Source organism: Bufo bufo, chromosome 1 (assembly GCF_905171765.1).
Source record: "Bufo bufo chromosome 1, aBufBuf1.1, whole genome shotgun sequence".
Taxonomy (NCBI): domain Eukaryota; kingdom Metazoa; phylum Chordata; class Amphibia; order Anura; family Bufonidae; genus Bufo; species Bufo bufo.
The window spans coordinates 592,852,551-592,967,450 of NC_053389.1; the positions used below are offsets into that span (position 1 = coordinate 592,852,551).

The 114,900-nt window shown below is 43.9% G+C and overlaps 1 protein-coding gene across 2 annotated transcripts; it reads right to left on the reverse strand.

Moving 5' to 3' along the window:
• Positions 1 to 13,123: 13,123 nt before the first annotated feature.
• LOC120985206 lies at positions 13,124 to 107,983 on the reverse strand. 2 transcript variants are annotated; one of them, XM_040413490.1, is made up of 8 exons: positions 107,894 to 107,983; positions 88,098 to 88,406; positions 87,247 to 87,543; positions 34,562 to 34,654; positions 31,528 to 31,552; positions 28,124 to 28,164; positions 23,722 to 23,759; positions 13,124 to 13,282 (listed from the first exon to the last, which is right to left on the reverse strand). In XM_040413490.1, exons 1-7 carry the CDS (start codon positions 107,949 to 107,951, stop codon positions 23,731 to 23,733), a joined length of 852 nt encoding a protein of 283 aa, XP_040269424.1. In that variant the 5' UTR covers positions 107,952 to 107,983; the 3' UTR covers positions 13,124 to 13,282; positions 23,722 to 23,730. The 2 variants fall into 2 exon arrangements, with proteins under 2 accessions (XP_040269424.1, XP_040269426.1); XM_040413492.1 differs by lacking the exon at positions 107,894 to 107,983 and adding an exon at positions 90,348 to 90,458.
• Between the last annotated feature and the right edge of the window lie 6,917 nt (positions 107,984 to 114,900).

Below are 114,900 nucleotides of genomic sequence, written 5' to 3' on the forward strand. Positions count from 1 at the left end.
GAGCTGCGGAGGAGCGTAAAACCGCCACTCGGTTGGACCTTACCTGAACCGTGGAATGACCGGACACGGAGGAGCCCTGCGACACAATTGAGGATGGATCGAAATTCCGGTGGCCTGAGGCCCTGCTTACATGAGAATAAGCTTGCGTTGGTACGAGACCTGGAGAGAGGTGCGATCTGGTGGCACTGGGATGAAGCGACGGAGAACCAGGATGCAGCCTGGGCGCCATGGCCAACTGCTGGGTGACCTGAACTGCCAGAATCAGGGCCCGAAGTCGTGCTGCATGCAACGAGACCTGCGGGAAACGGAATCCAGACATGCAGGACACGAACCGGGTAACCGGGAACCAGCCGGACCCTGCTGAAAACCCCTGAGCGTTCCAGGCAGATGCATGGAACCTGAGCGATTCAGGCAAATACATTGGATCCTGAGCGGTTCAGGCAACATGGAGTCCTGAGCGAATCAGGCGACTACATACGCCTTTGGTGAAGATGATGGACCCTGGGTGCGTCGGGCATTACCTTGGACCTGGGTGGACCTGGCCACTACCTACCCACTGAGAGACCAGGGAAAAATACAGAAGCCTGAGCGATTCAGGCCAATACTTAGACCCGAGTGATTCAGGGGAATACATAATAAGATTGTTCCAGGAAAAATATGCAATAACTATATGTGACCAGAACGTAGTACGACCGGTGCCTACGAGAAGGCTTGTGTCGGTCTGGGTACGTACCTGGGCTTAGAGGCTATTACCTGTACCGATGTCTTGGGTCACCTGACCTTGGTCCAAAATCTCGTACCAGTGAACGGTCAGGACACGTTCCTGAGAGGGTAAATCCATAAAGTTCGGAAAGAAAAGAGAACATAACTGGGGAGGATGACAGGCCTGGGCCAACCAGGAGACAGAAGTAGGTGTGAGCCTGGGCGAACCAGGAGACAGAGGTAGTTGCGTGCCTGGGCGATCCAGGAGGGAGAGGTAGGTGTGAGCCTGGGCGAACCAGGAGACAGAGGTAGTTGCGTGCCTGGGCGATCCAGGAGGCAGAGGTAGGTATGAGCCTGGGCGAACCAGGAGACAGAGGTAGGTATGAGCCTGGGGCGAACCAGGAGACAGAGGTAGGTATGAGTCTGGGCGAACCAGGAGACAGAGGTAGTTGCGTGCCTGGGCGATCCAGGAGGCAGAGGTAGTTGCGTGCCTGGGCGATCCAGGAGGCAGAGGTAGGCGCGTGCCTGGGCGATCCAGGAGGCAGAGGTAGGCGCGTGCCTGGGCGATCCAGGAGGCAGAGGTAGGTGTGAGCCTGGGTGATCCAGGAGGCAGAAGTAGGTATGAGCCTGGCGAACCAGTAGATGAGACAGCAGCATATAACGTGAAGTACATACATATAACACATGGCACTGTCGCCACCATAGAATAGATGACTGCAGTGAGCGTTTAGTGACCGCTGAATGGGTATGGCGTGCAATGATGACCTGGCCTACGTGGTGAGACCCCGGTTTCTTTGAACACCGTGCTGAAACTAGTGACCCTTCCAGCCCAGCAGGGCCCCCGGGGCCCTCTCCCTAAGGCTATCATTCACATGTCCGTAATTTGGGTCCGCATTCGTTCCGCAATTTGCGGACCCATTCACTTTCAATGGGGCTGGAACGGATGCAAATCCACATTTCCTGGATCCGCATCCATTTTTTCGGGATCCGCATCCGTTTTTTTGGGATCCATTTTTTCGGGATCCGCAATTTCGTTCCTGGAAAAATAGAACACGTCCTATTCTTGTCCGCGATTGCAGACCAGAAAAGGCATTTTCTATTATAGTGTTTGTGATGTGCGGATCCGCAAATTGCGGATCGCACATTGCAGGTGTCCGTGTTTTGCGGATCCGCAAAACACTTACGGACGTGTGAATGGACCCTTAAGAGGAAATGAGGATAACTTTGTCTTCCTCTCGCCTAACGCTGCGTGGCACGGCGGGAGTGCGTATGAGATGGCTTGTGGTTGGGACCTACCAAGGTTTTTTTTGTTTTTGTTTTTTTTGCGGCTGTTTGTGGACGTGGGCCGTTGTTGCCCAGGGGCTAGATACCCCTACTACGTATAGCCTGTTTTGACAGGGGTGCCAGGCTTGCCTGGTTCGAAATGGAATGGAAGGGGGGGTGACCATGCGGACCAGCAGACTGGGGGACGGGGACCACTCGTCCTAAGTAGGACGTAGGGCGGGAGACCTGGTTGTGGGGCCAGAATCAAGGTGTGTTTCGAGAGGGGGAGGGCCCCGTGGGGACAGGATTAACCCAGGCTGGGGCCACTGCACTGGAGCCGCCACGTCGCATGGATCTGCCGGGCCTAAATGAAGATTCCCACGTGCGCTCCACTCTGGAACGCACGCCGAACACGTGACCAGGCCCGGCGGATGGACTCCGACGCACGCTCCAAGCTGGAACGCACGCCGAACATGTGACCAGGCCCAGGCCCGGTGGAGGGATTCCGGCGTGCGCTCCAAGCTGGAACGCACGCCGACCACGCGACCTGGAGCTCATGCCTGGTGGCGGATTTCCGGCGTGCGCTCCACGCTGGAATGCACGCCGGGCTGCAGCGGAGCCCTAAGTAAAGACGGGACGGGGCAGGCCGTGTGGAGGGGGGGGACCCGCGGGCCGGACCCTGCCCCCCCCTGCTGCCTCGGGAGGGAGTTGGATGGGGAAAAGAAAGGAGACAAGACAAGAAACAACTTGGGGCAGGAATGTGTATAGGCATGCGTTCCACGCTGGAACGCACGCCGACTCAGGGAGCCGGAAGTGGGGCACAGAATTTACCTCTCCTGAAGACGTGAACGGCAATGTATGAAAATGAAACGAAGTAGATGAAAGCAACTCACAACGTGCACGGATGCAGTACCAGAGCAAGCGACTCCCTAACCAGCTGTGAACAGAAGCGCCCTGAGGAGCTGGGGGCTGGAGCTTAAGAAGGTAACATGCCCCTCCCACAAATTCAGGCTGACTTTTCAGCCTTCCACTAGTGTGGAGCTCTTGCACTGTTTTTAAAGATACTCGTATTTCACATCAGTATAACAGGAGTTAGTAAGGTATCTTGTATTTAACTTGCCCAAAGTAGCGTTCTTGATTGATTTACAATGAACTTGTTGTGGCTATTTTGTATATCATATTGTTATATTTGTATAGTCTTATAATTGCCACTTGATAAGTTCCATAAAAAAACATTCTGTTATGATTGTATGCTCTCACCGCCATCAGTTTAATAGATAGCACAATTGTCATGCGTTCTAAATTGAGCAGATTACGATATTAACTGCTCACCCAAATCCCAATGTGTTGGTTGCTGTATTTGGTGGTGGTTAATATATACGTGCTTTTGATCGTATATGTCAATTTGCCTCCCAGACCGCTTACTTCCACGCTTCTGTATGTGTGCTGGTGCCGGCACCTATTTCCCAGCACATGCAGATTGGAGGCTCTGAGACGCCGACTGTGCTGCGTGGCTGTATGGATCGCTTCTTGGTATAAGTTCTTGCACTCTGTATATATTGCTGCGTTATTTCTCCAAACACGTTTCGAAACCGCCTGGGTTTCTTCTTCAGTGGACAAAAGTATAATCTTAACATTATACTTTTATCCACTGAAGAAGAAACCCAGGTGGTTTGGAAACGCGTTTGGAGAAATAACGCAGCAATATATACAGAGCGCAAGAACCTATATAAAAAAGTGATCCATACAGCCACGCAGCACAGTCGCCGTCTCAAAGCCTCCAATCCACATGCGCTGGGAAATAGGTGCCGGCACCAGCACACATACAGAAGCGTGGAAGTAAGCGGTCTGGGAGGCAAATTGGCATATATACGATCAAAAGCACGTATGTATTAACCACCACCAAATACAGCAACCAACACATTGGGATTTGGGTGAGCAGTTAATATCGTAATCTGTTCAGTTTAGAATGCATGACAATTGTGCTATCTATTAAACTGATGGCGGTGAGAGCATACAATCATAACAGCGTGTCTTTTATGGAACTTATCAAGTGGCAATTATAAGACTATATAAATATAACAATATGATGTACAAAATAGCCACAACAAGTTCATTGTAAATCGATCAAGAACGCTACTTTGGACAAATTAAATACAACAAGATACAGTGATACCTCGGTTCACGAACTTAATTTGTGAACTGACTCTGGTCGCGAACCGAGGCACATTTTCCCATAGGGTTCAATGTAAATCCGGTTAATCCGCGCTGACCTTTTTTTGGGGGTTTTTGAAGCACAAAAATATGAAACACGAATACCACGGTCATGCTTTTCTATAATTTCCTTCTTCAGCTCAATGGTTATTTTCTTCACAACCTTGCTGTCACCTTTACTACTGCTCTGCACTTTCTTTTTGCCACCATGCTTGCGCTGCACATTCTTGTCACCTGCATTTCCACTTTGCACATTGTCACTTGCATTTCCACTTTGCACATTGTCACTTGCATTTCCACTTTGCAAATTGTCACCTGCATTGCTGTTCTTGTCACCTTCATTGCTGCTCTGCACTTTCTTCTTTCCACTATGCTTCTTGGGAGCCATATTGGGTGTCCAGTGAACTGTACAGTACTGTATGTGCTAAAAAGCACACCAAAAATCAAAAAATCACTTAAAATGTTTGCAGAGTACTCACAGTACTTCTTTCTGTGTCTCTTCTTCTCTCCACGGTCTTCCTACAGGAAGTCACGACCATGTGACAGCCTGGAAATAGCATTAAAATGGCCGTGGCTCCTGTTCGTGAACCGAGGCGGAGTTCGTGAACCGGAGCATATTTTTATGAACTTTTCTGTTCGTGAACCGAGTTGTTCGTGAACAGAAGCGTTCGTGAACCGAGGTATCACTGTACTTTGCTAACTCCTGTTATACTGCTGATGAATACGATTATCTTTATAAACAGTGCAAGAGCTCCGCACTAATAATAATTATAGGGACCGCGACTACATATTCTTTTATGCTATAGTTTATATACACAATTTTTTTTTTTTACTGTTTCATGATATGCATCTAGCATATAGAGATTTATATATAGTATAGTTTTTATAGTAATAAGTGCAATGCAACAGCTCCCTGCAAACCAAATAAAGTACAAAAAAGTATTCTAATGCTAATTCTATGCTTATTATGTAAAGTAGAGATGCTTGGCAAATACATTTTGTACAAAATTATTTGGGCCCGTCTGCCGCACGTGAAGGCGATCTCTGTAAGACGGGAATTAACATAACACTAAATTCTACCTGTTATGTGCCATGACGGCTACCATACCCTCCCTGAATTGTATGGTAGCCGTCATGGTAGAAAATATATTTGCCAAGCATCTCTACTTTACATAATAAGCATAGCATTAGCATTAGGCCTCATGCACACGGCCGTTGTTTTGGTCCGCATCCGAGCCGCCGTTTTGGCTTCATTTCAATGGGGCCGCAAAAGATGCAGACAACACTCCGTGTGCTGTCCGCATCCGTTGCTCCGTTCCGTAGCCCCGCAAAAAAAATATAACATGTTCTATTCTTGTCCGCGCTTTGCGGACAAGAATAGGCAGTTATAGAAGGCTGTCCGTGCCGTTCTGCAAATTGCGGAACGCGCACAGATGCCATCCGTGTTTTGCGGATATGCGATTTGCGGACCGCAAAACACACCACGGTCGTGTGCATGAGGCCTAGGAATACTTTTTTGTACTTTGGTTTGCAGAGAGCTGTTGCATTGCATTTTTTACTTTGTGTTTTCAGCCACAGCAACGTGCACCTTGCGCATTGGGATGTGCTGACTGACCCCCCTTTTTTCTTTGCAGTATAGTTTTTATGTATGTATATATTTTGTAATAATAAATTGAGGTACATTGTTATTAAGAAGCCAGCCATTTTTTTTTTTTTTTTTTATTATTGCCTTGAGTTTCTCTAGTAGCAGGATCTGAATTTTCTCTCTGCTCAGCTCAGCTGATGGCTCCTTATCTCTGGTCTCCTAAACACTCATTATAGCTCAGCTCTTATCTTACTGATAAGAATGTGGCTTTGATAAGTGTTTATGACCATTTAGTAATTTACAGATAAGGTTCACAAAGTGAAAGTAAAAGTACCATTTGCACAGCTAGACAAAGAGTTAACCCTTTGTGACAGAACTTCTGTTCTGTCACAGAGTAAAATGCAATCATAACAGAATTTCCCCCGAAGGTGTGCAAAGCCTTTAAAGAGCATTTCAAACATCATGGTATCTATAGGTTTTTAATATGGCTTCAGTTATGGTTAAATTTGTCCATTTGTCTAAGGCCTCATGCACACGACCGTTGTTTGGGTCCGCATCCGAGCCGCCATTTTGGCGGCTCGGATGCGGACCCATTCACTTCAATGGGGCCGCAATAGATGCGGACAGCACTCCGTGTGTTGCCCGCATCCGTGGCTTCGTTCCGCGGCCCCGCTAAAAAAATATAACATGTCCTATTCTTGTCTGCGCTTTGCGGACAAGAATAGGCATTTATATTGCCGACGCCCGTTCCGTAAATTGCGGAAGGCAACACAGGCGGCTTCCGTTTTTTTCGGATCCGCGGTTTGCGGACTGCAAAAAACGTCACGATCGTGTGCATGAGGCCTAAGTATGATTTTTTTTTTTTTAAAAGAGAGCCTGTGTAATTATTTGCTTTGCTGAAAGACAGTGCAAGCTTTGAAACGGCGTCAGGCATCATGATGCACCATCATATTTGAAGACCACTTTATGTAAAATAAATTTACACAAAAAAAAGAGATTTGGTTTCCTGCTGTTCTCTTTAAAGCTTCCTGCTGTTCCGTTATAAAAGTCACTTTGTGGACATTTCAACAGCAAAAAAATGTGTTGTGAAGCTAGCTTTATATAATGACAAAAACTGGGACTGTTTACATAAAAAAAGTCCTTGGTTTTAGGCAACAGCTCTTGAAAACCACTAGTGGAGGGAACCTTTTAACAGAACTTCATTTAAAATCAAGTCACAACCTTGTCTGAGTTTCCCATTCTAAAAAGAAGAAAGTGGTTCACTGCTCTGCCCTGCAGGAAACAAACATCTGATAGGATAGACTCCGGCTTCTGTGAGACAAAGAATCAACATTTACACTGGGTTTTCCAAACCTGCCGGCTATAAAAAGAGAAAGAAACACAAAAGCATCAAAAGATCACATATCATGGGGAATTAGTGGCTTAGTAGTAAAATGAAGATGGTATTGTGACCTTGATGTTATATTGCGGCCCTTACAGTGACTTGCAAAAGTAATCACCCCCCCTTGACTTTTTTCGTATTTTGGTGCCTCACAACCTGGAATTAACATGGATTGTTTGAGGATTTGCATCATTTAATTTACAGAACATGCCCACAACTTTGAAGATGTTTTTTTTTTTTTTTATTGTGAAGCAAACAACAAATAGGACAAAATAACAGAAAAAGTCAATGTGCATAACTATTCACCCCCCTAAACTCAATACTTTGTAGAGCCACCTTTTGCGGCAATCACAGCTCCAAGTTGCTTTGGATAAATCTCTATGAGCTGCCACATCTTACCACTGGGATTTTTGCCCATTCCCCCTTGCAAAACTGCTCCAGCTCCTTCAAGTTGGATGGTTTGCGCTTGTGAACAGCAATCTTTAAGTCTGACCACAGATTTTCTATTGGATTCAGATCTGGGCTTTGACTAGGCCATTCCAACACATTTACATGTTTTCCCTTAAACCACTCAAGTGTTGCTTTAGCAGTGTGTTTGGGGTCATTGTCCTGCTGGAAGGTGAACCTCTGTCCTAGCCTCAAATCACGCACAGAGTGGTACAGGTTTTGCTCAAGAATATCCCTGTATTTAGCACCATCCATCTTTCCCTCAACTCTGACCATTTCCCAGTCCTGGCTGCTGATAAACATCCCCACAGCATGATGCTCCCACCACCATGTTTCACTGTGGGGATGGTGTTCTTTGGGTGATGTGATGTGTTGGGTTTGCGCCAGACATAGCGTTTTCTTTGATGGCCGAAAAGTTTAATTTTAGTCTCATCAGACCAGAGCACCTTCCTCCATACATTTTGGGAGTCTCCCACATGCCTTTTCGCAAACTCACAACGTGCCTTTTTGTTTTTAGCTGAAAGTAATGGCTTTCTTCTGGCCACTCTGCCATAAAGCCCAACTCTATGGAGCATACGGCTTATTGTCATCCTATGTACAGATACTCCAGTCTCTGCTGTGGAACTCTGCAGCTCCTCCAGGGTTACCTTAGGTCTCTGTGCTGCCACTCTGATTAATGCCCTCTTTGCCCGGTCCGTGAGTTTTGGTGGGTGGCCGTCTCTTGGCAGGTTTGCTGTTGTGCCATATTCTTTTTCCATTTGGTTATGACGGATTTGATGGTGCTCCTGGGGATCATCAAAGATTTGGATTTTTTTTTATAACCTAACCCTGACTTGTACTTCTCAACAACATTGTCCCTTATTTGTTTGGAGAGTTCCTTGGTCTTCATGGCAGTTTTTGGTTAATGATGCCTCTTGCTTAGGTGTTGCAGCCTCTGGGGCCTTTCAAAAAGGTGTGTATATGTAATGACAAATCATGTGACACTTAGATTGCACACAGGGTGGACATCCTTTCATTAATTATGTGACTTCTGAATGTAATAGGTTGCACCAGAGCATTTTATGGGCTTCCTAACAAAGGGGGTGAATACATACGCACATGCCAATTTACTGTTTTCTATTTCTAAACAATAGTTTTATTTATATATTTTTCTCATTTCACTTCACCAACTTAGACTATTGTGTTCTGATCCATCACATGAAATTCTGATTAACAAAACATTGAACTTATGGCTGTAATGTAACAAAACACAAAAAAAAGTCAAGGCTCTGTATATTACACACGGTCTGTAAGATGTGTAAATCATAGATCTAGCAATACAATAAGGGTACTTTCACACTTGCGACAGAGTGATCTGGCAAGCAGTTCCATCACCTAAACTACCTGCCGGATCCGTCAAAACGTATGCCAACTGATGGCATTTGTAAGACTGATCAGGATCCTGATCCGTCTTACAAATGCATTGAAATGCCGTATCCGTATTTCTGGTGTCATCCGGAAAAACGGATCCGACATTAATTTTTTTCACATTTTTTTCGGTCTGCTCAGAACCGGCATTCAGGCAAGTCTTCAGTTTTTTGGGCCGGAGATAAAACCGTAGCATGCTGCGGTTTTATCTCTGTCCTGATCAGTCAAAAAGACTGAACTGAAGACATCCTGATGCATCCTGAACGGATTACGCTACATTCAGAATGCATGGGGATACAACTGATCAGTCCTTTTCCGGTGTAGAGCCTCTAGGACGGAACTCTATGCCAGAAAAGAAAACCGCTAGTGTGAAAGTACCCTAAGATGTATTCTTATTTATTTAATTTATGTAAACATGTGTGTGTTGGTACTTAAATATACTGTCACCTAGACATTATAAATCATTGTGAATAATAATTATTTTACTATTCTTGTTCTCCATAGACTTAAAAAGAACCTGTCACCGTGAAATGCAGTGCTCTCTGCAGGCAGCATGTTATAGAGCAGGAGGAGCTGAGCAGATTGATATATAGTTTTGTGGAAAAAGATTCACTAAAACTTGCAATTCAATAAAACTCTGCCCAGCCCTTTCTTCTGTACAGCATGCTGCCTGCAGAGTGCACTGCATTTCATGGTGACAGGTTCCCTTTAAGGCTGGGGCTACACGGCGACACTGGTCACACGACCAGGGTTGCTGCATAGCCCTAGGATAAAGGGAGTCTGTTAGAGCCTTTCTCACCATTAATTTAATTTATTACAATGCTGGGTAAGTGGCTGAAACACATTTACAAACATAGCTTTGTGACGTGTAGTGAGATCAAATTAGACTGTAAGTGCCCAGAGGGAAGTCCTGATTGCAGCAGATGTCCAGGCTCTTCTTCCTAATCAGGGGTGCACTTAGACTTTCTGCTGCCGGTGGCACTAACGGGAATGGTGCCCCCCATCCTCTCCACACTCATTCCGCACACACTAGACTTCCTATTTTTTTGGGGTGGAAGGGGAGTACTATCTCACCTTGTATGGCTTATAAGCCTCCTCGCGCCGATTTAGGTACTCTCCTCAAGGAGAGATAGTACCGCCCAAAGTCTGACCTAGTCCTCTCACGCAGTAAAGCCAGTACTCTCTGCCATGCACTGATGAGGGTCAGTTACCCCGAAACAGCTGTATGCAGATGAGATGCTGGTTTAATTATTATCCAAGTCATGTCTCAAAGTCTAGTTAAAGGGCTATTCCCATTTCAGATATTGGGGGCATATCGCTAGGATATGCACCCAATGTTTGATACAGTAGGTGGGGGTCCTACCTCTGGATACCCACACCTATACTTTTAAGCAGTTTCTGTCCGACTGATTCTTGGCATATTTCCTGGGTTGCAGCCGAATCTCCACCGGACCCCATTATAGTTAATGGGGTCGACTGGCATTCAGGTAGCATCCAGCAACGCTTGATCTGGAGAACTCCGGCAGGTTTTGTGCTGCAAATGTGAAAGCCTTGGATTAAGGTGATGGCATGGGCACTGCTACTGTGCTCCCCAATGTCTGGTCGGAAGATGACTGTAGTACACCGGCACATATCCTCTGCAAAACCAGGATCAGTGAAAACTTTGATCCTGGCAGTTAACCTATTCAGTGGTTTGATGATCCCAGCTCATTACTGGGGGAAGGTTTCCCCTGTATAGCCATGAACACTGAAGCTGGCATCAGATAATGGTCCCCAGGGCTGTCTCTTGTTCAAGCCAAGTAAAGGCATAGCAAGTGTGGGCACAATAGACTGTCATGCATACTGTAAGTATACAAGAATATTGCTTAAAAACTCAGTGCCAATGCAAAGTATGTTAATGAGACAAACAATAAAATAAATTATTGTAAAATCAAAATGTGAAAAACTCCACAAAACTATTTTTTTTTCTAAAACACATTTATTGCAATAAAATCTGCACATATTTTTTACTCCCATAACAGTAACAACATGCACTATAAACTCTTATCTTGGCTGAACAATATGCTGCATAAAAAAAAATTGTAGACATTTTTAATTTTTTTTAACTTATTTATTTTTGTACCAAAAACATTGTGGCCAATTTTCCTATATGGCTTCTCTATAGGACATGAAATACAGCCGAAAATAAGCATGTACAAAATAACACTAAATGAAAAATGCCACCAAAACCGTCACTAAAAATGGTATAAGGAAAGCTTGTTACAGGTACAGTATAAAGCTATGTGAATAATATCTTAGTGGTTTTCCAGGAGTACAAAATTGATGACCTATCCTCAGGACATCAATGTCTGATCAGTCGGTGTCTGACTCCTGGCAGCTGTTTGAAGAGGGTGCAGCACTCCAATGAGCACTGCGGCCTCTTCCTACTCGAGTGACGTCACATGCATTGGTTACATGGTCTAGGTGCAGCTCAAGTGAATGAGCCTGTGTTGCAATACCAAGCACAGCTGCTGTCCAATCTACTGTGCTGTGCTGGTGAGAAGTGAGGTGACCGTGAGGCTCACAGGAGCGCAGTGGCTTCTTAAAACAGCTGATTTGTGGGGGTCCTGGGTGTCTGACCCCCCATTGACAGATATTGATGATCTATCAGGAGGATAGGTCATCAGTACTGCACTCCTGGAAAACCCCTTTGTTTCATGTAGCTTACTTCTACTTACAGTTCAAAAGCGAGCTAATAGAGACTGTCATTCTGTAGCTAATTATTAGGGATAAAATATAAAAAAACGTTTTGGAATTAAGGCTGGATTTTTTATTGTTTTAATTTTTCTAGGAATATTTTTCAAATAAACTACTTGGCTCACCTAAAGGTAATATAGGACTATTTAGGTCCATAGGACCATTGTGTCAGCAAGCATCAGGTAAGTAAAGTTACATAGTAATATTTCCAGTTTTACACTGTCTCCTTATGAGACACAGGGGGACATTTATTAAGCTATTTATGCATAAAAAAGTCACAAATTATGTCTCACACCATATTTGCCCCATAATTTGTGACTTTTTGAGCTTCTCGCCACTTTTCCAAAGTTGACAAGAAAAGGGGAGGCACTTAACAGCAGACGGCAAGGCTTTGTGTAGCCCGCCGGATTTACTATAACTGATGCCAGAAACTATAACTGATGCCAGAAAAAATGTGCGATCAGAATGGCCATAACATTCCTATTGATAAACTTGTAGAAAGGCATGCCAAGGCAGACAAAGGAAAATAAGAACATCCACCTGCCCTAGAGACATCATGAAGAAACGTGAGCAGATATGAAGCTTTATGTCGCTTCTAATGTCGTCATATATTATAACTGTTTATTGAATATGGTCTTATAGCCATGTGAAATAAATATAACAGTGCCCTAACTGCAGCCTCCATTAAAGGGAGAGATCTATGGCTCCTATAAACAACTGCCCAAAAGGTTTTGTGCCACCATCACGAGAAATTAAAGTATTTACTCTGCAACTGCATAATTTGGGTCTTCAAGGGGCCCCTCTTACTAGCAGAAAGACAGGACAGATATGCTATACTGGCCCATCATTGAGCATTGCAGATATGTGGAGGAGAGAAGAGGGAATCGGGAGTATGCATTATAAATTAGATCAGTAGAGATTGGCAGGGAAGGTATAGTTAAACTAATGATTGTCTATCCATCAGGTCCAAGACCAAGGGTGGTGAGGTGCATTATAAAAAAAAAACTCCGCCTTGTGCACCAAGAGACCTTGTCTTACCTCTGGATGTGCTGTTTTAGAGAGGTTCCAGACTTTTTTTTAAAGTGGTGGCCTTTCCTTACGATAGGTCATCACTAGCTGATTAGCGGGGGTCCAGCACCCTGCTGATGAAGCCGTTTAGTGTAGCTCTGTCACTGGATAGGCCATCACTTATAAAAGGCTGGTTAACTCCAATTTTGGTTCAATATTAAATATAGAGTGAGCATGTTTTATAACCTTTGAACTTAGATAAGCCTGTTGTGGGTATACATTTTTATTATCATGTAAAATTGTGTTGTTCAGTCAGTTATATTTGTTCTTACTGGCTAGTGACACTTTTTTATTAGATAAAATTTATGGATTTATAAACATTCTAACATCTTGAAAAGTATTCAGTTGTATGCTCCTGGGGGTGTTGTGACTGTATGTCTCAAAGCAGCATATTCAGTCTCCCTTTCATTTATTTTTGTTTCCCTTACATTTGTCCTCTTGAAGGTTGGCATTAAATAGACAATATCCATATTCTCATCCTGCAACAAAGAACAGAAAAAACTATTTAATCATGTACTACATACAATGGGGTAGAATACGCTGTGCATACCATACACATTTATTAAGGAGTATAGACACTTTTCCACTGCACCCAACAAGGGAGTAGATTAAAGTCAGTGTGGCTTGGTGGGAAAGGGTACATGGCACTAACATGCTCCAAAATTGTACCAGAATTCTGGTGCAATATTTTGGAGCAAATCTAGCCATCCCAGTGCCGCATGGCCATCCCAGTGCCGCAGGCTACGTGCTGCACGTTATGCACCAGAGCGTGTCAGCACATTTGTTTGTGTGTGTATGTGTCCATAGCGCTCCTGATGACTTGGTGGCATTGTAAATAGACACCAAAGAAACGCGTTGAGCGGGCTTGGCTGCTCACCCTCAACTATAGAGGGAAGAGTCTCAATTTGAGAGGAGACATTTAGGTAGCCGATTTCTTTAGCCTAAAAAGGGTGTGCAAACTATATGTGCAATATTGGTGTGGTTGGGTGACTGATTATTAGCTGGGGTAGATGGTCGAGCATATACTACAATAAGTCCATTCCCCCTATGTTCAGTCACCGTTCTGCCCCCCTAGCTTTATACAAAGTCCTAGGTTTGGCCGTCACTATGCTCACACCTGGAGTTTGTGCCACCTAGGACAATTTATATGTTTTGTCTGTGCACATAGTTGAGAATTTCCACATTCTTTTAAATTATTTAATAAAAGTAAAATTTTATCGACAACATTTGTAATAGTGAAACGTAATAGGCATTTTTTCAATGAATGTGGAGGATGCACATGGACCACGTCGGTATTTTGCGGATCTGCAATTTACGGACCACAAAGTAGATACAGTCGTGCTCTCTAACTATGAAAGTATTACTAAATCTGCCCCAATATCTATATAGCAACATTCTAAAATGTATGGGTTATTGTAGGTGTATGGTGTGCCCCCAGAATAAATTTCACTGGTGAGCCCCAGGTTTACATTTTAAATCTGGATTTTGCAGATAAAATTTTCTGCAGGTAATAAATAAGACATTCAGATATTCTGGAGGAGCTACAGAGATCTACAGCTCAGGTGGGAGAATCTGTCCACAGGACAACTATTAGTCATGTACTCCACAAATTTGGCCTTTATGGAAGAGTGGCAAGACGAAAGCTATTTTTGAAAGCAAGCCATAAGAAGTCCTGTTTGCCACAAGCCATGTAAGGGACACAGGAAACATGTGGAAGAAGGTGCTCTAGTCTGAATGAAAACCTGGTAGAGGCTGCAAAAGACTTGAGACTGGGGCGGAGGTTCACCTTCCAGCATGACAACGACCCTAAACATACAGCCAGAGCTACAATGGAATGATTTAGATCAAAGCATATTCATGTATTAGAATGGCCCAGTCAAAGTCCAGACCTAAATCCTATTGAGAATCTGTGGCAAGACTTGAAAATTGCTGTTCACAGACGCTCTCCATCCAATCTGACAGAGGTTATGCTATTTTGAAGAATGGGCAAAAACTTCAGCGTCTAGATGTCCAAAGCTGGTAGATACAGTCAGGACCATAAATATTGGGACATCAACACAATTCTAACATTTTTGGCTCTATACACCACCACAATGGATTTAAAATGAAGCAAACAAGATGTGCTTTCACTGCAGACTGTCAGCTTTAATTTGAGGGTAGTTACATCACAATCAGGTGAACGGTGTAGGAATTACCACAGTTTGCATATGTGCCTCCCACTTCTTCAGGGACCAAAAGTAATGGGACAATTGGCTTCTCAGCTGTTCCATGGCCAGGTGTGTGTTATTCCCTCATTATCCAATTACAATGAGAAGATAAAAGGTCCAGAGTTTATTTTAAGTGTGCTATTTGCATTTGGAATCTGTTGCTATCAACTCTTAAGATGAGATCCAAAGAGCTTTCACTATCAGTGAAGCAAGCCATCATTAGGCTGAAAAAAACACAACAAACCCATCAGAGAGATAGTAAAAACATTAGGCATGGCCAAAACAACTTTTTGGAACATTCTTAAAAAGAAGGAACGCACCAGTCAGCTCAGCAACACCTAAAGACCCGGTAGACCACGGAAAACAACTGTGGTGGATGACCGAAGAATTCTTTCCCTGGTGAATAAAACACCCTTCACAACACTTGGCCAGATCAAGAACACTCTCCAGGACGTAGGTGTATGTGTGTCAAAGTCAGCAATCAAGAGAAGACTTCACCAGAGTGAATACAGAGGGTTCACCACAACATGAAAACCATTGGTGAGCATCAAAAACAGGAAGGTCTGATTAGAGTTTGCCAAACGACATCTAAAAAAGCCTTCACAGTTCTGGAACAACATCCTATGGACAGATGAGACCAAGATCAACTTGTACCAGAGTGATGGGAAGAGAAGAGTATGGAGAAGGAAAGGAATTGCTCATGATCATAAGCATACCACCTCATCAGTAAAGCATGGTGGTGGTAGTGTCATGGCGTGGGCATGTATGGCTGCCAATGGAACTGGTTCTCTTGTATTTATTGATGATGTGACTGCTGACAAAAGCAGCAGGATGAATTCTGAAGTGTTTCGGGCAATATTATCTGCTCATATTCAGCCAAATGCTTCAGAACTCATTGGACGGCGCTTCACAGTGCAGATGGACAATGACCCAAAGCATACTGCAAAAGCAACCAAAGAGTTTTTTAAAGGAAAGAAGTGGAATGTTATGCAATGGCCAAGTCAATGACCTGACCTGAATCCGATTGAGCATTCATTTCACTTGCTGAAGACAAAACTGAAGGGAAAATGCCCCAAGAACAAGCGGGAACTGAGGACAGTTGCAGTAGAGGCCTGGCAGAGCATCACCAGGGATGAAACCCAGCATCTGGTGATGTCTATGCGTTCCAGAATTCAGGCTCTAATCCAATTACAATGAGAAGATAAAAGGTCCAGAGTTTATTTTAAGTGTGCTATTTGCATTTGGAATCTGTTGCCAGCATCTGGTGATGTCTATGCGTTCCAGAATTCAGGCTCTAATTGACTGCAAAGGATTTGCAACCAAGTATTAAAAAGTGAAAGTTTGATTTATGATTATTATTCTGTCCCATTACTTTTGGTTCCTTAACCGCCTCCGGACCGCCTAACGCAGGATCGCGTTCCGGAAGCGGCAGCCCTGCGCACAGTCACGCATATATGCGTCATCTCGCGAGACGCGAGATTTCTTGTGAACGCGCGCACACAGGCACGCGCGTTCACAGGATCGGAAGGTAAGCGAGTGGATCTCCAGCCTGCCAGTGGCGATCGTTCGCTGGCAGGCTGGAGATGCGATTTTTTTAATCCCTAACAGGTATATTAGACGCTGTTTTGATAACAGCGTCTAATATACCTGCTACCTGGTCCTCTGGTGGTCCCTTTTGCTTGGATCGACCACCAGAGGACACAGGCAGCTCAGTAATAAGTAGCACCAAACACCACTACGCTACACCCCCCCCTGTCACTTATTAACCCCTTATTAACCCTGATCACCCCATATAGACTCCCTGATCACCCCCCTGTCATTGATCACCCCCTTGTAAGGCTCCATTCGGACATCCGTATGTTTTTTACGGATCCACGGATACATGGATCGGATCCGCAAAACACGTACGGACATCTGAATGGAGCCTTACAGGGGGGTGATCAATGACAGGGGGGTGATCACCCCATATAGACTCCCTGATCACCCCCTGTCATTGATCACCCCCCTGTAAGGCTCCATTCGGACTTCCGTATGTTTTTTACGGATCCACGGATACATGGATCGGATCCGCAAAACACGTACGGACATCTGAATGGAGCCTTACAGGGGGGTGATCAATGACAGGGGGGTGATCACCCCTTATAGACTCCCTGATCACCCCCCTGTCATTGATCACCCCCCTGTCATTGATTACCCCCCTGTAAGGCTCCATTCGGACGTCCGTATGTTTCTTACGGATCCACGGATACATGGATCGGATCCGCAAAACACGTACGGACATCTGAATGGAGCCTTACAGGGGGTGATCAATGACAGGGGGGTGATCACCCCATATAGACTCCCTGTTCACCCCCCTGTCATTGATCACCCCCCTGTCATTGATCACCCCCCTGTAAGGCTCCATTCAGATGTCCGTACGTGTTTTGCGGATCCGATCCATGTATCCGTGGATCCGTAAAAAACATACGGACGTCTGAATGGAGCCTTACAGGGGGGTGATCAATGACAGGGGGGTGATCACCCCATATAGACTCCCTGATCACCCCCCCCCCCCCCCTGTCATTGATCACCCCCCTGTAAGGCTCCATTCAGACATTTTTTTGGCCCAAGTTAGCGGAATTTTTTTTAATTTTTTTTTTCTTACAAAGTCTAATATTCCACTACCTTGTGTCAAAAAATAAAATCTCACATGAACTCACCATACCCCTAACGGAATCCAAATGCGTAAAAATTTTTAGACATTTATATTCCAGACTTCTTCTCACGCTTTAGGGCCCGTAAAATTCCAGGGCAGTATAAATACCCCACATGTGACCCCATTTCGTAAAGTAGACACCCCAAGGTATTCGCTGAGGGGCATATTGAGTCCATGAAAGATTGAAATTTTTGTCCCAAGTTAGCGGAAAGGGAGACTTTGTGAAAAAAAACAAAAAAAAACAATTTCCGCTAACTTGTGGCAAAAATATAAAATTTCTATGAACTTGCCATGCCCCTCATTGAATACCTTGGGGTGTCTTCTTTCCAAAATGGGGTCACATGTGGGGTATTTATACTGCCCTGGCATTTTAGGGGCCCTAAAGCGTGAGAAGAAGTCTGGGATCCAAATGTCTAAAAATGCCCTCCTAAAAGGAATGTGGGCCCCTTTGCGCATCTAGGCTGCAAAAAAGTGTCACACATGTGGTATCGCCGTACTCAGGAGAAGTTGGGGAATGTGTTTTGGGGTGTCATTTTACATATACCCATGCTGGGTGAGAGAAATATCTCGGTCAAATGCCAACTTTGTATAAAAAAATGGGCATTCTAGGGGCCCTAATGTGTGGTAAGTAAGTTGGAAATCAAAATTTGTAAAAAATGACCTGTGAAATCCTAAAGGTGCTCTTTGGAATGTGGGCCCCTTTGCCCACCTAGGCTGCAAAAAAGTGTCACACATGTGGATTTCACCCGCCATTTTTTACAGATTTTGATTTCAAACTACTTCGCACGCATTTGGGCCCCTAAAATGCCAGGGCAGTATAACTACCCCACAAGTGACCCCATTTTGGAAAGAAGACACCCCAAGGTATTTCGTGATGGGCATAGTGAGTTCATGGAAGTTTCTATTTTTTGTCACAAGGTAGTGGAATATGAGACTTTGTAAGAAAAAATCAAAAATCAAATAAATCATCATTTTCCGCTAACTTGTGCCAAAAAATAAAAAGTTCTATGAACTCACTATGCCCATCAGCGAATACCTTAGGGTGTCTACTTTCTGAAATGGGGTCATTTGTGGGGTGTTTGTACTGTCTGGTCATTGTAGAACCTCAGGAAACATGACAGGTGCTCAGAAAGTCAGAGCTGCTTCAAAAAGCGGAAATTCACATTTTTGTACCATAGTTGGTAAACGCTATAACTTTTACCCAAACATTTTTTTTTATCAAAGACATGTAGAACAATAAATTTAGAGAAAAATTTATATATGGATGTCGTTTTTTTTTGCAAAATTTTACAACTGAAAGTGAAAAATGTCATTTTTTGCAAAAAAATCGTTAAATTTCGATTCATAACAAAAAAAGTAAAAATGTCAGCAGCAATGAAATACCACCAAATGAAAGCTCTATTAGTGAGAAGAAAAGGAGGTAAAATTAATTTGGGTGGTAAGTTGCATGACCGAGCAATAAACGGTGAAATTAGTCTAGGTCAGAAGTGTAAAAAGTGGCCTGGTCATTAAGGGTGTTTAACCCCTTAAGGACCGGGCTCATTTTCACCTTAAGGACCAGGCCATTTTTTGGAAATCTGACCAGTGTCACTTTAAGTGCTAATAACTTTAAAACGCTTTGACTTATCCAGGCCATTCTGAGATTGTTTTTTCGTCACATATTGTACTTCATGACACTGGTAAAATGAAGTCAAAAAAATTATTTTTTTTGCACAAAAAAAATACCTAATTTACCAAAAATTTGGAAAAATTTGCAAATTTCAAAGTTTCAGTTTCTCTACTTCTGTAATACATAGTAATACCCTAAAAAATTGTGATGACTTTACATTCCCCATATGTCTACTTCATGTGTGAATTGTTTTGGGAATGATATTTTATTTTTTGGGGATGTTATAAGGCTTAGAAGTTTAGAAGCAAATCTTGAAATTTTTCAGAAATTTACAAAAACTAAATTTTTAGGGACCAGTTCAGGTCTGAAGTCGATTTGCGAGGCTTATATAATAGAAACCACCCAAAAATTACCCCATCTAAGAAACTACACCCCTCAAGGTATTCAAAACTGATTTTGCATACATTATTAACCCTTTAGGTGTTGCACAAGAGTTATTGGCAAATGGGGAGGAGATTTGAGAATTTAATTTTTTTGTCTAATTTTTCATTTTAACCCATTTTTTCCACTAACAAAGCAAGGGTTAACAGCCAAACAAGATTGTATCTTTATTGCCCTGACTCTGCCGTTTACAGAAACACCCAATATGTGGCCGTAAACTACTGTACGGCCACACAGCGGGGCGTAGAGGGAAAGGTGCGCCGTATGGTTTTTGGAAGGCTGATTTTTATGGACTGGTTTTTTGACACCATGTCCCATTTGAAGCCCCCTGATGCACCCCTAGAGGAGAAACTCCCTAAAAGTGACCCCATCTAAGAAACTACACCCCTCAAGGTATTCAAAACTGATTTTACATATGTCGTTAACCCTTTAGGTGTTGCACAAGAGTTATTGGCAAATGGGGATGAAATTTGAGAATTTCATTTTTTTGCCTAATTTTCAATTTTAACCCATTTTTTCCACTAACAAAGCAAGGGTTAACAGCCAAACAAGACTGTATCTTTATTGCCCTGACTCTGCTGTTTACAGAAACCTCCCATATGTGGCCGTAAACTACTGTACGGGCACACAGTAGGGCGTAGAGTGAAAGGTGCGCCGTTTGGTTTTTGGAAGGCTGATTTTGCTGGACTGTTTTTTTGACACCATGTCCCATTTGAAGCCCCCCTGATGCACCCCTAGAGTAGAAACTCCATAAAAGTGACCCCATCTAAGAAACTACACCCTTCAAGGTATTCAAAACTGATTTTACAAACGTTGTTAACCCTTTAGGTGTTGCACAAGATTTAATGGAAAATAGAGACACAATTTCAAAATTTCAAATTTTTGGCAGATTTTCCATTTTAATATTTTTTTTCCAGTTACAAAGCAAGGGTTAACAGCCAAACAAAACTCATTATTTATGGCCCTGATTCTGTAGTTTACAGAAACACCCCATATGTGGTCGTAAACAGCTGTACAGGCACACGGCAGGGCGCAGAAGGAAAGGAATGCCATACGGTTTTTGGAAGGCAGATTTTGCTGGACTGGTTTTTTTGACACCATGTCCCATTTGAAGCCCCCCTGATGCACCCCTAGAGTGGAAACTCCAAAAAAGTGACTCCATTTTAGAAACTACAGGATAGGGTGGCAGTTTTGTTGGTACTAGTTTAGGGTACATATGATTTTTGGTTGCTCTATATTACACTTTTTGTGCAGCAAGGTAACAAGAAATAGCTTTTTTGGCACGTTTTTTTTTTTTTTGTTATTTACAACATTCATCTGACAGGTTAGATCATGGGGTAATTTTATAGAGCAGGTTGTCACGGACGCGGCGATACCTAATATGTATACATTTTTTTTTATTTATGTAAGTTTTATACAATAACTTCATTTTTAAAACCCAAAAAATGTTTTAGTGTCTCCATAGTCTAAGAGCCATAGTTTTTTTCAGTTTTTGGGCGATTATCTTGAGTAGGGTCTCATTTTTTGCGGGATGAGATGACGGTTTTATTGGCACTATTTTGGGGTGCATATGACTTTTTGATCGCTTGCTATTACACTTTTTGTGACGTAAAATGGCAAAAAATGGCTTTTTTTACACTGTTTTTATTTTTTTACGGTGGTCATCTGAGGGGTTAGGTCATGTGATATTTTTATAGAGCCGGTCGATACGGACGCGGCGATACCTAATATGTATACTTTTTTTTTATTTATGTAAGTTTTACACAATGATTTCATTTTTGAAACAAAAAAAAATCATGTTTTAGTGTTTCCATAGTCTAAGAGCCATAGTTTTTTCAGCTTTTGGGCGATTATCTTGAGTAGGGTCTCATTTTTTGCGGGATGAGATGACGGTTTGATTGGTACTATTTTGGCGTACATGCGACTTTTTTGATCACTTTTATTACCTTTTTTGGGAAGTAAGGTGGGCAAAATTTCAATTTTCTCATAGTTTTTATTTTTTTATTTTTATGGAGTTCACCGTGCGTGGAAAGTAACATGACCATTTTATAGATCAGGTCGTTACGGACGCGGCGATACCTAATATGTGTAGTTTATTTTATTTTTTTAATTTTTATTCAGTGATAAATGTTTTTTTTTTTATCTTAACTTTTTTCACTTTTTTTTTACATTTTTTTGACCCAGACCCGCTTGGTTCTTGAAGATCCAGTGGGTCTGATGTCTGTATAATACAGTACAGTACAATATATATTGTACTGGACTGTATTTTACTTACACTGAACAGATCTATGCTTTCAGCATAGATCTGTTCAGCACCATGGACAGCAGGACGCCTGAGCAGGCGTCCTGTTGCCATGGGAACCCTCCCCGTCTGCTCAGAACTTCGCAGACGGGGAAGGGTAAGCACAGGGCTGAGGGGGGCTCTCTGGGGGCTCTCTCCCTCTCCATCGGGGGGCTGCAAAGGCACAGCAGCCCCCCGATGGAGAGGGAGTGAGCTCCCTGACCGATGACAGTTAACTTTTTCCATACAGCGGTCCGTACGGACCGCGGTATGGAAAGGGTTAAACGGCTGACATCTGCACAGATGTCAGCCGTTTATACCAGGGTGCCAGCAATGTGCTGGCACCCTGGTATAACCACTAGAAGCCAACGATCATTCATGGGGAGGCGGGCGGGGGATCGCGATCCCGCCTGCCGCACCGCCCGCCTCCCGCAACGCCCCCACTGCCTGCGACACCCCCCCCGCACCACCCGCCGGCATCAAATCATGCAGGGGTGCAGGGGGGGGTAAAACATATAGATTTTAGCCACTCTAAAGTTTCTGATCCCCGCGGTCAGGGACCGCGGGCATCAGAAACTGCAAAAAGCGCAGCAAACCGCAGGTCTGAATTGACCTGCGGTTTGCTGCGATCGCCGACACGGGGGGGTCACATCACCCCCCCTGGCGTTGTCACAGGATGCCGGCTGAAGGATTTCAGCCGAAATCCCGTTCCGTTTAACCCCTCGGGCGCCGGAATCCCGATTTAAAAGTTAGGACGTACCGGTACGTCCTTGGTCCTTAAGGACTCGGGAAATAGGGCGTACCGGTACGTCCTATGTCCTTAAGGGGTTAAGCCATGGGGGCTGAGGTGGTTAACAAGTGGGAGGCACATATGCAAACTGTTGTAATTCCTACACCGTTCACCTGATTTGGATGTAAATACCCTCAAATTAAAGCTGACAGTCTGCAGTTAAAGCACATCTAGTTTGTCTCATTTCAAATCCATTGTGGTGGTGTATAGAGCCAAAATTTTTAGAATTGTGTTGATGTCCCAATATTTATGGACCTGACTGTATCTACCGTTCACCTGATTTGGATGTAAATATCCTCAAATTAAAGCTGACAGTCTGCAGTTAAAGCACATCTAGTTTGTCTCATTTCAAATCCATTGTGGTTGTGTATAGAGCCAAAAATGTTAGAATTGTGTCGATGTCCCAATATTTATGGACCTGACTGTACATACCCCCAAAGACTTGTAGCTGTAACTGCAGTGAAAGGTGGTCCTACAAAGTTTTGACTCAGGGGGGCTAAATACAAATGCACAGTACACCTTCCAAATTTTTATTAAACATTTTGGAAACAATGTATCATTCTCTTTTTACTTCACACTTTCTACTTTGTGGGGGTCTATCACATAAAATCCCAATAAAATACATTAAAGTTTGTGGGTGTAATGTGAAAAAATGTGGAAAAGTTCAAGGGGTATGAATCCTTTTTCAAGGCACTGTATATAGCACAGAAAAGATCTGCCTGCTTGTAAACGGGAATTCTGTTGGATGTTTTAAAGCTCCATGCAGAGTTAGGTGCAGAAGAGCTGCACATTTAACTGATTTTAACTGGTTTAATTTTTTTTATCACCTGGAAGAAAACATTTTATCTGATAAAAAGAAGAAACAATTCATGTTTCGGTTGTGTATTTTTCCTACCTTACAATCTTATTCATTCAGTGACTGTGCTGCTACATCTGTACAGAAACATGAACATTAGTTATACACTATTTCCATATTTGCTAATATACGTATTAATGATATAATATATAATGTATGTAATCATAATTATACCATGTCTTACATGAAAGATAGTAAATATTTTACATAATAAATCAGAGTAATTTGCTGGTGACCAGTAAGGACATGAGCATATGTGGTATTTCAGCAGTGCAGATTTTTTGGCAGTGTAATTTCTGTTTTTGAATAAATATGATAGAGGAATATTTACTTTACAAAAAAAAATTAACAAATACACTGAGCACATAATGTGGGAGCACAACCAAATGTCGAGATGGGAATACCCATATAGGGTTTTTCTGAGATTACTTTTCTTAAAGGGGTTCTCTATGAATAATTAGGAATGTCTGCCAGCAATCTGTCCTATAATGTGAGCAGGATTGGTTGCCACCACTTGCAGAGATGCCTAGGGGTGGGGAGGGGGGCACTGACCAGGGGCGTACATAGAAATCACTGGGCCCCATAGCAAGAATCTAAATTGGGCCCCCATTAGCCCCTCCCACTACCCATTCTAGACCTCTCTCTTTGTTCTATAAACTATGCTTGCTGCTGCGTTTTATAATTTATGCCATCAGGGCCAGATTGGGATTACAAAACAGCCCTGGCACATAAAAGAGGTATAATAGACGTAGTGTGTACAGATGTATAGTGTATACCGCAGGTACAAGGTATAATATATGCAGTGTGTTCAGGTATATAGTATATACAGCAGTGTACTGATATGTGAGGTACGAGGTATAATATATGCAGTGTGTACAGGTATATAGTACATATATACAGTAGTGTAATATGTGAGGTACGAGGTATAATAGATGCAGTGTGTACAGATATATTGTATATACAGCAGTGTACTGACATATGAGGTCAGGTACGAGGTATAATAGATGCAGTGTGTACAGGTATATAGTAAATACAGCAGTGCATTGACGTGAGGTGTTAGGTGTAAATTACAGCTCGTACCTCACATATCAGTCCACTGCTGTATATACAATATATCTGTACACACTTCATCTATTATACCTCATTCCTAATATATCAGTACACTGCTGTATATACTATATATTTGTACACACTGCATCTATTATACCTCGTACCTCACATATCAGTACACTGCTGTATATACCATATATTTGTACACACTGCATTTATTATACCTCGTACCTCACATATCAGTACACTGCTGCATATACTATATCTCTGTACATATTGCATCTATAATACTGTGTAATATATGCATTGTGTGTATGTATGTGTGTGTATATAAATATATATATATATATATATATATACAGAGCAGTGTATTGACAATATACAAGGTATAATAATTGAGATGCAATGTGTACAGAAATATGTGGTCAGTTATACATTATGGTCACTGTGTGTGAGGTACATGAGGTAGTGGTCACTGTAACACTGTCTGAAGTATTATACACGAGTGAGCAATGAGTAAGAACAGGGCATGGGGGGGTAAATGATGAGAAGTGGAGGTCCTCTTACCACTCCATTCCAGTCTGTATGGATCAATGTAGAGCTGATTGTAAACTTCTAATACTTGCTGTTAGTGGTTGAAGGACCTGTTATGATGTCATCACAGGTCCTGGCAGATGTACCTTTCAAACCTAGGAACTACACCATTTTTGGTGCAGTTCCTTTGCTAGATCCTGCAGGACCTGTGATGTTGAAGATGATGTAATCACAGGTCCTGGCAGATGCACTGTTCTAACCTGGGAACTACACTTTACACTATGCAGTTCCTTTACAGGACCTGTGATGACATCATCAAAGGTCCTTTAGCTTTAGAAAGATAGACAGGAGCAATTAGGGGGCAGGGCCTCTCCTACACTGTGGGCCCCTCTTCCTCACGGGCCCCATAGCAGCTGCGTGGTCTGCCTATATGGTAGGTACACCACTGGCACTGACATATACTACACATTGGTGAGTGTCCCTGCCAGGCTGCTTAGCCATGATGGCATAGGCAGGATCACATCATTACCATTTACAGTACATGGCAAAGTCAGGATCATATCATTACCATCTATTGTGCATGACATAGGCAGGATCACATCATTACCATCTCTTGAGGGCAGTATATTGTAGAGCGCAGCCCCGCACCCTCAGTCCCTTAGGCAGCACTGCAAGTGGTGGAAACCAGTCATACTCACATTCTAGGATAGTTTGCAATTTTATATAATTCCTGGAAAACCCCTTTAACTAAAAACAGAAATTATTTTCTGTATGTCCCCTCTTGTGATTATTCTTCTGCTTGCCATTGTTTAACGGCTAAATTCATTGTAAACAATGGCTGCTGCATAACCAAGATTCCTTGAACCACATAAAACGGTGACAGGATATAGCATGTTGTATTCAGTTATTTTATTTTTTTCATTTATTCGGCTTTTAGTATGTTAAAAAAAAAATTCTTTAAGGCCTCCTTCATACACTCTTTTTTCAGCATTTTAAAACTCCTTCAGTGTCCACCTCTTTAGGCTGCTTTCACACATAATTTTTTTTTGTGGGGTTTTTCTGCACTTTTGCATTTTTACAGGCTTTTTTGCACCTGCATTTTTGGGTGCATTTTTCTGGTAAAAAGAAGTTAGCTCCTAAAGTTAGTTCTAGGTCTATGGGAAATATGAAACGCATGTGTTTTTTTGCTCCTGTCATTTTTCTTAATTAGGTTGGTGTCTTTTGTCTTTCTGACTTCTTTTAAAGAACACAGCATGCTTCAGCTCTGAATTGTTTTATTTTTTACATCTTTCACTACAGGAAGAAAAATGACAGAAAAAAAGACAGTTCACGTGGCCATTTAGAAAAAAATAATGCCACTAAAAATGCCACAAAAATATGGCAGAAAGCACTGATGGCCAAAAAGCAGTTATGGTAGAAGAAGCAAAAAAACAAAAAACAAAACTTGTGTGTGTGTTAACCATTGCAGGGTTTTTAATAGTAAAGCAGTTTGTAAGGCTGAAAAGATCTCATACATCCAGTTAACCTACTATCCTGGATAGTTGATCTAGAAGAAGGGACACACCCTCAGTAACTATAACTTACTCACAAAATACTTCCAGACCCCTTGAACTCTTTTAGTGAACTCACCATCACCACCTCCTCAGGCAGAGAGTTCCATAGTCTCACTGCTCTTACCGTAAAGAATCCTCTTCTATGTTTGTGTACAAACCTTCTTTCCTCCAGACGCAGAGGATGTCCCCTCGTCACAGTCCAGGGGATAAATAGATGATGGGAGAGACCCCTGATATATTTATATATAGTTATTAGGTCACCTTCTGACATCCTTTTTCTAAACTAATTTTGATCCTCTTTCTGGATACTGTAGTCCACTCCTTCCAGTTATTCCATTACTTTACTTGCCCACCTTTGAACCCTTCCGAGCTGTACAATGTCTTATATCCTGCTGCCCGGCAAATAGTATTCCCAGTGATTTGTAAAGTAGCAGAACTATGTTCTCATCTCATATGGACATTTTATTTAGTAACATTAATTACATTTAAAATATGCTTTTTTCTGAAGTTCTATAGAGAGACACAAGGTAAAAATGCAAGACAATACATAATATACAGAGCATGCAGCAAAACACTAAAAAAAACATTAAAATGGTATCAAAAAGGTCACAAAATGTTGGATTGTTCAGAAAAATGTGCGCAAAACCAGCCTTACTATCATAATTTCAAATATGATTGCATTATTTTCCTGTGTCTTCTACACAGGAGCTAGAAATATTCTGAATAACCTGCAGAGGGCTTTTGTCATATGTCTGTGATCAGACACATAAAAAGTTATATTGTACTTTATGCGTCAATGTTTCACAGTATGTGTAATATTCAGTTAAGTGGAAATGGTAAAAACTAAAGTTTTCCATTATCATTTATCATATTTTTATAGTAGCTCTGTTTGTTATGTGTGGTCTGCTGCTTAGTACTTTACCACACACATCAGTAGGAGGTAAAGATGATGTGGTTACAACCTCCAGCGCCTGTCTTGTCTCAAGCCACTGTGGTAAAACTCACAGAGAAATTACCATCTGTATGTCTTATCTAGATCTGCAGCACTCCTGTCTAGCCTGGCATCAGACAACTAATGTCTGCACACAGAGCATGCTAACTTTTGATGTTTTGCAGACATCTTTTGGCTAGTGTTTTTCTCTAGTTATCTGGTACTTTTCATTTGATATATATGCACCATTGGGTCCAAGCTATTCATTTTGGCTGGAAAATTAAAGCAGCATATAGTCCACTACATTAAGGTGCCATCATTTTTTGAATGCAGTAGTAGATGACAGGTAATAGTTGTGGTGTTATATGCTTACCATTGGTGCTGGTGATGTTTTGTCTTGATGAGTAACAGGCTCTGAAGAAAAATAACCGGTTACAACACTTCATTGATTACATGACTCAATATAGCGAAATAAAAATAAAAAACTTAATACATTAAATGTTCCTATTCTCTCCAAGGCCATTAGTTATCTTGGTAGACTTCAGTGTAGGCCAGTGAATGACACAAGGTAACCATTGATGACCTATCATGGTGGTGGGTCATGAATGGTGTCTCCGGTTGGAGGTCGTATCACTTATTTAGAGAGTGCTGGAGTGTGAAATTCCCTTAGATCCCATGCCTTGCCTATTGAGCTTTTTGCTGCAGCCCATTTAAAAAGTAACCAGTTGACTGCTTCTGAATATTCTGACAGCAGGCTGATGTCCTATTGCCAGACAGGGGAAGCAGGGGTCTCCACCATCCCTTTTGGTTCTTCACTCTAGAGTTAAAGGAGGTAGGAACTTAGAATACCTCACTGCGCTATTAGATGATAAAATGGCTGTGTCTGATGCTTTGCGGATCTTGTGGGACATGTACTGGATCACACACTAGTTATGATCAGATTTGCAGAATGTGTACTAGTTTGACCATCTCAAGATTCCTTTCTTCTTCTTCTTTCCCTTGTGTTACTTTGTCGTTCGATGTGATGTTAAATTGTCATACCTATAATTCTAATTTCTCTTGCGGTAGTATATTTTTATCAGTGCATTTTATGAGGTTTTGTTCCTCTAATAAGATTGTCATTAATAGATTGTGACATTGTTCATATGTACCTGTTACTGTAAATTGTACAAATACATTATTAAAAATATACAGTAGTTAAAAAAGAATGGGTGTTATTGTCAGGTGTATATGGACAATATGTCATCGTACACCAGGGCAAACGGGGAGATCTGGTGTAATCATAACATTTGGTTTATTAAAAAAATTGTTATTTTCAATGCAATAAAAACCTTATGAATTCTAAAGAAAGGAGTGTGCATTTTGCAATTAACGAGATGTCTAACTATTTTATGCAAAAAATTTTATTGGCTTTGTATGCACATAGATGTGATAGAGAAGGCATTCTGGAACTACACGGCAAAGTGTAGACCCTATGTGTCTTGTTAAGGCTTTTGAAATTAAAGAGGTTGTCCACCGTCCACAACCATTGTACTTATGACCCAGAAAGTGCTCAGTATAAAGAAAAAAGCCACTTATTCACGTCACCACTGAGACCATGAATGGTTGCAGCAGGGCACGTGATCGTGAATGGCACACTTCTGGTCCACAGGAGAATGGAAGTAGCAGGGATAGATCCCTTGACACTGTGAATAGGTAAGTGGCTTTCTTCTTTAGGATAAGCATTTTTGGGCCACACGTACAATTGCTCTGAGGGTGGAACAATCCCTTTTGCTGAGGCAGGTTTTGGACACTAATTACTTTTGACAGACTACCTAATGTTTCTGGGGTTCTCCCACCTCGTTGCCAGTGCAGTAGAAGATTTGAGTCTCATAAGAATTGAAGTACAGGTATTTCTCTAATATATGTTACCTAAATCACTTCCAACAGTGTTGGACTGGGGTGCCTACGGCCCACCAGTAATTTATTTTGGGGGCCCAACATACAGATACATTCAAATATTACCTGCTCACACAGCAGCAAGATACTACTAGATGATTGAATATGGGGGTCACTGCAGTAACTTTGAGAAGGTAGGTCCTGGGGAGAAGAGGACACTGGTAGCTTTCCTCTATACCTAGAAGTCATCTCAGCTCTGATCGTGTCTATAATAATAATCTGGGGAGTTTTTTATATGAACATAGGCTGGTTTAGGTGCTGTACATTGAATATATGTATTTTGTGCAGTAAGTCTACTGTGTTATGTGCCACTTGTACAGGGAGTGGGAGACTAGGGGCCCATTTTGCTCAGGGGCCCACTGAAGGATTCACCTGTTCCCCTGTGGGACAGTCCGAGCCTGGCTTCCAATGAGCAGGGGCAATTCTAGTAAGGCTATGTTCATATGTCTCTTTCATTAGCTCTGACCCCTAATGCAGATGTGAACATAGTCTTAGGGTATGTTCACACACAGATTTGTTGCAGATATTTCTGTGATTCAACATCCATTTCATACATCAGCATGAGTGTTAATAAACCTCATTTAAATAATTGGAACAGATGCAGAAATTTCTGAAACAGATCTGTAGCATGTGATCAGACATCTTAATAGAACATAGTAGACACCTGTATTCTGCTGAAAGTTGCTGAATTTGAACCCACAATGGCTGCTCAGTATAATTACTCAAAGCACCCCTCTTTGAGCATGATTCAGATAGAAGATATATTAGATAATTACTCATAATACAGTTTTCTAATATATAATTAAAGGGATTGATCCATCTGGGACATTGATGGCATATCGAGGAAATAACATCAATGTAAGATAGGTATGGGTCCCACTTCTGGGACCTGCTCGTATCTCCCGAATGTGGCACTGGAAGTGAAGGAGAGCACACTGTGCTTGGGGGAGATGGGAAAACCATTATAAGAAATGTGTCACCAAAACGTTTGTCAAGTAAAACCAGATAGCAACACATATCCTTTTTTTCTAATGTGTTTTTTTTATTTTCTGGGTGTGGACCCATTCATTTCAATAGGGCCACAGAAGATGCGGACAACACACTGTGTGCTGTCCACATCCGTAGTTCCGATCCATGGCCCCACAAAAAAGATAGAGCATGTCCTATTCTTGTCTGCAATTAGGGACAAGAATAGGCATTTCTGTCATAGAGCCAGCTACATTCACACGGCCTGTTTCCGTGTTTTGCGGATCCCCAATTTGCGGACCGCGAAAACATATACGGTCCTGTGAATGTAGCCTTAGACTGACAGATAAGCAGGTAATTGCAGTAAAATGATCTGTATAGACCAAGAAGTGGCGCCTATTATTAGGCTTAGTGGGCAGCATGAAAACTGAAGGATTTTATTGTTTTGGTTTAAATATAAAAATTTGGAAAATTAAAAATATCAATAATTATTTTAAAATGTTACATAAAACCGTGATTTAAACAATGGGTCATTTTCTGGTGCCATATTTCCTTTAATATGGCTACAAAGTAGGCTTCATTTTAATCATTAATTGGCTGACATTCATCTAACTTGTATGGCCACCTTAAGACAATATACTAAATATGGAAAGAAAAAGTTGAAGGTCTATTGCATGACCTGTGTTTAGTTACTTGTGGTTTGCGTGTGTAGGTCTGTCAGTAAGCTTGCGCTCTTTTGATATTGGTGGTTTGGTCCCTCTTCCTTTACATTTCTCTATAACATGCAATATGAATGTTTTCACATCGCTCCACATTGAAAGTATATTGTGATTATTGTGTGTAGGAAATGATATGCTTGACTTCAATACATACCTGCACGCAGAACAGTGATCTTTTCCTGCAATGAAGGGTACATATTTTTAAGATGTAAGCGTACTATACAGAAATGTCTGGAAATGAATTGCCTTCATATTACTACTACTACTACTACTACTACTACTACTACTACTACTACTACTACTACTAATAATAATAATAATGATCAATCATAAGTTTGTCAGAAAGTTTTGAAGCTTTTCACTCCCCTAGATGTATGAATTGCAGATCTGCTTGGTTTTTCTTGTATTACTGTAAGAATATTTAGATTGCCAGCCAGTAGAGTTAAACTCAATGAGAGATGCCAGCTACACATAAACAAAGCCACATCTGGGCCGCAGAATAATCCACAGAAGAAGGTCCAAGTGGATCGAAACATCCAATTTAATATATGTAGAGGCGTTTCCAGAATGTATTATACCATTTACGTTTGACTCTTCGCAATAAAGTTATAAACTAATTGCATTTAATCTATTGGACTACTGTAAATATTTGAATAATATTAGTAGAAAAGTGACAGGCACTCTATTTTGTCCATGCTTAATAGGCATACGGTCATGGCAGGCTGAAGGCCTTTGTTTGGGACCTTGGCTGTCATGGCACCTCACGATTGGGTTAGAGGGGCTAATAGTTTGACAGAGGGAGCATTTTAGCCCTTAGGCTGGGTTCACATCACATTCTTGCCTTATGTTTAACATATCCAAAAACGTATAGTTAAATGGAAGCCTCAGATGGATGCCATCGTATATAAAAAACAAAACAAAACATATACATAAATTTATAGGATAAATGTGTGGGGCAGTATGTTGGCTGTATATCACAGCCATGACATGCTGATGGAGCAGCCACGGCTCTTGTACATAACTATATGTCCATTTGTGGGGATGCACTGCAAAAATGGGCATATAATTATGTCCATATGTGGAAAGGGGTTAACAGTTAACAGTAACCCTAAACATATGACCATATAGGAGGCATATCCTGGACTCAACATCCCCATGGCTACTGCTTTATGTCCCCACTTGTGTGATGCCCTGTCATATCTTCCATGTCTGTCTTGTATTTCTCCTTTCAATTTGTGGAGCTGAGTGACATGGAGGTGACAGCACTTGGCCAACTTCTTAAATGCCAGGGTGCTAGACATGTGCCATGTCCCATAACAGTACCAGGTCTAAATGGAGTGAGGAAGGAAAATGTTCCTCTGAGTGTAAGGGGAGGCAACCACCAGCTGCGGATTGGCCATAGACCTAACAGGGAAACTTCCCGGTGGGCCGATGCCTAAAGGGCTACCTGAGCCCTCCTCACGGCTGGTCAGTGGAAGCTTTTGGGGATGTATTTTGTTCTGCTGGCAGTATTTTGTGCTGGACTGTGGTATTTGGCTCTGTTGAGGTGGTATAATGTGCCACAATATGTTATTGCTGGCACTGTCTTACATCAATTTGGACCCAACTACAAAATGGGGCCACTTTTCGTATTTTTTCAAGGGCCACTTTAAGTTCCCAGTCCACCCCTGGCAACCAGACTGTTAGGGCTGTTTCACACGAGCGGATGCCGTGCGTGGCATCCGCTCCGTGAAAGAGTGCCAAGACCCGATGCAGACTGCAGAGGCACGGAGCATTAACATGATTGATAATGCTCCGTGCCTCTCTGTGATCTCTTTAGTATGAAATCACAGTGACAACTTTATCTCACTGTGATTTCGTAGTAAAGAGATCACAGAGAGGCACGGAGCATTATCAGTCATGTTAATGCTCCATGCCTCTGCAGTCTGCATCGGGTCTTGGCTGTCATTCACAGAGCGGATGTCACGCACGGCATCCGCTCGTGTGAAACAGCCCTTAGGGACATCCATGCACTAATCAGTCTCACTCCACAACTTCCTCTAGACTGCAGGTGGGTCGAAGTGCTCCAGTCAGGAGTTGTCCTGCACTGTTTGTCTGCATATTTCTGCTTACTTGTACTAGAGGTTGAATTTTCTAGGACCGCGGTTCCGCACGCAGGCATGGAATAGGGGGGGGGGGGGGGGGGCCATGAAGGAGAACACTGGCCTATAAGTGCTTTCCTCCACAGACTAATGGAGCTCTCATATGTCAGTGTTACTGATTCGCTGACACCAGTGAACGCTTCCATCAGTCTAATGGGGAAGTGATAATTGGTCAGCGTTCCTCTTTTTCTTCAAGGCCCGCACCCTTTTCCATGCCAGCATCCGGAGCCACGGTCCTTGTAAATTGAGCTTCTCATACAACAATGGAGATATGTGCAGACAGTGCAGGAGTGGACCTATATGGCCCCTTGGCGATGAGAAGGCCCATGTGGACTGAGAATAACAATGCCGGGTTGGTGCTCAATTATTTGATGCTGAAATGAGGTGGCGCCCTAGGCGGTTGCCTATCTCTGCCTACCTGTCACCTTGGCCCTGTTCATAGCAAAGCCTAGAATGGCCTCACCCAGTTTTCCAGTACAGGTACGTCAATCACTCCCAGGCAATGCAGAATGCAAAGCACAATGCCCCAGATATCTGATTTTGGTTTTTATTTTAGTAAACAGACACATTTTAAATAAAAAATTTGTAATTAAACAGACCTTGGCCCCACCCACTTCACCTGACTTCTATGTCAGAAAAAGTGCTTCATTGATATAGCACTCATTTTGATGACCATATTTCTCAATGTATTCCCGCCAGACAGCTGGCATAAATGCATTGATAATCTCATGCTTCCTACTGTGACATTGGACTGTTTAGAATGCTACATGTATTCTGCATGTACTCTGCCTGTCCTGACCTCGGCTTATTCCTGAGTACAATTTTGCCCTACTCCAGTTGTCAATCATACAGAGACTACTACAGGAGGAAGCAGCCTGGTGGTTTCCCTGCAGCAAAGTCCAGATCCATATACAAAGGGTGAAAACAAGGTGACTGGCAGAATAATGTCCTTAGGAGTAATCCAAAGTCAAATCTACCGGTATTTGTTTACACAGTGGTTCCACACCCACTACCATAACAAGGTAAAAGCAAATAATGAATACATACCCATTTGGTGGATAAGGTAAGTTAGAGGAAGCAGTAATATCAGAATTCCGCCAATTCTGTACCATGTGAAATAATTTTTCTGCAGCCCGTCATCTATAAGCCAGACAGAAAAAGCATTTGCTAGTAACTGTTAGTGAAAACTGCAAATATAGATAACATTAAAGTAAATCTCCACCTTTTAATAACACACTTTATTGTATTTTTTTTCAAATTTAATGGATTCTCCAGGTTAGGGATTGACAACCCCCATGGTCAGAACCAGTGTCCAGTTAAAAAAAAAAAAAAAAAAACTCTGTCTACAGTCCTGCCATTCCTATTCTGCTGCCCCATTCCCAGGTGCTTTCAGTTCCCACCTGATAGCAGTGACATGCTGTTCTAGCACATGTAATCGCTGAGGCCAGTGACCTGATACTTTTAAGGTCTTCAACTGTGTCTGCCTGCAGCACCATTATGGTAAGCTTACTGTATGCTGAGCTTACTGTATACTGTCTTATTTTTTGAGTTCACTGGGGGGGAGATTTAGTCAAAATGCTCAAATTGAGCCACTATTCTGGGGCAGATGTCATGCATCAGATTAATTAAAGGCTATGGACACCTTTTGGGGATTTTTTTATTTTCTTTTTTTTATTTTTTTTATTATTTTATCCTACTCATTTCATCAAATTTTTATTTATTTTTTTCAGTTGGTCTTTAACCACCTCAGCCCCCCTAGCTTAAACACCCTTAATGACCAGACCACTTTTTACAATTCAGCACTACACTACTTTCACCGTTTATTGCTCGGTCATGCAACTTACCACCCAAATGAATTTGACCTCCTTTTCTTCTCACTAATAGAGCTTTCATATGGTGGTATTTCATTGCTGCTGACATTTTTACTTTTTTTGTTATTAATCGAAATTTAATGAAATGTTTGCAAAAAAATGACATTTTTCACTTTCAGTTGTAAAAGTTTTCAAAAAAACGACATCTATATATAAATTTTTATCTAAATTTATTGTTCTACATGTCTTTGATAAAAAAAAAAAATGTTTGGGTAAAAAAAAAAATGGTTTGGGCAAAAGTTATAGCGTTTACAATCTATGGTACAAAAATGTGAATTTCCGCTTTTTGAAGCAGCTCTGACTTTCTGAGCACCTGTCATGTTTCCTGAGGTTCTACAATGCCCAGACAGTAAAAACCCCCCACAAATAACCCCATTTCGGAAAGTAGACACCCTAAGGTATTCGCTGATGGGCATAGTGAGTTCATAGAACTTTTTATTTTTTGTCACAAGTTAGCGGAAAATTATGATTTTTATTTATTTTTTCTTACAAAGTCTCATATTCCACTAACTTGTGACAAAAAATAAAAACTTCCATGAACTCACTATGCCCATCACGAAATACCTTGGGGTGTCTTCTTTCCAAAATGGGGTCACTTGTGGGGTAGATATACTGCCCTGGAAATTTAGGGGCCCTAATGTGTGGGAAGTAGTTTGAAATCAAATTGTGTAAAAAATGCCCTGTGAAATCCTAAAGGTGCTCTTTGGAATGTGGGCCCCTTTGCCCACCTAGGCTGTGAAAAAGGGTCACACATCTGGTATCACCGTACTCAGGAGAAGTAGGGCAATGTCTTTTGGGGTGTATTTTTACATATACCTATGCTTGGTGAGAGAAATATCTCTCTAAAAGTCAACTTTTCCCATTTTTTTTATACAAAGTTGTCATTATAGAGAGATATTTCTCTCACCCAGCATGGGTATATGTAAAAAGACACCCCAAAACACATTGCCCAACTTCTCCTGAGTACAGCGATACCACATGTGTGACACTTTTTTGCAGCCTAGGTGCGCAAAGGGGCCCAAATTCCAATGAGTATCTTTTAGGAGGGCATTTGGATTCCAGACTTCTTCTCATGCTTTAGGGCCCCTAAAATGCCAGGGCAGTATGAATACCCCACATGTGACCCCATTTTGGAAAGAAGACACCCCAAGGTATTCCGTGAGGGGCATGGTGAGTTCATAGAAGTTTTTTTTTTGTCACAAGTTAGCGGAAATTTTTTATTTCTTTTTTACTCACAAAGTCTCCCTTTCCGCTAACTTGTGACAAAAAATAAAATTTTACATGAACTCGCCATGCCCTTCACAAAATACCTTGGGGTGTCTTCTTTCCAAAATGGGGTCACTTGTGGGGTAGTTATACAGACCTGGCATTTTAGGGGCCCTAATGTGTGGGAAGTAGTTTGAAATCAAAATGTGTAAAAAATGCCCTGCGAAATCCTAAAGGTGCTCTTTGGAATGTGGGCCCCTTTGCCCACCTAGGCTGAAAAAAAGTGTCACACATGTGGTATCGCCGTACTCAGGAGAAGTTGGGCAATGTGTTTTGGGGTGTCATTTTACATATACCCATGCTGGGTGAGATAAATATCTCGGTCAAATGCCAACTTTGTATAAAAAAATGGGAAAAGTTGTCTTTTGCCGAGATATTTCTCTCACCCAGCATGGGTATATGTAAAAAGACACCCCAAAACACATTGCCCTACTCCTTCTGAGTACGGCAATACCAGATGTGTGACACTTTTTTGCAGCCTAGGTGCGCAAAGGGGCCCAAATTCCAAAGAGCACCTTTCGGATTTCACAGGGCATTTTTTACACATTTGGATTTCAAACTACTTCTCACACATTAGGGCCCCTAAAATGCCAGGGCAGTATAACTACCCCACAAGTGACCCCATTTTGGAAAGAAGATACCCCAAGGTATTTCGTGATGGGCATAGTGAGTTCATGGAAGTTTTTATTTTTTGTCACAAGTTAGTGGAATATGAGACTTTGTAAGAAAAAAAAAAATCGTCATTTTCCGCTAACTTGTGACAAAAAATAAAAAATTCTAGAAACTCGCCATGCCCCTCACGGAATACCTTGGGGTGTTTTCTTTCCAAAATGGGGTCACTTGTGGGGTAGTTATACTGCCCTGGCATTTTAGGGGCCCTAATGTGTGAGAAGTAGTTTGAAATCAAAATGTGTAAAAAATGCCCTGTGAATTCCTAAAAGTACTCATTGGAATTTGGGCCCCTTTGCCCACCTAGGCTGCAAAAATGTGTCACACATGTGGTATCACCGTACTCAGGAGAAGTAGGGCAATGTCTTTTGGGGTGTATTTTTACATATACCCATGCTTGGTGAGAGAAATATCTCTCTAAATGTCAACTTTTCCCATTTTTTTTATACAAAGTTGTCATGATAGAGAGATATTTCTCTCACCCAGCATGGGTATATGTAAAAAGACACCCCAAAACACATTGCCCAACTTCTCCTGAGTACAGCGATACCACATGTGTGACACTTTTTTGCAGCCTAGGTGCGCAAAGGGGCCCAAATTCCAATGAGTATCTTTTAGGAGGGCATTTGTATTCCAGACTTCTTCTCACGCTTTAGGGCCCCTAAAATGCCAGGGCAGTATAAATACCCCACATGTGACCCCATTTTGGAAAGAAGACACCCCAAGGTATTCCGTGAGGGGCATGGCGAGTTCATAGAAGTTTTTTTTTTTTGGCACAAGTTAGCGGAAATTTTTTATTTATTTTTTTCTCACAAAGTCTCCCTTTCCGCTAACTTGTGACAAAAAATAAAATTTTACATGAACTCGCCATTCCCTTCACAAAATACCTTGAGGTGTCTTCTTTCCAAAATGGGGTCACATGTGGGGTATTTATACTGCCCTGGCATTTTAGGGGCCCTAAAGCGTGAGAAGAAGTCTGGAATCTAAATGTCTAAAAATTTTTACGCATTTGGATTCTGTGAGGGGTATGGTGAGTTCATGTGAGATTTTATTTTTTGTCACAAGTTAGTGGAATATGAGTGTGGCGAAACCAACCTCGCCACTGGGTTATGGAGGGGCCTGGCTGCTGGCCTCTTGCCCCAGGATTATGGGCCCTCTCATCAGCCAGGCCTCATTTGTTCACAAAGGACTTGAACTAACTTGAACTCCTGGCATCACCCTCCTTTTAACATGTCAAGTCTGCCATTTTAACCCAATCAGCCTGACATAATGATCTCCAGCCTTGTGCTCATCAACATTCTCACCTGAGTTAACAAGACGATTACTGAAATGATCTCAGCAGGTCCTTTAATGACAGCAATGAAATGCAGTGGAAAGTTTTTTTTGGGATTAAGTTAATTTTCATGGAGAAGAAGGACTATGCAATTCATCTGATCACTGTTCATAACATTCTGGAGTATATGCAAATTGCTATTATAAAAACTTAAGCAGCAACTTTTCCAATTTCCAATATTTATGTAATTCTCAAAACTTTTGGCCACGACTGTACATATACTTTATTAAACAATACACAAAAAAATTCATATTTTATTGTGTGATACATCACATCAGATAAAAAGGTGGACTACACCTGAGGGGACATAACATGACTACATACAAAAAGGGGGCAATGAGGTCAACACTCAGCTATACCGCAGCTAAGATTCACAAATAGCCAGAAAAAGTGCAAGTGCGTATCTCGAAGCTTGTACACATTATATATATATATATATATATATATACATAGGACCTGTTTTACGTGCAAAAAGGTTCTCTACATATATCACAAATATCCACAAAAGTCCACAATTTATACTGATATATACACATGTATCTCCACTGCCAGTGCATTAAATTAGAACATACATGTGTATAGCACACGGACCCATCCCCTCATGGGAAGAGGGACTAGTGCCTTAAACTCAGCAAAAAAGTGCATATGTGCATATTATCATCCATTGTAAAAAGTAGAAACAGAGTCCCATACGGATGCATGAACATGCATGCGCATGTCACCTCAGGGGCAGATGAAAATAACCACTAGTGCCCCAAAGGTAGAACAGTGCAAGGACACGCACATACAAACACATGCACCCTAGGAGTCGATCAACTGAGTGACCATGTCTAGATAGATACAGTCAAGACATCAAAACATCACAAAGATCGATTCCTGCACTAAAAAAGAAACAACTGAATCATGCTACAGAACCATTAGCTAGCAAAGCAAAGAGTAGCCTCACACTATGACATTACGTACTCATATAATAGAGACAGTCCGAACTCAGGAGAGCCACGTACCCCAGAGAGAGGTACGTGGTTCTCCTGAGTTCGGACTGTCTCTATTATATGAATACGTAATGTCATAGTGTGAGGCTACTCTTTGCTTTGCTAGCTAATGGTTCTGTAGCATGATTCAGTTGTTTCTTTTTTTAGTGCAGGAATCGATCTTTGTGATGTTTTGATGTCTTGACTGTACAGGTCCTTCTCAAAAAATTAGCATATTGTGATAAAGTTCATTATTTTCTGTAATGTACTGATAAACATTATACTTTCATATATTTTAGATTCATTACACACAACTGAAGTAGTTCAAGCCTTTTCTTGTTTTAATATTGATGATTTTGGCATACAGCTCATGAAAACCCCAAATTCCTATCTCAAAAAATTAGCATATCATGAAAAGGTTCTCTAAACGAGCTATTAACCTAATCATCTGAATCAACTAATTAACTCTAAACACCTGCAAAAGATTCCTGAGGCTTTTAAAAACTCCCAGCCTGGTTCATTACTCAAAACCACAATCATGGGTAAGACTGCCGACCTGAAGGCCATCATTGACACCCTCAAGCAAGAGGGTAAGACACAGAAAGAAATTTCTGAACGAATAAGCTGTTCCCAGAGTGCTGTATCAAGGCACCTCAGTGGGAAGTCTATGGGAAGGAAAAAGTGTGGCAGAAAACGCTGCACAACGAGAAGAGGTGACCGGACCCTGAGGAAGATTGTGGAGAAGGACCGATTCCAGACCTTGGGGGACCTGCGGAAGCAGTGGACTGAGTCTGGAGGAAGACTGGGAGAGGGAAATGCCAAAATGCCTGAAGTCCAGTGTCAAGTACCCACAGTCAGTGATGGTCAGCTGCTGGTGTTGGTCCACTGTGTTTTATCAAGGGCAGGGTCAATGCAGCTAGCTATCAGGAGATTTTGGAGCACTTCATGCTTCCATCTGCTGAAAAGCTTTATGGAGATGAAGATTTCATTTTTCAGCACGACCTGGCACCTGCTCACAGTGCCAAACCACTGGTAAATGGTTTACTGACCATGGTATTACTGTGCTCAATTGGCCTGCCAACTCTCCTGACCTGAACCCCATAGAGAATCTGTGGGATATTGGGAAGAGAAAGTTGAGAGACGCAAGACCCAACACTCTGGATGAGCTTAAGGCCGCTATCGAAGCATCCTCGGCCTCCATAACACCTCAGCAGTGCCACAGGCTGATTGCCTCCATGCCACGCCGCATTGAAGCAGTCATTTCTGCAAAAGGATTCCCGACCAAGTATTGAGTGCATAACTGAAGTTAATTATTTGAAGCTTGACTTTTTTTGTATTAAAAACACTTTTCTTTTATTGGTCGGATGAAATATGCTAATTTTTTGAGATAGGAATTTTTGGTTTTCATGAGCTGTATGCCAAAATCATCAATATTAAAACAAGAAAAGGCTTGAACTACTTCAGTTGTGTGTAATGAATCTAAATTATATGAAAGTCTAATGTTTATCAGTACATTACAGAAAATAATGAACTATCACAATATGCTAATTTTTTGAGAAGGACCTGTATCTATCTAGACATGGTCACTCAGTTGATCGACTCCTAGGGTGCATGTGTTTGTATGTGCGTGTCCTTGCACTGTTCTACTTTTGGGGCACTAGTGGTTATTTTCATCTGCCCCTGAGGTGACATGCGCATGCACGTTCATGCATCCGTATGGGACTCTGTTTCTACTTTTTACAATGGATGATAATATGCACATATGCACTTTTTTGCTGAGTTTAAGGCACTAGTCCCTCTTCCCATGAGGGGATGGGTCTGTGTGCTATACACATGTATGTCCTAATTTGATGCACTGGCAGTGGAGATACATGTGTATATATTAGTATAAATTGTGGACTTTTGTGGATATTTGTGATATATGTAGAGAACCTTTTTGCACGTGAAACAGGTCCTATGTATATATATATATATATATATATATATATATATATAATGTGTACAAGCTTCGAGATACGCACTTGCACTTTTTATGGCTATTTGTGAATCTTATCTGCGGTATAGCTGAGTGTTGACCTCATTGCCCCCTTTTTGTATGTAGTCATGTTATGTCCCCTCAGGTGTTGTCCACCTTTTTATCTGATGTGATGTATCACACAATAAAATATGAATTTTTTGTGTATTGTTTATTAAAGTATATGTACATTTTTGCTACTATACCCGTCTAGTCTCAGTTTATCCTTTGTTCGTGTATTGGTTTAATGAAACTTAAGAGCCATTTTATATCCACTCGCATCTACTCTTTTGTTGAAGAGTAATATCTAAGTCTCAATTTACACAACATATTTTGTGCCCATAGACTTTGATGGTCAAACGTACGCCCAAAATGTCATCTTTTGGCTTATGTTTGGCCAGTATGCAATATGTATTGAAAAAGTGTATTGAAAAAGTGTATTAAAAAAGTGTATAGAAAATGCAGTCAACTGCACTTTTCAATACATCCTGCCAAAATGTAATATGTGACTTTAAGTTTAAATAATTATACCTTAATACTTTGCTGTAGACTAGGTTTACAGACAGATATGTGATCACATTTGGACAACTACCAATATGAATTAATGTCAGTTAATTTGATTATATCCATGATAAGGATAGGAAACAAAGGTATGATTTACCTGTCTGAACGAGAGCCTAATCAATACTGCCCCACAAATTTCAATAGTATGTGATTTGTACCCTTTTATCATCTTACTACTCTTTCCCCAACTAAAAGCTGTATTACACTGCTACATTTAGCAGAAGATTGTAGTGAAGGAGGCGTTCCTTCCTGACAATCGGCTGCTCGTCAGTGGAGGTAACTGCTGCAATTACACGCAGTAATCTCCCCCACAGTATGGGAAGGAACAATCGCAAATGCCATCGCTCATCCCCATACAGAATCATTATTTGCCTGCAGCATCTGCTGCTGGCAAAAAAAATTTTTTCTGACCACATAAAAGGAGTATTTGCTTATTCATAGGGTAATTGGTGGCACTTTTTAAACTTTAGAAACAAGGTGACTCATACTTTGTTTTTACCTTCCCCCCCTGCCATTAATTATGCTTTATTCAATGATATTGGAATGAACTACTTTGGTGCATTTATTACGTAACTTACTACTGTGTAATATGTTCTATACGCAACAAACAAAAAACATATACTGTATATATAATTTTTTTTAATATTAATAGCATATTGCTTGACATTTATATGTACATTATTATTTTTATACTGGAACTGTATCTTCTTCTGTTTGGTTACAGCTTATTGGGGAAGATACTGTATATTAAGATGGGTGTTACAAACGTCAGTTTTAGTATAAAGTCTGTCATCTCAAAATTCTCTAAAATTTTTAAGACGCACAGGCCTGTTACAAATTTGGCACATCAGACGGCAGTTTGTGTGCCAGAAATTGAAATCTACACCAGGTATGAGTTGGCGTAGATGTGAACTATAGTCTGTGCTATTTTCTGATGTAAATTATAAGGAATTGGATGGTTCGTGGGAGCCTACACCCATTCAGCTATGCTCCACTCACTTTCTCCCCACTTTCAAATGTGGAAAGAATAGCATAATTATGCCATGTACCATAACTTACAATAGCTGTAATCAAATGCTTCCTAATACATTAATTCAACCCCTTTCAATAGTAATGGGATTCTGACCCGTTATGACCAAAATTATAGTTTGAAGTTCTTAAGCCTCAGCACAAAATCTACACATGAGAAGCAGCTAACTCTAAAATGAAACCAAACCAAATTGAATATTTAGGAGAGCATTTATTTACTCCAAAAATGTCAATGTTTCAACTTGTTAAAACTTTTGAAATCTTAATTGTTGTTGTAAGAAACTTACCAGTCTGGGCTCCAGTGGCGTGATTCTCAGCTTGGGCATGGCCATGCCAGGAGAGATGCACTGCTGAGCCAGGTCCTCAGTTATTGATCACAATGCTCTGCTTTTCTCCCAGGGCACTTGTGCTGGGGGAGATAGACAGGCTAAATGACAGCCCATCTGTCCTATTATTTTTAGGTTTTGTGGTTAACCTATGGAGAGTCAGGTCACTGGACCAATCAGGTTCTGGTCCGGGGACCTGGCTCTCTATTTAAATCGCCTATTGTAATGGAACCATTGCAAGTGATAGTCTTTTGGCTCACTAGCATTGTTCCTGGTTCCCTGGTTCTGTTTGCTGATTGATCGTCTGTGCTTCTGATCTTGGCTTGTCTCCTTGACCCTACCTTGTCTCTCAGTTTTAGTACTGTGTAGATCATTTGGTATTGACCCATTTCTATCGACTCAGTCTTTGTGTTTATCTGTCTGTGTGTTTGTTGTTTGTATCTGCACCTATATATAGTAGGGACCAAAGGCATAGCTAAAGGTGGATAAGTTCAGTTTGCCGCCCCCCCCCCCCCCCCTCAGTGCTTTGTGGAAAGGGGTAGGGGAGCTCCTAGCCTTTCTACTGCCTGAGGTAAAAATTGAATCGCCCTCGCCCATGCCAAATTTTCAACCTAACCCCTTCCCTCCAGTCCTACTATTTAAGAGGTTGTCCTCCTTTTACTATTAATGACCTATTCTCAAGTGCCAGGAGTCGCCCCCCCCCGCCAATCTGATATTCACCCGCCATTCACATGTCCGCAAAATGGGTCCGCATCCGTTCCGCAATTTTGCGGAACAGGTGCGGACCCATTTATTTTCAATGGGGCCGGAATCTGCTGTCCACATCCGCATTTGGGGATCCGCACTTCCGGATCCGCACTTTCGTTCCGCCAAAAAATAGAACATGTCCTATTCTTGTCCGCAATTGCGGACAAGAAAAGGCATTTTCTATGAAAGCGTCGGCGATGTGCGGTCTGCAAAATGCGGAACGCACATTGTCGGTGTCCGTGTTTGCGGATCCGCAAAACACATACGGACTTGTGAATGGACCCTAAGATGACTCCTCTGCCAGTTCTCTGAGACCAAAACTGCCTTCCCTCACTCCCCATACACACTTGCTGTAGCCAGCAGCTCCCTGCCAGCCAATCAGATTGGATTACTAAGAGATACGCCTCCTCACTCTGAAGCCTAATACAGGCATGCAGTGTGAAGGACCGCCTCTCTGTCTTTCTGTCTTCTTAGCCCGAGACAGACAAGCCATAGCAACTGTCTTTTAAGGGAGCAGTGGAAAGGGACAGAGGACATTAATGAAAGCTAGAGTTGAGCGGACACCTGGATGTTCGGGTTCGACGGGTTCGGCCGAACTTCGGAAAAAAGTTCGAGTTCGGGACCCGAACTTGATCCCGAACCCCAACCCCATTGAAGTCAATGGGGACCCGAACTTTTGAGCACTAAAATGGCTGTAAAAATGTCATGGAAAGGGCTAGAGGGCTGCAAATGGCGTCAAAATGTGGTTAAGAGCATGGCAAGTGCTCTGCAAACAAATGTGGATAGGGAAATGACTTAAAATAACATAAAATATGTAAAAATAAAAAATAATAATCTTGATCTAGGAGGACCAGGTCCATATGGAGTAGGAGGTTGAGGAGGCTGTGGATGTGGTGGTGTAGGTGGAAGCGGCGGTGGAGGAGGAGGTAGCCTACACAGTTTTTTGGTTTTAAATTTTATTTTTAAAATTAGGGTACACCCCAAAACATTGGGAAATATAACCTGTGATAACCCCCTCCAGTCATGCTAAACACACGTTCAGACAATACACTGGCTGCAGGGCAGGCCAGCACCTCCAAGGGGTAAAGGGCAAGCTCAGGCCATGTGCCCAATTTGGAGACCCAGAAGTTGCAGGGGCTGACCCCTGTCAGTCAGTTCGTGTAGGTGTGTGCACACATACTGCTCCACCATGTTGCACGTCCCCGTGATGTTCACGATCCAATTTGATATCTGCTCTATCAACTTTCGATGTTCTTTTATGCGCCTACCATGGTGATCACGGGTGGAGGGGAATCAGGGTTCCAGGCTAGAGAGGGAGCGTGAGAAAGAGAGACCACATCTAAGGGAGGATTCATTTTTTCAAATTTAAAATTAGAGTTGAAATATGGGAGAAATTATTAAAGCATAAAAGTGTGACAACTTTTCAAAGTTTAAGCATTGAATGAAAGGATGTGGTGCGCATTAATTACTGAATAATTTATTTTATTCCCTGTCACCTATGCATAGCAGGTGTTTATTCACATCTAAAATTGTATAATGTCAACCCAAGAATGTAACAGAAAAATTATTGAAATATATTAAGCTGTCAACTAGGTAGAGGAGGGGTATATTACACCCAAAAATTGGTGAATTTCACCAAAAAATGTAACTGACAATTATTTTATTTTTTTCGGTCTACTAGGTATAGGACTGGTACATCACACCCAAAAATTGGTGAATTTCACCAGAATATATACAGTGGGATGCAAAAGTTTGGGCAACCTTGTTAATCGTCATCATTTTCCTGTATAAATCGTTGGTTGTTGCGATAAAAAATGTCAGTTAAATATATCATGTAGGAGACACACACAGTGATATTTGAGAAGTGAAATTAAGTTTATTGGATTTACAGAAAGTGTGCTATAATTGTTTAAACAAAATTTGGCAGGTGCATAAATGTGGGCACTGTTGTCATTTTATTGATTCCAAAACCTTTAGAACTAATTATTGGAACTCAAATTGGCTTGGTAAGCTCAGTGACCCCTGACCTACATACACAGGTGAATCGAATTATGAGAAAGAGTATTTAAGGGGGTCAATTGTAAGTTTCCCTCCTCTTTTAATTTTCTCTGAAGAGTAGCAACATGGGGGTCTCAAAACAACTCTCAAATGACCTGAAGACAAAGATTGTTCACCATCATGGTTTAGGGGAAGGATACAGAAAGCTGTCTCAGATATTTCAACTGTCTGTTTCCACAGTTAGGAACATATTGAGGAAATGGAAGACCACAGGCTCAGTTCAAGTTAAGGCTCGAAGTGGCAGACCAAGAAAAAGCTCGGATAGACAGAAGCGACGAATGGTGAGAACAGTCAGAGTCAACCCACAGACCAGCACCAAAGACCTACAACATCATCTTGCTGCAGGTGGAATCACTGTGCATCGTTCAACCATTCGGCCCACTTTACACAAGGAGATGCTGTATGCGAGAGTGATGCAGAGGAAGCCTTTTCTACGCCCACAGCACAAAAAGTGCCACTTGAGGTGGGCTAAAGCACATTTGGACAAGCCAGCTTCATTTTGGAATAAGGTGCTGTGGACTGATGAAACTAAAATTTAGTTATTTGGCCATAACAAGGGGCGTTATGCATGGAGGAAAAAGAACACAGCATTCCAAGAAAAACACCTGCTACCTACAGTAAAATATGGTGGTGGTTCCATCATGCTGTGGGGCTGTGTGGCCAGTGCAGGGACTGGGAATCTTGTCAAAGTTGAGGGATGCATGGATTCCACTCAGTATCAGCAGATTCTGGAGACCAATGTCCAGGAATCAGTGACAAAGCTGAAGCTGCGCCGGGGCTGGATCTTTCAACAAGACAACGACCCTAAACACTGCTCAAAATCCACTAAGGCATTTATGCAGAGGAACAAGTACAATGTTCTGGAATGGCCATCTCAGTCCCCAGACCTGAATATAATTGAAAATCTGTGGTGTGACTTAAAGAGAGCTGTCCATGCTCGGAAGCCATCAAACCTGAAGTAACTAAAGATGTTTTGTAAAGAGGAATGGTCCAAAATACCTTCAACCAGAATCCAGACTCTCATTGGAACCTACAGGAAGCGTTTAGAGGCTGTAATTTCTGCAAAAGGAGGATTATACTAAATATTGATTTCATTTCTTTTTTGTGGTGCCCAAATTTATGCACCTGCCTAATTTTGTTTAAACAATTATAGCACACTTTCTGTAAATGCAATAAACTTAATTTCACTTCTCAAATATCACTGTGTGTGTCTCCTATATGATATATTTAACTGACTTTTTTTTATCGTAATAACCAACGATTTTTATACAGGAAAATCATGACGATTAACAAGGTTGCCCAAACTTTCGCATCCCACTGTAACTGACAATTTTTTTTTTAACCTGTCTACTAGGTATAGCAGTGGTACTATACACTCAAAAATTTGTTTATTTTGCCAGAAAATGTAACTGACAATTTTTTTTATTATTTTTTTTACCGTTCCACTAGGTATAGCAGTGGTACTATACACACCAAAATCGGTAAATTTCACCCTAAAATGAAAATGACAATTATTTTTTTTTAACCAGCCTATTAGGTATAGCAGTGGTACTATACACCCAAAAATTGGTTAATTTCACCTGAAAAAGTAAATGACAACTTTTTTTTTGTTTAACCTGTCTACTAGGTATAGCAGTGGTACTATACACCCAAAAATGTTTTAATTTCACCATAAAATGTAACTGACAATTTTTTTATTTTTTTTTACCGGTCCACTAGGTATAGCAGTGGTACTATACACACCAAAATTGGTGAATTTCACACTAAAATGTAAATGACCAATTTTTTTTTTTTTTACCGTCTACTAGGTATAGCAGTGGTACTATACACCCAAAAATGTGTTCATTTCACCATAAAATGTAACTGACATTTATTTTATTTTTTTACCAGTCCACTAGGTATAGCAGTGGTACTATAGACACCAAAATTGGTGAATTTCACCCTAAAATGTAAATGAAATTTTTTTTATTTTTTTTAACCTGTCTACTAGGTATAGCAGTGGTACTATACACCCAAAAATTGGTTAATTTAACCATAAAATGTAACTGACAATTTTTTTTTTACCGTCTACTAGGTATAGCAGTGGTACTATACACCCAAAAATTGGTGAATTTCACCCGAAAATGTAAATGACAAAGTAGTGAAATGATATAAAATAAAACACGTACAAAATAAAAATATGGATTTATGAGGTGGAGTTCCATATGGAGTAGGAGTTTGAGGAGGCGGTAGACGTAGCGGAGTAGGTGGAAGGAGGAGGACGAGATAGCCAACACAGGTTTTTGGTTTTAATTTAATTTTGTAAAATTAAGGTACACTCCAAAAGAGTGTGAAATATCCAAAATACAAACATGAGCAATTGCACTGCAGTATAACAATGGCTGCTTAGTGCCGGTATACATGTCTATTCTGCACAAGGTACGGACAAGTCCTGAGGGATCCATGCCTGGTTCATTTTAATGAATGTGAGCTTGTCCACATTGGCTGTGGACAGGCGGCTGCGCTTGTCTGTAATGACGCCCCCTGCCGTGCTAAACACACGTTCAGATAATACACTGGCTGCAGGGCAGGCCAGCACCTCCAAGGCGTAAAGGGCAAGCTCAGGCCATGTGCCCAATTTGGAGACCCAGAAGTTGAAGGGGGCAGACCCGCCATTCAGTACTTGTAGGCGTGTGCACACATATTGCTCCACCATGTTGGTGAAATGCTGCCTCCTGCTAAGACGTTCCATATCAGCTGGTGGTGCTGGTGGTTGTGGCGTGCTGACAAAGCTTTTCCACATTTCGGCCATGCTAACCCTGCCTTCTGAGGTGCTGGCGGTGCCCCAGCTGCGTTGGCGACCTCTTCTTCATCCTCTGCCTTCGCCTTGTGCTTCAACTGTGCCCCTACTGTCAGGTGGGAATGCCACCAGCAGCGCGTCTATCAGCGTGCGCTTGTACTTGCACATCTTACGATCACGCTCCAGTGATGGAATTAAGGACGGTACGTTGTCCTTGTAATGGGGATCCAGCAGCGTGGCCACCCAGTAATCAGCACAAGTTAGAATGTGGGCAACTCGGCGGTCGTTGCGGAGACACTGCAGCATGTAATCGCTCATGTGTGCCAGGCTGCCCAGAGGCAACGAAAAGCTGTCCTCTGTGGGAGGTGTATCGTCTGTGTCCTCTGTATCCCCCCCATCCACGCACCAGTGATGGCCATGAGCTGGTCTGGGTGCCACCCTGCTGTGAACATGGTTCCTCCTCCTCCATCTCCTCCTCCTCATCCTCCTCATCCTCCAGAACTGTGCCCTGGCTGGACAATTGTGTACCTTGGGTTTGTGGGTGCAGGAACCCACCCTCGGAGCCACTTGGGAATGGCTGGCCGGAAACCCTACAAAATGATCCCTCTTCTTCCTCCTTCATCCTCCTGTGCCACATCCTCTTCCATCATCGCCAGGAGCGTTTTTTCAAGGAGGCATAGAAGTGGGATAGTAACGCTGAGAACGGCGTTATCGGCACTGGCCATGTTGGTGGAGTATTCTAAACAGCGCAACAAGGAACACAGGTCTCGCATGAAGGCCCAGTCATTGGTGAAGTGGTGTTGTTCCGCCGAGTGACTCACCCGTCCAGCTGAAACTCCATTATCGCCTGCTGCTGCTCGCACAGTCTGGCCAGCATGTGCAAGGTGGAGTTCCACCTTGTGGGCACGTCGCATATGAGGCGGTGAGCGGGAATGCCGAAGTTACGCTGCAGCGCTGACAGGCGAGTAGCAGCAGGGTGAGAACGCCGAAAGCGCGCACAGACGGCCCGCACTTTATGCAGCAGCTCTGACATGTCGGGGTAATTTTTAAGGAATCTCTGCACCACCAAATTCAGCACATGCGCCAGGCAAGGGATGTGCGTCAAACCAGCTAGTCCCAGAGCTGCTACGAGATTTCGCCCATTATTGCACACCACCAGGCCGGGCTTTAGGCTGACTGGCACAAACCACTCATCGGTCTGTTGTTCAAGGCCCGTCCACAGCTCCTGCGCGGTGTGGGGTTTGTCCCCCAAACAGATACGTTTTAAAACTGCCTGCTGTCGTTTACCCCTGGCTGTGCTGAAGTTGGTTGTGAAGGTGTTACGCTGACCGGATGAGGAGCTGGTAGAGGATGAGGAAGCAGAGTAGGAGGAGGAAGCAACAGGAGGCAAACTGAAGCGCCCTGCAATCCTCGTGGTGGAATGACATGCGCCAAACTGCTATCCGCCTCAGGCCCAGCCGCCACTGCATTTACCCAGTGTGCTGTTATGGAGATATAACGGCCCTGACCGTGCTTACTGGTCCACGTATCCATAGTCAGGTGCACCTTGCCACAGATGGCGTTGCGCAGTGCACACCTGATTTTGTCCCCTACTTGGTTGTGAAGGGAAGGGATGGCTCGCCTTGAAAAGTAGTGACAGCTCGGCACAACGTACTGTGGGACAGCCACCGCCATAAGGCCTTTAAAACTATCCGTCTCCACCAGACGGAATGACAGTATTTCAAAGGCAAGTAATTTAGAAATGCTGGCATTCAGGGCTAGGGATCGCGGGTGGGTAGGGGGTACTTCCTCTTCCTCTCCAGCGTTTGGGATATGGAGAGCTAAACGCTTCCGTGGGACATTGTGGAGATGCTTGGTGACCCAGGTGTTGGTGTTGCTGGCAGATCCTCTGTTTGCGGGGTGCCAGGTGGCACTGTCACTCCAGAGGTGGATGAAGAGGCCACGACTGCAGCAGAAGAGGAAGCAGGAGGAGCCAGAGACCTTTCTTGGTTTTTGAGGTGTCTACTCCACTGCAGCTCGTGCTTTGCACTTAAATGCCTGGTCATGCAGGTTGGGCTCAGGTTGAGAACATTTAAGCCTCGCTTCAGGCTCTGATTGCACAGCGTGCAAACCACTCGTGTCTTGTGGTCAGCACATTGTCTGAAGAACTGCCACGCCAGGGAACTCCTTGGAGCTGGCTTTGTTGTGCTCGTTCCCTTGCTGCGGTGGGCAGTAGGAGGCGTACTGTCTAGAGGACGGCCGATCCGCTTTTGCACCCTGCTCCCTCTTCTGCTGTGCTGATGGCTCTGTACGACCACCGCCTCTTCCTCCGAACTACATAGGTCACTCGCATGACCTTGATTCCATGTGGGGTCGAGGACCTCATCGTCCCCCACATCATCTTCCACCCAGTCTTCACCCCTGCCTTCCTTGTCGGTCTGCACACTTTCGAAAGCCCCAGCAGTTGGCACCTGTGTTTCGTCATCATCCGAGACGTGCTGCGATGGTCCTCCCATGTACTCATCTTGAAAGATAAGTGGTTGGGCATCGATGCACTCAATCTCTTCCACTTCTGGGGCAGGGCTAGGTGAATGGCCCTGGGAAACCCTGCTAACAAAGTCATCAAAAAGCAGAAGACACTGCTGCATGACTTGGGGCTCAGACTTGTCATGGTCTTACCTTCTTGCTGTTCTCCTTCGTTTGACATGTGCTGGCGGCCATCTTGGTTTCTGGGTTTCTTGTAGCCTCCCACCCTGCGGCTCCTCCTTCCCACTGGGAGGAGCTGGATGCCCAGCTCATATATATAGGAGGTCTGTGGCTTCAGTTCCTTGCTTGGTCCTCCTGTGTTCACATGCTTCTAGACTGCTGCTGCTTCTGGTTCCTGATCCTGGTTTCGTCCGACTACCCTGCTGGTTCCTGATCCTGGTTTCGTCCGACTACCCTGCTGGTTCCTGATCCTGGCTTCGTCTGACTACCCTGCTGGTTCCTGATCCTGGCTTCGTCTGACTACCCTTCTGGTTCCTGACCTCTGGCTTCGCAAAGACTCTGCTTCGGTTTCGCCATCCATTTGGACTTTTGCTTTACAGCTTTATTTTCAATAAAGCCTTCTTATTTTCACTTATCCCTTGTTGTACGTCTGGTTCATGGTTCCGTGACATTAGGACCAAGCCATGAATTCTGACGGTACAGGGCCATCCTCGCTACCCACGCTGGTTGCCAGACTTGATCAGCAGGATCACCTGTTGGGTCGGTTCGCTGTGGCGTTGCAAACCCTGCTTGAACGCACGGCTCATTTCGCTCCCGTTGCCGATGGGTCGGTTGTCGCTCCTGGGCCCGCTCCTACTGCCGCTCCGGTTGTTGCGCCAGAGTCTACCCCGACACCTGTTGTTGCACCTGCGGTGTTTCGGGGTATGACCGGTTCTGCCCCTCTTCCACAGCGCTTTGGGGGAGAGCCAACTCAGTGCCGAGGTTTCCTTAACCAGGTGGGCATTTATTTCGAGTTGCTGCCACATGCCTTTCCCACTGAGAGATCAAAGGTGGGCTTCTTGATCTCGCTGCTCTCGGACAAGGCCTTGGCCTAGGCCAGCCCTTTATGGGAGAACAACAATCCGGTGGTTGCCGAGTTTTCCGGTTTTGTTGCTTCTCTTCGGAAGGTATTCGATGTGCCGGCTCGTGCTGCCTCTGCTGCGAAGCTCCTTATGTCCATCAGACAGGGTTCATGATCCGTAGCTGAATACGCCATTGAGTTTCGTACCCTGGCAGCAGAGGTGGGCTGGAATAATGAGGCTCTGGTCGCTGCTTTCTCTCATGGTCTCTCGGATGCCTTGAAGGATGAGGTTGCAGCTAAGGACCTACCAGTGGAGCTCGAGTCTCTTATTTCTTTCCTGATTTTGATTGACACCAGACTCAGGGAGAGACCTTCCTTTAAGGAGAGCCTGCGGAGGTTTTCTAACAGATTGGCGCCTACGTTTGCTGTCCCACCCGTGCCTCCCTCTCCTCCCACGCCTCCTGGGGATGACTTGTCTGGGGGTGAACCCATGCAGCTGGGGTTTGCTCGCCTGTCCGAGGGGGAGAGGGTACTCCGGAGACGCGAGGGCCGATGCATGTACTGTGGTCTCGGTGGGCATTTTCGGTTGGCATGTCCGAACCGTCCGGGAAACGCTCGCACCTGAGATCCTGTCGGGGGCAGATCTTGGGTGGAGTCTCCTCGTCCCCGGTTTCCCGTGTTGACAAACCACTGATCACTGTTGTCCTCTCCTGGGTCGGGGGCTCGGTGACGACCCAGGCGTTGGTGGACTCTGGTGCTGGTGGTTTGTTCATTGATAATGTGTTCGCTGCCGCCAATTCCATTCCTCTGCAGGCTCGAGGTTCCCCACTGGCTCTTGAGGCGATAGACGGCAGACCCCTTCTGCCGCCACACGTGACTCATGAGACCCTTCCAGTGGGGATAGCCATTGGTGCCGTTCACAGAGAGTCGGTCTGCCTCCAGGTTATTTCGTCTCCACACTACTCGTGGTCTTGGGGTACCCCTGGCTCCGGAAGCATAATCCGACTTTCGATTGGAGATCGGCCGAGATCCTCTCGTGGTCACCGCAGTGTGGGGCTAGTTGCATCCATGGGTCTGTCAAGTTGCTGTGTACTTCCTCGGACTCTCTGTTGCCTCCTGAATACGAGGAGTACCGGGATGTATTCGATAAGGTGCGCGCGGTTGCCCTACCTCCGCACCGCCCATACGATTGTGCCATAGAGTTACAATCTGGTGCCGTTCCTCCTCGTGGCAAAGTCTATCCACTGTCGGTAGCAGAGAATGAGGCCATGGAGGAGTACGTGAGGGAGGCGCTTTCACGCGGACACATTCGCAAATCCTCGTCCCCGGCAGGGGCTGGATTTTTCTTTGTGAAAAAGAAGGGCGGTGAGTTGAGGCCTTGCATCGATTACAGGGGTCTCAATCGCATCACGATCAAGAACGCTTACCCGATACCCTTGATTTCCGAGCTGTTCGATCGCCTTAAAGGGGCCACGGTCTTTACCAAACTCGACCTGAGGGCGGCATATAACCTGGTAAGGATCAAGGCGGGCGATGAGTGGAAGACCGCGTTTAACACCAGGACCGGTCATTATGAATCCTTGGTTATGCCCTTTGGGTTGTGCAATGCGCCCGCAGTCTTTCAGGAATTCATCAACGATGTTTTCCGTGACCTGTTGCAGCAGTGTGTGGTGGTCTATTTGGATGACATCTTGGTATATTCTGAATCCATGGAGGCCCACATTCTGGACGTCAGACGAGTGTTGCAACGGTTACGAGAGAACAAGCTGTTCGGTAAGCTTGAGAAATGCGAATTTCACCGATCCCAGGTAACCTTCTTAGGTTACATCATTTCCGCTGAGGGGTTCTCCATGGATCCTGAGAAGGTTTCGGCTGTCTTACAGTGGCCCCAGCCCAGTGGTCTTCGTTCCCTGCAGCGCTTTTTGGGCTTCGCCAATTATTATCGGAAGTTCATCAGGGACTTTTCCATGCTAGCCAAGCCTCTCACGGATCTGACCAGGAAGGGCAGTAATTCCCAGGTCTGGCCGCTCGAGGCCATCCGAGCTTTTGAGGCTATAAAGTCCGCCTTTGTGTCGGCTCCGATTCTGTCGCATCCCAACCCTGGGTTGCCCTTTGTCCTCGAGGTGGACGCGTCTGAGACGGGAGTAGGCGCCCTTCTGTCTCAGCGTAGAACACCAGAGGGTTCTCTGCTTCCTTGTGGGTTTTACTCCCGGAAACTGTCTTCCGCGGAGTGCAACTATCAGATTGGTGACAGGGAGTTATTGGCCATCGTGCAGGCCCTTAAAGAATGGAGGCACTTGCTCGAGGGTTCGGTGGTTCCGGTCCTCATCCTGACGGACCACAAGAATCTGACCTACCTTTCTGAGGCCAAGAGATTGACACCACGTCAGGCCAGATGGGCTCTGTTCTTGTCACGTTTTAATTACATGGTCTCCTACCTACCCGGTTCCAAGAACATCAGGGCGGATGCCTTATCACGGCAGTACTCCGAGCTGTCCAGGGAGGAGTCGATTCCGACTTCGGTCATACCTCCGAATCAGATCTTGGCCGCCATTCGCATCAGCCTGACCTCTCCCCTGGGTGAGCAGATTTTGGCGGCTCAATCTGGTGCTCCCTCTGGGAGACCCAACGGCAGATGTTTTGTGCCTGAGGAGTTGCGCACTCGGTTGTTGCGAACCTACCATAACTCCAAGACCGCGGGGCATCCTGGAAAGAATCAGCTGTCCTGGGCTGTTTCACGTCTGTTCTGGTGGCCTTCCCTACGTTCCGACATCGCCGCATATGTAGCGGCATGCTCCGTTTGTGCCCAGAGTAAGTCCCCTCGGCACCTTCCGTTGGGCCTTCTGCAACCCATAGCCACCGGGGAGCGCCCATGGTCACACCTGGGGATGGATTTCATTGTGGACCTCCCTGCATCCCGAGGCCATATGGTCATTCTCATGATTGTGGATCGGTTTTCCAAAATGTGCCACTGTGTTCCTCTCAAGAAGTTACCCTCTGCACAACAGTTGGCCACGATTTTTGCCAGGGAGGTCTTCCGGTTGCACGGTTTGCCCAAGGAGATTGTGTCGGATCGGGGGAGTCAGTTTGTGTCCAGGTTCTGGCGCGCCTTTTGCTCCCAGTTGGGGATTCATCTCTCCTTCTCCTCGGCCTACCACCCTCAGTCCAATGGGGCCGCAGAACGATCCAATCAGGCCTTGGAGCAATTCCTTCGTTGCTATGTCTCCGATCACCAAGACAATTGGGTTGACCTCCTGCCTTGGGCTGAGTTTGCCAGGAACACGGCGGTGAACTCTTCCTCTGGGACGTCTCCCTTCATGGCCAATTATGGGTTCCAACCTGCCGTGTTACCGGAGGTATTCTCTCCCCAGGATATTCCGGCTGTGGAGGATCACCTTTCCGTCCTACGTGCTTCTTGGGTACTGATCCAGAAGTCCCTTGAGGTCTCTGCGCAGCGCCAGAGACTCCAGGCTGATCGCAGACGAGCGCCTGCTCCTTCCTACCAGGTCGGAGACCGTGTATGGTTGTCCACCCGCAACCTCAACCTTCGAGTGCCCACTCCCAAGCTGGCGCCTCGCTTTGTTGGTCCCTTCCGAGTGCTTCGCAGGGTAAACCCGGTAGCCTATGCCCTTGCGCTTCCTCCTGGCATGCGGATCTCCAACGTGTTTCATGTCTCCCTGTTGAAGCCACTGGTGTGTAATCGTTTCACTTCCTCGGTTCCTCGGCCTCGTCCGGTCCAAGTGGGTAATCGTGAGGAGTATGAGGTGAGCAATATCCTGGACTCACGCCTGGTCCGCGGTCGGGTGCAGTTTTTGGTCCATTGGCGTGGTTATGGTCCAGAGGAGCGTTCCTGGGTTCCCTCCGCAGATGTCCATGCTCCTGCCTTGCTCCGAGCCTCCCACGCACGCTTCCCTCAGAAACCGTTCTTTACTCCGCGGAGGAGGGGCCCTTGAGGGGGAGGTACTGTCATGGTCTTACCTTCTTGCTGTTCTCCTTCGTTTGACATGTGCTGGCGGCCATCTTGGTTTCTGGGTTTCTTGTAGCCTCCCACCCTGCGGCTCCTCCTTCCCACTGGGAGGAGCTGGATGCCCAGCTCATATATATAGGAGGTCTGTGGCTTCAGTTCCTTGCTTGGTCCTCCTGTGTTCACATGCTTCTAGACTGCTGCTGCTTCTGGTTCCTGATCCTGGTTTCGTCCGACTACCCTGCTGGTTCCTGATCCTGGTTTCGTCCGACTACCCTGCTGGTTCCTGATCCTGGCTTCGTCTGACTACCCTGCTGGTTCCTGATCCTGGCTTCGTCTGACTACCCTTCTGGTTCCTGACCTCTGGCTTCGCAAAGACTCTGCTTCGGTTTCGCCATCCGTTTGGACTTTTGCTTTACAGCTTTATTTTCAATAAAGCCTTCTTATTTTCACTTATCCCTTGTTGTACGTCTGGTTCATGGTTCCGTGACAAGACTGCTTGGCTGATTTGCAAGGGGGTGAGGGGAAAGACTGATGGACATGGGCTGCAGGTGCCAACTGTGGTCTTTCACCAGGAGACTGGGTGGGAGGCAATGTGAAGGAACTGGATCCACTGTCAGCAACCCAATCTACTATCGCCTGTACTTGTTCAGGCCTCACCATTCGTAGAGCAGCATTAGGCCCGACCAAATACCGTTGCATGTCTTGTCGCCTACTTGCACCTGAGGAAGGGGTTTCACTTGTGCGTGTAGCTGGCACAGATCGACCACGTCCTCTCCCTGCAACAGGAGCTCCACCAGGAGCACCACGACCTGGGCCACGTCTCTTATTTGACGCTTTCCTCATATTTTTCAAATTTAGGATCTTGCCCTAAATGGGTGTTTAATTAATAGTAGAATAGAACGACTGATTCAAACCCCTGTATGTAGAGGGGGTATCTCACACGGCCTGAACCAGTGTAGGCCTGATGTAAATATTTCTTTGCACAAAATGGCTGTATTTCAAATGGCTGTATTTCAAATGCCTGATTCAAACCCCTGTATGTAGAGGGGGTATCTCACACGGTCTAAACCAGTGTTGGCCTGAACTAAATATTTCTTTGCACAAAATGGCTGTATTTCAAATGGCTGTATTTCAAATCCCTGAGTCAAACCCCTGTATGTAGAGGGAGTATCTCACAGGGCCTGAACCAGTGTAGGCCTGAAGTAAATATATCTTTGCACAAAATGGCTGTATTTCAAATCCCTGAATCAAACCCCTGTATGTAGAGGGAGTATCTCACAGGGCCTGAATCGGTGTAGGCCTGAAGTAAATATTTCTTTGCACAAAATGGCTGTATTTCAAATGGCTGATTCAAACCCCTGTATGTAGAGGGGGTATCTCACACGGTCTGAACAAGTGTAGGCCTGAAGTAAATATTTCTTTGCACAAAATGGCTGTATTTCAAATGGCTGTATTTCAAATCCCTGAGTCAAACCCCTGTATGTAGAGGGAGTATCTCACAGGGCCTGAACCAGTGTAGGCCTGAAGTAAATATATCTTTGCACAAAATGGCTGTATTTCAAATCTCTGAATCAAACCCCTGTATGTAGAGAGGGTATCTCACACGGTCTGAACCAGTGTAGGCCTGAAGTAAATATTTCTTTGCACAAAATGGCTTATTTCAAATGGCTGTATTTCAAATCCCTGAATCAAACCCCTGTATGTAGAGGGTGTATCTCACAGGGCCTGAACAAGTGTAGGCCTGAATTCAATATTGGTGCACCAAATGGCGGTATTTAAAATCTCTGAATGGAACCCAAATGTATTAAGGGTGTATCTCACAATGACATCTGCATCAAAGGCTGCCAAGTAAATTTTTTGTGCCCAAACGAGTGTTTTTTTAACAACTGAATTTGACAGCAGTATATAAGCCTATATTTTTCACACATGCTGATGCTGCAAGGCCGGAAAATTGTGTTTTTTGTCAGAAAAGTGTGTTTTTCAAACCCCAGAAAATGATGGGTGTATTTCTAGCTTAAATTGCACACTGACTAATCCAGATGTTGTAGATTGCCAAAAAAGTTTTTTTTTTTGTAACAGAATATGAAAGCTGTATATATTAACCACCTCAGCCCCCAGTGCTTAAACACCCTGAAAGACCAGGCCACTTTTTACACTTCTGACCTACACTACTTTCACCATTTATTGCTCGGTCATGCAACTTACCACCCAAATGAATTTTACCTCCTTTTCTTCTCACTAATAGAGCTTTCATTTGGTGGTATTTCATTGCTGCTGACATTTTTACTTTTTTTGTTATTAATCGAAATTTAACGATTTTTTTGCAAAAAAATGACATTTTTCACTTTCAGTTGTAAAATTTTGCAAAAAAAATGACATCCATATATAAATTTTGCTCTAAATTTATTGTTCTACATGTCTTTGATAAAAAAAAAATGTTTGGGTAAAAAAAAAATGGTTTGGGTAAAAGTTATAGCGTTTACAAACTATGGTACAAAAATGTGAATTTCCGCTTTTTGAAGCAGCTCTGACTTTCTGAGCACCTGTCATGTTTCCTGAGGTTCTACAATGCCCAGACAGTACAAACACCCCACAAATGACCCCATTTCGGAAAGTACACACCCTAAGGTATTCGCTGATGGGCATAGTGAGTTCATAGAACTTTTTATTTTTTGTCACAAGTTAGCGGAAAATGATGATTTTTTTTTTTTTTTTCTTACAAAGTCTCATATTCCACTAACTTGTGACAAAAAATAAAAACTTCCATGAACTCACTATGCCCATCACGAAATACCTTGGGGTCTCTTCTTTCCAAAATGGGGTCACTTGTGGGGTAGTTATACTGCCCTGGCATTCTAGGGGCCCAAATGTGTGGTAAGGAGTTTGAAATCAAATTCTGTAAAAACTGACCAGTGAAATCCGAAAGGTGCTCTTTGGAATGTGGGCCCCTTTGCCCACCCAGGCTGCAAAAAAGTGTCACACATCTGGTATCTCCGTATTCAGTAGAAGTTGGGGAATGTGTTTTGGGGTGTCATTTTACATATACCCATGCTGGGTGAGATAAATATCTTGGTCAAATGCCAACTTTGTATAAAAAAATGGGAAAAGTTGTCTTTTGCCAAGATATTTCTCTCACCCAGCATGGGTATATGTAAAAAGACACCCCAAAACACATTCCCCAACTTCTCCTGAATACGGAGATACCAGATGTGTGACACTTTTTTGCAGCCTAGGTGGGCAAAGGGGCCCATATTCCAAAGAGCACCTTTCGGATTTCACTCGTCATTTTTTACAGAATTTGATTTCAAACTCCTTACCACACATTTGGGCCCCTAGAATGCCAGGGCAGTATAACTACCCCACAAGTGACCCCATTTTGGAAAGAAGAGACCCCAAGGTATTCGCTGATGGGCATAGTGAGTTCATGGAAGTTTTTATTTTTTGTCACAAGTTAGTGGAATATGAGACTTTGTATGAAAAAAAAAAAAATATAAAAAAAATCATCATTTTCCACTAACTTGTGACAAAAAATAAAAAATTCTAGGAACTCGCCATGCCCCTCACGGAATACCTTGGGGTGTCTTCTTTCCAAAATGGGGTCACTTGTGGGGTAGTTATACTGCCCTGGCATTTTCCAGGGGCCCTAATGTGTGGTAAGTAGGTAAATGACCAGTGAAATCCAAAAGGTGCTCTTTGGAATATGGGCCCCTTTGCCCACCTAGGCTGCAAAAAAGTGCCACACATGTGGTATCTCCGTACTCAGGAGAAGTTGGGGAATGTGTTTTGGGGTGTCTTTTTACATATACCCATGCTGGGTGAGAGAAATATCTTGGCAAAAGACAACTTTTCCCATTTTTTTATACAAAGTTGGCATTTGACCAAGATATTTATCTCACCCAGCATGGGTATATGTAAAATGACAGGGGGGTAATCAATGACAGGGGGGTGATCAGGGAGTCTATATGGGGTGATAACCACAGTCATTGATCATGCCCCTGTAAGGCTTCATTCAGACGTCCGGATGCGTTTTGCGGATCCGATCCATCTATCAGTGGATCCGTAAAAATCATGCGGACGTCTGAATGGAGCTTTACAGGGGGGTGATCAATGACAGGGGGGGAATCAATGACAGGGGGGTGATCAGGGAGTCTATATGGGGTGATCACCACAGTCATTGATCATGCCCCTGTAAGGCTTCATTCAGACGTCCGGATGCGTTTTGCGGATCCGATCCATCTATCAGTGGATCCGTAAAAATCATGCGGACGTCTGAATGGAGCTTTACAGGGGGGTGATCAATGACAGGGGGGTAATCAATGACAGGGGGGTGATCAGGGAGTCTATATGGGGTGATCACCACAGTCATTGATCATGCCCCTGTAAGGCTTTATTCAGACGTCCGGATGCGTTTTGCGGATCCGATCCATCTATCAGTGGATCCGTAAAAATCATGCGGACGTCTGAATGGAGCTTTACAGGGGGGTAATCAATGACAGGGGGGTGATCAGGGAGTCTATATGGGGTGATAACCACAGTCATTGATCATGCCCCTGTAAGGCTTCATTCAGACGTCCGGATGCGTTTTGCGGATCCGATCCATCTATCAGTGGATCCGTAAAAATCATGCGGACATCTGAATGGAGCTTTACAGGGGGGTGATCAGGGAGTCTATATGGGGTGATCACCACAGTCATTGATCATGCCCCTGTAAGGCTTCATTCAGACGTCCGGATGCGTTTTGCGGATCCGATCCATCTATCAGTGGATCCGTAAAAATCATGCGGACGTCTGAATGGAGCTTTACAGGGGGGTAATCAATGACAGGGGGGTGATCAATGACAGGGGGGTGATCAGGGAGTCTATATGGGGTGATAACCACAGTCATTGATCATGCCCCTGTAAGGCTTCATTCAGACGTCCGGATGCGTTTTGCGGATCCGATCCATCTATCAGTGGATCCGTAAAAATCATGCGGACATCTGAATGGAGCTTTACAGGGGGTTGATCAATGACAGGGGGGTAATCAATGACAGGGGGGTGATCAGGGAGTCTATATGGGGTGATCAGGGGTGATTAGGGGTGATCAGGGGCTAATAAGGGGTTAATAAGTGACGGGGGGGGTGTAGTGTAGTGTAGTGGTGCTTGGTGGGACTTTACTGAGCTACCTGTGTCCTCTGGTGGTCGATCCAAACAAATGGGACCACCAGAGGACCAGGTAGCAGGTATATTAGACGCTGTTATCAAAACAGCGTCTAATATACCTGTTAGGGGTTAAAAAAAAACACATCTCCAGCCTGCCAGCGAACGATCGCCGCTGGCAGGCTGGAGATCAACTCTCTTACCTTCCGTTCCTGTGAGCGCGCGCGCCTGTGTGCGCGCGTTCACAGGAAATCTCGCGTCTCGCGAGAGGACGCGCCGGCGCGTCCAGGAGGAATGAATCAACCACCTCCAGGACGCGTCTGTGCGTACAGCGGTCCGGAGGTGGTTAAACTTGAATTTAACACTTGCAGATCTGGAAAATACAGTTTTTTGAAAAAAAAAAAATAGTGTGTTTTTCAAACCCCAGAAAAAGATGGGTGTATTTTTAGCTTAAATTGCACACTGACTAATCCAGATGTTGATTTGCAATGTCCCAAAAGCTCAGATGCAGTGCTGTGCACTGAGCTTGCATAAAATGGCCGCTGCCGCCCACCTAACTAACAGAATTCTAAAAGTTAGTTTTTTTTGGTCAATGAGCTCAGGGCAGGGTAAAACGATTGTGCCCTGCACCCACACAACTATTTGTCTGTAGATCGCTGAGTTAGATTCTCTCCTATTCTCTCCCTGAAATCACAAGTCCAGCAGCATCCTCTCCCTACACTTGTAACAGCAGAGTGACATGCAGCGATATGTGACTCAAGCTTATATAGAGCCTGGGTCACATGCTGCTCTGGCCAATCACAGCCATGCCATTAGTAGGCATGGCTGTGATGGCCTCTTGGGGCAAGTAGTATGACGCTTGTTGATTGGCTGCTGTGCAGCCTTTCAAAAAGCCCCAAGAAAGCGCCGAACACAGAACCCAAACTTTTACGGAAATGTTCGGGTTTGGGTCCGGGGTCCAAAAATCCTAAAGTTCAATACGAACCCGAACATTACAGTTCGGTTTCGCTCAACCCTAATGAGAGTTTTTATGAGGTAATTGAGGGGTTAAATATAATTAGCTGTATGATCTGTATGAAGGACAGGAGGTTAGGTGACATCATATTAAAGGGTGACTATATTTACATGTACCTCCTGTCTCTATAAGGAAAAGTTTCTAGTCAGCAGTATTATAACAAGAGATGCCTGTCTGTAGAAGGAACTGCTATTATTGTAATGAGAGCTGCAGCTATTCTTGTATGTATGCATGGATGTATATAAGGCCTGTATGACAAGCAATAAATAGAACTGTTACTGACATCATACTGCATTTGTCACTGACAAGTTCTCCAGACGTCTGTCTTCGGGGACAAAGGAAGGAATCAAGGTGCATTGATAAGGAAATTACCCTTTCAGTTGGGAGCTCGTCCGTGGAATAGAAAATACAGGAATTCGGTAAGTAACGGAACATTCCTGTCTAACGACTGGGGACATTCCGATACTTTCCCTAAAATTTTCTGTTGCTTCTATTTTGAATCCGCTTTAGACACTCTGAAAGATATGGTAGCTATCTTTAGGCAAGATAGAATGAAAGGACTGGTGACTATCTTTAGGCAAGATAGACTGTAAATAGACTACTGGCCAAGTCTAATAGATAAATTCTTTGGGGAAGTATTTATCAAAGATATCCTTTCGGGAAGGATACACCAGAGGAATTTTTTTGGGAAGAATTCAAACAGATTCTGCACCTTGATTTCTCTTGTCACCCCCTGTCTATTGCTTCTTTTCTGTCGCTTTCTTATGCTTTATGTTATGTTATGATGTTATGAAGCATTAAGTACTTTTTATGCTGAAGGTAAGCAGCAATTGATACTGTGACGCATGTACTAGCTTTATTGTGTGTGTCCTGGATGACCTTCTAACCCAGCAACTGGTGAACGCAAGTTACTATTTTAAGGGATTATACTAACAGACAGTTGAGCAGGAGGTTTTGCATAGACATAAGTCCTTCACGGTCCTGGGGAAAGTTCAGCTCTGCCTCCATCTCAATTAAGTTATAAGAAATGGGTGCAAATCAAGGAAAGGTCTCTCCACCCCCTCCGAATGTAGGAGAAACGTGTAGGGATTATGTAGCCCGGGTCTGTGGGACTGATTATTATTTAGTTACTCCATGGGTGGATAATATGGCAGGATGGACAGAGGCAATAAAGAGTATAAATTCGTTCCCTCGGGAAGGGGCTAATGACACCTTCCATATGGATATGGTGAGAAAGGTTATGTTTGGGTGACACTGAAGCTTACCCATATTATGGTCCAGACCCCCAGTGGGACATGCAGTATATGCAGTCAAGAAGGGAAAATTGCCTTACTTATGCACCATACTGGTATGATTGACCAAATAAAAAGGTTCACAAAGCAGAAGGCAGGGAACCAGGAGGGATATATATAAAAAGAAACATGAGTTAGAAAAAGAATTGACAAGGAGTTCACTCCAGAAGCCCCCTCCTCCCTATTTAGGAAATATCCCACAGATACAGTGGGATGCGAGAGTTTGGGCAACCTTGTTAATCGTCATCATTTTCCTGTATAAATCGTTGGTTGTTACGATAAAAAATGTCAGTTAAATATATCATATAGGAGACACACACAGTGATATTTGAGAAGTGAAATTAAGTTTATTGGATTTACAGAAAGTGTGCTATAACTGTTTAAACAAAATTAGGCAGGTGCATAAATTTGGGCACTGTTGTCATTTTATTGATTCCAAAACCTTTAGAACTAATTATTGGAACTCAAATTGGCTAGTTTAGCTCAGTGACCCCTGACCTACATACACAGGTGAATCCAATTGTGAGAAAGAGTATTTAAGGGGGTCAATTGTAAGTTTCCCTCCTCTTTTAATTTTCTCTGAAGAGTAGATACATGGGGGTCTCAAAACAACTCTCAAATGACCTGAAGACAAAGATTGTTCACCATCATGGTTTAGGGGAAGGATACACAAAGCTGTCTCAGAGATTTCAGCTGTCTGTTTCCACAGTTAGGAACATATTGAGGAAATGGAAGACCACAGGCTCAGTTCAAGTTAAGGCTCGAAGTGGCAGACCAAGAAAAATCTCGGATAGACAGAAGCGACGAATGGTGAGAACAGTCAGAGTCAACCCACAGACCAGCACCAAAGACCTACAACATCATCTTGCTGCAGTAGGAGTCACTGTGCATCGTTCAACCATTCGGCGCACTTTACACAAGGAGATGCTGTATGCAAGAGTGATGCAGAGGAAGCTTTTTCTCCGCCCACAGCACAAAAAGTGCCGCTTGAGGTGAGCTAAAGCACATTTGGACAAGCCAGCTTCATTTTGGAATAAGGTGCTGTGGACTGATGAAACTAAAATTGAGTTATTTGGCCATAACAAGGGGCGTTATGCATGGAGGAAAAAGAACACAGCATTCCAAGAAAAACACCTGCTACCTACAGTAAAATATGGTGGTGGTTCCATCATGCTGTGGGGCTGTGTGGCCAGTGCAGGGACTGGGAATCTTGTCAAAGTTGAGGGACGCATGGATTCCACTCAGTATCAGTAGATTCTGGAGACCAATGTCCAGGAATCAGTGACAAAGCTGAAGCTGCTCCGGGGCTGGATCTTTCAACAAGACAACGACCCTAAACACTGCTCAAAATCCACTAAGGCATTTATTCAGAGGAACAAGTACAACGTTCTGGAATGGCCATCTCAGTCCCCAGACCTGAATATAATTGAAAATCTGTGGTGTGACTTAAAGAGAGCTGTCCATGCTCAGAAGCCATCAAACCTGAATGAACTAAAGATGTTTTGTAAAGAGGAATGGTCCAAAATACCTTCAACCAGAATCCAGACTCTCATTGGAACCTACAGGAAGCGTTTAGAGGCTGTAATTTCTGCAAGAGGAGGATCTACTAAATATTGATTTAATTTCTTTTTTGCGGTGCCCAAATTTATGTACCTGCCTAATTTTGTTTAAACAATTATAGCACACTTTCTGTAAATCCAATAAACTTCATTTCACTTCTCAAATATCACTGTGTGTGTATCCTGTATGATATATTTAACTGACATTTTTTATCGTAAAAACCAACGATTTATACAGGAAAATACGATTAACAAGGTTGCCCAAACTTTCGCATCCCACTGTATATCCATCCCTTCTAAAAGATGACTTAGATTAAAAAGTACTTTGAGGCCCAGGCATTATTAAATTGGCTCAAAAGGGAAAAAGATAGGAGGAGAAGAGCTGACACTCTAGAGTCCTTTTTCACAGTGCACACTTCTTCTTCAAAGCATCTGTTGGGAGATAGTTCAGACGCTGCCCGCAGCTCCCTGCCCCCCTTCTCCTCATGTCCATTATATACACAAGGCTTCGAGTGACAGCAGTAAAGCGAGGGGGGGGGGGGATGGCTCCTGAGCTAAAAATGCAGATTCTGACAGTTTGGGATTGACCAGTTGTTGTCCTGGAGATACGAGAACATGTAGAATACAATTCACACATTTCTAACACTAGAGATGTCATATCTCCCATGCGCCTTAGATCACAAAAAATGTTTTCCCAAACCTGAACATATACCTCATCATGATGTGGACAGTGACCTTGAGGAACAGTTCACTTTTATGACTGTAGGGGTCACCTTGTTAAAGGAACCTATTGAAGTAGATGTTATTTATAAGATTGTTATTATACCCATAGCCCCTGTGGTTCCAGACGTACTATCTCAGCTATCAGCTATTCCTGCCCATACAGAGTTTTTTTTTCTGTTATTGATTTGATGAATGCATTTTTTTTTCTGTCCCAGTTGACAAGGAGACACGACCACTTTTTGCCTTCACATTTAAATTTCGCCAGTATACTTGGTGTAGAATGCTTCGGGGTTATGTAGACTCCCCAGTAGTCTACTCCATTGTCCTCCAGGTTACACTGCGCTCTTGGACTGCCCCTCATGGTTCTGTCCTTCTACAATATGTGGACGATCTCCTTATATGTAGTTCTACTCGGGAGGCCTGCCAGGCAGACTGTGTTAGTTTACTACTGTGGTTATGTGAAAGCGGTCACAAAGTTTCTAGGAAGAAATTACAATGGTGTATGGAAAGTGTTGAGTATTTGGGCTTTGTTCTCAGTAAAGGTGAGAGGAGAATCAGCCATGACAGAATTATCTCTGTACTGGGTCTGCCCCGCCCACAAACGAAGAAAGACATGTTGTCCTTTCTTGGCATGATTGGTTACTGCCGCCAATGGATTGCTGATTGTTCCTACTATGATAATATTCTGAGACAAGCCAATAATACTGATATGCCTGACTCCATTAAATGGTCTGATGACATGTTACAAGCTTTTAGTCATTTGAAATGTGCAATAGTTTCAAGTCCTGGTTTGGCCCTACCCGACTATGGCGTGATGTTTCACTTATTTGCCAGGGACAATTGTAAAACCATGGCAGGAGTCCTGGCGCAGGATCATGGAGGTAATGTCACTACCTGAGCTTTGAGACGTTCTCACAGCTCTGTTTCTCCACCCCTGTGATGATGTCACTACTAGAGTTTGGAGGAGTTCTCACTGCTCTGTTTCTCCGCCCCTGTGATGAAGTCTTTACTTTCTGTTTCTTTCCTCCCAGCTGTTCCTCCTGCGGTTGATTTCCCTGCCTTTAAATCACCCCTCCTCCTATTGTAGGGCGTGGATTATATTTCTCATTTCAGTTGTAGCTCTTGCTTGAGTATCTTCACTTGTAGCTATCAGTTCACTGGACCTGTGTTCTGCTGCAGCAAGCACTCCGGATATTGCCAGCTGTCCTTGGATCCGTCTTCTCTGCGGCTGCAGCACCTTCAGCTAAGTGTGCAGACATTGTTGTGTACTTGGTTATTTTCTGACTGGATCTGAGGTGGCCACGGTTCCCTCCATATACTGAGCAGGGCACCGGTGGCCGTGCCCCTTCCACTATTGTAGGGGTTACAGTGGTCATCAGTCTTAGGTACGTGGGCATGCCTCGTTCCGCCATTTGGATCCGGGCATGTGCTTTAGCAGCATAGGGAGAGCTTTGAGGGTCTGACAGGGGTCACCCTTTATCCTCCCTAGTTTGGGTCCGGTCAGTAGCTCTTTTTACTGTGTATACTCTTGTTGCTCACATACAGCCGTGACATTATAATCCACCAAAACCGTCTTTTTTTGACATGGATCCGCTTTCTGGCCTGGTTGACCGCATGCAGGGTCTTTCTTTGGTAGTAGCGGATCTCCGTCAATCTATGACTCAGCTTCAAGCATTGGGCTCTGCTCCGGCTCATGGAGTCTGTTGCGAGCCAAAGGTCTCACTTCCGGAAACGTTCTCCGGGGGCAGTGAGAATTTTGTTCGCTTCAGAGAGGCATGCAAACTCCATTTTTGCTTGTGTCCCCACTCCTCTGGTAAGGAGGAGCAGAGGGTGAGGATTGTCATCTCCCTGCTGAGGGGTAATGCTCAGACTTGGGCTTTTTCGCTGCCATCAGGGGATCCCTCCCTTCGATCCGTGGAAAGATTTTTCGCGGCCCTGGGGCAGATATATGATGACCCGGATCGTGTTGCTCTGGCCGAATCTAACTTACGTGTTTTATGCCAGAACAAACTGTCTGCGGAGCTTTATTGTTCTGAATTTCGGAGATGGGCAGCTGATTAAGGTTGGAATGATGCTGCACTCCGGAGTCAGTTCTGTCATGGTCTCTCAGAGAGATTGAAAGATGCGTTTGCTTTCCATGAGAGACCAACGTCCTTAGAGTCTGCCATGTCATTGGCGGTACGCCTTGACAGGCGTCTAAGAGAAAGAAACAAGACCTCTCTGTCCAGCCATTGTCAGTCTAGGGGCAATGGTGCGGACTCATTCAGTGTGCAGGGGCCTCATCCTGTCTCGCTCCCCTCTGAGGAGGAGCCCATGCAGCTAGGTCGACTTGCCCCTGATAAAAGAGGATTTAGTCCTCAGAGTATGGTGTGTTTTTGTTGTGGGGGCATAGGTAATTTGGCAAATGTTTGTCCGTCTAGGAGATTCTTGAACTGTACTAAGAGCGATAATAAGAGAAAAACCCCAAAAGGTAAATCATCAAGTTCTGCTTCATCTGCTACTTTGGGCAAAGTTGATGTAGGAATTGATGCTTTTCCTGTGACCTGTAGTTCCCGTTTTCTCCTGTCTGCCAGGGTGGCGCTAGAGAGCAAGGTCATTTCTTGTGAGATTTTTGTTGATAGTGGAGCGGCCGTCAATCTTATTGACACTCAATTTGTAGCCATGCATGGTTTTCAGGTTTGCACATTAGAAAAGGATATACCTGTTTTTGCTATTGACTCTGCTCCACTCTCACAGAGATCTCTGAAGGGCATTGTTCACAATATCCGGCTAGCTGTAGGTGACACTCATGTGGAGGATATATCTTGTTTTGTCCTTAACGGATTGCCTTCTCCTCTAGTTTTGGGGTTACCCTGGCTCACTAGACATAACCCCACTATTGATTGGCAAGGAAGGCAAATAAATGAGTGGAGTGACTTTTGTAGAGAGAATTGTCTCACAGCGACTTTTGCAGAGGTGTCTACTAAAACTGTGCCATCATTTCTCTCTGATTTCTCGGACGTGTTTTCCGAGAACGGTGTTCAGGAGCTACCTCCTCACCGGGAGTTTGACTGTCCCATTAACCTCATTCCCGGCGCCAAGCTGCCAAAAGCACGCCTCTACAATCTCTCACAACCGGAAAGAATCGCAATGCGAACTTATATCTCTGAGAGTCTCGATAAGGGGCATATTCGTCCCTCAAAGTCACCTGTGGCCGCGGGGTTTTTTTTTGTTAAAAAAAAAGATGGCTCTCTGAGACCTTGCCTAGATTTTAGGGAGCTGAACCGTATCACGATTCGCGATCCCTATCCCCTTCCTCTGATCCCGGACCTCTTCAACCAAATTGTTGGGGCCAAGGTGTTTTCCAAATTGGATTTGAGAGGCGCGTACAACCTGGTCAGGGTCAGAGAGGGGGATGAATGGAAAACGGCCTTTAATACCCCTAACGGGCATTTCGAGAATCTCGTTATGCCTTTCGGCCTGATGAATGCTCCGGCCGTCTTTCAGCATTTTGTTAATAGTATTTTCTACCATTTAATGGGGAAATTTGTATTGGTGTATCTTGATGATATTTAGATTTTTTCCCCTGATGTTCAGACCCATCAGGATCATCTTTTTCAGGTTCTGCAGATTCTGCGGGAAAATAAATTGTACGCCAAGCTGGAGAAATGTCTTTTTATGGTATCGGAGATTCAATTTCTGGGTTTTCTCCTCTCTGCTTCTGGTTTTCGCATGGATCCGAGAGAAGGTCCGTGCTGTACTTGAGTGGGAGCTTCCTGAGAATCAGAAGGCATTGATGCGCTTTCTGGGTTTTGCGAACTATTACAGAAAGTTCATTTTGAATTATTCCTCTGTTGTCAAACCCCTTACTGACATGACAAAAAAGGGGGCGGATTTTTCCTCTTGGTCAGAGGAGGCGCTTGCAGCCTTTTCTAAGATTAAAGAGAGTTTTGCGTCTGCTCCCGTCTTGGTGCATCCCGATGTTTCCTTACCTTTTATTGTTGAGGTGGATGCTTCCGAGGTGGGTGTGGGTGCAGTTTTGTCCCAGGGCCCTTCTCCTGCCAAATGGCGACCCTGTGCCTTTTTCTCTAAAAAACTCTCCCCGGCAGAGAGAAACTATGATGTGGGAGATAGGGAGTTGTTGGCCATCAAGTTGGCTTTCGAGGAATGGCGCCATTGGTTGGAGGGGGCCAGGCACCCTATCACCGTTTTTACCGACCATAAGAATCTGGCATACTTGGAGTCAGCCAGGCGTATGAATCCGAGACAGGCCAGATGGTCTCTGTTCTTCTCCAGATTCAATTTTGTCGTTACATTCCGACCTGGGATCAAAAATGTGAAGGCTGATGCTCTCTCTCGCTGTTTTCCGGGAGGAGGAAACTCCGAGAACCCGGGTCCCATTTTGGCGGAGGGGGTAGTTGTTTCTGCTCTATATTCCGATTTGGAGGCCGAGGTCCAGGCTGCCCAGACTGAGGCACCTGCCTGTTGTCTTTCTGGGAAGTTGTTCGTGCCTCCTGAGCTACGTCACAAACTCTTCAAGGAGCATCATGATACGGTTCTTGCTGGTCACCCCGGGAGTAGAGCCACGGTAGATCTCATTGCTCGGAGATTTTGGTGGCCGGCTCTTCGTAAGTCGGTGGAGGGTTTTGTGGCTGCTTGTGAGACGTGCGCTCGCGCTAAGGTCCCTCGTTCACGGCCTTCAGGTTCCCTTCTCCCGTTAACCATACCTTCCCGTCCTTGGACACACCTGTCCATGGACTTTATCACGGATCTTCCTCGTTCCTCGGGGAAGTCGGTGATCCTGGTGGTGGTGGACCGTTTTAGCAAGATGGCTCATTTCGTACCTTTCCCTGGTTTACCCAATGCTAAAACGTTGGCGCAAGCTTTTGTCGACCATATTGTTAAATTGCACGGCATTCCCTCTGATATTGTTTCCGATAGAGGCACGCAGTGTCCAGGTTCTGGAAGGCTTTCTGTTCTCACCTGGGGGTTCGGCTGTCCTTCTCTTCTGCTTTTCACCCGCAGTCGAATGGTCAGACTGAGCGCCTCAATCAGAATCTGGAGACATATTTGCGCTGTTTTGTGGCAGAGAACCAGGAGGATTGGTGTTCATTTCTCCCTCTTGCTGAGTTTGCTCTGAACAACCGTCGTCAGGAATCTTCTGATAAGTCACCATTCTTTGGTGCATATGGGTTCCATCCGCAGTTTGGGACATTCTTGGGAGGGGCTCTTTCTGGTTTACCTGAGGAGGAGAGATTTTCCTCGTCTTTGTCTACCATTTGGCAAAAGATTCAGAGTAATCTTAGAAAGATGAGTGAGAAGTATAAGCGTGTGCCTGGTCCGGACCTGAATGTGGGTGATCTGGTGTGGTTGTCTACAAGAAATATTAAACTGAAGGTTCCCTCCTGGAAATTGGGTCCCAAGTTTATTGGGCCTTATAAAATCTTGTCAGTCATCAATCCTGTTGCCTTCCGTCTTGATCTTCCACGGGTTTGGAAGATACATAATGTATTTCACAGATCTCTCTTAAAACCATATGTCCAGCCCACGGTACCCTCCTCTTTGCCTCCTCCTCCAATTTTGGTTGATGGCAATCTGGAGTTTGAGGTTTCCAGAATTGTGGACTCTCGCATTGTCCGCGGTTCTCTTCAGTACCTCGTTCATTGGAAGGGTTATGGTCCTGAGGAGAGGATGTGGGTTCCGGTGTCGGACATTAAAGCCACTCGCCTCATCAGGGCATTTCATAGGGCTCATCCTGAGAAGGTGGGTCCTGGGTGTCCGGAGTCCACCCGTAGAGGGGGGGTACTGTCACTACCTGAGCTTTGAGACGTTCTCACAGCTCTGTTTCTCCACCCCTGTGATGATGTCACTACTAGAGTTTGGAGGAGTTCTCACTGCTCTGTTTCTCCGCCCCTGTGATCAAGTCTTTACTTTCTGTTTCCTTCCTCCCAGCTGTTCCTCCTGCGGTTGATTTCCCTGCCTTTAAATCACCCCTCCTCCTATTGTAGGGCGTGGATTATATTTCTCATTTCAGTTGTAGCTCTTGCTTGAGTATCTTCACTTGTAGCTATCAGTTCACTGGACCTGTGTTCTGCTGCAGCAAGCACTCCGGATATTGCCAGCTGTCCTTGGATCCGTCTTCTCTGCGGCTGCAGCACCTTCAGCTAAGTGTGCAGACATTGTTGTGTACCTGGATCTGAGGTGGCCACGGTTCCCTCCATATACTGAGCAGGGCATCGGTGGCCGTGCCCCTTCCACTATTGTAGGGGTTACAGTGGTCATCAGTCTTAGGTACGTGGGCATGCCTCGTTCCGCCATTTGGATCCGGGCATGTGCTTTAGCAGCATAGGGAGAGCTTTGAGGGTCTGACAGGGGTCACCCTTTATCCTCCCTAGTTTGGGTCCGGTCAGTAGCTCTTTTTACTGTGTATACTCTTGTTGCTCACATACAGCCGTGACAGGTAAATACCTCCCTGTTGCTTTTTTCTCAAAAGTAGTTCCCGTACAGGTTTAGGGCATGCCTGCGTGTCTCCGGAGTTTGGCAGCCTGTGCTATGGTCGCTGAGATGGCCACGCCTTTCACCCTAGGTCATCCCACCACTCTGCATACCTCACACAATGTTCAGGCCCTATTGAGGAACATACATACGCAACATATGTCAGCACAAAGACTGAGTGGATGTGAAGTTTTGTTGCTATCTAATCCTCAACTTCATATCAAATACTCAGCAGCCACATTCGGTCCACCATTTGAGGTCCTAATGGAAAGACCTTCCCCAACCCTTGGGGTCCAAAGGCCCCTGTTATAGAAAAAGGGGATCTAGAAGTAGTACACGCAGAATATATGAGGAAACTTGTATAAATCTTAAATCAAATTGAACAAGATATTGCTCGTGCCTCTCCTTTCTCTCCACAGGAACCTACGCATCCTTTCCAAGCAGGAGACGTGGTGATAGTCCAGCGCCTGGCAAAAGGACGAAAACAGACTGAGTTCCCATTTGGACCACCCACCCGAGTGGTAGCAGTCACCAGAACAGCGATTCTCACAGAAGAGGCTCCAATCTGGATTCACGCTAGCAGAGTGAAAAGGGTCCCTTAGGCTTCTTCTCCGGTGACAGACAAAGATAAAGAGGGTGAAGCAGGTGTGAATTCCCTGAACAAAGAGGGGAACTCAGAAGAAGTTTCCCTGAAAAGTGCCTTGCCACAGGCTGAAGATGATGACCCCACAATATTCTGGGAGATTTGTTTGTCTTCTGATAATTATTAATCTTTGTGTTTTCTTGCCAGTCTGGCTTATTACTACATGTATTTATCACCCAGAGGAGATGAGTTTCTTCTGCGGTGCACCAAATAATCGGCCAGTATATAAAAGAGCTCAGGAGCAAGATCCCTTGGCTCCCGTCCCCTTTTATTCTGAACAGAATAGTATAGACAGGATGGCAAATGCCCTAAATGTTAGTTCATTGTGCCTTAAAGACTTACAGAGCCCACGGGATCTTATACAAACATGTGTTATTGCTGTGCCTACACTCAATGAATCCCTCCTTGAAGTCAGGGCGATGGCTAACAATACACAATCTTTTATTCCCTTGTATGACCTCTGTGGAGAGTGTCAGAAATCAGGAAATAGCAGGGATAATATTAGAATAACTACTATTAATGTGACTGCAGCAGAAACTTGTTTTATCTTTTCCCAGGATATGACTTGATATTGTGATAATAGAGACATAAAAAGTGGATTACCTAGGAATAGTGTATATGAGTATATTGACGACACTTGTAAAAAGAATAGTAGGCTTGCTAGCTGCCTGGATAATTCCATGAGTTGTAATAAGACCATTGTGACTCCCAGTTTTATCTATAATATAATGCTCCCTAAGGGATGGTTTTTGTCTTGTGGCAACAACACCTACAATTACATTCCTGCTAATGTTATTGGAGGTCCCTGTGCGTTATCCAGGCTGACTTTGGCCCTTCCCAGTCAACCCCCTATCAGGAGAGCTTACAGATCAGTTACCAAGACTTTATCAGAAGACTGTGACTCTACTTTACCCCTTCTCAGCCGTACAGAATATACAAGTTTGGACGCCTCTATATTAGGAGTGCCTGGACTGGCTATATATAATACTCATGCTATAAATTCTATTGCATGTGACTTAGCTAAATCTCTGAATCATACTTCTATCGCCTTATCAGACATGCTTTTAGATATACAAGGCGTAAGAGGAGCAATGCTAGAAACTAGATTTACTGTAGATTATCTGTTACTGAAACATAATATAGGATGTCAAGATTTTAAAGGAATGTGTTGCTTTAATTTATCTGATCATTCCAGATCAATCCAGTCCCATATTCAAGCGTTACATGAAATTGCTAATAATATCAGGAAAGATGTTGATTCATCCTCTTGGTGGGACTGGTTATTGAGCTGGCTGCCGGATTTGAGTTGGTTTAGAACATTATTGATCAGTATTATAATTATTATTGCTTCCTTGATTGTCATATGTTGATGCATCCAGTATATCCCTTCCCTCATACAGATGTTTTGTGAAATGTGTCCAAAACCCACAGATCCTGGACAATCATATGCTACTTACCTCTCTATGAGAAAAAGAAGATAAGTCATATTCATGACTTAAGAGGGGATTGAAGGGTTAAAAATAATTATCTGTATGAAGGACAGGAGGTTAGGTGACATCATATTAAAGGGTGACTATATTTACATGTACCTCCTGTCTCTATAAGGAAAAGTTTCTAGTCAGCAGTATCATAACAAGAGCTGCCTGTCTGTAGAAGGAACTGCTATTATTGTAATGAGAGCTGCAGCTATTCTTGTATGTATGCAGGGATGTATATAAGGCCTGTATGACAAGCAATAAATAGAACTGTTACTGACATCATTCTGCATTTGTCACTGACAAGTCCTCCAGACGTCTGTCTTTGGGGACAAAGGAAGGAATCAAGGTGCATTGATAAGGAAATTACCCTTTCAGTAATTACAGATCTTTTGACATTCATTGACAGACTAACTCTGGTATTCATGCCTAGCTCTAATAAACTAGCAAATAAAAAAATATGACAGTTACCTTAAAAACAAAAAACAAACAAAAAAAAGTATTTTGTTGAAACCGTAATGTTCCACTTGTACAACCAGTAAAACAAGTACAACCAGTTCACATATAGAGATGTCGCGAACGTGAATTTTCGCAAATGTTCGCGAACGGGCGAACCGGGCGAACCGCCATAGACTTCAATAGGCAGGCGAATTTTAAAACCCACAGTCGGGTTTTAATACATAAAGGGCATAAATCACCTAACATTCCTAAATGGTTTGGAATAACGTGCTTTAAAACATCAGGTATGATGTTGTATCGATCAGGTAGTGTAAGGGTTATGCACGCTTCACAGTGACAGACCAAACTCCCCGTTTAACGCACCGCAAACAACCATAAACAGTCCATTTGCACAACCGCAAACTCCCCATTTGCACAAGGTTGGATACCAAGCTAGCCATGTCCCGTTCCTTATCCTCACTGACGTCATTGAAGGTCTCTTCCTCCACCCAGCCACGTACAACACCAAGGGTCGCCGAAAAGGTGACAACAAGCCCCCTGGGACGCCTGCTGTGGTTGGTCTTCCACCTCCTCAAAGCCACCTTCCTCCTCTGACTCCTCTTCTTCAGACTCCTCTCTCTGCGTTGCCGCAGGTCCAGCAATCGACGACGACAAGGCTGCTTCTGGTGGTGATGGTGACCACAACTCTTCCTCTTCATGCTCATCTACGGCCTGATCCAGCACTCTTCGCAGGGCACGCTCCAGAAAATATGCATATGGGATGAGGTCGATGATGTTGCCTTGGGTTTGACTGACCAGATTTGTCACCTCCGCAAAAGGACGCATGAGCCTACAGCCATTGTGCATGAGCGTTCAGTAACGCGGCCAAAAAATACCCAGCTCCACAGAGGCTGTCCTCTTTTTTTTTAATAAAAAAAAAATCTGTTCTTAACAGTTTAATCTCTGTTTTGTCCCCTATCAGGGGCCGGTGTATGGATGGAATAGATTTTAGGAACCGGGAGATGGAAAAAGATGCTTGGTCGGTCCTCTTACTTCCAATTTGGGGCACTGCGCGTGCGCCGTGTAATGTACTGTGCCACCAGATATGAGTGGTGTGTTAAGTAGTACTATTCCTATCAATTTAATCCCTGTTACGTCCCCTATTATTATTATTATTATTATTCTTATTATTATTATAATTAGGTGTGTTAAGTAGTACTATTCCTATCAGTTTAATCCCTGTTACGTCCCCTATTATTATTATTATTATTATTATTATTATAATTAGGTGTGTTAAGTAGTACTATTCCTATCAGTTTAATCCCTGTTACGTCCACTAGTTCTATTATTATTATTATTATTATTATTATTATAATAAGGTGTGTTAAGTAGTACTATTCCTATCAGTTTAATCCCTGTTACGTCCCCTATCAGGGGACATGTATGGAATATATTTTAGGAACCGGGAGATGGAAAAAGATGCTTGGTCGGTCCTCCTACTTCCAATTTTGGGCACTGCGCGTGCGCCGTGTAATGTACTGTGCCACCAGATAGGAGTGGTGTGTTAAGTAGTACTATTCCTATCAGTTTAATCCCTGTTACGTCCCATATCAGGGGACGTGTATGGAATAGATTTTAGACAACCGCAAAGAGTTGTCAATAGTTGACACACTCATGACATAAATTTTATTCCTCTATGCGTCAATCTTGGTGTAGTGATGACCGTGCTCGTGCACACGTTTGGGAGATTGCAGGCGATGGCAGTTTTTCAAAGCCCATGGTCGTGCTGAGGTAGGTCAGTGGCAGTTAAGTGACCCAGAAAACAATGATTCTGCAGTGTGGGCCCATTGTTGGCCTAGTAGGCTTTAATGATCACCTTTGATGATCACAAAGAAAATTAATGTTTTTTCTATGCAAAATTATCCAGCCTATCGCTTTTGGTCTGTTCACAATGAAGCAACGACCTTATCATCTGGGGTTTGCCAACATTTCCATTACCAACACACTCATAGAGGTGGTCGCTTCATTGTGATACGCAAGCCCCTTCACCACAACAAGGTAACGATCACGAAGGGGAATTGACACATGTATGTGCCTTTTTTTTTGTTTCGTTTTTGCAGCCACAGTGCAGCACCAGAGGCCAGAAAAATTAGGCATGTGAAAAATTAGGTATTGTTGCAGCCGCTGCTGTAGCAGCGGCCAGAAAATTTAATATTTCCCAGGCAGAAAGTACCCTAAAACATTGCGGCTTGAACCCTAGTTGGTGGCGGGTAAGTCACGCAAGTCATCCGGCATTCAGAGATAAAATACAGCAGCGTGTGGACCATTTTTAGCCCAAGGCAGCTCATCTCATCAGGCCTTTTTTAGTTGAATGTATCGCCCACTGTCAGTCCCTTCGGGATCCATGCCTCATTTATCTTAATAAAGGTGAGGTAATCTAGACTTTTTTGACCAAGGCGACTTCTCTTCTCAGTGACAATACCTCCTGCTGCACTGAAGGTCCTTTCTGACAGGACACTTGAAGCGGGGCAGGCCAGAAGTTCTATCGCAAATTGGGATAGCTCAGGCCACAGGTCAAGCCTGCATACCCAGTAGTCAAGGGGTTCATCGCTCCTCAGAGTGTCGATATCTGCAGTTAAGGCGAGGTAGTCTGCTACCTGTCGGTCGAGTCGTTCTCTGAGGGTGGACCCCGAAGGGCTGTGGCGATGCGTAGGACTTAAAAAGCTCTGCATGTCCTCCATCAACAACACGTCTGTAAAGCGTCCTGTTCTTGCCGCCGTGGTCGTGGTAGGAGGAGGATTGCTTTCACCTCTTCCCCTGTTAGATTCACGTTGTGCTGTGACATCACCCTTATACGCTGTGTAAAGCATACTTTTTAATTTATTTTGGAACTGCTGCATCCTTTCCGACTTGCGGTAATTCGGTAACATTTCAGGCACTTTCTGCTTATACCGGGGGTCTAGTAGCATGGCCACCCAGTACAGGTCGTTCTCCTTCATCCTTTTTATACGAGGGTCCCTCAACAGGCATGACAGCATGAAAGACCCCATTTGCACAAGATTGGATGCCGAGCTACTCATGTCGCGTTCCTCGTCCTCAGGGATCTCACTGAAGGTATGTTCTTCCCCCCAGCCACGTACAACACCACGGGTACCAGATAGGTGACAACAACGAGCACCCTGGGATGCCTGCTGTGGTTGGTCTTCCTCCTCCTCCTCAAAGCCACATTCCTCCTCTGACTCCTCTTCCTCACACTCCTCTTCCAGCGTTGCCGCAGGTCCAGCAAGCGATGCTGATAAGGCTGTTTCTGGTGGTGATGGTGACCACAACTCTTCCTCTTCCTCTTCACGCTCATCTACGGCCTGATCCAGCACTCTTCGCAGGGCACGCTCCAGGAAGAAAACAAATGGGATGATGTCGCTGATGGTGCCTTCGGTGCGACTGACTAGGTTTGTCACCTCTTCAAAAAGAACGCATGAGCCTACAGGCATTGCGCATGAGCGTCCAGTAACATGGCAAAAAAATTCCCAGCTCCGCAGAGGCTGTCCTAGCACCCCGGTAATACAAATACTCGTTGATGGCTTTTTCTTGTTGGAGCAGGCGGTCGAACATTAGGAGTGTTGAATTTCAACGTGTCGGGATGTCGCAAATCAAGCGCCTCACTGGCATGCTGTTTCGCCACTGGATATCTGAAAAGTGCGCCATGGCCGCGTAGGAACGCCTGAAATGGCCACACACCTTCCTGGCCTGCTTGAGGATGTCCTGTAAGCCTGGGTACTTATGCACAAAGCGTTGTAAGATCAGATTACACACATGTGCCATGCACGGCACATGTGTCAACTTGCCCAAATTCAATGCCGCCAACAAATTGCTTCCGTTGTCACACACCACTTTGCCGATCTCCAGTTGGTGCGGAGTCAGCCACTGATCCACCTGTGCGTTCAGGGCGGACAGGAGTGCTGGTCCGGTGTGACTCTCTGCTTTCAGGCAAGTCAACCCCAAGACGGCGTGACACTGTCGTATCCGGGATGTGGAATAGCCCCTGGGGAGCTGGGGGGGTGCCGTTGATGTGGAGCAAGACGCATCAGCAGAAGAGGACTCAGCCGAGGAGGCTATAGAAGAGGATGGAGTAGGAGGAGTAGAGGAGGTGGCAGCAGGCCTGCCTGCAAGTCGTGGCGGTGTCACCAACTCCTCTGCAGAGCCAAGCATTCCATGCTTGGCAGCCGTCAGCAGGTTTACACAATGCGCAGTGTAGGGGATATACCTGCCCTGACCGTGCTTTGCAGACCAGGTATCAGTGGTCAGATGGACCCTTGCCCCAACACTGTGTGCCAGACATGCAATTACTTCCTTTTGCACAATCGAGTACAAATTGGGGATTGCCTTTTGTGCAAAGAAATTTCAGCCGGGTACCTTCCACTGCGGTGTCCCAATAGCTACAAATTTTTTGAAGGCCTCATACTCCACCAGCTTGTATGATTAAAGCTGGCGGACTAAGAGTTCAGACAAGCCAGCTGTCAGACGCCGGGCAAGGGGGTGACTTTGTGACATTGGCTTCTTATGCTCAAACATGTCTTTGACAGACACCTGACTGTGGGCAGATGAGCAGGAACTGCTTAAGGCGAGAGACGGAGTGGCAGATGGTTGAGAGGGGGCAAGGAGGACAGCAGTGGTTGACGTGGCTGAAGATGCTGGACCAGGAGGAGGATGGCGACTTTGAGTTTGTGTGCTGCTTGTACTCATGTGTTGATCCCATAGGCGTTTGTGATGTGCGATCATGTGCCTTTGCAAAGCAGTTGTACCTAGGTGGGTGTTGGACTTCCCACGACTCAGTTTCTTTTGGCACAGGTTGCAAATGGCATCGCTGTTGTTAGAGGCAGACACACAAAAAAAATGCCACACTGCTGAGCTCTGCAATGACGGCATTCTGGTGGTGGCAACAGCATGCATTGATTGGCGTGATTTCTGGCTGACCCCGGGTGCCGATGCATGCTGTCTGAATGTGCCACTAGCTCCTTGCGACGACCTCCCCATGACCACGATGGCCCCTGCGGGGTGGCCTGCCTCTGCCTGTCATTTTTTTTAGATTAGTTAAGTTGTACTATGCGTGCAAGCTTTTGTGACACCAGATATGAGTTGCGCTGGTGACACTATGCACTTGCAGCTGGGCCTTAAACACACAAACACGTGCAGGCAACTGACTGCTATTTATTCACAGTCAAAATTGTTGTTTTTTTTTAAATGTAATCTACTGTGACACCAGATATGAGTTGCATTGGTGACACTATGCATTTGCAGCTGGGCCTTAAACACACAAACATGTGCAGGCAACTGACTGCTATTTATTCACAGTCAAAATTGTTGTTTTTCTTTAAATGTAATCTACTGTGACACCAGATATGAGTTGCGCTGGTGACACTATGCACTTGCAGGGCATGAAACACACGCGCGTGCCGGCAACTGACTGCTATTATATTACAGTCAAAAAAGTTTTTTTTTTTTTTTTAAATGCAAGCTACTGTAACACCAGATATGAGTGGTGGCACTGGGCAAGTTGGCACAGTATACGCTGTGAGCCTGACACACACGCTTTTTGGGGTGCTGTCCTTACAGCAGAGATCAGATGAGTCTTTCAGGACTGTAGTGGACACTGAATACACTAGCCTAGCTATCGATTTCCCTATTATATCAGCAGCAGCTACACTGTCCCTCCTCTCACTAAGAATGCAGCTTCCGAATGAATCTAAAATGGATGCTGTCCAGGAGGTGGGAGGGTCTTGGAGGGTATGATGCTGATTGGCTGGAATGTGTCTGCTGACTGTGAGGTACAGGGTCAAAGTTTACTCAATGATGACGAATAAGGGGCGGACCAAACATCGCATATGTTCGCCCTCCGCGGCGAAGGCGAACAAGCTATGTTCGCCGGGAACTGTTTGCCGGCGAATAGTTCGGGACATCTCTATTCACATATTTTTGATATACAGTTCCTAAAGTACAGAGCACAGCCTGAGTAATAGAAACATTGTAATCATAGAGCACTACAGTTCTGGTTAATGAGTAAAGAAATATTCTATATTCTGTTGTATATTGTGAGAAAAGCATGGACAGTGCAGTACTAAAGAATTTTAAGAGGTGAATCAGATCATGTGTGTGTGAAAGTGATCTTTCTCCAATCCAGCAGAGAGATATTGTCTCCCTCCTCTAAAAAGAGAGCTCTACAAAGAAATAGGAAACCAACATAAGAGATTTGACTGCATCACTCTACAGCTCATGAGTTATAGACAGGAGAAGTCTTTTCCCTCTATCTTGAGTAGTTGAGTCAAATAGAACCTATTTGTATAAACGGAAAATGCAAATGTGATCGCACACTACATCCAGCACTCTGCCCTCCATGCTGGATGAGACATTGGTGTACATTTTGGCCAAAGCGTATTAAGCCACTCACCGCGTCAAGGTCGTCTCATTTAAGTGGTCCCTAACTCTTGTTCCTACCTGTTTATGGGCCATGACAGCCACATAAAGTCCAGGGAATGCAGGTCAGCATGCAAGCCAAGTACACTCTGCTTTTAACCCCGTCCGGTGCCATTACAGCTTTCATCGGATCCAGGGATGCAAGTACCAACATGCATGCTGAGCCCACCATATACTTCTCCTGGAGCCAAATGGCTAATGGTAGGTTCTTTATAAGCAGACTCAGTTTTATACTGACTTTAAAACCAGCCTCCAGGACAGATTGACTGGTCAGGTGTGCTTGACTCAAAGGAGATCGCCACGCCTCCAATATATGCTACAAATAAAAAATGTGGGGGGTTGAGCCCGCACAACCTGCCTGTAGGTGCAGATCACTATGGCGAAATACATATACAAACGGAAAATGCAAATGTGATCGCACACTACATCCAGCACTCTGCCCTCCATGCTGGATGAGACATTGGTGTACATTTTGGCCAAAGCGTATTAAGCCACTCACCGCGTCAAGGTCGTCTCATTTGAGTGGTCCCTAACTCTTGTTCCTACCTGTTTATGGGCCATGACAGCCACATAAAGTCCAGGCAATGCAGGTCAGCATGCAAGCCAAGTACACTCTGCTTTTAACCCCGTCCGGTGCCATTACAGCATTCATCGGATCCAGGGATGCCAGGCTCAACCCCCCACATTTTTCCTATTTGTATAAAGCTGAAATTATACCAGTTCGGCCTTTATCCCTTGTTTTCTTCTTTTGAAAGATTTAGTTTTTTAGATGGTACATTTTATCATTTTTGTAAATACAAATGCCATGCATGCTTTGTACGAGAATACATTCAGTTAGAATAATTTCATTTATTCTGTTGGTTAATTGCTGACTGACCAAGACCAGTTTAAAACACAATAAGGGGCAATTGGATTTTAATCATTTAAAAAAATATATATATTAAAAATAGTATTTTATGCTCATGGTCAGTCTATATTTACCTTTAGGCATAGTAGGCCTGTTCAAAGGGCACCCAAAAAGGGACAAGGGGAAGGCTATAGAGGGTGATATATGTTGTTAGAAGCACTCTGCAATATTTTCCTTCATTTTGTGGGCAAACACTTATAAGGTATACATGACTGTAGGTGTGATCAACTCAGTGGCGTTGCGGGGGGTGCGGGCTGCACCGGGTGACACCAGCAGGGCCGGCATTGACGAATCCCAGGCATAGTCATTCGTATTGCCGTCCTCAGGAGAGGGAGAGATGTGTCTGGGATTCGAACCCACAACTTTCTGTATCAGAGGCAAAGCACTTACCCACACAGCCATAAGAGCTGCATTGCCACTGACAATATATGATAGCTGCCCCAGCACACCCAGCTCTGCTACATCTAATACACATGACAGCTGCACCAGCACACTCAGCTCTACTATATCTCTATATATGACAGCTGCCCCAGCAAACCCAGCTCTGCTACATCTATACACATGACAGCTGCCCAAACACACCCAGTTCTGCTACATCTATACACCTGACAGCTGCCCCAGCACACTCAGCTCTGCTATATCTATATATATATATCTACTGTATAGCAATACTTAGAGATATATACTTTAGATGTAGCAGAGCTAGGTGTGCTGGGGCAGTTGTCATATATAGAGATATAGTAGAGCTGAGTGTGCTGGTGCAGCTGTCATGTGTATTAGATGTAGCAGAGCTGGGTGTGTTGGGGCAGCTATCATATATAGAGATATAGCAGAGCTGAGTGTGCTGGGACAGCTGTCATATAGAGATATAGCAGTGCTGGGTGTGTTAGGGCAGCTGTCATGTGTATAGATGTACACTTAGCCAGCTATAACAGTAGAAGTCTCATATTTTTTCAGTCAGTGGCAATGCAGCTCTTATGGCTGTGTGGGTAAGTGCTTTGCCTCTTATACAGAAGATCGTGGGTTTGAATCCCAGCAGAAACTTTTCTGAAATACAGGCTAAATTAGAATACACAAGCACTGACTCCATACAGGGTGCGACACAGGAAGAGGCTGACATAGAGGTAAATATAAGTGTTATATATATTTTTTTAATACCCGACTGTTACTGCCATGGGGGGAGCGGGAGGCACTTGATACTGGCACATGGGGGAGGGGGGTTGGCACCTGATACTGGCACATGGGGGGGAGGGGGGTTGGCACCTGATACTGGCACATGGGGGGGGGTTGGCACTATGATACTGGCACATGGGGGGGAAGGAGAGAGGCACCTGATACTGGCACATGGGGGGGAAGGAGAGAGGCACTTAACACTGGCACATGGGGGGGAGAGAGGCACTTGATACTGGCACTTTTGGGAGGGGGGGATGGCACTATGATACTGGGACATAGGGGGGAGGAGAGAAGCACTTGATACTGGCACTTTTTTTTTGGGGGGGGGGGGGGGGGATGGCACTATGATACTGGGACATGGGGGGGAGGAGAGAGGCACTTGATACTGGCACATGGGGGTGTTTGGCACTATGATACTGGCACATGGGGGTGGGAAGGAGAGAGGCACTATGATACTGGCACATGGGGGGAAGGAGAGAGGCACCTGATACTGGCACATTGGCACCTGATACTGGCACATGGGGGGAAGGAGAGAGGCACTTAATACTGGCACATGGGGGGGGAGAGGCACTTGATACTGGCACTTTGAGGTGGGGAGATGGCACTATGATACTGGGACATGGGGGGGAAGGAGAGAGGCACTTGATATTGGCACTTTGGGGGGGTGGAGATGGCACTATGATACTGGGACATGGGGGGGAGGAGAGGGGCACTTGATACTGGCACTTTGGGGGGGGGAGATGGCACTATGATACTGGGACATGGGGGGGGAGGCACTTGATACTTTTTTTTTTTTTGGGGGGGGGGGAGAGATGGCACTATGATACTGGGACATGGGCGGGGGAGAGAGGCACTTGATACTGACACTTTTTTCGGGGGAGATGGCACTATGATACTGGGACATGGGGGGGGGAGAGGCACTTGATACTGGCACTTTGAGGGGGGGGGAGATGGCACTATGATACTGGGACATGGGGGGAGGAGAGAGGCACTTGATACTGGCACTTTTTTGGGGGGGGGGGAGATGGCACTATGATACTGGGACATGGGGGGGAGGAGAGAGGCACTTGATACTGCCACTTTTTTGGGGGGGAGATGGCACTATCATACTGGGACATGGGGGGAGGAGAGAGGCACTTGATACTGGCACTTTTGGTGGGGGGGAGATTGCACTATGATACTGGGACAAGGGGGGGGGGGAGAGAGGCACTTGATACTGGCACTTTGAGGGGGGGAGATGGCACTATGATACTGGGACATGGGGGGAAGGAGAGAGGCACTATGATACTGGCACATGGGGGGGAAGGAGAGAGGCACCTGATACTGGCACATAGGGGGGAGGGGGGTTGGCACCTGATACTGACACATGGGGGGAAGGAGAGAGGCACTTAATACTGGCACATGGGGGAAGGAGAGAGGCACTTGATACTGGCACTTTGAGGGGGGGGGGGAGATGGCACTATGATACTGGGACATGGGGGGGAGGAGAGAGGCACTTGATACTGGCACTTTTTTTTGGGGGGGGGGAGATGGTACTATGATACTGGGACATGGGGGGGATGAGAGAGGCACTTGATACTGGCACTTTTTTGGGGGGGAGATGGCACTATGATACTGGGACATGGGGGGAGGAGAGAAGCACTTGATACTGGCACTTTTGGCGGGGGGGAGATGGCACTATGATACTGGGACATGGGGGGAGGAGAGAGGCACTTGATACTGGCACTTTTTTGGGGGTTTGAGATGGCACTATGATACTAAGACATGGGGGGAGAGAGGCACTTGATACTGGCACTTTTTTGGTAGGGGAGATGGCACTATGATACTGGGACATGGGGGGGAAGAGAGAGGCACTTGATACTGGCACATGGGGGGTTTGGCACTATGATACTGGCACATGGGGGGTGGGAAGGAGAGAGGCACTTGATACTGGCACATTGGGGGGGAGATGGCACATACTGGGACATGTGGGGGGGGGGAGGAGAGAGGCACTTGATACTGGCACATGATGGGGGGGGCATCTATGGGGACACTTACTGGCACATTATTGGGGGGCATTATGGGGGACACTAGGCCGGCAGCCTATCAGAGGCCGGACACTGAGGGCATCTACTGGGGCACTATATATGGGGAATTTTATACTGGTACATTATGGGGGGCACTAGCAGGAAGGGGGGAGAGGAGCACTATGGGGGAATTTACTGGGGGCACTATATAGGGGTATTTTATACTGGGACATTATGGGGGCACTATGGGGACATTAGCTCAACTGGAAGCATTACAAGGGGGCATTATGGTGGGCTTTATTACTCCCCTATGGTATGACCCCCTAGTAGCAGCACCAGCCTCTCCCTGCTCTGTGACCCCTCTGCCCCTTCTCCAAATCCTTATTATGAAATCTTTCTCATTAGGATAAAACACAACATCAGCTCCACCGAGCCCCCGGCCAAAGTGTGGAAGTGGTGTCCGAGATCCCCAAGGGCCAAGCCAAGTAACTGTAAGTTTTTATGTGAAATATGTTTATGTTATACACATATAGCCTACACTGTGCCACACAATATACAGTATACCGCTACACTGTGTATGTCTGTTCTATAAGCACCATTGTTTTGTGGTGGCGGACAGAAAATAAACTGGAAGTGCCCCTCCCAAAACCAGGCTCTGACTGCTAGGGGGGGTCTGCTGAGCTAACGGATGCTCCATATGGCAGTAGCACCATTTTCTACTGCACCGGGTGACACCAGCCCTAGCAGCGCCACTGGATCAACTTGCTGAATTGTGTCTATAGACCCGTTTACACTGGCCGACTCAGCAGGAAACTATCAGGAACAAACCATTTATTCACGATTATTGTGTGCTCATCAGAGCAAGTGAGAGCTGCATTTTCAGGTAGCAGTCATCTTCTCTATATGGGGACTAGCAATCCCTTCTGCGATTGTTCATCCCCATACAGATTCATTGTTTCTGGGCAGAAGATCACAGCGTACACAGCACAATCTGCTTCAGGTGATTGGTGGCACCTTTACAAGAAGGGAATTATCATGAACTAGTGTTCCTAGAAATGCTCCTTCCCTATAATTGCCCTGATTATTGGGCAGTGTGAAGGGGCTTTTTGACACCGGTAAATCTCTGGCTTTCTTTGTCTCATATTAAACAATTAAGTTTTCAAAAGCAGAAAAAAACAGGACATATTCAAATACTATAAGCTACTGGACTGGTGGTTGCTTCTTATTGTTATTTGGTAGACTTTGCACTTAGATCTGTATTTACAGCACTATACAGTATTCATGTCTAATGATTTACCTGGTCTTGCTTTTATGAGTTTTACAGAAATGTTTAACCCGCCAGTTTGATGTTCTGCCACACAGGTCACTGTTATAATGCTGACACAGTTGAAGATATTCACAAAAAACCCATGGATAGCATTATAAGTTCCATCTGCATTTCTTGTAAGTAGAGGGTCATTCAGATATTGCACATTTCCACAAGCTGTTTTTAAGGAGACATTCACATCTTTTGGGTAGAATTCGTGAAGAGAACACTGGGCAGTTACATTATCATTGTTACCAATTGTAGAATTTAGAGACATGTTTGGAGGAGCTGGAAATAGAGAGAATTATTGAGTCAAGTACAATTTTTTATATTTTTTTTGCTGCTTTGTTCCTCCATAGAAAATGAACATTTGTAAGTCTAATTTTGTTGCCTGAATTATAGGCAGATGTGCATTGTTCTTCATTTTTGTATACCTTCTATGGCTAAATGGCTGCATTGTGGTCTAATTAATCTATCGATTAGCTATATGTATTGACCATAAATAATGCTTGTATATACTGTATTAGATAGATACTACTGTATATCTACATTTATGATATTGTGGGTATCAGCCAATTCTTCCCAACCATCCTTTATATTTTACTTTGAAACACAAAGGAAAGAAGAGACACTAAGAAATAGGCATTTTCTATAGAAGCCTGGCATGTTTGTGCACAATTTGAATAAGTGTGTTGGTTTAATCAATGTTGGCATAAACAATATTGCAGGAATGTGAATACTTGTCGGTAATATGAATATGTGCAACAAGAATAATACAAACGCTGTTCATCAGTAAATTGAGTGTATTTTATGTATAGCATTATTTTATTGTATTACATTACCTTGGACAAAGAGATGGATAAGGGACGCTGAAAAGTTCTTGCTAGGTGGTGGTGTTATCCTATGTATGGTGCAGTTATACTTCCCAATATCATATATTTTGGCCTGATCAATGTTATATGATGTGTCAGCATTTCTTTCATTACGGTCAGCATAAATTTCTTTTGTGATTCTGTATCCGGTCATGTTGAGGAATTCCCAGAATACAGTGTATTTCTCCAACTTTGTATCTATAGAGCAGTTTAAATTGATATGATCACCACTTGACACAAGGATCTTATCTGCAGCCTTGTTGGTTTTCGCATAAAAAGCTGCAAAGAAGATGACACAGGATGTTAATATTAGCAGATCATTTGGGTTAATTAAAAAGGTTAATTTTGTTTCAATTAATGAAAAAAGTGTATTTGAAATAACAATAGATTTTCTAATATCTTTTATTGGAAGCTTTTGTTCTTTGGAGTCAAAATCAATTTGAGAAAAAACTGTTGGATGATTCTCAAGTGTAACAATCGGTTTTATTTCTTTTCAAATGTGTAGGGAAAGTGATAATGACTTTTTGTGATATACTTTATTAGTAAATTTTGTCAACCTTTGTCAGCTTTTAAAGTGATTTCTTTGAAGCTCTCTAAATGAGCACTGCTAAGAAAATTCTGTCTTCAGTGTGTACTGTACTGAATATGGTCACCCGTATGCAGAGGAAGGCATCCTAACTTGCCTCTTCTCTCCCTGCGAGCTGCCACCCTACATCTGATTTATAAGTACATATCTGGTTCTGGTGTAGCCTTCTGCATGTGTCCCTGCGTGTAATACTTATTGTAAGAGCTGATTGGTCCTCTACTCTACCTTCTCAGCGGCTAGTTGGTAAGTACAGTGTTGCTGTCAGAATTGCACCATTACATTGTATGCAACTGTAAATGGTGCCATTAGAAAGTACAACTTGTCCTGCAAAAAATAAGCTATGTAAACAGAAAAATAAAAAAGTTAGGACTCTGGGAAGGCAGGGAGTGAAATTGGAAAACGCAAAAATGGAAAATCGCACGGTCCTCTAAGAGTTAAACATCTATATTCTGGTTCTGTCTTGACGTCGTTTTCTGACATTACTTCCCGCTTTCAATATCCAAATAAAGACTTCTGTAAGTATGTATATGACATTCTCTTTCATTATTTACTAATTGATGCTGCCCTTCTACCTAAATTTGCGTTTTCCTTTTTTTTGGGAAAAAAACCCAAACATCTTGTCCACATCTAAAGACAAACTCTTGGGGGATATTCACAAACCTGTTGCAGAGGTTTCTGAAACTAAATTGATTAAGGTTTGGTGGAAAGAATATGGATTTCTGCAGCTTTCATTTAGAGAAATGGAACAGTTGCAGAAATGTATACAGCAAATCTGCCGTGTTTGAGTTCACCCATGCTGACAATACTTCTCACAGCTGAGATTTACGGGCATCCAGTCTGTATTCCTTTGTTGGTAATGAAATAGTATTTGAACTTACATAGTTACATAGTTAATATGGTCGAAAAAAGCCATAAGTTCATCAACTTGCAACCAATATTTCTATAGTATCTAAACATGTAACACGACAAAAAGGAAAAAAAAACTATAGAAATACTACCTACAACTCCAATGTCAAAAAATTTAATAATTGCAGAGTAAGTTGTAATAGTACTGGCAGTAGTCAGAAATCTGACCCCATACCTCCCAACTTTTAAAAAGGAGGGACATTATCAGCGGCACTCTAAGCCATGCCTCTAACCTCACCCAATGTCTATCTATACATGTCCCAATCCTCCCCAGTACCCTTTTGGCCCACCCACAGTATATTGCCCCCTTAGTGCCCTCACACAGTAGTTATGCCCCCTTTGTGTCCCTACACAGTTACATGCCCCCTTTAGTGGCGCAGCAGTAGAATTCCCCCTTTATTGCCCCCACACAGTAGAATAACCCCTTTAGTGTTGCCACATAGTAGTATGCCCCCTCTAGTGTCCCCACACTGTAGAATAACCCCTTTAGTGTTGCCACATAGTAGTATGTCCCCTCTAGTGTCCCCACACAGTAGAATAACCCCTTTAGTGCTGCAGCATAGTAGAATGCCCCCTTTAGTGCCCCCACACAGTAGAATGTCCCATTTAGTGCACCCTTGCAGTAGAATACTCCCTTAGTGGCCCCACACAGTAAAATGCCCCTTTTAATGTCTCCTTACAGTAGTGATGGCCCCCGTGCTGTTAATAAAATAAAAAATAACACTTACCTAGCCTTGTTCCCCTGGTGAATGGAGAACACATGTTCTCCCTAGGAGCAGGAACAATAAAGTGATAACATCTAGTCACCTGCTGTGCTTAGCTCAAGAACACAGGGACTGTGGAATTATCATTCCCTGACCTTGGTGATCCACTGTTTAGCCCAGCAGGCACGATGAGAGTCTTGAATAGTGAAGCAGGGAGTGGACTTTTATGCATGAAAAGATTGAAAAATTTTAAAAACTAAATGAAATGAAAAAACTGCAAGTTTTACTGAATATGTCCTACAGAGCTATATATAAAATTGCTCAGCTCCTCCTGTTCTATAACATGCTTTAGATTGCACATGCTGCATGGTGTATTGTGACAGATAGGAATTTAAGCAAAAGGGCAAAAAGGTCCTGCACCATACATGGTAAAGCGTGACTTTTATTTTATACATTAAAATCCAATAACAATGGTTTCCTGCTTATGTTTTTTGAGCCTTCAAGGCTCTTATTTATAGCTGACAAGTGGAAAGACTAAAATCAATCTGGTAAAAAGTTTTGCACTCTTTGTGTAACAGTATTTCACAGACACATTTTACAGACACACATTCCATGTATTAAACAAAGTGTCTTCAATTAAATACATGTTACTGTTGAAAAATAGAATTTAAAAAAATAGACATTAAAGGGTTTTTCTGAGGTTTTGATATTGATGACCTATCCTCAGGACAGGTGATCAGTATCTGATTGGTGTGGGTCCAACACCTGCGACCACGCAGCAGCCTTTTACGTGCTTACCAATCACAATGTCATACATTATTTGGCAGCTGTGCTTGCTATCGCAGCTCAGTCACATTCACTTCAATGGGGCTGAGCTGCGATACCAAGCACAGCCGCTATACAATGTATGGTGCTGTGCTTGGTAAGCTGCCAGAAGGCCACAGCGTTCACAGGAACTCCTTGCCTTCTCAAACAGCTGATTGGTGGAATCCTGGGTGTCGGCCACCCACCAGTCAGATACTGATGACTTATCCTGAGGATAGGTCATCAGTATTAACCACCTCCCGACCGCCTAACGCAGGGATGCGTCCTGCGGGCGGCCAGGTTATTCCTCCTGGACGCATCGGCGCGAGATTTCCTGTGAACGCGCGCACACAGGAGCGCGCGTTCACAGGATAGCAAGGTAAACAGGCTGTAGATGCGATTTTTTTAACCCCAGAAAGGTATATCAGACGCTGTTTTGTTAACAGCGTCTGATATACCTGCTACCTGGTCCTCTGGTGGTCCCTTTTGCTTGGATCGACCACCAGAGGACACAGGCAGCTCTGTAAGTAGCACCAAGCACCACTACACTACACCCCCCTGTCACTTATTAACCCCTGATCACCCCATATAGACTCCCTGATCACCCCCCTGTCATTGATCACCCCCCTGTAAGGCTCCATTCAGACGTCCGTATGTGTTTTGCGGATCCGCAAAACACGGACACCGGCAATGTGCTTTCCGCATTTTGCGGATCCGCACATTGCCAGAACTATATAGAAAATGCCTTTTCTTGTCCGCAATTGCGGACAAGAATAGGACATGTTCTATATTTTTGCGGAACGGAAGTGCGGACCCGGAAGTGCAGATCCGCAATTCCGGATCCGAGCGGGACAAAGTCTGTCCCCATAGAAATGAATAGGTCCGCAATTCTGTTCCGCAAAATCCGGAATAGAATTGCGGACGTGTGAATGGGGCCTAAGGGTCCCTTATCACCGCCAGTTAGTTAGCCACTTGTTAGGTAGTTAGCGCCCACCGCACCGCAGTCACTGATTAGTCGCTGATTAGCATCATCGCTGTCGCTAATCAGCACTAGTACTATATAGTATCTGTAAGTGATCAAGACTGATCGCAATCAGATCTATATCAGTACATTAGGGTCACCTTAGGCTCTACAAAAAACGCAGTGTTCGCCCGATCAGGCCTGATCTTGTGCGCACACTTGCGTTCAGTCCGCCCCACAGCAGTGACAGAAATGTTTTTTTTTTCTGATCACTGCAAATCGCTGCGGCGCTATAAAGATCACTTTTGAGCTTTTTGGATCTTTATTAGCGATCGCAGCTCTTTTTTTTTTGCACATTTTTTGGCAGAGATTTTTTCATCCACATTGATCGATGCGAATGAAGAAATCTGTGCCGTTCATTTTTTCTTTTAGCCCAGAGGCTGAACGAAAAAAAAATCTCATTACCCGTATGCTCAATATAAAACCTCATGCACACGACCGTGCCGTTTTTTGCGGTCCGCAAACCGCGGATGCGCAAAAAACGGAAGGCGCCCGTGTTGACTTCCGCAATTTACAGAACAGGCGCCGGCAATATAAATGCCTATTCTTGTCCGCAAAGCGCTGACAAGAATAGGACATGTTATATTTTTTTAGCGGGGCCGAGGAACGGAGCCATGGATGTGGACAGCACACGGAGTGCTGTCCGCATATTTTGCGGCCCCATTGAAATGAATGGGTCCGCATCCGAGCCGCCAAAACGGCGGTTCGGATGCGGACCCAAACAACGGTCGTGTGCATGAGGCCTAAGGAGAATAGCAGAAACTCCTAATGCTGGCCATACATGTAATGATTGCGGAGACCCTCAAATGCCAGGGCAGTACAAACACCCCACAAATGACCCCATTTTGGAAAGAAGACACCCCAAGGTATTCGTTAAGGGGCATATTGAGTCCATGAAAGATTTAACTTTTTGTCACAAGTTAGCGGAAAGGGAGACTTTGTGAGAAAAAAATAAATAAATCAATTTCCGCTAACTTGTGCCAAAAAAAAAAATCTTCTGTGAACTTGCCATGCCCCTCACGGAATACCTTGGGGTGTCTTCTTTCCAAAATGGGGTCACATGTGGGGTATTTATACTGCCCTGGCACTTTAGGGGCCCTAAAGCGTGAGAAGAAGTCTGGAATCCAAATGCCTAAAAATGCCCTCCTAAAAGGTACTCGTTGGACTTTCGGCCCCTTTGTGCATCTTGGTTGCAAAAAAGTGTCACACATGTGGTAACGCCATACTCAGGAGAAGTAGGGCAATGTGTTTTGGGGTGTCTTTTTACATATACCCATGCTGGGTGAGAGAAATATCTCTGTAAATTGACAGCTTTGTATAAAAAAATGGGAAAAGATGTAATTTAGGCCTCATGCACACGACCGTTGTGTGCATCCGTGGCCGTTGTGCCGTTTTCCGTTTTGTTTTTTTCGCGGACCCATTGACTTTCAATGGGTCCGTGGAAAAATCGGAAAATGCACCGTTTTGCAGCCGCATCCATGATCCGTGTTTCCTGTCCTATTTTTTTGACGGACAACGGTTCACGGGCCCATTCAAGTCAATGGGTCCGTGAAAGAACATGGATGCACACAAGATTGGCATCCGCGTCTGTGATCCGTGGCCGTAGGTTACTTTCATACAGACGGATCCGAAGATCCGTCTGCATAAAAGCTTTTTCAGAGATGAGTTTTCACTTAGTGAAAACTCATATCCGACATGGGGATGCTTCTAGTTAGAATATACTACGAACTGTGTACATGACTGCCCCCTGCTGCCTGGCAGCACCCGATCTCTTACAGGGGGCTGTGATCCGCACAATTAACCCCTCAGGTGCTGCACCTGAGGGGTAATTGTGCATATCATAGCCCCCTATAAGAGATCAGGGGCTGCCAGGCAGCAGGGGGCAGACCCCCCTCCCTCCCCAGTTTGAATATCATTGGTGGCCAGTGTGCGGCCTCCCCCGCCCCCCCCTCCCTCTATTGTAATATCATTGGTGGCCAGTGTGCGGCCCCCCCGCCCGCCCCCCTATTGTAATATCATTGGTGGCCAGTGTGCGGCCTCCCCCGCCCCCCCTTCCCTCTATTGTAATATCATTGGTAGCCAGCGTGCGGCCCCCCCCGCCCCCCCCCCCCTCTATTGTATTATTATCATTGGTGGCCAGTGTGCGGCCTCCCCTCTCCCCCCCCCCGATAATTGGTGGCAGCGGAGAGTTCCGATCGGAATCCCAGTTTAATCGCTCTGGGGCTCCGATCGGTAACCATGGCAACCAGGACGCTACTGCAGGCCTGGTTGCCATGGTTACTTAGCAATATTACAATATTAGAAGCATCATACTTACCTGCTGGCTGCTGCGCTGTCTGTGACCGGCCGGGAGCTCCTCCTACTGGTAAGTGACAGGTCTGTGCGGCGCATTGCTTAATGATCTGTCACTTATCAGTAGGAGGAGCTCCCGGCTAAGAAACCATGGCAACCAGGCCTGCAGTAGCGCCCTGGTTGCCATGGTTACCGATCGGAGCCCCAGAGCGATTAAACTGGGACTCCAATCGGAACTCTCCGCTGCCACCAATGATCGGGAAGGGGGGGGGGGAGAGGGGAGGCCGTACACTGGCCACCAATGAAATTACAATAAAGGGGGGGCCGGGGGGGGCCGCACACTGGCCACCAATGATATTACAATAGAGAGAGGGCCGGGGGGGGGGGGGGGCGCACACTGGCCACCAATGATATTCAAACTGGGGAGGGAGGGGGGTCTGCCCCCTGCTGCCTGGCAGCCCCTGATCTCTTACAGGGGGCTATGATCAGCACAATTAACCCCTTCAGGTGTGGCACCTGAAGGGTTAATTGTGCTGATCACAGCCCCCTGTAAAAGGGGGCAGTCATGTACACAGTTCGTCGTATATTCTAACTAGAAGCGTCCCCATCACTATGGATCTGAGTTTCACGATGTAACTCAAATCCAATGGTATATTCTAACATAAAGGCGTTCCCATGGTGATGGGGACGCTTCAAGTTAAAATATACCATCGGATTGGAGAAAACTCCGATCCTATGGTATATTAACTCCTGACTTTACATTGAAAGTCAATGGGGGACGGATCCGTTTGAAATTGCACCATATTGTGTCAACGTCAAACGGATCCGTCCCCATTGACTTGCATTGTAATTCAGGACGGATCTGTTTGGCTCCGCACGGCCAGGCGGACACCAAAACGACTTTTTTTTCATGTCCGTGGATCCTCCAAAAATCAAGGAAGACCCACGGACGAAAAAACGGTCACGGATCACGGACCAACGGAACCCCGTTTTGCTGACCGTGAAAAAATACGGTCGTGTGCATGAAGCCTTACAGAGATATTTCTCTCACCCAGCATGGGTATATGTAAAAATACACCCCTTCTGGTAAGCATAATCAGTAGCTTCTGTGCTTATACACAGTGCTGTAAGGTTCTACACACGAGGCGCTGCCTCCTCTTTTTTCTTTTTTCCTTTTATATAAAAATACACGCCAAAACACATTGCCCTTCTTCTCCTGAGTACGGCCAGGGCCGGTGCAAGGATTTTTGCCGCCCCCTCATGTCACTCACTCACTGACAGACAGACACGCACTCAGACACTCACTGAATGACGTACACAAAAACTCACTGACAGACACACATACACTCACTGACAGACACACACACACACACACTGACAGACACACACTCAGACACTCACTGAATGACGTACACAGAAACTCACTGACAGACATACTCACTGACAGACACACACCTACCCACTGAAAAACACACACACATGGAAACTCACTGACAGACACTCACTCACTGGCAGACAAACACACACATATACTCACTGACAAACATACAGACACTTACTGACTGACAGACATCCACACTCACTGACATACACTCACTCACTGACATACACACACACACAGACACTCAGTGAAAGACACACATACATTTACTGACAGAAAGACAGACATACATACACTCACTCACTGACATAAATACACAGGCAGACACTCACTCAGTCAAACACTTAAACACTCACCTCCCTGGGGTCCAGTGTGGTGCAGCTCCTCAGTCCTCCAGCGCACCGTTTAGTATGCCGGGGCCGGAATGACGTCATATTCCGGCATCACAGAGGGCCTCACGAGGGAGGAGTGGGGAGCTGCTAGAACAGCCTCCCTTGCCGCCCGCCTCCTCTCCTCCGGTAATTTACTGGCAGAGCAGGCACCTGCCATCAGGGTAAGCAGATGCCTGCTCTGCCATATTTAAGAAGGACCTCCACCTCCTGGCCCCCCTGTAACGGCGCTGGGGGCGGCTCAAGAGTCACTCGCCCAGGGCTGCAGCCCCAGTCAGGGGGAGCCCACCAGGGCATCACAGAGGGCGCACGAGGGAGGAGTGGGAAGCTGCTAGAACAGCCTCCCTTGCAGGACGGCGCCCTAGGCGAACGCCTAGTTCGCCTATATGGTTGCACCGGCCCTGAGTACAGCGATACCACATGTATGACACTTTTTTGCAGCCTAGGTGCGTAAAGGGGCCGAAAGTCCAACGAGTACCTTTAGGTTTTACAGGGTTGCTCACAATTTAGCCTCGCCCAAAATGCCAGAACAGTAAACACACCCCACAAATGACCCCATTTCGGAAAGTAGACACCCCAAGGTATTCACTGAGGGGCATAGTGAGTCCGTGGGAGATTTTTTATTTTTTTTGCCAGAAGTTAGCAGAAATGGAAACTTTATTTATTTTATTTTTTTCTCAGAAAGTGTCATTTTCCACTAACTTGTGAAAAAAAATCTAATCATACATGAACTCACCATGCCCCTCCGCGAATACTTTGGGGTGTCTTCTTTCTAAAATGGGGTCATTTGGGGGGTATTTATACTATCCTGGCATTCTAGCACCTCAAGAAACAAGACAGGTGCTCAGAAAGTCAGAGCTGCTTCAAAATGCGTAAATTCACATTTTTGTACCATAGTTTGTAAACGCTATAACTTTTGCGCAAATCAATAAATATACACTTATTGGATTTTTTTTAAATCAAATGTTTTTTATTAAGATTTTCAAGAAAGTAACATTAATGAGAGAAAATAGGAAAAGTAATATGGCATATACATTAAGGTGGACGCAGCCACTCAATAAGAACTTTTAGATATAATCCGCCATACACACGACGGAATCATTATCCATACCATTGTAGAAAGAAGGAAAACAATTAAGATATAGGAACATACAGTATAGACCAATACCACTGATGTTAAAGAGACTAATATAGTATTTAGCTCCAAATTAGCACAAACTTTTGCACAGATATATTAACTGATGTGCAGTGAGGTGCTATCATAGATGACTAACATATACTTAACAAGAAATAAGTATGTCTCACTGGGGAATAGGGAAAAACACACAGACCCACCTGGTATCTATTAATATTGTGAAAAATTCTGGTGTAAGCTAAATTGGATAAGAGGATGTTGTTGATATTTTAGGGAGATTACATTTCTAGAAATTCTACAGGTGAAGTGTAAGCTATCTGGAATAGTAAGAATGAGAGGTCCAGGGAGACCACTTGTTCCTATATTTCACATGGGAGATTATCGTAGGTGGGAGTAACCTTTCATATCTGCAGGATGTATTCAACTCACTGATCACTTCTGAGAGTTCAGGAGGGGCTTGACTTTTCCAATGACAGGTCACAATCAATTTAGCACTAAGAAAAATTTGTCCCACTATTGGCCTAAACGTAGGATGGATATGATGGATACCTACAAATAAAAGAGCAAGCTCTGGGGATGGCAATATGGCTTGATTAACCAATTCCCCAATCAATTTGAAAATTTGTTTCCAGAAAGTGTCAATAATTGGACATGTCCAGAGGATATGAAAGAGTGAACCTTCGCATCCACATCCCCTCCAACATAAAGGGGAGGTAGAAGGATATATAGTGTGTAATCTCTGAGGAGTAAAATACCAATTTAGGAGAGTCTTAACTCCCACCTCGTAGTGAGTGATGCACTTGAAATTAGATGTTAGGAAGCCAATAGCATATGACCATGAGTCATCTGAGAATGAACGGCCTATCACCTGTTCCCACTGTTTGAAAGGTTTAGTTTTGATAAATTTGGTTTTATCACCTAGGAAGTTGTAAATTCGACCCGTCGCCCCTTTCCTCATCAAGCCTGGGGATTGAAACAATTGAAGGATCCCTTCATGAACCCTAGGTGGTGTCTTAAGAATAGTTGTAAGGAAATGTTTAATTCTTAGATAATTAAATATTTCTCCAGGTGGTATTTGGAATCTTTGTTGGATAACAGGGAAAGAGTGTACTCCATCCGCCGACACAAGCTGGGCCACTTTTTCTATCCCACCATCTCTCCATTTAGATAAATTAATGTTTTGTAGGGAGGACTCTAAAGTATGTGTGTCAGAATGGGAAAATACGAAATCCTTAGAATCCGGGGAAGATTCATGTGTTTGAAGCCATAATTTTCCTACATGTTTTACTGTCAAAAGGGTGAGATCAGGAATCTTCCTATTCCATATAATTCGGATCAGAAGGTCTCTCAGGGACCCTCCACCAATCGAGTGTGTCTCAATTTGGTGCCAAGCTTTAGTGCAATCTAGCATCCACCATTCCCTAGCTAATGAAAGACCTATCGCTTTGTAGTAATCTTGAATGTAGGGAAGTCCTATTCCCCCAGCACTTTTCTTCAAGAAAAGTTGTCTTTGCGCAATCCTAGGTTTGGATGTCTTCCAAATATATTTGGATAAACATATTTGTGCTTTTTTTAAAAATACTTGAGGGATCGGGATCTGGAGAGCACGTAGGACGTATATCAATTTAGGTAATGTCATCATTTGGAATGCAGCTACTCTTCCTATCCATGAAATTTCTCTCATTGAGAACTGAGTAAAGTCGGAGGACATAGTCGAAAGGAGGGGCTCATAGTTGCGTTTATATAAAAGCGAACAAGGGGACGTGAGTTTTATTCCTAAGTATGGGAGCTCTGTTTCCTGCCAGTCTAGTGAATGCATATTCTTTAGAAGCGCAATTTCATTTTGAGGGATATTGATCGGTAGGACTTGTGATTTGGAATTATTGATTTTATAATATGATAACAAGCCAAAATGCTTTATAATATCTAAAGCATAGCCCAAGGATGTGAGGGGGTTTGACAGAGTGAGAATAATGTCGTCTGCGTAAAGTGAAATCCTGTGATCTCGCCCACCTATTACTGCACCCTGTATGAGGGGAGAATTACGTATGTGTTGAGCAAGGGGTTCCAAGGCTAAAATAAATAAAAGGGGTGATAAAGGACACCCCTGGCGTGATCCATTAGTAATATGAAATGGATTTGATAGTACTCCATTAACCCATACTTTTGCCATAGGAGAATGGTATAGGCTATGAAAGGCATTCATTATTCTTCCACTAAACCCCATCTTCTGGAGGACCGAAAAAGCGAATGACCAGTGCAAGCGGTCAAACGCTTTCTCTGCGTCAAGTGTCACAGCCAGTAGAGGAATATTTTTCTGTTCAGCATAGTTAAATAAATTCACCAATCTCCTAGTGTTATCTGATAAAATCCAGCCTTTGACAAAACCTGTTTGATCATCCTTGACTAGAGATGGCAGTATGGGAGATAATCTACTGGCAATTAGTTTGGCGAATATCTTTATGTCCGAATTAAGTAAAGAGATTGGCCTAAAGTTTTTGGGTATGTCTGGAGTTTTTCCAGGCTTGGGCAGAGTGACAATTAAGGCTGTGAGCATTTCTGAAGGGAAAGGAGTTCCCTCTAAGGCTTTATTAAAAATTTCTGACATATAAGGTGCCAAGGTAGGGAGAAATTTCTTATAATATTCATTTGCCAATCCGTCCGGACCTGGGGATTTACCCTGTGGAAGAGACAGGATCAGCTTATGAAGTTCTGCAGGAGAAACGGGAGAGTTTAACAATTGCAATTGTGTTGGGGAGACAGTAGGAAGGTTAGCTTTTGTTAGAAAGTCCTCCACAAGACTAGGGTAATTTTCTGGTGTAGGGATATCATCTTTGAGATTATACAAGGAATGATAATAGGAACGAAATTGTTCCGCGATCTCTCTAGGATCCAGCAACTTAGCATTAGATGATGGGTGCAAGAGATATGGTATTTTTGTTTTTGATTGACGAGTTTTAATTTGGTTGGCCAGAAGTTTACCTGCTCTGTTGCCCTGAGCGTAGTATCTCGACTTCATTCTGAGCAAGTTTCTAGAATAGTTATGGGAGAGCAGGCATCTTAGTTTGTCCCTCTCTGCCCTCAGTAAGTTAGAGATGTGAACTGTAGGTGATGCCTTATTAAGATTTTCAAGATCTGCAATAGATTTCAATAGTTGTGAAGATTCTTTTTCTCTAATCTTTCTCAATTTATGCTTTAACTTAATCAAGGAGCCTCTTATAAATGCTTTATGAGTTTGCCACACAGTATAACTATCTGAGACAGATCCCTTATTAAAAGAGAAAAACTCCTGCAATTCTTGAGACAGCTCCTCAACAGCTTCCAGATTATGGTAAAGAGTTATATCATTCCGCCAAATGGAAGCTCTTGAGGATTGATAAAGATTTTCCAGGGTTAAAGTAATTGGGGCATGATCAGACCACTGAATAAGTCCAATACTCGAGGATTTTGTATGCATCAAAGTGGGGTGGTCAATTAAAAACATGTCTATACGGGAATAGGAAAGATGGGGCGGCGAGAAGAAGGTATAGTCCCTCTCCGCACTGTGCTGGGCTCTCCAAACATCGATGAGACCCTCAGACTGCAAGAGAGAAGCGATCCCTCCCTCCAGCCGCCTTGTAGAGCAGGTAGAATCCAATGTACGATCCATAATCATGTTGAAGTCACCACATATAATAGTTTTTCCTAATTTCATGGCATTAACCTTCTTAAGTAATTTACGTAAAAAGGTAATTTGATGGGCGTTGGGAGCGTAAATATTGACTAATGTATAAGTAACATTATTAACGGAACATACCAGGATGATGTACCGGCCATTAGGATCCACCTTAGAAGAGATCATTTTAAAGGCGACTGAGTTCTTAACGGCTATAAAAACCCCCCTAGATTTCTTGCTGAAATGAGAATGAAAAACATGAGGAAAAGAATTATGATAAATGCGCTTTGCATCCTCTTGTAACAAATGGGTCTCCTGGATGCATACTAGATCTGCTGCTGCTTTATTCACCTCTCTCCAAACATATGACCGCTTCTGAGGACAATTAAGCCCTTTAGCGTTGAGTGATATGATTTTGAGGTCCATATGAATGAGGAGAGGCTGCAATTACTATATAGATAAAACAGATATTAAACAATTAGCTAGACAGCCGTATGTTAATGACGCTTTCCTCACCAGAGATACCCTTGCTAGGTGAGTCTAATGCAGAAAATGGTAAATGAACAAAAAAGAAAGAAAAAGGTACAGAGGGATTAACACAACAGGGAAAGAAAGGGTATTACTACAATACCAGGCGGTTATGCCCGTTTGTGTGGTTTAAGAGGCGTAAGTCCACAAGAGAGGCCAAGGGAAGGCACAACCGGTGTAGATATTCACTCAGGTATACTGCACCTAGATAATACTGGGGAGATATATAAAATCCCTCCAAGTTAGTACATTTATTCACAACCGTTTCCTTAACCCCTCTAAAACAAGTAGCAAGACATTTTATGGGCTATATATAACTCCCATCAATTCTGATCCTGTTAGAGAGATCAAGTGTCCCTTATGCTAGAGGAGGAAAGGGGGTCATTCCGCCGATGATTTCCGCGTCTTCCCACAGAGAACCGAATGTCCCATAGTTGGAGGAGATTTTGCCCTTCTTCAACTGATTTCACTACATGGGTTTTGCCATCTTTTCGTATCAGGAGTTTCTGTGGGTATCCCCATTTGTATTGAATGTCATTATCCCTGAGAGCGAGAGTAATGGGTTGCAGCTCTCTTCTTTGCCTTAGCGTCGCCATAGATAAATCAGCAAACAACCTGACTGATTGGAAAGGAGCAGGTAACTGCTCGCAGTTCCTGGCCGCTAACATCAAGGCCTCTTTTGTATGAAAAAAATGGATGCGGGCCAATGTGTCCCTTGGGATATCAGCGCTTAGATGAGCTGGCTTAGGAATTCTGTGAGCTCTGTCTATGATCATATCAGGGACAGGTATTTTCGGTAAAAGTGCTTTAAATAGACTTTTGAGATATGTTTGCAGGTCTCTGGGAGCCACATCTTCCGGTATACCCCGGAATTTCACATTGTTCCTCCTGGAACGATCTTCCATATCTGCGATTTTGTACTTTAGAGATTCAAGTTCATCTGCTAGATCATTGTGTGCATCTATGATGTTATTTTGTGAGGTCGCAAATTCAGCCATTTTACTCTCCACATGAGCTACCTTGCTTTCATTTTCCTTAACTTTGGCAGCCAAGGGGTTAATCAACTCTGCTATGTCCGCACGAAGTGACTGGTGCAGTGCAAGGAGCATATTTTTTATGGAGTCTTCACATAGTGGCTTATCAGAGGTTTGGTATGTAAGTATAGGGGCTATATGGGGAGTCTCTGCTGGAATAACCCATGTTGCTGTACTGACCTCTTGGTATGTGGAGGATTCTAGTCTCGGTCTCTGCTTTTGAGGACTAGCTGAGGGTGAGTGGCTCAGGTTTGCTGCGGCGCCATTTTCTGGACCTGTGGTCTCTAAGGCTTTGAACTCGCCTGGCGTCGGAGGGAGCGAAGGGAACTCTGCCTCGTTCATAGAAAAGACCTCGGGCTCCGGAGGAGGTGAGTGTGAAGGTGAGCCGTATTTCGGCGAGGTGCTGCTGCAGGGCGACGGCGGGTAAGTGCCGCTGTGCGATCCGGCGCCATCTTTAGCCGGGCCCCTCTCAAAGAAGCCGTCCAGGTTCCCGCTTTGCATTTTAGGCAGTTGTCTTTTGGACCTCCCCATGTCATCGAGGATGATGTCCAGCTTCAGCCTAGGGTAATCGGGTAACGGAGAGGGTAGTGTAAGCTCTGGGAAGCTCAATTGTGGTCGCTCTGGTGCAGGAGCTCTAAGATCAGGCGGCCATTCCTCTCAGCAGCCAAGCCACCACTTATTGGATTTTTTTTATCAAAGACATGTAGCACAATAAATTCTGACACAAACTTGTATAGAAATGTAATTATATTTGAACAATTTAACCAGAGAAAGTTAAAAATACACTTTTTTTGAGAAAATTGCGGCCTATTTTGATTAATATCGGAAAAACTAAAAATCTTAGCAGCAATCAAATACCACCAAAAGAAAGCTGTATTTGTGAGAAGAAATTTGGGTGGTAAGTTGTATAACCGAGCAATAAACCGTGAAAGTAGTGTAGTGCAGAATTGTAAAAAGTGGTCTGGTCATTAACCACTTCAGCCCCCCTAGCTTAAACACCCTTAATGACCAGACCACTTTTTACACTTCTGCACTACACTACTTTCACCATTTATTGCTCGGTCATGCAACTTACCACCCAAATGAATTTTACCTCCTTTTCTTCTCACTAATAGAGCTTTCATTTGGTGGTATTTCATTGCTGCTGACATTTTAACTTTTTTTTGTTATTAATCGAAATTTAACGATTTTTTTGCAAAAAAATGACATTTTTCACTTTTAGTTGTAAAATTTTGCAAAAAAAAACGACATCCATATATAATTTTTTCTCTAAATTTATTGTTCTACATGTCTTTGATAAAAAAAAATGTTTGGGTAAAAAAAAAAATGGTTTGGGTAAAAGTTATAGCGTTTACAAACTATGGTACAAAAATGTGAATTTCCGCTTTTTGAAGCAGCTCTGACTTTCTGAGCACCTGTCATGTTTCCTGAGGTTCTACAATGGCCAGACAGTACAAACACCCCACAAATGGCCCCATTTCGGAAAGTAGACACCCTAAGGTATTCGCTGATGGGCATAGTGAGTTCAAAGAACTTTTTATTTTTTGTCACAAGTTAGCGGAAAATGATGATTTTTTATTTATTTTTTTCTTACAAAGTCTCATATTCCACTAACTTGTGACAAAAAATAAAAAATTCCATGAACTCACTATGCCCATCAGGAAATACCTTGGGGTGTCTTCTTTCCAAAATGGGGTCACTTGTGGGGTAGTTATACTGCCCTGGCATTTTAGGGGCCCAAATGCGTACGAAGTAGTTTGAAATCAAAATCTGTAAAAAATGGCTGGTGAAATCCGAAAGGTGCTCTTTGGAATGTGGGCCCCTTTGCCCACCTAGGCTGCAAAAAAGTGTCACACATGTGGTATTGCCGTACTCAGGAGAACTGGGCAATGTGTTTTGGGGTGTCATTTTACATATACCCATGCTGGGTGAGATAAATATCTCGGCAAAAGACAACTTTTCCCATATTTTTATACAAAGTTGGCATTTGACCAAGATATTTCTCTCACCCAGCATGGGTATATGTAAAATGACACCCCAAAACACATTCCCTAACTTCTCCTGAGTACGGCGACCTCAGATGTGTGACACTTTTTTGCAGCCTAGATGCGCAAAGCGGCCCACATTCCTTTTAGGAGGGCATTTTTAGACATTTGACTCCCAGACTTCTTCTCATGCTTTAGGGCCCATAAAATGCCAGGGCAGTATAAATACCCCACATGTGACCCCATTTTGGAAAGAAGACACCCCAAGGTATTCAATGAGGGGCATGGCGAGTTCATAGAATTTTTTTTTTTTGCCACAAGTTAGCGGAAATTGATTTTTTTTTGTTTTATTCTCACAAAGTCTCCCTTTCCGCTAACTTGGGACAAAAATTTCAATCTTTCATGGACTCAATATGCCCCTCAGCGAATACCTTGGGGTGTCTACTTTCCGAAATGGGGTCACATGTGGGGTATTTATACTGCCCTGGCATTTTAGGGGCCCTAAAGCGTGAGAAGAAGTCTGGAATATAAATGTCTAAAAATGTTTACGCATTTGGATTCCGTGAGGGGTATGGTGAGTTCATGTGAGATTTTATTTTTTGACACAAGTTAGTGGAATATGAGACTTTGTAAGAAAAAAAAAAATTCCGCTAACTTGGGCCAAAAAAATTTCTGAATGGAGCCTTACAGGGGGGTGATCAATGACAGGGGGGTGATCAGGGAGTCTATATGGGGTGATCACCCCCCTGTTATTGATCACCCCCCTGTAAGGCTCCATTCAGATGTCCGTATGTTTTTTACGGATCCACGGATACATGGATCGGATCCGGAAAACACATACGGACATCTGAATGGAGCCTTACAGGGGGGTGATCAATGACAGTGGGGTGATCAATGACAGGGGGGTGATCAGGGAGTCTATATGGGGTGATCACCCCCGTCATTGATCACCCCCCTGTAAGGCTCCATTCAGACGTCCGTATGTGTTTTGCAGATCCGATCCATGTATCAGTGGATCCGTAAAAAACTTACGGACGTCTGAATGGAGCCTTACAAGGGGGTGATCAATGACAGGGGGGTGATCAATGACAGGGGGGTGATCAGGGAGTCTATATGGGGTGATCAGGGGTGAATAAGGGGTTAATAAGTGACGGGGGGGGTGTAGTGTAGTGTGGTGCTTGGTGCTACTTATTACTGAGCTGCCTGTGTCCTCTGGTGGTCGATCCAAACAAAAGGGACCACCAGAGGACCAGGTAGCCAGTATATTAGACGCTGTTATCAAAACAGCGTCTAATATACCTGTTAGGGGTTAAAAAAATCGCATCTCCAGCCTGCCAGCGAACGATCGCCGCTGGCAGAGTGAAGATCCACTCGCTTACCTTCCGATCCTGTGAACGTGTGCGCCTGTGTGCGCGCGTTCACAGGAAATCTCGCCTCTCGCGAGATGACGCGTATATGCGTCCACCCAGAATAGCAGGGCCGCCGCTAGGACGCAATCCTGCGTACGGCGGTCCTGAGGCGGTTAAGGGGGTTTAAGCTAGGGGGGCTGAGGTGGTTAAAATCTCAGAAAACCCCTTTAAAAACTGTGAAAAACCATCCAGACAAGGGAGGAATCTGGAATATGGACCAACCAACTATGCAACTCATGGGAATATGTGTAGAGCTAACAAACTGAGACACTTTTGTATTCCTAATTGTTACAACGAATTGCAAAATGTAGCATTGAAGAAATAACAGTTACAAGAGATACTATGGAAAAAAGGTATGGTACTGTGCATGCAGTGCAACTAATGAAGAGATGGATGGATGGATTAATAAGCTAACATAACCATATAAAAGCATCAGTCATGTATAAATGTTAATCCATTATTGAACAGTTCAGTGACAACCTCAATCACAACTAGAAATGAAATTTCTCAAATTCATTTAGTTGCAAACCAAAATAGAAACTCCCAAGCGATATGATCAAGGATAAGCACTTATCCAAAAACTTAGAAGTTATATAACAGAAAGGCGGCTCTCCACTGGTTTTCTGGAAATAGGTGCTCTTGCCCAATATGACTCACCCTTGTCAATTATGTTAAATTTAGAAAATATAGTAATGAAGGGCAGGCACTCAATTTATGGGTTCATGAGAAAGTGAGATTTTATTTAGAGAACAATTTAAAATACTAAACATTCATAAAATTCATAAAACAATGATAATAACAGTCTTATAAAAATGGCAATAATTTTTCAACAGTTGATCGCAATAACTATGTCACTTTTATAGCAGCACCTATAAATTTGTATACTTGTTAATTTTGTAACAGCAATTAAGTAGCAGCACTTGTTCACAGTAACAAAGATAATTTTGTAGCAGCAGCTTGTTACAATAATGTTTTTTACAGCAGTTAATAGAGGGAATCTCTGTAGTTGATTGTTGATTGGTTTTAGCAATAGTTTATCCTTTAGAACGTGCAGTATATGTGCAATAAGAAAGTCTCAGCATGTCATGGCACCGATATTTAATAATGGTGGCTGTTGGAGATAATAATAACTCAATGTCTCCTTTATTAAACGGTGCAGATGAACGCACCCTTTAAGTACAGTCACGTTTTTTGTGTGGCCAGTGGTTCCTCTGTTATATAGAAAGAGATGATTTTACTCACGGTTGTCTCCTAATGCGGCGTCCCGCATAGATATTAAGCACAGACTGACCTTTATATTGATCCTTTAGAAAAACTCTGATCGCAGCTGAAGTGAGAAGTCAGCGTCCCTCGTGGTATGGCGGCGTCTCTGCTTGGTTCAGGTTCGCCCCTCCAGTATTCTGTTCGCTTTTATAATCAGCTGCCGGTGTTCCGCTTATATAGAAGTAGGTCAGTTTACCGTGGGTATCTCTTTGGAGCGCTCCAGTGCTGTGATCCTCGATTTGTATGCTTGTTCACCCAAACATGTTTCGGATCGTAGACTCGCTCCTTCCTCAGTGGTCAAGCATACTCCACATTATGTCGTCCTTATATCTGGTTCAAGCATTTCAGTTGTTGCTACAAAATTATCTTTGTTACTGTGAACAAGTGCTGCTACTTAATTGCTGTTACAAAATTACCTAGGTGCTGCTATAAAAGTGACATAGTTATTGCGTTGAAAAATTATTGCCATTTTTATAAGACTGTTATTATCATTGTTTTATTAATTTTATGAATGTTTAGTATTTTAAGTTGTTCTCTAAATAAATTCTCACTTTCTCATGAACCCATAAATTGAGTGCCTGCCCTTCATTACTATACTTATCCAAAAACGCCTGGTGTGAATGGGAAAAGCTCCATAATGTGTAGGCACCAACATTTAAAATATTTACACTCACCTGTAGGTAATATCATTAAGCAGACAGAGAGAATTTGAGAGTAGTATGCCATCTTCATCAGTATGATCCACAAAGAGTAATGAAAGAGGCGTTGTACTGTGCAGCACTTTCACTTCACAACTAATGACCCACCCATCCTCAAGTCCTAAAAACTATCAGGTCATGCAGTCTTCACCCAATAGGTTGCTTATAGCAAACGATTTTGAGTTTAGGAACTTACAATACATTAAATGGTTGCTATGTAAAATTTGTGTGAACATATAATATTAAGTTCTTCATTTCCCACAGGCAGTGTCCTTTAACACTTTAAGAACCAGGCCAATTTTTATTTTCACTTTTTTGTTTTATCCCTCTAGCCTTCAAATAGCCATAATATTTTTACTTTTCTATTCACAGCCTTATGAAGATTTACTTTCTGCGGCAATGCCAAATTTATATAGTTTTTATTATTTTGCTTTACTTTTTTTTAATAATAAAAACCTCTAAAGAAATATAAATTTGCCTTGCATTACCATATTCTGACACCTATAACTTTTTTATATTTTCACCTACTGAGCTGTTTGAGGGCTTGTATTATTATTTTTATTTTTTAAGTACAAGCTGTAGTTTATGTTGGCCTCATTGAGGATACATACCACTTTTTGACCACTTTTAATTTAGTTTTTATGGGTGGCAAAGGGACCAAACTAGCTCCATTACAGCAGTCGCTGTGCAGAATAAATATTTCATATTTTAATAGTTCAAATATATTTCAACCTGGTGATAACTATTATTTATTTATTTTTATTGTAAATGTAGATTAATTTATGCAAAACTGGTGATTAGAATTTTTTATAATTTTGTTGTCTTACGTGTATTTTTTTACTGTAATTTTAGTAACCATAGAAGGCAAGAACAGGCAATCCTCTGATCACTTATAACACAGACTGCAATAACATACCATTGCAATCGATGGGATTTTATTTTTTTTATTTCTTTTTATGTTTATTTTATGTTTACTCAGAATTTATTACGTTTTTTAGACAAATCAAAACAACTTGTACAAATAGTAGAGGAACTCGCAGGAACCTCTGCAATCAACAACAAAATAGCACAGAATCAGCAAGCAAAATTATATAACTGAGTAATCTTAGAAATGGTTGACCACAAAGATAATCTCTATATTGCGCAACAGCCAATTTGAAGTAATGTCTAACCTGCTCCAGGCGATGACATTTGGATCGCCCTCATACATTCAACCATGTCGAGCTACTGTAAAAAGACAAGAAAGAGATAGAGGCAAGATAGAAAAAAGAAAGAGGGGGGAGAAAAGGGTGGGGGGTTAGAAGGGAGAAGGAACACGCTCTATATTCCCATCCTCAACTTCCAGGCATACACTAAACTAGCAACAGTAAACCCCAGAGTCTAGTGCAGATCTGAAGTCTGCTAAGCTACAGATGTCTGATCTTCCAAAATTGCTGAAAATTCGGGAGAGAGTAAAAAGGCAAGAAGAGATCCCCATCTAGCATCAAACCTATTACCTTGATCATGCGATGTGGCAATCAATTCTTCCATTCTAACCAAGAGTCTAAGTTCTTTGGCCCATTCACAGAGAGAGGGAGCACGAACCGATTTCCAATGCCTTGGAATAGTCATCCGAGCTGCCGTGAGGAAGAATCTTCACTTGGGACACAGAGCCAGATAGCAGTGAGAGAAGCGTAAGTTCGGGCGAGTTAGTAAGCACTTTCCCAGAAAACTGTCTAAAAACCCCTAGCACTTGATCCCAAAATCTTTTAATCTTTGGGCAGCCCCACCAAATATGAAGCATAGTGCCAACATCCGATCTTCATTTCCAGCAAATATTGGAAACTGAGGGAAACATTTTGTGGAGGATTGATGGGCAGTAATACCATCGAGACAATATTATGAAATTCTTTTCGTGAGCTTGAGCCGAGATCGAAAGCCCTTGAGAAAACGTACACATTTTATCAACCTCTTCTAGTGAAAAGGTAAGTTGAAGGTCTCATTTCTCAACAAGGCGCCAAATCATTGTTACTAAGTTTTAACAGAATTTTGTAAAGTTGTGAGAGCACCTTGAAATGCAGGTCCGGCTTTAGGAAGAGATCGTCAAAGTCAGTCATCTCTAAGCATGGGTGGTGTAAGAAGAGACCTCTAATAAACGACTTGAGCTGGGCATATTCGAACCAACTCCGCCCCTGTCTCATACCAGAAGGCATTAAAGAGTCCATAGGAGAAAGTGTAGCATTGGTTAAGGTATCACGGACTCTGGGATAAGAATGGCAAAGCCAATGTAGGAATCTCAGAGCGTGATGGCCGGGGGGTGAAAGCCGGGTTGCCCATGAGAGGGGTCATGGGGCCAGGACACTGGGATAAACCAAAACTTTTGGTCCACTTATCCCAGGTAGAAAGAGTATGACGTGCCAAGAAGGGCCAATCCTCCAGTGGTGGTCTATCCTCATGAGGAACCCAAGGGGCTATTAGAAAATCCATCGGTGCAAGGTCCTGTTCCATCTGAACCCACAACTTTGCACTAGAGCCTCTGGACCAGTTTAGGATCCGCATGAGAACAGCCACCGTATGATATAATTTCAGATCTGGCATACCCATACCCCCTCTTTTTTTAGGTTTGGACAGTATACGGGCGTTCAATCTAGGCTTACCCTTACCCCAGACAAATCTAGTTATTGCTTTATTAAGGGCCAAAAAAAACTTCCCTGGAACGCATATGGGCACAGTTTGGAATAAATATAAGGATCTCGGAAGAATATCCATTTTAATCACGTTTATCCTACCAAACCATGATATGGATTTCAAGGAGTATTTTCCCAGGTCCGTTAGTGTCCTAGCTTGGAGAGGTATATAGTTAAGCAGGTATAGGAGATGCAAGTGAGCTGGGATCTGTAGCACCAGGTATGTAATGCTCGTTGGCAGCCAACGAGCATTACATGAAAGTGAATTTGGACTGTGTAAGTGTTGCTTCCTCAACAGGCAGTGAAATATTCAACAATTCACTCTTCTTCAGATTGATTTTGAAGTTACTAAGAACCCCAAAATGATGAAATTCTTTCAGGATGGATGGTAGGGTCATATGAGGGTTCGAAATATACATAAGTAGATCATCAGCATATAATGCTAGCTTGTTGTGGTGATTGTTTAAGTCTAATCCTGCAATGTTGGGATTAGTACGCAAGGCCGTGGCAAGGTGTTCCGTTACTAGGACGTAGAGAAGAGGCGAGAGCGGACACCATTGATGTGTTCCGTTACAAATATTGAAGGGGAGGCTAAGATGCCGTTTACCTTCACTCTGGCGGAAGGGCGGGTATATAGGGCATGGACCTTATCGACCAGGTTTCTGCAGTAAAAATACCATCGAGGGGGGAGTGACCGGAAGTTGAGGAGAGAGGCCGCAAGTCCGCACCGCTCTAATCGGGACTGTCAGATCCAAGGACATCCACCCCGATCTCCTGCAGTACCCCAGGAGATCTTACCTTACTCCACTGCAGGGGACTCCAAGGAGCATTTTAAGACCTCCCCGGCTCGTATACGCGCACCTGGACGGGAACGGCGGGTGCGGCATACCTTGTGTCGGCGCTGGTGTATGACAGCTGTCCCTGCTCTGCGGAGGGCTTCGGAGTGGATCGTGGACCTCCGTATCGAGGTGGTGTCTAGATGACAGTCTCCACACCACAGTGAGTCTCCTCCCGACATCTCCCTATATACCGCGAGGCCTACAGGTCTTCAGTCCTGAGGAATCAGCAGTCGGCGCACCGTGTGTCCCAGCGGCTGTACCCGCTTGTGAAAAAAGGTCCGTCCTGAAGGCAGCCGACCTCGGGTAGCCAGGTCCCTCATTCACCTGGTGTTTTGTCACCCTCCCCACCACCCACCATGAGGGTCTGATTCCTTAGGGGAAGGGGCGTCTGCTGAGGGTAAAGAATCATCCACAACCTGTATCAGCATGGCCCATGGTGGGCACTAGGAAGAGCTCCAGAATTAGCACACCTGCTGGTGGGAAAGCAAGCGCACAAAGAGGTCTACATAGTTACTTCAAGGTGGGCGATAGACAAAGTGACACCTTACAACTCAACATTGATGCACAGCCATTTGTTCCAAGTGTGCATCAACCCACAGGGTCCCTGCCAGCAGCGGGGAACATCTGGAGAATTCTTAAAAACAGGAACTGTCAGTAGTTGCTGCAAATATACAAGCCATAGAGGAAAGAGTGGAGGAGGTGGCGTCCATACAGGACCGCACATCTGAGAAAGTAGAGGAATTGGTTGCACAAGGGACTATGAGAGATCGTCATATTTGCCAACTATACAAATTACATGATGATTTAGAAAATAGGAATCAAAGGAATAGTATTAGAATAAGAGGCCTTCCTGAATCTACTAAAACTGAGGACTTCATCCCGACCTTACAAGGCCTATTCAGTTCCATCTTAGAAGTCCCTGTTTCGGACCATATGGAAATAGATAGGGCTCACAGAACTCTTGCTCCAATTAACCCAGACCCATCTAAGCCAAGAGACGTGATTTGTCGCCTTCATTTTTACTCGGTGAAGGAAGAAATATTGAAGAAAGCACAAAATTTAACTTCCATTGACTTTGACGGGGCTTCCCTGCTTCTATTGCAAGATCTCTCCCGTGCTGCGCTAACTTAGAGAAGAGCCCTCAAACCGTTGTTGGACCTCTTAAGAGTTCACGATATCCCCTATTCCTGGGGGTTTCCTTTCCAACTTGTGGTGCGCAGAAATGGCCGACGCATTGAACTACGTGATCCTGAGGATTTGGATCCCTTCCTTAAAGCGCTTGACCTTCCTTCTCTTCGCCTGCCGGACTGGCACTGCACTCCTCCATTGCCGTCGGGTCCTCCTTCCAGACGAAACAGGATGGATTCGCTGAAACAACAAGACGACAATTAGCTTACCTGAAAGCGTAACATGACTCTTTATTATAATGTTTCTTGAGTTTCTCTCTAAAGCCCTGGTTCAGTTTCCCCTTGAAGAGGTTTTCCATTTGGGGAGTTGTTTTAGGGCTCAGACCCCCCACACCAGGGGATTAATGTAATCTTTTTTCAGAATCGTATGATTTTCTGTTTCGCATTTGTTCTATGCTAGCATATTATGTTTTCATAACTCCGTTAAACTTATGGTTATTTGGAACTTCTCCGTTGCCTACAAATTAATGTAAGGTTGTGGTACGGTCCTGCCTGGGAGTGGGCACCCCACCCTGACTGTGCAGATTGTACCTGTCGTACACACGGCCTTTCCTTAATTTGTCATACTGATTCCCGGATACTTCTGGGGTATACAATAATAGTGTCTTTTCATTCCACTTTATTTATTTCACTTTAACACAATAATAGCATTTTTGAATGTCTCCATATTCTGAGAGCTATCATTTTTTAAATTTTTTGGGTGATTGTCTTATGTAGGGGCTCATTTTTGTAGGATGCGGTGACGGTTTGATTGGTACCATTTAGGGGGCATATGCCTTTTTGATCACTTGGTGTTGCACTATTTGTTATGTAAGGGGACAAAAATTGCTTTTTTTGGCATTTTTTTATTTTTTTTATTTTACAGTGTTTTACGGTGTTTATCTGATGGGGTATATTATGTGATATATTTATAAAGCCGGTCGTTATGGACATGGCAATAACTAATATGTGTGTTTTTTCTTTTTTTTTTCTATTTTTTATTGAAAAATCAGGGGAAAGGGGCATTTTTTTTTTCTACCCTTAAAACTTTATTTTTTTATTATTACACTTTTTTTTTAACTTTATTTCTGTCGCACTCTGGGACTTCAAGTTTTGGGGGTCTGATCCCCTCTGCCATGTATTACAATACATCTGTATTGTAATGCATTGCCTGTTAGTGTATTACACTGAGTAATACACTAACAGATCACCTAGGAGACCCAGCCTGAGGCTGAATCTGCTAGGCTTCCATAGAAAGCAGGTCCTGATGCCTCAGCAACGCATCGGGCTGCCTTCTCATCCATCGGGTCCCCGTCACTGCAGAGCGGGGACCCGATGGGATCCCTCAATGACTGCAAACTCCTTCTATGCCGCGGTCAGCATAGATGGTGAGCACCTCTACTAACGAAGGTGAATCAGCAGAAAAAGCTGGTGGTGGCAACGTTCTGGTTTGCGGAATGTTTTAATGGCATTCTCTGGGACCTCTCATCCATGTGGAAGGCACTCTCAACCGATTTGGGTATGAATCCATCCTTGCAGTTCACATACAGCCATACAGATAAAATTGCAGATAAGACAGTCCAGGATTACTTGGTTACATCAGTTGTATGTTTGTCTTTAACCCTCCCCATGCCTCTCATATGGTGGATGAGCGGAAAGGATGATAGACATCAGTCGTATTGTACTGGATTCTATGATCAAGGATTCAAATTTCTCAAGGCTTACTCATGAGACTTTGACCACCTTCTTAGCTGAGGTGTCTTCCATTGTCAACTAAATGCCTCTTGTTTCTGTATCCATGAATCCGCAATTCCCTGTTATTCTCTCTTCAGCAACTCTTCTCACTAATAAACTTTGAACTGTTCCTAGTGTACCCAAAGAAAGACTCTACATCTGGTAAACTATATCAGAGACGGTGGAAACATGTTCAACATCTGGCTTACTGCTTCTGGAATAGATGAAAAAAAGAGAGTACCTTATTCTTCAAAGACAGAAATTGCAGTACACCAAACTGAACATACAAGTAGGAGATCTTGTTCTCATGAAAGACCAGAAAGTGGAAGGAAATGTATGGTCCACGGGGCTTATCTCAAAGATCTTCCCTAGAGGTGGCAAGGTGACTCTAAATCTTTCAAGTTTGTCCTGCTCTTATCTGGGAAGTAAATCAGTGTCAAGCAAGCTTCTAAGAACTTCAACTCTATATTTATTTATTTATTTAATGTACTTATATAGCGCTACTATATTCCGCAGCGCTTTTTACAGACATTAGCATCCAACTGTCCCCAATGGGGCTCAATCTAAGGGTTTACAAA

Bases quoted from the DNA above. Each gene is read 5' to 3' on its own strand.
- LOC120985206 (XM_040413490.1), bottom strand. From the start codon at position 107,951: ATGAAGATGGCATACTACTCTCAAATTCTCTCTGTCTGCTTAATGATA. The intron at 34,655-87,246 runs GTAAATCATTAG...TCTGGCTTATAG, and splicing joins ACTCATAAAAGCAAGACCAG to ATGACGGGCTGCAGAAAAAT. The intron at 31,553-34,561 runs GTATGTATTCAT...CCTTCATTGCAG, and splicing joins TTACCTTATCCACCAAATGG to GAAAAGATCACTGTTCTGCG.